Source organism: Bos taurus, chromosome 3 (assembly GCF_002263795.3).
Source record: "Bos taurus isolate L1 Dominette 01449 registration number 42190680 breed Hereford chromosome 3, ARS-UCD2.0, whole genome shotgun sequence".
Taxonomy (NCBI): Eukaryota; Metazoa; Chordata; class Mammalia; order Artiodactyla; family Bovidae; genus Bos; species Bos taurus.
The window spans coordinates 54,705,727-54,820,096 of record NC_037330.1 but is presented as its reverse complement, the minus strand read 5'-3'; the positions used below and the strand labels follow the sequence as shown (position 1 = coordinate 54,820,096).

General features: G+C 39.8%; 2 protein-coding genes across 5 annotated transcripts; both read right to left on the bottom strand.

Annotated features, from left to right (window-relative positions):
• Positions 1-9,741: 9,741 nt before the first annotated feature.
• On the bottom strand, positions 9,742-11,021 carry LOC785445 (heterogeneous nuclear ribonucleoprotein A1-like). The gene has a single exon (XM_015464527.3). The coding sequence runs from the start codon at positions 10,997-10,999 to the stop codon at positions 10,100-10,102; it is 900 nt and encodes a 299-aa protein (XP_015320013.2). The 5' UTR covers positions 11,000-11,021; the 3' UTR covers positions 9,742-10,099.
• Positions 11,022-36,465: 25,444 nt separating this feature from the next.
• LOC507055 (guanylate-binding protein 4) lies at positions 36,466-104,260 on the bottom strand. 4 transcript variants are annotated; one of them, XM_005204357.5, is made up of 12 exons: positions 103,972-104,259; positions 89,980-90,082; positions 73,714-73,909; positions 61,857-61,984; positions 51,542-51,651; positions 51,143-51,339; positions 49,344-49,589; positions 47,971-48,251; positions 45,711-45,923; positions 44,102-44,204; positions 43,576-43,769; positions 36,466-39,046 (listed from the first exon to the last, which is right to left on the bottom strand). In XM_005204357.5, the coding sequence occupies exons 3-12, from the start codon at positions 73,901-73,903 to the stop codon at positions 38,861-38,863; spliced, it is 1,848 nt and encodes a 615-aa protein (XP_005204414.2). In that variant the 5' UTR covers positions 73,904-73,909; positions 89,980-90,082; positions 103,972-104,259; the 3' UTR covers positions 36,466-38,860. The 4 variants fall into 4 exon arrangements, with proteins under 4 accessions (XP_005204414.2, XP_002686315.2, XP_015320145.2 ...); XM_005204359.5 differs by lacking the exon at positions 89,980-90,082 and adding an exon at positions 40,165-40,234 and having other exon boundaries at positions 38,965-39,046; positions 103,972-104,260; XM_002686269.7 differs by lacking the exon at positions 89,980-90,082.
• Between the last annotated feature and the right edge of the window lie 10,110 nt (positions 104,261-114,370).

Below are 114,370 nucleotides of genomic sequence, written 5' to 3'. Positions count from 1 at the left end.
TCAAGAAAATGCACTGGTCATTAAGGTCAATAGACAGGTTAAATATTTCATGATGCTCCAGTTCAGTTCAGTCACTCAGTCATGTCCGACTCTTTGCGACCCCATGAAATAGCACGCCAGGCCTCCCTGTCCATCACCAACTCCTGGAGTTTACTCAAACTCATGTCCATCAAGTCGGTGATGCCATCTAGCCATCTCATCCTCTGTCATCCCCTTCTCCTGCCCCCAATCCCTCCCAGAACCAGAGTCTTTTCCAATGAGTCAACTCTTCACATGAGGTGGCCAAAGTGCTAGAGTTTCAGCTTTAGCATGAGTCCTTCCAATGAACACCCAGAACTGATGTTTACAATACTTTTTTTTTTAAAGCTGTTAACAATGTTGTGATAGTGTCAGGTGGACAGCAAAGGGACTCCGCCATACACATACATGTATCCATTCTCCCCCAAACTCCCCTCCCGTCCAGGCTGCTGCATAACACTGAGCACAGTTCTGTGTGCTGTACAGTAGGTCCTTGTTGGTTATCCATTTTAAATACAGCAGTGTGTATATGTCCATCCCAAACTCCCTAACTATCTCTTCCCCATATCCTTCCCTGCTTGCATCCATAAGTTCATTCTCTATACGATACTCTTAAAACTATGCTGGTGCATAGCAAATTCTAGATAAATATTCCTTTACAAGTGAGTGTCTCTGAAGACAGGGAGGGTCATTTCTGAATGAAAGTGGAGGCTTTAGCCTGAAACAGCAACATTTCCCTCTCTAATTACAAGCAAGTGGGAGGACACAGCCCAAGAGGAAGATGAGCAGGCTGGGGAGATCCAGTGGGAACAGCTGAGAGGCAGGACGGTGATGCGGGGAGAGTCAGGCTGGAGGAGCTCAGAGCTGCCCAGCGAAGTCCAAGTACAGATTTTGGAGTTGGGCTGCTAGAGTTCAAACCTGAGGGCTCATGTCACTTATTTTCTTTTGAGACCCTGAAAATGAACTTAACTCTGTAAGCCACCATTTTCTTATCAATGTTGTAGGAAAAATGATAATTCCTACCTGATTCATTACTGTACAGCTGATAACATATAGACTCTCTGAAATTTTTAAAACTTTTTTTCATTAACGTACAGTTTCAACAGCAAACAAGTTAGACAATGTGTTATAATGTATCAGTGCTTTATGTAAGCTGCAAATTGCCAAGAATTGTAAGGTATCTAAAAATCCTTTTGTCAGAAAAAAGCATGAATTTTTTTAAACATAATGCCTCTCTAAAATTTACCTTTTTTTTTTTTTTAAAAATCTAGAGTGGGTTGGGAGCAGAGTTGGGAGAATAAAATGATCTTTTACTTCTGTGTTAATGTGAGAATTAATAAAGGGATGCTACTCATATCGAGTCAGCTGGCCAGAAAGAAGAGCTCTCAAGTAATATGTTTGGAGGTCAGTTATAAGAAGAACTGTCATTACAGACCCCAAGGGAAAAATCTTCAATAAGGGAGTCATCAGTGACAGTCTCCAACAGGAAAAGATGTACATGGCGTCTGCTAGAAGAATTGACTCCCCAACAACTCAGCCAAGAGGATGAGTTATCACCGTGAGCTCTTATGTTTTACCAATGGACTTGTTTTGAAAATAATCTTTCCCAACTCCTTCCTTTTCTCCATTAAATAATATTCTTCTTTGTTAGATTTGCCCATGGCTTTTCTATAGCTTGCTATTCTGGAATTAGACTTCCTTTGCTATTCCTGAATAAACTCACTTTTACTTGAAAAATAACTGCTTAATTTTAAGGTTAAGCAGCTATAAACAAGAGGAATTGTAGATTCCCTTTCTGATATTAAATACTGATAAAGTTTTGTATAGGAGCTCTAGAGTTTACAATGTATTTTTTTTTTTTCATTCAAAGTACACTGAGGTACCTAAACGAGAAACTTCAAAACTACCCAAGTAGAATGAAATAGTGTTATTAGATGGTAGAAGATGTCCAGTGTTTTTCAAAGATTATTGTTCAGGAGAGTTCTCTAAAGTAATAGTTAAAAGTACAGCAATTGTATTTTCAGCTAATACCACAAATTATTCTGAGGCAGTAACTGAATGGGCCAGGTATTAAAAACGGTGCATGATAAACCAACACAATTAGACCTTAACATATTATTTATAGTTGATTAGTGAGAAGGAAATTGAATAATTCTGTACAATAGAGTTGTGTAGTATTTGAGATGATAAATACTTTAAAAAACTTTTTATTTTATATTGGGGTACAGCTGATTAACAATGTTGTGATAGTTTCAGGCGCACAGCAAAGGAACTCTGTCATACATATACATGTATCCATTCTCCCACAAACTTCTCTCCAATCTAGGCTGCCTCATAACACTGAGGAGAGTTCCATGTGCCATACAGTAGGACCTCACTGGTTAGTCATTTTCAATATTGCAGTGAGTACATGTTGATCCCCAAGTTCTTAGCTATCTCTTCCTCCCATTCTTCCCCCATGGAATATTAATATTTTTAATACAAAAATAATCCTGTCTGTGTTTTAAGATTTAAATAGTCTGTATGTTAAGGGCCTTCTTTTCTCTCTCTTTTTTTCCAGTGCCCAGCAAGGAATAGTCAGGATGCAGTCAGAGTCGGGGAGATAGGGACAGGGGGAAGCGACCTCAGCCAGTGCCTCTCTGAAGAGGTAGGCGTTGGGTCATGCAGTCCTAGGAAGGACTTCAGCCCCCTTTTCTCAGAAGAGTTAGGATGCACACCTCCTTATTCCATGGTGGGCTCCTTTCTGCACTCCTGGATGGATGCTGGAGGAGGAGCATCCATCCAGGACACGGTTGCATAGGCTGTTGCCTCCCAGCTGCCTCAGGTCCAAACTGAGAGGCTGAGTGGCAGGAGAAAAGCTCCCAGCAGGCTGCTCATCCTTTGCTCCTTCCATGACCCCTTGCCTCCCTTCCCGAAGTGTGGGCTCTGTGCTGGGGGATTTATTGCTCTTTCTAGTCAATCAAAAAGTGTTCATAAGTAAATTTTAGGAGTGTACTTGCTTTGTGTGTATTCTGCAGCCAGGGAACGATTTCTCACCTTTCTTTGCTTATTTCTGGAGCCCCTCCTGTGTTTGGTTCTGGGGAAAATGCTTCTCTTTAGAAACAGAAAACGGAGCAGGCTGTTACATCCATCCTATAATGGACTGGGTTGATAAAAAGAGAGGAAATCAGGTCTAAGCCACATGACCTCTTTTGGAGAGGTTAGTTAGATTGTCTTTCTTTCTTCGTTTCTGTTTTCTGCTCTGAGGCACGGACACCAGATGAGGTGCGAAGAGTGGCATCCCTTCCTCCACACTCAGGCTTACAATCCCACCCTCAGTCGTCCTCCCCAGTTGGCTTTTGGGGGTCTTTTGTGTTTTCATACAGAATGAAAACCTTTTTGTTCTAGGTCTGTGAAAAATTCTACTGGTATTTTCATAGGGATAGCACTAATCTGTAGATTGTCTTGGTTATCATGGCCCTTTTTACAATACTGATTCTTCCAATCCACAAACATGGTATATCTTTCCATTTGTTGGTGTCATCTCTCATTTCCTTGATTAATGTCTTATAGTTTTCAGAGTACATATCTTTTGCCTCCTTAGGTAAGATTACTCTTATGCTGTTTACTGTTTTTGATGGAATGGTAAATGGGGTTGTTTCCTTCTCTTCCTGATGGCCCGTATTCAGTGTACTGAGTGCAATAGATCTCTGTTTACTAATTTTGCATCTCCTTCCCAATTTTAAGATGTTTTAATTCTATTTCTGGGAGAAATGCCATTGGTAACTTGATAGGGATTGTACTGGGTCTGTGTATTGCCTTGAGAAGCACAATCATTTGACCAATATTAATTCTTACAACACTTAACATGCATCTTTTCATCTATTTGTCTTGGTGCCAAGATGAAGATGTCCAGGAGACCTCACACTGATTAATATTCTTTGAGACCTGAAATTCTCTGTTAGTCCAGTGGATTGGACTCAGCACTCATACCACAAGAGCCCAAGCCCAACACTTAGCTTGAGAGTCAAGCCTCTGCAAGCCAGGCTGAATGGAAACAAACAAAAAGCAAAAGACAGCAACAGTAAAGAAAAGAATAATAACAAAGAATAAATACTAAGCTAAAAATAAAAAGAACAAAAACATACATTAGAAAAAAATAGCAATAAATATGGAACAGCAGTATTCAAAGTAAAGAAATCCACAATAGCAAAAAAAAAAAAGTGAAAGTGAGCGAAAGTCTCTTAGTCATGTCCGACTCTTTGTGACCCCAAGGACTGTAGCCTGCCAGACTCCTCTGTCCATGGCATTTTCCAGGCAAGAATACTGGAGTGGGAAGCTGTTCCCTTCTCCAGGGAATCTTCCCAATCCAGGGATTGAACCCAGGTCTCCTGCATTGCAGGTGGATTCTTTACATCTGAGCCACCAGGGAAGCCCAAGAAACCTGGAGTGGGTAGCCTATATCTTCTTCAGGAGACCTTCCCAAACCAGGGATCAAACTGGGGCTCTTGCATTGCAGGCAGCTTCTTTACCAGCTGAGCTACTAGGGAAGCCCACAATGGCAAAATAAATATAAGTCAGAAAGAAAAACACCAATACAATATTATACTAGCATATATATATGGAATTCAGAAAGATGGTAACGATGACCCTATATGCAAGACAGCAAAAGAGACACAGATGTATAGAACAGTCTTTTGGACTCTGTAGGAGAGGGCGAGGGTGGGATGATTTGAGGGAATAGCATTGAAACATGTATATTATCATATGTGAAATAGATGTCCAGTCCAGGTTCGATGCATGAGACAGGGTGCTCAGGGCTGGTGCACTGAGATGACCCTGAGGGATGGGATGGGGAGGGAGGTGGCAGGGAGGGTCAGGATGGGGAACACATGTACACCCATGGCTGATTCATGTCAATATATGGCAAAAACCACTACAATATTGTAATTAGCCTCCAATTAAAATAAATTAAAAAAAATTTAAAGACAAAAAAGTAAAAAAATAAGATAAAAAACTAAAACAATATTAATAATAATATAATTTTTTTTAAAGTAAAAAATAAAATAATTCCCTGGTGCATCCTCTCTCAGGATCCTTGCCCCCATGGTGAGCTACAACATATATCTCTGCCTCCCAGGCAGGCCGCCAAGGCCTCTAGGCAGCTCTCTGGACCTGTTGTGTCAGCCGACCTCTGTGTGTGCTCTTCTCACCAGCGTTTACTCCTGGAGCTGCTTCTGATCACATGTGCCTATGCAGGCTGTCAGGGATGCAGGTTTCCACAGGTACCCCATAAGGGCCGGTGCAGCTGGAAGAAGTCTTGGAAGGTGGTGATGTTCAGCCTTGGTCGAGTGGGGGCACAGGAGGTGCAGCTCAGCCCTGGGGAACCCCTGCAGCCGGGAAAGACCCTGATGGTTGGATGTGGTCCAGGGCCAGGGGCCTATCTGGCTGGAAGAGGCCTTGGGAAGGGTGCTATTCTAGCTTTCATTTGATTTCGATTAGCATGAAATCTCTTTTTCCATCTGCTCACTTTCAAACTGTATGTGTCTATAGATCTGAAGTGAGCCTCTTGTAGGCAGCATATACACAGGTCTTGTTTTTGTATCCATTCAGCCACTCTATGTCTTTTGGTTGGAGCATTTTGGATATGTACACTCAAGATAATGATCAATATGTATGTTCTTATGGCCAGTTGGTGAATTGTTTTGGAAATGTTTTTGTAGGTCTTCTTTTCCTCTTTCTTCATCTTTTGCTCTCTTCTTTTATGATTTGATGACTAACTACAATGTTGTGTTTAGATTCCTTGAGTTATTTGTGTACATCTATTACAGATTTTTTATTTGCAGTTACTGGGAAGTTTCTTTTTTTAATTAAAGACTATGTTGCCAACAAAGGTTCGTCTAGTCAAGGCTATGGTTATTCCTGTGGTCGTGTATGGATGTGAGAGTTGGACTGTGAAGAAGGCTGAGCGCCAAAGAATTGATGCTTTTGAACTGTGGTGTTGGAGAAGACTCTTGAGAGTCCCTTGGACTGCAAGGAGATCCAACCAGTCCATTCTGAAGGAGATCAGCCCTGGGATTTCTTTGGAAGGAATGATGCTAAAGCTGAAACTCCAGTACTTTGGCCACCTCATGCGAAGAGTTGGCTCATTGGAAAAGACTCTGATGCTGGGAGGGATTGGGGGCAGGAGGAGAAGGGGACGACAGAGGATGAGATGGCTGGATGGCATCGCTGACTCGAGGGACGGGACTCTGATTGAACTCCGGGAGTTGGTGATGGACAGGGAGGCCTGGCGTGCTGTGATTCATGGGGTCGCAAAGAGTCGGACAGGACTGAGCGACTGATCTGATCTGATCTGATCTGATGTTGCTGCTAAGTCGCTTCAGTCATGTCTGACTCTGTGCAACCCCACCAGGCTCCCCGTCCCTGGGATTTTCCAGGCAAGAACACTGGAATGGGTTGCCATTTCCTTCTCCAATGCTTCAAAGTGAAAAGTGAAAGTGAAGTCACTCAGTCATGTCTGACTCTTAGCGACCCCATGGACTGCAGCCTCCCAGGCTCCTCTGTCCATCGGATTTTCCAGGCAAGAGTACTGGAGTGGGTTGCCATTGCCTTCTCCAATGAAAGGCTATGTATGTATATATATATTTCAAGTTATTGATCTGTCATTTTCAAATACATTTTCAAAACCCTGCATTTGTATTCTCCTTCCTTCAAGATTACAATTTTTGATAGCCTATTTTGCATCTCTTTATTTTGTGTATCCTTTAATTGCTCCTTGTGGTTAGAGACCATTTTACTGCTTTTGTCCTGTAATCTCCATATTAGATTTGTGTGTGGCTTATTTCCTGCCTTTACTGTTGAGCCTTTCATTTCATAATTTTCTTGTTTTACTTATGGCCATTTTTGCCTAGAAGTTCTTTTATCATTTGTTGTTATTATTGTTTGGTGGTATTGAACTCTTTTAGCTTTTGCTTATCTGTAACACCTTTGAACTCTCCATCAAGTCTTAATGATTGCCCTGTTGCACATAGCAGGCTTAGTTTTGTTTTTTCCCTTTTATCACTTTAAATATATGGTGTCTATATATTTCATCTAGTCTGCAGTTTCTGCTGAAAAAATAGTTGATAGCTTATGGAAGTTCTTTTGCATATTATTTGCTTATATTCCCTTGTTTCTTTTAGTATTGCCTCTTTGTCTTTATTTTTTTTAATTTTTGCCCATCTTTTATTTTATTTTAAATTTTTATTGAAGTATAGTTGATTTACAATGCTATGTTAGTTTAAGGTGTACAGCATAATGAATCAGTTATACATATACATATATCCACTTTTTTTTTTAAAGGTTCTTATCCCATATAGGCCATTACAGAGTACTGAATAGAGTTTCCTGTGCTATACAGTAGGTCCTGAGTAGTTATCTATTTTATATATAGCAGTATGTATATGTCAATCACAATCTTCCAATTTATCCCTCCCCTCCTATCCCTTGGTAACCATAAGTTTGTTTTCTAGATCTGTGACTCTACTTCTGTTTTGTAGATAAGTTCATTTGTACTCTTTTTGTAGATTCCACATATAAGAGATATCATATGATATTTGTCTTCTTGTGTCTGAATTCACTTAGTAATGACAATCTTCAGATCCATCCATGTTGCTGCAAACGGTATTATTTTGCTCTTTTTATGGTTGAGTAATATTCCACTGTATATACGTACCACATCTTCTGTATCTGTGCCTCTGTTGAGGGACATTTAGGTTGCTTCCATGTCCTGGCTATAGCAAATAGTGCTGCAATGAAAATTGGGGTGCATGTGTCTTTTTGAATTATGGTTTTCTCTGGGTATACGCCTAGGAGTGCAACTGTTGGTCATGTAGTAGTTCTCTTTTTAGTTTTTTAAGGACCATCCATACTGTTCTCCATAGTGGCTATGCTGCGCTGTGCTCAGTTGTGTCTGACTCTTTTGTGACCCCATAGACTAGCCTACCAGGATCCTCTGTCCATGGAATTTTCCAGGCATGAATACAGAAGTGGGTTGCCATCTCTTTTTCCAGGGGATCTACCCTAGCCAGGGATTGAACCCTAGTCTTTTTTGTCTCCTGCACTGGCAGGTGGATTCTTTATCCCTGAGCCACCCGGGAAGCCCCATAGTGGCTGTACCAATTTATATTAATTTTATTTCATTTTATTTTTAATTTATTTATTTTAATTGGAGGCTAATTACTTTACAATATTGTAGTGTTTTTTGCCATACATTGACATGAATCAGCCATGGGTATACATGAGTTCCCCATCCTGAACCCCCTCCCATCTCCGTCCCCATCCCATCCCTCAGGGTCATCCCAGTGAACTGGCCCTGAGCACCCTGTCTCATGCATCGAACCTGGACTGGACATCTATTTCACATATGATAATATACATGTTTCAATGCTATTCTCTCAAATCATCCCACCCTCGCCTTCTCCCACAGAGTCCAAAATCTGTCCTTTACATCTGTGTCACTTTTGCAGTCTCGCATATAAGGTCATCATTACCATCTTTCTGAATTCCATATATATGCGTTAATATGCCTGGAAAATCCCATGGACGGAGGAGCCTGGTAGGCTGCAGTCCATGGGATCGCGAAGAGTAGGACACGACTGAGTGACTTCACTTTTACTTTTCACTTTCATGCATTGGAGAAGGAAATGGCAACCCATTCTAGTGTTCTTGCCTGGAGAATCCCAGGGACGGGGGAGCCTGGTGGGCTACCGTCTATGGGGTCGCACAGAGTCGGACATGACTGAAGTGACTTAGCAGCAGCAGCATACAGTATTGATGTTTTCTTTCTGACTTACTTCACTCTGTATAATAGGCTCCAGGTTCATCTGCTTCATTAGAACTGATTCAAATGCATTCTTTTTAATAGCTGAGTAATATTTCATTGTGTATATGTACCACAGCTTTCTTATCCATTCATCTGCTGCTGGACATCTAGATTGCTTACATGTCCTAGCTATTGTAAACAATGCTGCGATGAGCATTGGGGTACATGTGTCTCTTTCAATTCTGGTTTCCTTGGTGTATATGCCCAGCAGTTGGATTCCTGGGTCATATGGAAGTTCTATTTCCAGTTTTTTACGGAATCTCCACACTGTTCTCCATAGTGGCTGTACTAGTTTGCATTCCCACCAACAGTGCAAGAGGGTTCCTTTTTGTTCACACCATCTCCAGCATTTATTGCTTATAGACTTTTGGATAGCAGCCATTCTGACTGGCATGAGATGGTACCTTATTGTGGTTTTGATTTGCATTTCTCTGATAATGAGTGATGTTGAGCATATTTTAATGTGTTAGTTAGCCATCTGTATGTCTTCTTTGGAGAAATGTCTGTTAGTTCTTTGGCTCATTTTTTGGTTGGGTCATTTATTTTCCTGGAATTGAGCTTCATGAGCTACTTATATATTTTTGAGATTAATTCTTTGTCAGTTGCTTCATTTGCTATTATTTTCTCCCATTCTGAAGGCTCTTTTTACCTTGCTTATAGCTTACTTCATTGTGCAAAAGCTTTTAAGTTTAATTAGGTCCCATTTGTTTATTTTTGCTTTTATTTCCATTACTCTGGGAGGTGGGTCATAGAGGATCTTGCTGCGATTTATCTCAGAGAGTGTTTTGCCTATGTTTTCCTCTAGTTTTATAGTTTCTGATTGTCTTTTTTTTCCAAAGACATTTATTCAGCGTCATGATCAGACTATTACATTTAGCAATCAACAGCATGGGTGCAAAAAAAAAAAAAATCTACATTAAAACCCTTTGTTGGAATGCTTTACACTTTCCACAGAACAGAAACTAAAATAACCTGTTACATAATTAGTCACAAGTACAGTCCTCGAGTTTTTTTGCTCATACACATGAGTATTGTCTAAAACATGTCTTCTCTGTAGCAGCTAGGCCCTGCCATCACTGTGCTTGGCTGAGTTCACAAATCTGTGGTAACCTGTAGCTTCCATGTCACTTCTCTGGCTCTCCTCTCCTGCTAAGCTTTGTTTCCTGGCAGTAATTAAAACCTCCTGCCACTGCCATAGCTACTGCTGCTGCTGGAGCCACCATAGCCACCTTGGTTTCATGGTTTGGCAAAGTATTGGCCTCCATCACCATAGGGGCCAGAACTTCTGCCTCCAAAGTTTCCTCCTTTCATGGGTCCAAAATTTGAGGATTGATTGTTGTAATTGCCAAAATCATTGTAGCTTCCGCCACCTCCAAAATTGCTTCCGTCATTACCAAATCCATTATATCCATCCCCGCTGCCACCATATCTGCCACCACCACGGCTGCCAGCAAAGCCACCTCGACCACTGAAGTTTCCTCCACGACCAAAGTTGTCATTCCCACCAAAACCACCTCCACGACCGCCATCAAAGTTTCCAGAACCACTTCGACCTCTCTGGCTGGATGAAGCACTAGCCATCTCTTGCTTAGACAGGGCTTTTCTCACTTCACAGTTGTGGCCATTCCCAGTGTGGTATTTCTGAAAGACAATCTTGTCTACGGAGTCATGGTCATCAAAGGTTACAAAAGCAAAGCCTCTCTTTTTGCCACTGCCTCGGTCAGTCATGATTTCAATTACTTCAATTTTTCTATACTGTTCAAAATAATCTCTCAGGTGATGTTCTTCAGTGTCTTCTTTAATGCCACCAACAAAAATCTTTTTCACAGTTAAGTGGGCACCAGGTCTTTGAGAATCTTCTCTTGAGACGGCCCTCTTTGGTTCCACAACTCTTCCGTCCACCTTCTGTGGCCTTGCATTCATGGCCGCATCCACCTCCTCCACCGTGGTGTATGTGACAAACCCAAAGCCTCTGGAGAGCTTGGTGTTTGGATCCCTCATTACCACACAGTCTGTGAGCGTTCCCCATTGCTCAAAATGGCTCCTCAGACTCTCATCGGTTGTTTCAAAGCTCAATCCTCCGATGAAGAGCTTCCGCAGCTGTTCCGGCTCTTTGGGAGACTCTGATTTAGACATGATGGCAGTGGAGGTGGGGAAGACTTCAACGATGCTTTCTCGGTGGCGTCCACGGGCAGAAAGTTGGTTGTCTTTTTAATTATAATGTATCTTGGTGTTTTGCTCTGGATTCATGTTATGTGAAACACTCTCCACTTCCTAGATTCTAGTGTCTGTTTCCTTTTCCAGGTTAGGGAGGTTTTCACCTATGATGTCTTCAGTTATATTCTCATCCCCCTCCCTCTCTCTCTTCTCCTCTAGGACCCCTATACTACACTGAAAATATGTGTCAGCTTAATGGTATAGGGTCTCTCAAATTGTCTTCAACCTTTTGGGTAGGGACAGATCTTGGCACTGAAGAGTCCATGTGGCAGCTGCCAAGAGTGTTCATGTGGTTCAAAGTTCCTCAATATGGTTGCCACCCAGAATCTGTGTCTCTAGGGTGATCTACAATCACCACCTCGCCTCTGCAGGAGACTCCAAAATTAGCCAGTAGGACTGGCCCAGGCTCCTATCAAATTGCTGCTTTTTCTCTGGGTCCTCATGCGAGTGAAATTTTATGTGTGCGGTTTGAGACTGAGTCTCTATTTCCCAAAGTTCTGTGGGATTCCTGAAACTATGCCCTATTGGCCTTCAAAGTTAGATGCTCTGGGGCTCATCTTTCTGGTATTGGAGTCCTGTGTTCAAGAGCCTGAAGTGGGGCTCAGAACTCTCGCTCCTGCAGGAGAACCTCTACAATATGATTATTCTCCAGTTTGAGGGTTCCCTCACTCAGGGTGTATGGGATCTGATGATATTGTGATTTTGCCCGTCCTACCAATCTCCTTGTCATTCCCTCCTTATGTCTTTAATTATAGAAGATCTATTCTGGTATTTTCCCATCTTTTCCATTGATTGTTTCTCTGCAAGTAGTTTTGGTTTGGTGTGCTCATAAGTGGAAGAAAGCTCAGATCAGATCAGTCGCTCAGTCGTGTCCGACTCTTGAGCTCAGGGTCTTTCTAAAATTCCATCTTGGCTGTTCTCGAAAGTTATTTCTTAACTAAGCTTTCAAGAAATTGGTGTCAGGTTCTCAAATGACATATCAGTGTGTCCATAGAATTTAAGGCTGTATTTAAGTCTAATTTGAGAAAATCTGGGCAACAATGCATGAATTCTGCCTGTCTCCTCCCTTGTTTCCTTTCTTGCTTTGTTTGATTAATATTTTGTAAATGATAAGTTCTAAAGTTTATCTCGACCCTTCTTCATGAATGTAAAGTGCTGGTGTCAATTTTTTTTTTAATTTTATTTTTAAACTTTACAATATTGTATTAGTTTTGCCAAATATCGAAATGAATCCGCCACAGGTATACCCGCATTCCCCATCCTGACCGACCTCCCTCCTCCCTCCCCTACCCTCCCTCTGGGTCATCCCAGTGAACCAGCCCCAAGCATCCAGTACCGTGCATCGAACCTGGACTGGCGACTTGTTTCATACATGATATTATACATGTTTCAATGCTATTTTCCCAAATCTCCCCACCCTCTACCTCTCCCACAGAGTCCATAAGACTGATCTATACATTGGTGTCTCTTTTGCAGTCTCGTACACAGGGTTATTGTTACCATCTTTCTAAATTCCATATATATGCGTTAGTATACTGTATTGGTGTTTTTCTTTCTGGCTTACTTCACTCTGTATAATAGGTTCCAGTTTCATCCATCTCATTAGAACTGATTCAAATGTATTCTTTTTAATGGCTGAGTAATACTCCATTGTGTATATGTACCACTGCTTTCTTATCCATTCATCTGCTGATGGGCATCTAGGTTTCTTCCATGTCCTGGCTATTATAAACAGTGCTGCGATGAACATTGGGGTACACGTGTCTCTTTCCCTTCTGGTTTCCTCAGTGTGTATGCCCAGCAGTGGGATTGCTGGATCATAAGGCAGTTCTATTTCCAGTTTTTTAAGGAATCTCCACACTGTTCTCCAGAGTGGCTGTACTAGTTTGCATTCCCACCAACAGTGTAAGAGAGTTCCCTTTTCTCCACACCCTCTCCAGCATTTATTGCTTGTAGACTTTTGGATCGCAGCCATTCTGACTGGCGTGAAATGGTACCTCATAGTGGTTTTGATTTGCATTTCTCTGATAATGAGTGATGTTGAGCATCTTTTCATGTGTTTGTTAGCCATCTGTATGTCTTCTTTGGAGAAATGTCTATTTAGTTCTTTGGCCCATTTTTTGATTGGGTCATTTATTTTTCTGGAGTTGAGCTGTAGGAGTTGCTTGTATATTTTTGAGATTAGTTGTTTGTCAGTTGCTTCATTTGCTGTTATTTTCTCCCATTCTGAAGGCTGCCTTTTCACCTTGCTAATAGTTTCCTTTGTTGTGCAGAAGCTTTTAAGTTTAATTAGGTCCCATTTGTTCATTTTTGCTTTTATTTCCAATATTCTGGGAGGTGGGTCATAGAGGATCATGCTGTGATGTATGTCAGAGAGTGTTTTGCCTATGTTCTCCTCTAGGAGTTTTATAGTTTCTGGTCTTACGTTGAGATCTTTAATCCATTTTGAGTTTATTTTTGTGTAAGGTGTTACAAAGTGTTCTAGTTTCATTCTTTTACAAGTGGTTGACCAGTTTTCCCAGCACCGCTTGTTAAAGAGATTGTCTTTAATCCATTGTATATTCTTGCCTCCTTTGTCAAAGATAAGGTGTCCATAGGTGCGTGGATTTATCTCTGGGCTTTCTATTTTGTTCCATTGATCAATATCTCTGTCTTTGTGCCAGTACCATACTGTCTTGATAATGTGGCTTTGTAATAGAGTCTGAAGTCAGGTAGGTTGATTCCTCCAGTTCCATTCTTCTTTCTCAAGATCGCTTTGGCTATTCGAGGTTTTTTGTATTTCCATACAAATTGTGAAATTATTTGTTCTAGCTCTGTGAAGAATACCGTTGGTAGCTTGATAGGGATTGCATTGAATCTATAAATTGCTTTGGGTAGTATACTCATTTTCACTATATTGATTCTTCCAATCCATGAACACAGTATATTTCTCCACCTATTAGTGTCCTCTTTGATTTCTTTCACCAGTGTTTTATAGTTTTCTATATATAGGTCTTTAGTTTCTTTAGGTAGATATATTCCTAAGTATTTTATTCTTTCCATTGCATTGGTGAATGGAATTGTTTCCTTAATTTCTCTTTCAGTTTTCTCATTATTAGTGTATAGGAATGCAAGGGATTTTTGTGTGTTGATTTTATATCCTGCAACTTTACTATAATCATTGATTAGTTCTAGTAATTTTCTGGTGGAGTCTTTAGGGTTTTCTATGTAAAGGATCATGTCATCTGCAAACAGTGAGAGTTTTACTTCTTCTTTTCCAATTTGGATTCCTTTTGTTTCTTTTTCTGCTCTGATTGCTGTGGCCAAAACTTCCAAAACTATGTTGAATAGTAATGGTGAAAGTGGGCACCCTTGTCTTGTTCCTGACTTTAGAGGAAATGCTTTCAATTTTTCACCATTGAGGATAATGTTTGCTGTGGGTTTGTCATATATAGCTTTTATTATGTTGAGGTATGTTCCTTCTATTCCTGCTTTCTGGAGAGTTTTTATCATAAATGGATGTTGAATTTTGTCAAAGGCTTTCTCTGCATCTATTGAGATAATCATATGGTTTTTGTTTTTCAATTTGTTAATGTGGTGTATTACATTGATTGATTTGCGGATATTGAAGAATCCTTGCATCCTTGGGATAAAGCCCACTTGATCATGGTGTATGATCTTTTTAATGTGTTGTTGGATTCTGATTGCTAGAATTTTGTTAAGGATTTTTGCATCTATGTTCATCAGTGATATTGGCCTGTAGTTTTCTTTTTTTGTGGGATCTTTGTCAGGTTTTGGTATTAGGGTGATGGTGGCCTCATAGAATGAGTTTGGAAGTTTACCTTCCTCTGCAATTTTCTGGAAGAGTTTGAGCAGGATAGGTGTTAGCTCTTCTCTAAATTTTTGGTAGAATTCAGCTGTGAAGCCGTCTGGACCTGGGCTTTTGTTTGCTGGAAGATTTTTAATTACAGTTTCAATTTCCGTGCTTGTGATGGGTCTGTTAAGATTTTCTATTTCTTCCTGGTCCAGTTTTGGAAAGTTGTACTTTTCTAAGAATTTGTCCATTTCTTCCATGTTGTCCATTTTATTGGCATATAATTGTTGATAGTAGTCTCTTATGATCCTTTGTATTTCTGTGTTGTCTGTTGTGATCTCTCCATTTTCATTTCTAATTTTATTGATTTGATTTTTCTCCCTTTGTTTCTTGATGAGTCTGGCTAATGGTTTCTCAATTTTATTTATCCTTTCAAAGAACCAGTTTTTGGCTTTGTTGAGTTTTTCTATGGTCTCTTTTGTTTCTTTTGCATTTATTTCTGCCCTAATTTTTAAGATTTCTTTCCTTCTACTAACCCTGGGGTTCTTCATTTCTTCCTTTTCTAGTTGCTTTAGGTGTAGGGTTAGGTTATTTATTTGACTTTTTTCTTGTTTCTTGAGGTATGCCTGTATTGCTATGAACTTTCCCCTTAGGACTGTTTTAAAGTGTCCCACAAGTTTTGAGTTGTTGTGTTTTCATTTTCATTAGTTTCTATGCAAATTTTGATTTCTTTTTTGATTTCTTCTGTGATTTGTTGGTTATTCAGCAGGGCGTTGTTCATCCTCCATATGTTTGAATTTTTAATAGTTTTTCTCCTGTAATTGAGATCTAATCTTACTGCATTGTGGTCAGAAAATATGCTTGGAATGATTTCTATTTTTTTGAATTTACCAAGGCTAGATTTATGGCCCAGGATGTGATCTATCCTGGAGAAGGTTCCATGTGCACTTGAGAAAAAGGTGTAATTCATTGTTTTGGGATGAAATGTCCTATAGATATCAATTAGGTCTAACTGCTGTATTGTATCATTTAACGTTTGTGTTTCCTTGTTAATTTTCTGTTTAGTTGATCTATCCATAGGTGTGAGTGGGGTATTAAAGTCTCCCACTATTATTGTGTTATTGTTAATTTCTCCTTTCATACTTGTTAGCATTTGTCTTACATATTGCAGCGCTCCTGTGTTGGGTGCATATATATTTATAATTGTTATATCTTCTTCTTGGATTGATCCTTTGATCGTTAGGTAGTGACCATCTTTGTCTCTTTTCACAGCGTTTGTTTTAAAGTCTATTTTATCTGATATAAGTATTGCTACTCCTGCTTTCTTTTGGTCCCTATTTGCATGGAAAATCTTTTTCCAGCCCTTCACTTTCAGTCTGTATGTATCCCCTGTTTTGAGGTGGGTCTCTTGTAGACAACATATGTAGGGGTCTTGTTTTTGTATCCATTCAGCCAGTCTTTGTCTTTTGGTTGGGGCATTCAACCCATTTACATTTAAGGTAATTACTGATAAGTATGATCCCGTTGCCATTTACTTTATTGTTTTGGGTTCGAATTTATACACTGTTTTTGTGTTTCCTGTCTAGAGAATATCCTTTAGTATTTGTTGTAGAGCTGGTTTGGTGGTGCTGAATTCTCTCAACTTTTGCTTGTCTGAGAAGCTTTTGATTTCTCCTTCATATTTGAATGAGATCCTTGCTGGGTACAATAATCTGGGCTGTAGGTTATTTTCTTTCATCACTTTAAGTATGTCTTGCCATTCCCTCCTGGCTTAAAGAGTTTCTATTGAAAGATCAGCTGTTATCCTTATGGGAATTCTCTTGTGTGTTATTTGTTGTTTTTCCCTTGCTGCTTTTAATATTTGTTCTCTGTGTTTGATCTTTGTTAATTTGATTAATATGTGTCTTGGGGTGTTTTGCCTTGGGTTTATCCTGTTTGGGACTCTCTGGGTTTCTTGGACTTGGGTGATTATTTCCTTCCCCATTTTAGGGAAGTTTTCAACTATTATCTCCTCAAGTATTTTCTCATGGTCTTTCTTTTTGTCTTCTTCTTCTGGGACCCCTATGATTCGAATGTTGTAGTGTTTAATATTGTCCTGGAGGTCTCTGAGATTGTCCTCATTTCTTTTAATTCGTTTTTCTTTTATCCTCTCTGATTCATTTATTTCTACCATTCTATCTTCTAATTCACTAATCCTATCTTCTGCCTCTGTTATTCTACTATTTGTTGCCTCCAGAGTGTCTTTAATTTCATTTATTGCATTATTCATTTTATATTTACTCTCTTTTATTTCTTCTAGGTCCTTGTTAAACCTTTCTTGCATCTTCTCGATCTTAGTCTCCAAGCTATTTATCTGTGATTCCATTTTGATTTCAGGATTTTGGATCAATTTCACTATCATTATTCGGAATTCTTTATCAGGTAGATTCCCTATCTCTTCCTCTTTTGTTTGGTTTGGCGGGCTTTTATCCTCTTCCATTATCTGCTGGGTATTCCTCTGTCTCTTCATCTTGTTTAAATTGCTGAGTTTGGGGTGTCCTTTCTGTATTCTGGCAGTTTGTAGAGTTCTCTTTATTGTGGAGTTCTCTTTATTGTGGCATTTCCTCGCTCTGTGTGGGTTTGTACAGGTGGCTTGTCAAGGTTTCTTGGTTAGGGAAGCTTGTGTCAGTGTTCTGGTGAGTGGAGCTGTAGTTCTTGTCTCTGGAGTGCAATGAAATGTCCAGTAATGAGTTATGGGATGTCTATGGTTTTGGGGTGACTTTGGGCTGCCTGTATCTTGGAGCTCAGGGCTGTGTTCCTTGCTGCTGGAGAATTTGCTTGGTATGTCTTGCCCTGAAACTTGTTTCACCCAGAGAGTTTTACAGCGTTATATGGAGAAGAGAAGAGTGAGGAGGGAGTTAGAGGTGACCCGAATGAGATGAGGTGGAGTCAGTAGAGGAGAGAGTGGGCTCTTCAGTAATCTCTTCCTTATGTGCACTCCACAACTGGACCGCTCAGAGTTGTTCACAGAGTTATACAGAGAAGAGAAGAAGGTGGCATAGGTGGCCAGGAGGATAAATGGGGGGAATGAAAAGGAGGGAGACAGATCCAGCCAGTAATCAGTTCCCTAAGTGTTCTCCACCATCTGGAACACACAGAAATTCACAGAGTTGGGTACAGTAGCGAGGGGTTAGGGAGGAGACACAGGCGACCTAGTGGAGAAAAAGGAGAGTCCAAAGGGAGAGAGAGCAGTCAAGCCAGTAATCTCGCTCCCTAGTGAAAAATGGGTACTGAAGATTGGGTTCTTAAAGGTACAAAATTGGTATCAAATACATAAAAGCAAAAATTAAAAATCTAGAGTAGAGTTTGGAATTTCAAAAATACGATGTTAAAGAAAAGACGAAGGAAAAGAAAGAGAGAAAAAATGAACAAACAAAAACAAACAAGGTCGCAAAAATTATAAAGAAAATATAGGTACAAAATTGATAACTAATATCAAAAAGCAAAAGTTAAAAATCTAGAGTAGAGTTTGGAATTTCAAAAATACAATGTTAAAAAAAGAAGAAGAAAAAAGAAAGAGAGAAAAAAACAAACAAGAACAAACAAGGTCGCATAAATTATATTAAAAAAAATTACAGGTACAAAATTGATAACAGATACCAAAAAGCATAAATTAAAAATCTAGAATAGAGTTTGGAATTTCAGATATACAATGTTATTTAAAAGAAGAAGAGAAAGAAACAGAGAAAAATAAAAAATAAAAAAGGGTCACAGAAATTATATAAAAACAAAAACAAAACAAAACTCTAGGTACAAAATTGATAACAAATACTAAAAAGCTAAAATTAAAAATCTAGAGTAGAGTTTGGAATTTCAAAAAATACAATGTTAAAGAAAAGAAGGAAAAGAAAAAAAAAGGTCAAAAGATTATTAAAAAATATATATATGAAGTTTGCTTTAAAAAAAAGTGTCTTTTTTTTTTTTCAAAGTAATTGGTTATAAAAATGGAAATTAAAGGAATAATAGAGGACTTAATTTTTTTTTTTTTTAATAGGCTCACTTGTTCAGTCGCACTGAGGGGAGGTAGGGAGGGAGGCTGCAAACAAATAACACTGGCGTGTGCTCGCAGTGCCTCAGTCACACTGGGTCTGCCCCCAGTTCACGGTGCGTGTAGCCTCTCTGCCCACGCTGCTCAGGCTCTAGGCTGCTCCACCGCGAGCCATTCGCCGCCCGCCCTGGGCTGCCTGTACTTCCCAGGTCCAAGCTGCTCAGGTTCAGGCACTCGGGTAGTCCTCAGAGGCACAGACTCTCAGTTGGGCCTGCGTTTTGTGCCCTTCCCAGATCCGAGCAGCTCAGGTGATGAGGTGTTTTGAGCGCGTAATTGCTGCGACTTATCGCCTCCCCGCTGCTCGGTTATCTAGTTGTGTACAGGCACACCTTCTCAGGCAGATGTTGACCGTCCAGACCCCCAATAAGTTTTAGTTAGCAAAGAAGCCTGCTTACAGTTTTATAGATAATGTCTCTCTGGGGCTGCGATTGTCCCCTTCCGGCTCTGGCTGCCTATCACCGGAGGGGGATGGTCTGCCGCCGGCTATCTCTGTTCAGTCCTTTATTCCGTGCGCGGGCCTGGCGGTGTCATAGGTTAGGACTGGCTTTTCGCGTGGTAGATATCCCACAGTCTGGTTTGCTAGCCCAAATTATTTCGCTCAGATAGTGCTCGGGGTATTCAGGCCAGATTCTTGCGATGCAGCCCGCGCCGCGCCTCCCTGCCCAGCCCCCGCTTGCTAATGGTGTATGCAGGTGTCTGCGCTGCTTCTCTGCTGGGGGAGTTACCGTAGGGCTCGCAATGTGCGGGTTTTAATTATTTATTTTTCCTCCCTGTTATGTTGCCCTCTGTGTTTCCAAGGCTCAGCGCAGATTCGGCAGTGAGAAGGTTTCCTGGTGTTTGGAAACTTCTCTCTTTTTAAGACTCCCTTCCCGGGATGGAACTCCGTCCCTCCCTCTTTTGTCCCTTTTTTTGTCTTTTATATTTTTCCCTACCTCCTTTCGAAGACTTGGGTTGCTTTTCTGGGTGCCTGATGTCCTCTGCCGGCATTCAGAAGTTGTTTTGTGGAATTTACTCTGTGTTTAAATGTTCTTTTGATGAATTTGTGGGGGAGAAAGTGTTCTCCCCATCCTACTCCTCCGCCATCTTAGCTCCTCCCTCGCTGGTGTCAATTTTAGGACAAAATGTGAAGTACAGTTTATGGTTAATAGAAGTGAAATTGAAAATGAAAGTAGGGCAGGATTACTTTGAAATAGGTCTAATGCTTGGAATCCAGCTTCTTATTTTGATAAAAAAATGTACTGTTTATGTGGGAAACAAACCAAAACCTTGATACCAGGGACAATTGAAACTTTTTGTAAATTGCATATAATATCAAGGTAAACGATGGTGAATTCTTTAAGTTTATAACCTGAAGAAAGTTCATTTTCCCACCTCTCTTTTAGAGTGTTTCTTTTGAGATATTTGGGCAAATGTACTTTCTCTATTTTTATAACTATGTTTCATGTGTACATCACTATAATTTGACATCGGTATATAGAAATAAATGATCACTACCACAAATACACTTGTCATTCATCACTATACAGTTGATTCTCTTCACCAATTTTGTCTGCCCCCGGCACCGTTTCCTCTTGTAATTGCCAATTGTTCACTGAATCTATGGGTTCATTTTGTTTTACTTTGTTTGCTTATTTGCCTTTTCTTTTTTGTCTCCTCATACGAGTGAAATAATATGGTATTTGTCTTTCTCCACTTGATCTGTTTCATTCAGCATAATAGTGTCAAGGTCCATCAGTGTTGCAAATGTCAGAATTTCATTCTATTTTATGGCTGACTAGTATTTATTGTATTTATATATAAAACATCTTTTTTGTCCATTTATTCATTGACAGGCACTTAGGTTGTTTCCATATCTTGACTATTGCCAATGAAACTGCAAAGAATATAAGGGTGCCTGTATCCTTTTGAGGTAGTCCCTGGTGGCTCAGATGATAAAGAGTCTGCCCGTAATGTGGGAGGTCTGAGTCAATCCCTGGGTCCAGAAGATCCCCTGGAGAAGGAAATGGCAGCCCACTCCAGTATTCTTGCCTGGAAAATCCCATGGATGGAGGAGCCTGACAGGCTACAGTCCATAGGATCAAAGAGTGATCACACGACTGTGTGACTACACTTTTATACCCTTTTGAATTACTTTTCCTATTCTTCGGGTAAATAACCAGAAGTGGAATAGCTGGGATATATGGGATAATGCTTAGGATCCTTCAAGCTAGGATTCAACAGTACATGAACTGAGAACTTCCAGATGTACAGATTTAGAAAAGGCAGAGGAACCAGAGATCAAATTGCCAACATCTGTTGGATCATAGAAAAAGCAAGGGAATTCCAAAAAAAAAAAAAATGTACTTTTGCTTCACTGACTACCCTAAAGCCTTTGAGTGTGTGGATCACAATAAACAATAAAGTGTGTGGAAAATCCTTAAAAAAAATGGGAATACCAGACCACCTTATCTGCCTCCTGAGAAACCTGTATGCAGGTAAAGAAGCAACAGTTAGAACCAAGCATGGAGCAATGGAGTGGTTCAAAACTGGGAAAGGAGTACATCAAGGCTGCATATTGTCACCCTGCTTATTTAACATACATGCCGAGTACATCATATGAAATGCTGGGTTGAATGACTCACAAGCTGGAATCAAGATTGCTGGGAGAAATATCAATAACCTCTGATATGTGAATGACACCACTCTAATGGCAGAAAGCAAAGAGGAACTAAAGAACCTCTTGATGAAGGTGAAAGAGGAGAGTGAAAAAGCTGGCTTAAAACTCAATATTCAGAAAATGAAGATCATGGCATCTGGTCCCATCTCTTTATGGCAAATAGATGGAGAAAACATGGACAGGCTTATTTTCTTGGGCTTCAAAATTAGTGTAGACAGTGACTGCAGCCATGAAATTAAAAGATGCTTGCTCCTTGGAAGGAAAGCTATGACCAACCTAGACAGCATTTTATAAAGCAGAGACATCACTTTGCAAAAAAAGGTACATATAGCCAAAGCTATGGTTTTTCCAGTAGTCAAGTACAGATGTGAGAGTTGGACCCTAAAGAAGGCTGAACACCAAAGAATTGATGCTTTCAAATTGTGGTGCTGGAGAAGACTGTTGAGAGTCCCTTGGACAGCATGGAGATCAAACCAGTCAATCCTAAAGGAAATCAATCCTGAACATTCATTGGAAGGACTGATGCTGAAACTGAAGCTCCAATACATTGGCCACATGATGCGAAGAACCAACTCACTCTGGAAAAGACCCTGGGAAAGACTGAAGGAAGGAGGAGAAAGGGGCGACAGAGGATGAGATGGTTGGATGGCATCACAGACTCAATGGACATGAGTTTGAGAAAACTTTGGGTGATAGTAAAAGACAGGGAAGCCTGGCAAGCTGCAGTTCATGGGGTTGCAAAGAGTTGGACATGACTGAGTGACTGAACAACAACAATGGTAGTTTTATTTTCAGGCTCCCTGACATCTTGGTGGCTTAACCTATGTTCAGTTCTGGCTGTAATCATTTCTTCTCAGGGAGCTGAGATGTAAAATTATTCTTTCCAATGAGGGCAATTAACCTAACAATAGATTACTCAGCTTCCAACTTAGCATGAGTTGAACACTATGAAGCAAGGCTCAGAAAGTTCAGCATGTAATAGCAAATTCTGCAGTTTTCATCATCTTATGGGAAAACAAGATCCCATTGATCTTAAGTAAACATGCTCTGTACTGGCTAAAAAATGCAATGGAAAGGACTTATTTGCTTTGATATATAAATGAAACCATTTTATCCTTTCTAGTCGTGTGTGTGTGTGTGTGTTAGTCAGTCATGTCTGACTCTTTGTGATCCCATGGGATTGTAGCCCACCAGGCTTTTCTGTCCATGGAATTCTCCAGGCAAAAATACTGGAATGGGTATCCATTCATTTCTCCAGAGGACCATCCTGACCCAGAGATCGAATCCAGGTCTCCTGTATTGTGGGCAGATTCTTTACCATCTGATTACAGTCTACCTATATGCATGTTCTAGTGTTATTTGCTTAGTTGTGTCTGACTCCTTGCAACCCCATGGACTGTGGCCCACCAGGCTCCTCAGTCCTTGGGATTCTCCAGGCACGGATACTGGAGTGGGTTGCCATGCCCTTCTCCAGGGGATCTTCCCGACCCAGGGATTGAACCCAGGTCTCTGTCATTGGAAGCAGATTGTTTACTGTTTGAGCCATGAGGGAACCCCATGCATGTACTAGGCCTGCTTATTCAATGATATAAAAATGTCCTCTTTTTAAATTGTTATGAAGAGGAATTTCTTTAAGAGTTTTAATTCACCAGTAATATGAAGGAATGGAATTTCCCCCTACATTTCACACCTCTTTTCAGATGACCAAGGTTACTCTCTATAGAGAAATTTTGGCATGTTGATTGTGAATAACTCAATTCATAATAGGTACAAAACTGTTCTTTTATGAAAACATTTATACATAAATAATAAACACCTGAGAATCTTGAAAATTATGTATTCCATTATAACCAGCATTTCTAGCTCATTGTTAAAATTGTAGTTTATTATTTTTATACTTTTGTGTCAATAGTGAATATTTTTCAATGATTTTGAATTCCTTTATAATCATAGTAGAATCATAGAACACACCCAACTGGAAAGTGCTTTTCCTTTGAAAAAGAGAAATCATTTATTTCAAAAGAAAATTTTCTGCTAGATGATGGGTACTTTCATATATTTTCTAGGTAAGTATTAATGACATCACACAATACCTGTTGTACAGCGTGTCCAATGTACATGGATGAATTATCTTAATAAAATTGCTTACATAAAAAGGAGGCTTCAATGAGGGATTTTATTTGTCCTTTTGGTTTGGACAGAAGCCAGGGGCAAGTAATGAAGCTTCAGGTATAATAATGATGTTTGATTCTAGTGAGCAAGTAAGAGACAAATATTCAAGTCAATGGCAGATTGTAACTGAAAAAGGTATTTCCTCCATATGGTAATTAACATTAAAATATTTCAAATAATAGTGTGCTGTGTATGTTTATATGCTGACTTCAATTAATACCCATAGGGTGGTTAATAGAATGTGAATTGACCAAATCTAGAATATAACATTTTAGAAAAGGTGATTTTTGTACAGGAAGTCTTTTCTGAATTAAGAAAAAGAGTCTGTTAAGGGGCATAAGAGCCAATAGTAATAATGAAATCAGTGTTGCTCAAGACATGCGATATATTGGGAAAACTGAGCAGGTCCCAATCCTCTTGCACGAACAGGACATAAGGTAGGGAGGGGCCATGGCTCCTGCCAGCTGTGCTGTTCCAAGGCTCCCTTCTACTGCTCTTATTAACCACATCCCAGAGAAGACCAGCCCTTGATAGAACTTTAAGACCAGAGGACCTGCCATAACTGGTAACCATGGACCAGGTGTTTGCTTCATAGAGCAGGGCTTCCCCAGACTGCAGATTGGTTGTTTAAATGTTCTTGCCTGTGTTACACTCAATGCGAACACAATTAACAGAAAAAAAATCTGAGCCTGAGGAGACCAAAGGACTCTACTTGACACTTTCTTCCTAGTCCTGCTTCCTTAAGAAGCTATTTCCCATATTCTTGAAGAGAAGTCTCTTTTCCAATCTGTGTGTTAAGCTTCTGTTTTTAATTTTAATAACTGTATTTATGTTTCAATAAGTAAGAATTTCTACAAAGTATAAAAGTCACAGAGGAATGTGTCATGCAAAGTTGGTTATCCTCTCATGTCTTACATCAAATATGCAGGTCCATTCCTATTGTGCTCATGGATACCAATTTCTTCTGTATTTTCCAAAGATAGATGATAATATATGCACATATTCATTATTTTTCCATTCAGTAATATAACTATACACACTTTCTGCATCTTGAGGTTTTCTCATGTTAGCACAAATAGAGTTTCTCTTTCACTTCAGTGACTGTAGAGTATTCCTGTGTAAGTGCGTCTCAGGATTTATCTCACTACTGTATGACAGATGGACTTTAAAGTTGTTTCCTCTTCTGGAATTACAACAATCCTGCAGCAAATATACTGCTACATACGTCATTTTCAATTTGGGTAAATAAACCTGCAAGATAAATTGCTAAACGTGGACTTCTGTATCAGCAATATTTGCATTTAAATCTTTGGTACATATTTGCACCAATTTTCACTCTCCCTAGCATTTATCAGAGACCCCATTTCCTGGTACCCTTGCCAGCCTGGTACCCTTGCCTTGTCCAAACTTTTCTTTCTGGACCATCTGGGAGGTGACAGAGGTCCCTCTTAATTTTACCTTGTACATCATTTATAATCAGTAAAGTTTAACACAATTTCTCTTGTATATTTCTGCCCATTTAAAAATGTCTCTGTTGCTTTTTCCTCACTGATTTCTAAGGGATCATTATAACTTAAAGAACTGATCTCCATGACTGTATTATAGACTGCAAATGTTCTTCCTCTTCTCATTTGTTTCTTGCTTTTCTTAACACTTTTCTAGAATTAATCATAATCTTACAAGTTGTTTTCCATTTATTAAAATTAACTAATTTAATAAAAAAAATTTTTTTTTTGCATGTGAGGCCCTGGTACTCACTTTTGTAATAACTTTAAATTTTTGGTAGTCAGTTTTTATTTGTAAGCTCCTCCTGAATAAAACTATAATGATAAACATATTTTAAAATGAACTGTAGTGTTACACTACTAAAACATAAGAAGCCTTTCAAAATATACTTAGTAGGGTTTCTCAGCCCCTTTCATACGATCACTGAGAAGTTTTAGTCCCACACAAAGTGATTTATAAGCCCCAGCGAATATTGCAATTAATGTCATGCTAGCCTGGGAGCCTGGTGGGCTGCTGTCTATGGGGTCGCACAGAGTCGGACAGGACTGAAGTGACTTAGCAGCAGCAGCAGCCATATCAAGGACATTTGAAATGAAGGGCTTATTTTCAGTTGTTTCAATATCTTCTTTTAGCTAATCTATCTCTTTAGTTAGCTCCTCAGCTTCCTTTTGAAATCCTTCTGTAAGTATTTCTTTTTGCATCTGTAAAACAGGAGATTCCTCTTTTGAAAATGCCCCAGATTAGCATTCTGTACCAAACAGCTACAGGTGATATGCATGTGAATCTATTTCTCTAATACCTTAGATGCTTTTTGATATTAGTCTAATATTTGCAAACATTTGTACCAGGGAAGAGAGAATATCCAGGATTTGGAGCTTCCCATGTTCCCTCAAGACCATCTTTCTGGGCACAGAAGACTTGGGCCTAGGTCATGCCTGAAAACTACCCCAAGAAGGGGTTCCAGCCCTAAGAATACACTTTGGGAGAATATGTGAGTGAATTCTAAATATTTGTCAGTTTCACTGAGGTAGAATGACCATACATATGTCACCAAAATGGTACTCCTGACTTGCTTTAGAACTCTGTCCATCAAATTCCAGACAGACAAAGAAAGCGTTTACTCTAGGTGTGTAAAATGAATCAGGCAGATGTGGAAACAAATGTAGTAAGTTTTACAGTTTAGTATCCTGTATTTCATACTGGCACAATCTGATACCTTCAAAAGCAGATGGAACTATTCCAGGTCTCTGATGGTTGTCCCCCAAATTCTAAGGACTCTAAGACTAAGGTCCTATTCACTTGGGAACAAATGTGATGCTGTAATCACCATGAACAGCAGCCCAGGAGCCTGGGCCATGTTATTGGTCCCATTCAAACACTAACACTACAGAAGGTGCTGAGTCTTTCAGAGGTAAACCTTCAGCAAGATTCACATCTCTTTGATGTTACAGTGAATCCTACGTTTTTGTCTTTCCCTCCGGGATCTGATTTAAGGCCAAATTCCTCTCCCTTTATCCCTGAGGAGTTAGGGGTTCCCCATCAGGTCCCGCCCAGGCCCGTCTAGACTTACCTTTGGCTTGTGCTCCAGCATCGTTTCCTGCTCTCTCAGAAGGGTTTCTCTTTCCCTATCCATCTTCTTTTACAGTTGGGTGAAGTTTTCTTTGAAGCTTCTCTCTTGTGCCTCCATTTTTTGTTCCTTCTCATTCTGTTTCTCTCTTAGCATCTCTTGTTCCCTCCTGCTGCTAAGTCACTTCAGTCGTGTCCGACTCTGTGTGACCCCAAAGACGCCAGCCCATGAGGCTCCCCCGTCCCTGGGATTCTCCAGGCAAGAACACTGGAGTGGGTTGCCATTTCCTCCTCCAATGCAGGAAAGTGAAAAGTGAGAGTGAAGTCACTCAGTCGTGTCCAACTCTTAGCGACCCCATGGACTGCAGCCCACCAGGCTCCTTCGTCCATGGGATTTTCCAGGCAAGAGTACTGGAGTGGGTTGCCATTGCCTTCTCCATGTTCCCTCTTAGCTGTATCCTTTTTGGCACACTCAGCTCTTTTACAAGAGTTTTAAAGAGGGAAGAGTTATGCTGAGCTGTCACCTCCCTTGCTCAGAGATAAAGTGGCTTTAATATTGTGGGAAGGAGTCTGACTGTTCCTGCTACCACATCAGACAACATGTTTCAGCCCATGATGTAGAAGCACTGATTGGATGTACATATAACCCAAACTCCCTCGTTTATTTCCACACGTGGCAGAGAGGTTCCATGGAAGAAGAGGAAGGTCTGGTGTCAGGACGTGTTTGTTCCCACATTTGCCAAAGGGCAGCACAGGAACCACCTTCCCCTTTGAGAGCTCAGTCCTTCCTGTACCTGCCATGGCCTTGTCCCCATCTGTGAGGGCCTGGTCTGCCTGTAGGACGGCTTAGTCTGCTCTTCCCTGTGACTGCAGGAAGCTCTGGAGGACCTCGTTGGCCTGAGGAAACAACAAGGAACAAAGACTTATCAGGCAGCAAAGATGTAGTGTCTTGCTGTGGAAATTGTTGTTCAGTAAACCTACAGACTAGATCCTGTAAATTCTCCATCCTTTGTAGGCTCCCCAAATGGTTACAGACCCTAGAATTCTGTACAGGTCTACAAAGCCCCACCATCCGTTGTTCACATCTGCCATATCTGCATGTTCTTTTTCTCTTGACTAATGCTCATCTACTGTTCCTTTATTAGGGTATTGTTTATGCATACTTCAACTTGTCCTTTCTACCTCATCTTCCTGGAAGATTTCCTAAGCTATACTTTGAGTTCTGAATGGCTGCCAAGAACTCAAAGCTACCCCACCAGTAAACCACTTGCTGGCTGTGTTGTCTTAAGCAAATTCATAATTTCTCTGTACATCATAGTTCTCAATTTTGTTATGGCATGACAGCAGTACCCAATTCATTATTCTGAGGACTAAGATCATTGTCTAGGCAATATAGTGGAGTGGAAGGATCCTGAGTTCACCCTCAAAGTCTGTTTGCAAAACAACCATTGGTGAAAAACATGGAAGCTATCAGCAGAGATCTCCTATGAATGGTGATATAAAGGAGGAACCACAGTGAGATGAGTAGGAGTAGTGAAGTCTCAGTACAGTCAAATTCCACAGCCCCATGTGGGCTAGTCATGATTGAGAGGATAATTATAACCCTAAACGTTTTCCAAGGAGTGAGAATTCCTAGGTCTGTATCACCACCACCCCTCCACCACAGCCATGGATCTAGCACCTTGAAGACAATCCTCAAGAACTTTGCTGTGAAGGCCAGTGAGGCTGACTTTCAGCAGTCCCAGAGAGCTTGGGGAAATAAGAATCCCAGCTCTTACAGGGTGCACACTAAATGTCACATGTCCCAGGACCCAGAGAATAAGCAGTAATTTGATAGGAGCCTGGGTCAGACCTACCTGCAGCGTGGGGCCTGAGAAAGGGGATTTATTGTTATTTAATGGAATGGTTTTTCCAGTAGTCATGTATGGATGTGAGAGTTGGACTGTGAAGAAAGCTGAGCTCTGAAGAATTGATGCTTTTGAACTGTGGTGTTGGAGAAGACTCTTGAGAGTACCTTGGACTGCAAGGAGATCCAACCAGTCCATTCTAAAGGAGATCAGCCCTGGGTGTTCTTTGGAAGGAATGATGCTAAAGCTGAAACTCCAGTACTTTGGCCACCTCATGCGAAAAGTTGACTCATTGGAAAAGACTCTGATGCTGGGAGGGATTTGGGGCAGGAGGAAAAGGGGACGACAGAGGATGAGAAGGCTGGATGGCATCACCGACTCAATGGACGTGAGTTTGAGTGAACTTTGGGAGTTGGTGATGGACAGGGAGGCCTGGCATGCTGCAATTCATGGGGTCGCAAATAGTCCGACATGACTGAATTGAACTGACTCAATGGAAGTGTGCTCGGAAGGTCAAATTAAGAGCAAACTTACCTGGAGCTGCAGCTAGGGGTCAAGTCAGCTGCCCTGGCTTGTCCCTAGGGCTCCTCCTGTGTCTCGCTCCTCTTGAAACCTGACTCTTATATTCAGAAGCTGAAAAGAAAGCAAGTCATTAAAGGCCATTCAGGTATTGATGGGGATTACGAGAAAAGAAATCAAAATTGAAAGAACATGGATTAAAAAAAAAAAAAAAACCCAGAGGTAGGAATCTGGATGAATTGTGAGAAAGACAGGGGATGATTGTTCCTCCATGCCTGGCTGGGTAAGCATTTGTCCCTCCTACACAAGTGGCTTGAACGTGGCCCAAGTAATGTGCAGATGAGTGTTTAACAGTCTGTCTCTCAGGGGTGTTTTTGTGAGAGCGGGATTTGTTTATAAATTTTTTTCCACTTGAAAAATGTTTCATTTTTTCCTTTCTAAAGTGTTTCTTCTTTTTAACTCAGTGATTTTTTAATATAAATTTATTTATTTTAATTGGAGGCTAATTACTTTACAATATTGTATTGGTTTTGCCATACATCAACATGAATCTGCCAAGGGTATATACATGTTCCCCATCCTGAACCCCCCTCTCACCTCCCTCCCCATACCATCCCTTTGGGTCACCCCAGTGATTTTTTTTTCCATTAGTAAAAGAAATATGTGTGTGTACAAAATCCTTAATTTTATAGCCCATAGTCACTATTTTTCCTAATTTTTTAATTGGAGAATAATTGCTTCACAATGTTGTCTTGATTTCTGCCGTACACCACCACAAATCAGCCATAATTATGTGTATATCCCCTCCCTCTTGAGCTTCACTATTATTTTGTTAGAGTTTTCCTCTTTTCTTTTACTAGCGTGGATCCAGATTTGGAGGTTAAGGCTTGATTCATCCTTTCCATTCTTTTCTGTATCATTTAAGGCATTGTACTAACCTGCAAGTTAAAAGTTTGACTGCTGCTGTTAGGGAACCAGGTTCTTTTGCCCAAGGAGCTGCAAGCCAAAACATTGAGACCCCAGGTTTGCAGCAGAGAGTTTATTTGTGAGGTATCAACTAAAAAAGATGCACAATTTGAGAGTTGTGAGTTAAGTCTTATTTGGGACAAAATGAGGACTGTAGCCCAGAAGGCAGCACCTCAGGTAGCTCTGAGAGACTGCTCCAAAGAAGTAGTGGGGGATGTTCAATATATAAGGTTTTGGTGAATGGGGAGTTCAGTGCAATCAAGTGTTTACTTTACAAGAGTTTTTCTCCTAGTCACGAGGATATGATGTCACCATGAATGGATTTAGTGCTTTTCTAGATATGAAGGGGCTCTTCCCTGATAGCTCAGTGGGTAAAGAATCCACCTGCAATGCAGGAGACCCTGATTCGATTCCTGGGTCGGGAAGATCTGCTGGTGAAGGGGTAGTCTACCCACTCCAGTATGCTTGGGCTTCCCTGGTGGCTCAACTGGTAAAGAATCCACCTGCAAGGCGTGAGACCTGGGTTCAATCCTTGGGTTGGGAAGATCCCCTGGAGAAGAGAAAGGCTACCCACTCCAGTATTGTGGCCTGAAGAATTTCATGAGCTGTATAGTCCATGGGGTCGCAAAGAGTCAGACACGACTGAGCGACTTTCACTTTCACTTTAGATATGAGGAGATGCAGGGATTGGTATCATAAAATCTGTTTCCCCCAAATATCCAACTATATAAAGACCTGTCCCATCAGATTCCCTGGAGCACAGAGTACCTCATTCCACCCTGAACTTCCTCAGGGATTGTTGAAGGTCAACAGCTGCAGCAGCACAGGGTTCAATCTCCTCAGAGGCAGATGGCAAATGCCCTTATTATAGTTCATTTGTTGGCAGTGCTCTTGGCAAGTGCGCATTAATAGTTGACAGAGGCAACCCAGTAAGGCTGCAGGGGCTGTGATGACAGTAGGTCATGGGACAAGCAGATCTCTTCTGAGCAGACTCTGATGAGCTATATTGGTTTCCCTGGTTTCAGCCAAGTTTGTTGTGTTACAAGAGGAAGGAGTTTTCAAACAAGCTCTTCCCTTATCTGCTGTTCTGTAAAAGGAACTCAAGAATTTCCCTTAGTTACCAGTTTCTGTTACAGGTTTTTAACCCTATGAATCAGGGTTTGGCTATCCCATCTGTATTTCAGATGGCAGTGAGGGAAAGGAAGGACATGCAGAGTATAGTCTCAAAATTCTACACCCAAGCCTCCCCAAGAGCAAGGGCAGTTGCACAAATTCCCTATGCAGACTTCTCTAGCTGCAAAGGCAACTAGAAAAGTATAATATCCTTAGATTACCATACGCTTATTTTGTAAAATAGAATGATACGATATTTGGAGCTGCAGAGTGTGTTATAACTGTAAAGGTGTATGTGACGATATCAGGGACAGATTTTTCTTGAATTCTGAGATCACACTTAGTATATTCAAGACTTGAACCCAAGCTGGGAAGATTACTATGGCCCCATAAGCCCAAGTCACTGAGATTGATTCAGAGGGAGATTGGGCATGTGACCTAAAACCAGATAAAGCTAATCTTTTCTCAGTTACCTGTATCCAAGAAAATTTTCTCTTTTTCTCTCTCACTCTTTGTCTTTTTTGGGCTCTCTTGATCTCCTGAGAGATTTCTTCATTAACTTTTTGTTTTCATTAACTTTTTGTTGTTGTTAGCGAAGGAATAAAGATGTATGGTTCAGAATGAAAATTGTAATGCCATTTAGATATGTTTGGCTCTGCAACATGATGTATGTTATAAACATGATATATATTACTACTCACAAATAAATTTGGAGTCTTTCAGTTTCCATGGTTTGTAATTGCTTCAGGAAAAATACTTTAAAAGTTATGTCCCTTAACTTTAATTCACAAAAGTATAAAGTATTAGGAAAGGAAGAATGAGTAAAATGTGTTCGTAAATGGAAGGCAGTCAATGAGACGATTTAACTGAAGATTTTTATAGTTGCTATTTATTTAACTCCAGAAAAAGTGGTCTTGCATCTTGTTTTAGAAGTTGTGCTTCTTTGTCACCTAGTAAGGAAATCAGTCCTGAATATTCATTGGAAGGACTGATGCTGAAGCTGAAACTCCAGTACTTTGGCCACCTGATGCGAAGAACTGACTCATTTGAAAAGACCCTGATGCTGGGAATGATTGATGGCGGGAGGAGAAGTGGGAAACCAAGGATGAGATGGTTGAATGGCATTGCCAACTCAATGGACATGAATTTGAGTAAGCTCCGGGAGTTGGTGATGGACAGGGAGGCCTGGCATGTTGCAGTCCATGGGGTTGCAAAGAGTCAGACATGACTGAGTGACTGAACTGAACTGAACTGAACATTAAACCTTGTGTCCAGTGAAACATCTGAGAGGAAGAATCTCATTTCCACATCCTCAGAGTTTAGTGCCAGACCACAGGGTGTGGATGGACCAGCATTATAAACAGCTCGAACATGAAGTACTTGCAGTTCAGAAATATGAGTGCAGTTCTTCACATGGAAAATGTGGGCACAAAGAAGTACTAGTTCTTTGGGGGATAAAGTTCCTAGGCTTGGGGAGCTTTAGAATTGGAAAGAGTAACCATTGAGGCAAAATGTTTATAAAAACGAGGCAAAACTAAAAGCACCTTGGATGTTGCTGAGCACAGAAATAAACAAGATAAAAGAATAGGCATTCAGGACTATAAAATTGTAAGGTGATAGAGCTTGATTGCTTATTTGGCTAATAAGTATGTCACTCTGCTTGCAAGCTGGAGTGGAGGTGTATCACCTGAGGAAGTTCAGCCTCAGTGTATCTGCAACACGTGGTAAAGGGATAACTGATAGCGTTCAAGCTAATCTCTCTTTAGATCTAATTTTTAAAGGAAAAAGTTATTTCTGGCTTAAGGTTCTTTTTACCATTTTTGAAGTGTCAGAGAGTTTACATGATCAAAGTCTGCAGACTTTGAAATAGTTGGGTAGGAGTTTCGGGGGAAGGTGTCTATTAGAGCTATACAGAAACAGAAAGCAGGATCTAATACAAACCGAAAGCCCCAGGTGTCTGTGCATTCATCCACAGTTAGTCTCATTCTGTGTTGTCCGTTGTTCTGAATTTTTGGGATCCACATGTAATTCACTGGGAATGGTTACCTTCTCACTCATCTCCACTACCTTTTAAGAATATTGGAGCCAATAGTCATATCATAATTGTATTATAACCTAATTTTATTTGTATTATACAATGTAATTGTATTACATATTACAGTTGTATTTATATGTAATACATATAATACATATAATTACAGTTGTATTTCTATGTAATACATGTAATACATAATACATATTATGTATTACATAGAAATACAACTGTAATATGTTACATATAATACATATATGTAATACATATATTCAGAAAACTAAGATCATGGCATCCGGTCCCATCACTTCATGGGAAATAGATGGGGAAACAGTGGAAACAGTGTCAGACTTTATTTTGGGGGGCTCCAAAATCACTGCAGATGGTGACTGCAGCCATGAAATTAAAAGACGCTTACTCCTTGGAAGAAAATTTATGATCAACCTAGATAGCATATTGAAAAGCAGAGACATTACATTGCCAACAAAAGCAGAGACATTACATTGCCAACAAAGGTCCATCTAGTCAAGGCTATGGTTTTTCCAGTGGTCATGTATGGATGTGAGAGTTGGACTGTGAAGAAGGCTGAGCGCTGAAGAATTGATGCTTTTGAACTGTGGTGTTGGAGAAGACTCTTGAGAGTCCCTTGGACTTCCAAGGAGATACAACCAGTCCATTCTAAAGGAGATCAGCCCTGGGTGTTCTTTGGAAGGAATGATGCTAAAGCTGAAACTCCAGTACTTTGGCCACCTCATGCGAAGAGTTGACTCATTGGAAAAGACTCTGATGCTGGGAGGGATTTGGGGCAGGAGGAAAAGGGAACAACAGGATGACATGGCTGGATGGCATCACCGACTCGAAGGACGTGAGTCTGAGTGAACTCCGGGAGTTGGTGATGGATGGACAGGGAGGCCTGGCGTGCTGCGATTCATGGGGTCGCAAAGAGTGGGACACGACTGAGCGACTGAACTGAACTGAACAAGTTCAGGGCATATATGTGTCTTTGCAGACCTTGTTTTCTTGGAAGCGGAATAAAAGCACTGTTGTTGTTATTCAGTCACTAAGTTTTTGTCCAGTACTCTTGCCTGGAGAACTCCATGGACAGAGGAGTGTGGCAGACTACAGCCCATAGGGTCTCAAAAAGTTGGATTTTCTATTTGCATTTCTAATGAGTTCTGACAATTCATCTGTAACACTAAAGAATTTCCTTAATAAATACATTCTGTGAGGCCTGTGTAATACCGTCAACAGGCAAGAGACCCTCGTGAGCACACCATACACAAGTCTAAGGAGAAAGGGAAAGGGATGTAGTAATGTCCAGAGAAGCTCAGTCTTCCTGTACTAAATACTGTGTGAAAAAACGGTTGCCTTGCTGTCTTCCTCCAGAATTGTTCATCAAGTACTTGTGTAGAACTTTGATTCCATCAGTAATTTAACAAATATTTATTAATTATAACGTCTGGAAGAGGCCTGGAGCCTTAAGATATGTGTAACTTTATTCCAACAGACGACCACTTGGGACTGAACATCAGAGCAGTGCAGGTTCCTTTCTCTCTCCTTTAATAGTCCTTTCCCTCACTCCTGACCCCTTTCTTTCTCTAAGCCACAATCGCTTCATGGCACAAATGCATGTGCCTCTTTCTTGTTTGCATTACTTGTGACGTGTGTCAGGAAGATTTGATGGGGAAACAGAACTCCTCACTGCCCCCTCACCCCCTTTACCACACCATCCAGACTTCCGGTGTTCAAGATATTCCTCTGATGACACCAGAGGGTCTTTGGGGACTGGACCAGCTGAAGGACTTATTCCAGAGACTTTGGTCAGAGAAGTGGCAATTGAGCATTAACCCTGAACCCTTCAGAAAGCAGTCATCCTATAGACTCTGTAGTTTGTCAGCATGTGGGTGGCATGTTCAGTGAGAAATGGATCCTCCTCACATCAAAAGCACAGTTTTATTTCAATAGACATTCCTTGAACTGGTAACAGTTATGGTGACAATATGAATTTTGCCAATTACTGACTCTTTTGTTTGCTATTTTAAACAGTATCATTGTTCTGTGAGCCAAATGTGGTGGCTTCATTGCTGGGCAAGTCTCCTGGGAGAGAAACTGGAGGAACTCAGAGCACATGTGTTATGCAGTCTGTCCCAGAGAAAAGTGGCAGGTTCAGATGGGTGTGTGTGTACTTTCTGCCTGAATTCTTTCAGTACCATTTCCTAAAATTGTGCCCTTTATTTTGAGAACACTAAGCAGCAATTAATGTAGTAAGGAAGTGACAATTTGGGCCCGTGATGGGTGGAAGCTTATGTATTTATTCATGTTTACTGTTTCAACACCTGAAGCCTCAGTGGTGGTCTTTGTGGTGGGAGCTAAGTATACAATGAAGATTATCTAGTAGACAGGATCATGAGGTGATAGCTGCTAAGTCGCTTCAGTCGTGTCCGACTCTGTGTGACCCCATAGACGGCAGCCCAGGAGGCTCCGCCGTCCCTGGGATTCTCCAGGCAAGAACACTGGAGTGGGTTGTCATTTCCTTCTCCAGTGCATGAAAGTGAAAAATGAAAAGTGAAAGTGAAGTCGCTCAGTTGTGTCCGACTCTTAGCGACCCCATGGACTGTGGCCCACCATGCTCCTCCGTCCATGGGATTTTCCAGGCAAGAGTGCTGGAATGGGGTGCCATTGCCTTCTCCACATGAGGTGGTAGAGGAGATAAAATGTAAACAGGTCATTTCAATGTCAAAATTATATAAAAATCCTGTGCTACCGGGGTACAGCCCCGGTGGATCCAGGGGTTTCGAAGGGGAGATGGCTTTGGCGATCAGGATACGATAGAATTAAAGATATAAAGAGTGGTTAAATAAGGATAGCTCAGTGAGAAAATTCAGTGGAGAAAAGAAGCTGAATAACTTGGTTTACGTGGAAAGCTAATAAAATTCCAAGATAAGGAATTTGTGTCACCTACATAGGCCGCAGGCATCCTCCCGTTCTCCAGAAGGAGAGGAGACACTAAGGCCTCCCCAGTCAGATCTTAGAAGTCCAGGCAAAATTAGTAGGCTTGATGAGCCTCCATTCTCCAGATGGGAATTCAGCCGGAAGGTGAGAGAAAGAACGACACGGGGAGACCAAGCTTCGGTGAACAAGGCCCGCACTTTATTTTCCAAAGTAGTTTTTATACCTTAAGTTGTGCATAGAAGATAATGGGGGAAGGGGTAGAGTCAGCAGTAAGCCAGGCTTTCTTCCTGCAAACTTATCATATGCAAAAGTTTAGGCGAATTACATCGTCTGGCCAAGAGGCCTGTTAACATTTTATAATCCTTTCTTCAGAAAACTTATTTTTCTCTAAAGGTGATTATTCTAAAGTCAGGTGCCACCCTCCGAAAGCATTAAATAAAGTTGCATTCCTATAGGGCAAAGGTGTGGTGGGCTGTAACAAGAAAAGAATTAACTCAAGGGTCCAAGGTTACAAACATTAAAGCTACTACTTACATTCCTATACACCAATTATATTAATCAATACACTGCCAGGGACACAATAGGTAGGGATATGGAAACTTAGCAGCAAACATTGGCCCAACAAGTGAAAAACCCTTCACCAATACAATTTCTAATCAATCTTTTAACTGCTCAAAGAATCTGTATTTAGACAGTTTAGAACATCTCATGTCTCTCATGGTTGGGAGGCTGTGAACAATCACATGTGGCCGGAAGAACCTGTTCAGGCAGGCTAGAGGACTTCCAAAGGAGTTTGTAGGTTGAAACACTCTTGTCATGCCCAGGAATTTTATTAACTGGAGCTGTAAGTTAACTCTTTTTCAGAGAGAGGTGGTGGGGGACAGGCCCCGTAAAGTCAGAGGTGTAGGTGAGAGCACAAAGCAGTAAAGTAGGCAGACTCTGGTTTTGGGGGTAGATGTTCGAGAATTTCCAGGGGGACTCCTGAGGCTCGATCGCACCTTTGGGTATGCCAAGCCTCCTTCCTCATGACCTTTGCCATGGGCGGAGTTCCTCACGCTGGCTCCCAGCACTGTGCTCTGAGTGAAACATGGTACAGTGGGGGCACAGAGAAGGGACACCATGCCCAGTTCATTTTAAGCACAAGGCCTAGCATTAGACAGCTGAGAAGAATTCTTAAATGTTGTGTTGAAATTGAAGAAAACCTCTTTTTTGAACACACTGTCTTCATAAGGTGTAGCAGGAATTTGGAGGTCATAACATTCCAGCAGACTTTACACCTAAAAATCACTTAGGGACTAGAAGTTCAAAGCCTTAATGACAACAACAGTATGATACGCATCTGGTGCTTTCTGCTTCCTGCTCTAATAAGTAGATTCCTCTTGTGGAGTTGACTTTTGATTTCTCACAGTATTCAACACTTGCATCCTGTCATAAGAACTATTCCATCCCATGTATTATTATTTCTTATTTAATGTTAATAATTCTATTTATGTGTGAATAGGTGATAAATCATACAAAATATAAAACCCACAGAAGAATATGTCAGGTATTTTTTGTCTCAAATATGCAGGTCCATTCCTATTTTGCTTATGGATACCAGTTTATTTTGTATTTCCAGAGACAGAAGATAATATATTCATATATTGATTATGTTTTAAATCAGTAATGCAACTCACAGACTTTCTGCATCTTAATTTTTTTTTTTTTTTTACTTATGATACATCTTAGAGATTTTCTCACATTGCCACAAATAGAGTTTCCCTTTTCACTTTAGTGATATAGAGCATTCTTGTGTAATTGTGTCTCAGGATTTACCTTGCTAGCATGTGACAGGGGAACTTTAAAGATGTTTCCAGTCTTTTGGAATTACAACAATCCTTCAATAAATGTACCACCATACATTCCATATTCAGCTTGTGTACATAAATGTTTAACATAAATCCCTAAGTGAGAACTTGCTGGATCAACAGTATTTGCATTTAAATTTTGGTATACATCTGTATCAATCTGCACTCTTCCTAGCAAATATCAGGCTGCCAATTTCCTGTAACCCTTGCCAGGCCAGTGTCCTGTCAAAACTATACTTCTTGGCCCACTGAGAGGTGACACAGTTATCTCCTAATTATACTTTGCATACCTTTTATAATCAGCAAAGTTAAACATTTTAATTATCTTCTTATATGTTTACCCATTTAAAAAATGTGGTTGTTGTCATTTCCTTGCTGATTTATGAGGGCTTGTTAGATCGAGCCTAAAGAAACTCTCTCTGTGTCTATATCATAGGTGACTGTCCCCTCTCTTTATGCTTTGCTTAAAACTTTGCTATGAATCAATCATTATCTTTTAACTCATTTTGCATTTCTTTAAATTGGCCAAGTCAATCAAAATTATTTATATATTTGGATATCAGGCCCTGATTCTTTGGTAATAACTTCTTATTTTTAAACTTTTCTTGATTGAAACTACTGTGACATATACTTCAAGGTTTAGCCACCCTTACATGAAGTTTTTTTTCATGTGCTTAACAGGAATTGTCAGCTCATTTAACAACTCACCTGAGATCCATCATATCTATACACGGTTAAGAAATCTAGATCGTGAGGCCATTAATATAAGGCCAATTTGTGTCAGAAGCCTTACATTTTCTAGGAGCCTATCATCTTTAGTTCTTTCGATTTCCTTTTGTAGTCGAAGTATCTCTTCATGTAATTCACTGGCTTTCCTTTCAAATCCTTCAGCAAGCATTTCTTCTTGTACCTGTAAAAAGAAGACAGTGCCCTGTTGAAAATATCCAACTATCAGAATTTTATATCTAACAACTACAGGAAATCAGCACCAGTGTCTATTTCTATATGGCCTTAGATGCTTTTTGATGCGTTTGTCCAATATTTCTAAATGTTTGGATGTGGGTGGGTAGAAAGAGTATTCAGAGTTTATAGCTTCCCAGGATTGACCTATACCAGTGACCCCAACCTTTTAGGTACCAGGAACCAATTTCATGGAAGACAATTTTTCCACAGACCAGAGGAGGGGAGAATGGTTTCAGGATGATTCAAGCATATCGTATTTATGTGCACACTATTCCTATTATATTATAAAGGAGAATCAGAGGGAGCCCCAAGCTTGTTTTCCTGCAACCAGATGGTTGCTGCTGAGGGGATGGGAGACAGTGATGTCTGAAACGTGTTGCTTATCTTCAGTCTACTAGGTAATCTCATTTCAGTTGCTGTTACTGCAAAAATGCCTGTTTCATGAAGACAGGATGTTGAAATGGAAGTGGGCTTTTCAGTGCTTTTGTGGCAACCTCAGGATATTTCACTTTGACGTTAATCTGGAAAGTATTTGACATTTGAAGCTGTCTCAAACATACTTTTAAGGCCACTGTCATTTGGGATTTCATGCAAATTCATCCTGTTCTAGCATGGATAAAGTTGATTCATTTGGTTTATTCACAAATGGGTCTTGGATCCTTTCCTTTCCAGTTTAGGGGTCTTTGTGTTTGGGAAATGAGGTTCAAACTGTTTTGAAAGCTGAGATAGGTGTTCATACACCGGTTGGGAGAAAGAGGCCCTGGCTCAGTCTTTTTCAAAATCTCTGCTAATGTTTGAAACATGTCAAAAATCCCAGTGTTCACTCATCATCCGCATACTTACAGTTTGCCTTTGAATGCAGCCATTTTATCTGCTGACTTGAACACAGTTGTCATTCTTCCATGAAGTTGACAGATTGAGTTTGTTGAATATGTCACACAAGTAAGCAAGTTTGGGTCACAACCCATTGTGTGTCACTGAAATGTGCTGCCAGTGCTGACTGTTTTTCTAAAAGGAATCTCTGGAGCGGCTCTCTTAACTCAAAAACTCTGGTCAGGGACCTACCTTTAGAAAGCTATCCCACTTTTGTGTATAAGAAGAGATGTGTGCGCTCTGCATCTGTTTCCTCACAGAGCTGGGAAAACAGACATGAGTTAAAGGTAGATACTTTAAATGGTTGACAATTTTAATCACATCGTGCAAAATGTTGTTACATTCAGGTGACATTTTTAATCTAGCCAGCATCTTTCTAAGGACAACACAGTGCGTAGACTCACATTTAGAAGCGAGCTCTTTGACCTGAACAGTGAATCGAGAAAGCCATTCAGTCATGGCAGCCACTCCGTCCATGCACATAGCAACACAAATGCCCGATTCAGGTGTCCTGATATGTAATCATTCAAAGACTTGAATAGTTCTGTGGTTGTGGTGTTGGTTGGCAACAAAACTGCACATAACATATCTGCATGGACATCCTCTCATCCTCTGAAAAATAGATTCCTCAAAAACAAGACTGTTGCTTTGTTGTCAACATTCATAGACTTGTCAGCCTCGATTGCATACCACCGTGACTCATTAAGCTCTGACAATTGTGCCTCAATGCCCTCTGCTATTTCATCAATTCGTCTAGTTATAGTGCTAGCCGAAAGAGGAACACGTGCCACCTTCTGAACTGCAGCCTCTCCTAAAAGTTCCTGACAAATGTCCTTGGCAGTTGGCAGGATCAACTCTTCACCAACTTTTCTTAGCTCTAGCATGTGGTTAGACACTAAGAATGATACTTTCAGTGCAGACACGTTTGATGAAGTGGTGGCCTTCAATAATAGCTTCTGTTCTTCTTGTTCACATTTTTTTCTTTTGAAAAACTGCAAAAGCTTGTCCTTTAATACAGAAGGCTTGGTTTATATGTGGCGAATCAGTTTTGAAGGTTTCATGGCTTTGATGTGTAGCTGGTCACTATATATTATTCACAAGGGGTTGGAGAATGTGAACCACCTATTGCAATGGGCCTGTATTTTAAGTAGGGCTTTTGGTATTTTCTTTTAAATGCAACTTTCATTTTGTTGGCAGTCTTAGAGTCTTCTGTGGTCTCATCATTGGGTCTTTCCCCTTTTCAAAGAAGCTCTCCAGTGACTTTTTTTTTTCTTTTAAACTTATTTTGGCTAGGCTTAGCTTGTGAGCTCACCAAAACTGTGATTGAGACAAGTGAGCAGTGTGGAAAAGAAGTGGGGACAGAAGTGGTAAATAAAATAATCAGTGGGCCATGTATGGACTAAAATAAGTGTTGGATCCTTACTTGAAATCTGCCACCAGATGTGCAATTGAAGTACATCAACTCACTTGCCAGTATAGAACCTGCCACTAGATGCAGCTTAATTGTCACTTGCCACTCACTGATAGGGTTTTGATATGAGTCTGCCAGCAATTGATTTATGATGGCTCTGTGCAGTCAAACCTCTCTGCTAATGATAATCTGAATTTGCAGTCACTCCCCAGCATCACTGCCTCAGCTCCAGCTCAGCTCCAGCTCAGATCATCAGGCATTAGATTCTCATAAGGAACACGCAACCTAGACCCCTTGCATGCACGGTTCACGGTAGTGTTCAGGTTCCTCTGAGAATAGGCAGAGTTCAGGCAGTAATGTGAGTGATGGAGAGTGGCTGTAAATACAGATGAGGCTTTGCTCACTTGCTCACCACTCACCTCCTGCTGTGTGGTCCAGTTGCTAATAGGCCACAGACTGCTACAAGTCCGTGCCTGTGGGCTGGGGACCCAAGCTCTACACCATCTCCCTGGGCAGGGAGGATCTATGCCTCAGTCAGGCCTTAAAGCTATACCAGTAATGTGTTCCAGCCCTAAGAATGCACTCTGGGAGGGAATGCAGGTGAATTCTAAATATTTCTCAGTTCCCCTGAGATAAAATGGCCACACTCATGTCACAAATAATGAGATCTGCTGACCCTCTTTAGGACACTGACTATCAAACTCTAGGTTTGAACAAAGAATATATTTACTCTAGGTGTGTAAAATGAATCAGGCAGATCTGGAAACAAATGTAGCAAATTTTAGAGCTTTCAGCATCCCATATATCATACCAGGCACAATCTGATACCTTCAAGAGCAGATGGAACTATTCCCCGTCTCTGATGGTTGTACCAAAAATTCTAACGACTCTAACACTGAAGTCTTATTCATGTTGGGGCAAATATGACACTGTAATCACCACAAACAGCAGTTCAGGAGCCTGGGCCATGTTATTTTCCCTTCCAAACCCTAACACTACACAAGGTCGTGAGTCTTACAGAGGTGAGTCTTCAGCACAATCCATACCTCTTTGATGTTTACATGAAACATATGTCTTTGGAGTTCTCTCTGGGATCTGACTTAAGGTTGAAGTTCTATCCCTTTATTATTGAGAAACTAGCATTTTGTCCATCAGACTCTCAGTTCAGTTCAGTTCAGCTGCTCAATCATGTCTGACTCTTTGCGACCCCATGAACCGTAGTATGCCAGGCCTCCCTGTCCATCACCAACTCCCGGAGTCCACCCAAACCCATGTCTACTGAGTCAGTGATGCCATATGACTATCTCGTCCTCTGTCGTCCCCTTCTTGTCCTGCCTGCAATCTTTCCAGCAACATGGTCTTTTACAATGAGTCAGTTCTTCCCATCAGGTGGCCAAAGTATTGGAGTTTCAGCTTCAACATCAGTCCTTCCAACGAACGCCCAGGACTGGTTTCCTTTAGGATGGACTGGTTGCTTCCCCTTGCAGTCCAAGGGACTCTCAAGAGTCTTCTCCAACACCACAGTTCAAAAGCATCAATTCTTTGGCGCTCAGCTTTCTTTATAGTCCAACTCTCTCATCCATACATAACCACTGGAAAAAACATAGCCTTGACTAGACGGACCTTTTCTGGCAACGTAATGTCTCTTCTTTTGAATATGCTATCTAGGTTGGTCATAACTTTCCTTCCAAGGAGTAAGCATCTTTTAATTTCATGGCTGCAATCACCATTTGCAGTGATTTTGGAGCCCAGAAAAATAAAGTCATCCACTGTTTCCCCATCTATTTTCCATGATGTGATGGGACTGGATGCCATGATCTTAGTTTTCTGAATGTTGAGCTTTAAGCCAACTTCTTCATTCTCCTCTTTCACTTTCATTAAGAGGCTTTTTAGTTCCTCTTCACTTTCTGCCATAAGGGTGGTGTCAGCTGCATATCTGAGGTTATTGATATTTCTCCCAGCAATCTTGATTCCAGCTTGTGCTTCTTCCAGCCCAGCATTTCTCATGATGTACTCTGCATATAAGTTAAATAAGCAGGGTGACAATATACAGCCTTGACGTACTCCTTTTCCTATTTGGATCCAGTCTGTTGTTCCGTGTCCAGTTCTAACTGTTGCTTCCTGACCTGCATACAGGTTTCTCAAGAGGCAGGTTAGGTGGTCAGACTCTGCCCACACCCAATTAGACTTACCTTCAGCTTGTGCGCCAGCACTGCTTCCTGCTCTCTTAGAAGGTTTTCTCTTTCCACCTCGAACTTCTCTTTCAGTTGGGCTATATTTTCCTTGTGGCTTCTCTCTTGGGCCTCCATTTTTTGCTTCTCATCATTCAGTTCCTGTGTTAGCAGATCCTGTTTCATCTCTGCTGCTTGTCTCTTGGTACGTTCCTCTGTTTCACAAAAGTTTTAAAGAAATAACAGTTATGCTGAGCTATACCTTCCTGAGCTCAAAGACTAAAATGACATTAAATTGGTGGGAAGGAGTCTGACTGTTTCTGCTACCACATCCTGCTACCACATCAGACAGCCTGCTTCAGCTTATGAGGTAGAAGCTCTGATTGGATGTACATAAAACCCAAACTCCCCTGGTTATTTCCATGTGTAGCAGAGAGGTTCCACAGAAGAAGAGGAAGCTCTGGTTCCAGGAAGTGTTTGTTCCAACACCTGTCACAGGGCAGCACAGGACCCACCTTCCCCTCTGAGAGCTCAGTCCTCCCTGTACCTGCCATGGCTTTGTCTGCATCCGTGAGGGCCTGGTCTGCCTTCAGGATGGCTGCCTCTACTTCTGCCTGTGACTGCAGGAAGCTCTGCAGGACCTGGTTTGCCTGAGAAAACAACAAGAAGCAAAGACTCATCAAGCAGCAAAGATGTAGTGTCTTGCTATGGAAATTATTGTTCAGTAAAGCTACAGATTGGACCCTATAGGTTCTTCATCCTTCTTGGGGCCCCACAGTGGTTAAAGACCCTGTAATTCTGTGCAGTTGTACAAACACCAATCCTCTACTGCTTGCAACTGTAGTCTCTGCACCTTGTTTTTCTTCTAATGCTCATCTACTCTTTATTAGGATACCATTTACTGACACTCCAACTTGTGGCCTTTACCTCCTCTTCCAGGAAGCATTCTTAAGTTTTATTCTGAGTTCTGAATGGCTTCCAGGAACAAAACAGCTGCCCTGTAAGCACTACTACTTGACAGTTGTGTGATCTTGGGCAACTTAGTACATTCTCCCCATGTCATATTTCTCAACTTTATAATACAGTGATAATATCTAATTTATATTATTTTGAGGACTAAATTGATAATCCAGCCAAATCACCTAAGGTACAGTTGATGTAGTGAGTGCTTAACATACATCAGCCATTGTCATCATCACCACCACCATCACTAACACTCATCCCTATCAATGTATATAATAACCATTGTCCCACCATATCCATTGACTATTTACATGTCCTTCTCAGGTAAGACCATAAACCTCTTGGAAATAGCAGCTTTTCTTTAATTTTCCCTATTCTTTGCAGAAAGCCCATTTGAGGGAAATTTCTTTTTAAAATTTTGTTATTTTATTTTTATACAACTTTTAAAGGTTACACTGCATTTAAAGTTACTACAAAATATTGGCTATATTCCCTATACTTTGCAATACATCTTTGTAGCCTATCTTACACCCAATCATTTGTACCTCACACCCTCCCTCCTGTATTGCCCCCACTCCACATAAGTAACAAATAATTTGTCCTCTATGTCTGTGAATCTTCTTCTTTGTTATGTTTACTAGTTTGCTGTAGCTTTGGATATCAAATATAAGTGATATCATCGGTGTTTGTCTTTCCCTGTTTAAGTTATTTCTCTTAGTATAAGTCAATCCATGTTGCCACAAATGGCAAAATTTCATCCTTTTATTTTTTAAATAACTGAGTATGTAGCATTCATATATATGCACACTCCACATCTTCTTTATCCATTCATCTGTTGATGGATATTTAGGTTGCTTCCATATCTTGGCTATTGTAAATAATGCTGCTATGAACTTTGGGATAAGAGTATCTTTTTGAATTGGTGTTTTGCAAAACCTAGTACATTGTTTGAATAAAAGGAATATTCTCTTTCATCTAGATCCTTGATAATAAGTCCTGTCTTTGGGTAGAAATATTTCTGGTTTGTTGAAGAGTAGCTAGCACGCTGTAGATATAAAAGCTGAAAATGTAAAGATATTGCCATGCTCTCCTTTCTCTACAAAAGTTGTGCTATGGTCTTAGAATTTCAAAAGAACCAACAAAAACCCTTGGTCTCCAATCAGTTATTCTTTCCCAGTCCCCTTACTCCTCACCTTAACTCCTTTCCTGGGAATGAGTTTATAGTTCTCTTCAAACTTGTTCCTTGCTTCTAAGTAGCAATGGTGTCCTCCAGGGACAGAGAAAGTTCCCTCTGAAATACTCGTCATTAAGGGCTCTGAAAGCTTTTTAAGCTCAGCCTGACAATATCTGACAGATGCTTCTTCATTTTGCAACAAGAAATCATCTTTCTTTTTATTGATCATGATCTGTTGAAAAAATAAGGAGAAATTCAATAGAAAGGAGCTGTTAGAAGAAAACATCCAACTGTGATCCTCTTGAAGGAAGCAATGGGACAACATTGGCACACATGAGCCACAGAATAATAGATACAGAGTCAGGAGACTAGCTTTAGTCCCAGGTGTGACCAACTCTGTGTGACTTATAGGAAGTCCCTTAACTTTCTTGTCTCCATGTCAGCATCTGTGAAATGGTGGGTTGGCAGATGTGAATTTCATTGTTCCTTTAAAAGTAGTAGGATTAATAGCGATAAATCCATCAACAATGAAAAATAGCAAGTTCAATATGATTTGAAGTAGGCTTTTTATGCATACTAGGTGCTTTAGATAAAATATATACCTAGAAAATCAACTGCCTAACATAATGAGTGAAGTATATACTGAACAGAGTTTTGAACTTTTTCTGAATTCTTGTTTCATTGAGGGTTTGATTGTGTGAAAATATAGGAACAGAAATTTCATACCTGTCCTAATAAATTACAGTTGGGCTGGTTTTGCTCTGAGAGATTTTTGTAACTTGTAGGACATACAAAGGTAGACTGAAAGACAAGGTTTCAGTGATGGTGCTAATGGTAAGTAGAATTATGAACTCTAAGAATTCTCTCCTTTGGCGTTCACACTGCATAGTCCCTGGACCTATGAACATGATGAACGTTGATCCTGTGTTTAGATTATGTCTTATGGCAGAGGCTACTTTAAGAAAGTGAGATTACCCAAGTGGGCATTACATAATCATACAAGCCCTTTCCATGCAGTCTTCTCTAGTTGGTGGCAGAAGAGGTAACTGGAGTGATTAGAAACAAAAGCAGAATACAATGCACCATTGCTGGCTTGAAGATGAAGGGGGGTTCCTAAGAGCCCATATGAGTTCTGATGAGAGATATATTCACATATTTACAAACGGGGAGGACACTCTGGCTTATACATGATTTAAATTAAACTTTATGCTAAATACAATAATCTGTTTTGTGGCCTATCAAACATGTACATCTGCTCTAACCATTAAAAAAGAATGCATTTAAAAATCACAATGGAGTAACTGTTGGGCAGGATTAAAAATTGAGCTTGGTGGCCATTGTGGATGTGGTTTCAGACATGTTTCTGCATCCCTGAGAACTTGAATCTTCTGAACTGTATCAAATTCAAGGATGCCACCATCCATTCTCAAAAGAGTGTCTGCTAGTAACTGGGAGCTGCACACTTAGGAACTCAAAGTGTACCATTGTAAAAATGCAATAGTTTCAGACCCCAAACAATCCTTCTTTATCAAGCACTCTTATTTCTTTCCAGCTACAATCTTAATTCTTGACAAATAATACAGGTAATTTTGTGGGTTTTGCCTATAGTAAGGGTTCCCCCCCACCCTGCATTTTGTCATGCAACAGAACAGAATTCAAGTTCTTCTTTAATCTGTATCTTCTGGGCTCTAGTCCTCATTTGGCTGAAATAAGACTCTTTTCTTATCCTGAGAAAAGTTGTTTACTGATTATTCTTGGTGGTATTGCTAAACCCATTTGAACCTTGATTTGTTTTCAGCTTGCTGTACTCTGAGCACATCACCCATACACACCCTGCACTGGTGTGTGACCTAAAAAAGTGTGAGCTAATAACTGTGTGTTGTTTTAAGCACCAAAGCACAGGGTAAGTTGTTTACAGTAGAAAATAAAGAGGCCAGTTTTTAGGGAAAAAAAAAGGAAAGTGGCCTGTAGAGTCCTGTCATTCACAAGAATCCAAACTCCTTTTACAATGAGAAGCATATGAATCATAGGTGAATAGAAGGCACCTAAGAACATTTCTCATCCTCTGCAGAGGATGAGATGGTTGGATGGCATCCCCCACTCAGTGGACATGATTTTGAGCAAACTCCAGGACATAGTAGAAGACAGAGGAGCCTGGTGTGTTGCAGTCCATGGATCAGAGAGTTGGGCATGACTGACATACTACTGAACAATGGCAACGACAAAGAACATTTCTAGAACCACAGGAATCAGGAAGGATATATTCTAGGCCACATTACCGCAAGCTTCAGCTGGAAATCCTGATTTTCATCCTTGAAAGAGCACTCCATGAAGACTGCAATGGCTTCCTTCTCACAGGCTGCGTGCACCTCCAGCAGCTCCTGGAGCGTGTCTGTGGGGAGGCTTAGTTGCTGGGCCATCTGCTCACTGTAGTGGTCAGCTGCCTTCTGCACAGCTGCTGAGTTCTCCAGCTGGGCCAGAGTTGTTACTGCGTTCTCCAGACAAGGAACTGATCCACTATTGATGGCATTTACATAGGCCTCCACCAGAGGCCCCAGCCCTGAATAATATATTACATTGTGTTATCCAAAAAGTTCATTTAGATTTTCCCATAAGATGCTACAGAAAAATCCGAACAAACTTTTTGGCCAATTCAATATTTTGAAAATAGAATGTTGTCATTCATTTTATGAACCTTAGATCAGTATCCTAAAAATCACTAAGATTTTATTGAGCTTGAAATTTTCTTTTCTTCTCTTTCTTCTCCTCATCTTCATATCCTTCTCCTTTTTCTTCTATAATTTTCTTATAATAACACCAGTGTCCCCTATTCACTCTCTTTTATGGTTCTCAGTTCATCACAATACAATATTAACTGAATGACCTCAACAATACGTTCAAAGTTCTCCTGGAACACTTTCCCCATTGTAGCAAAATACGGAGAACTTACATATGTAAATAAATTGTGTATTTTGTGGGTACTATTTCCAAATGAAAATGCAGTGCCCCATGTAAAAATGTCATCAAGAATTTCCAGACAGTGACAAAAACATTAAAACAGACAGGGCACATCTCAGCACAGGGCACTGTGAGACTGCTCAGGTAGCCTGTGCATGAAGCCAGCTCTGTTTATAAGACTGTATTTACATTTGTTTCTCAGTCTTTCAATGAGTTTACATGGATTCATGGTGTACTACTTATTTTCTGATTCATGTGAATTCACAAAATAACTTGTATGTCCTCACTAGAAACACTTATCCACCAGATGGCTCATCATAATGAATATTTGTATCCTTAACATACCTTCAATGTAATATTGGGTTGGCCAAAAAGTTCGTTTGGGTTTTTCCATAACATCTTACTGAAAACCTGAAAGAACATTTTGGCCAGCCCTACAGTTTCATGAGATATGACAGTCTTCATAAAACCCTCATGTAGGGAAATTTTAATGAAGTAACATGCACTTCTATGTGGGGCATAAATATGCTTTTCCAAATTATATAGAGAAGACACAACTGAAAAAAAGAAAAGACAATTATTGGCAATCCCAGAGGATATTCACACATTCCTCACTCACACATTCCTCACCCACACATTCCTCACCCACACTGAATCACAGAGAGCCATGCTCTATCTAGCAAAGGAGGCTCACTTTTCCCGGTGACAGTGATTCCTTCTTTTAAGGTCTTGGTCTTTGCATGGGTATAGATATATGAACAGAAATCCTTTGATTGCTTCTGGAAATTCTCATCCAGTTGATTATCTGGCATTTCCTCAAGATGCAGTAATTGTCTTTTGTTGCTTGCAGGACGGTCAAAGACAAAACACTTCCGTTTGGGAAAAAACTTCCTGATACACTCTCTGGGCAAGTTGAAATTTTGAATTTGGGGACCTTTATCTGCAAAAGTGGAAAAACAGCAATCACAGAAGCGAAATACTTCAGATAAGGGCGCTGAGGACTTTCATTTCCAGGTATTCTTGTATTGCTCTAATTCCTGTGCCTGTAAATCTTTTTCAGTCTTATGGTACTCTACCATGGAAACTCTGTTTTTGTACTGAGCCAAGAGTGAAGAACGTACTCCTGAGGAGGAAGAAGAAGCATCCATCCCAGCTGAAGAAACCTGTGATTGTTTTCCTCAGCCATTGTGTAGTATGCCATGGATTAATTATTTATTAAGTGAAGACCTCATACAGCTTATGGCAGAAACCCTGTTCGGGATTTATACAGACCTGCCAATGAACTCCCCTTGTGGCTCAGATGGTAAAGCGTCTGCTTACAATGCAGGAGACTAGGGTTCAATCCCTGGGTCAGGAAGATCTCCTGGAGAAGGAAATGGCAACCCACTCCAGTATTCTTGCCTGGAAAATCCCATGGATGGAGAAGCCTTGTAGGCTACAGTCCATCTGAGTGACTTCACTTTCTTGAAAGATAAGCTAATACAAATAATTGTCAGAAATACTTTTCTGATCTTACAGTCTCCATTTCAGATATGAAATATGGGCTCAAAAGTAAAGAAATCATAGAAATAAGGATATTCACAGTATTTCTGGGAAAGAAACCACGCGGGAGACAAATGATACACAAGGCAGTGAAGTTTTACAAAATCAGAGTTTAAAAAAATGCGCATTCTATAAATATGTTTTGCGATTACTTTAGCATACACAATCTCATGGTAAGATTGGCCTAAATGAAACTAGGACACCTCATCAGTCTTTTGCATCATTTTCTGTTGGAAGTGACAGTAGCATCCAGAGAGATTCTGGGCATATACCTGCAGTTCCATAAATATTTATTGAAAGGGCAAATAAATGATTAAACAAACAAAATACATATTTCTTCTAAGTACCACTCATTATTCTATCTGCTAATTATAATCTGTTATAACTAATTTGTTATATAATATGACATACTATGTAAGGCTCTAGAATAGAGTGTGAGATTAGGCGAAAGCATTTGAAGACCTTTCACAGTCTCAGTGAAAGGACATAGCAATGCTTTTCTTTGGAACTAGTTTGAGGTATAAATAATCTGTCTGTGAAGAATGTATCTATATAAGATAGTAAAATACACTGTGTGAAATGTATTTAAAAATTAATTATTTTGCTTACCTTATGATTCTGTATTTACTAATTTCAATTTGATGGGTTATATTTCTCAAATAGAAGAGGAGAAACATTTAATATGAAACACAGTATATGAGCCTTTCTTTTTTGTGGTATTACTTTTTCTAAAGTCATTTGGTAGAATATGGGATTCTAAATTTCCTCTGTGAGCTTAAGTTCTGGTCGCTGGGGTTTTCCCAGTAATAATGACTGAAGCCACCTCCCAGTCATTCACCAAGTACCATTAGCATGGCCTCAAATCCAACTTCAAATCAAGTTCTGACATCAAGGGCTCCGTTGACCCCACCTCCTACTGAGCTTCCTACCACCCTGGCCTTGCTTTGATACCTGGAATCAACTTCAAGGCATTCTCCAGGTACTCATCTTCAGTGATGGAGCTCCCGTCTAACTCCAGCTCCAGCATGAAATCCCGCACAGTCCAAATAAAGTCTGGAAAGAAACTCACAAATCGGGCTGAATCCTCTACTTCATCAGAGCTGGGAGATGATTTGGTTCTGATCAGCTCTGTTAATTCAGTCACATAGCTGGGACCTTAGCTAAGGAAAAAGAAGTATTCTCCAACACAGTTTCCAGATCTCACCTCAAAACAAGTTCTATCATTATTCCCTTTTGCCCCATTTTCCATCTTCATCAACCATAAGAATGAAGTCATGGGCAAGAAAAAAGTGTCAGTTGCTATTCCCATAAACTCAATGAAACACGGTGATTCAATTCCTGAAAGGATACTGCAGCTGCTGCAAGGCCTGATCGTTGATGCTGTTCATGCTGTTGAAGATAAAGGTGCTGCTCAGGAGCACAGCCAGGGCAAAGATCCACAAGTCATTCTTGGAGTCCTCCTAGAAAGTATGTTATAGAGTGAGGACACTACTCCTCATGCTCTCATTCAGATGTTCATTTACTATAACAGCTGTACTGTAACTCAGTTGTAAGGTAAATAAAATTTCAAGACAATGATAAATTCAAACTTTCTGGTATTGACATTTTCCCCTTCAAGTACTTCAGTGTGATTAGCTATTAACAGAAGTGAATGACATCTTATATGTGATTAAAATGTTTAATACAGTGCCTGGAACATAGAAGTTGTACAATAGTAAGTGGGCAGTGGTTGCTTTGTAAGTTTTTCTAGATCACAATGTATATTAGAGACATAAATACTATTTAATCAAATTCATCGAATGCTAACTATGCATCTAGATAACAAAAGATACTTATTTGCTTACTAGGATATAAAGTTCCACATGATAATGCCCACCCTAGAGAGATGGCTTTCTTGAGGGACAGATATACATGGGAACATACAAATCTATCCACAATGACAAACAGCCTGGCATGGAACCAAATGTTGTACTGTAAAAGACAAAGTGGGAACTCCCAAAAGACAGGAAAAAAATGCTCTATGCATTCAGAGCCAGAATTAATTATGTCTGATAGTGACATGATGGCATCAGGTTGAAAGGAACTGGGCTTTCAAAACTTGCCAGAATGTGGATTTGTGGAGTTATAGGGACTCTGCAGGTAGAAGAGCTCACAGAAACTGATCACAATTGCAAGAAAGTGTGGTCATACAGAGAAATTACAAGGTTATTTTATTTGACTGAAGCGGTTTTTAGATGTTGAGGCTAAAAATGAGATTTGGAAGGTCATGAGTGACTTTGGAATTGTTTATATATATATACTACAGAAATGGGCCCCCTGCATGCCAATGCAGGGGACATGAGTCAAGAACACCCCCTGGAGAAGAAAATGGCAACCCACTCAAGTATTCTTACCTGGAAAATCCCATGAACAGAGGAGCCTGACAGGCTACAGTCCATGGGGTTGCAAAGAGTTGGACACAACTTAGTGACTGAGTTCACATGCATACTACAGAGATACATGACACACAGTGGGGCAGCAAGGAGTTCTGCTGCACAGACACAATATATTCCAAGTGATGAAAGGTGAGAACCAACAAACAAGAATATGCTACCCAGCAAGACTCTCATTAAGATATGATGGAGAAATCAAATGCTTTCCTGACAAGCCAAAAATTAAGAGAATTCAGCACCACCAATCCAGCTTTGTTTGTTTAGCAACAGCAACAGTTGCTCAGTAGTGTCCAACTCTGCAAATCCCATGGACTGCAGCATGCCAGACTTCCCTATCCTTCACTGTGTCCCAGAGTTTACTCAAATTCGTGTCCACTGAATCAGTGATGCCATCCAACCATCTCATCCTCTGTCACCCCCTTCTCCTCCTTCCTTCAATCCTTCCCCTCATCAGGGTCTTTTCCAATGAGTCAGCTCTTTGCACCAGGTGGCCAAAGGATTCAAGCTTCAGCTTGAGCATTATTCCTTCCAAAGACTATTCAGGGTTGATTTCCTTTAGGATTGACTGGTTGGATCTCCTTGCTATCCAAGGGACTCTCAAGAGTCTTCTCCAGCACCACAGGTCAATAGAATCGGTTCTTCGGTGCTCAGCCTTCTTTATGGTCCAACTCTCACATCCATACATGACTACTGGAAAAACTATAGCTTTTACTAGATGCACCTTTGTCCACAGAGTGATGTCTGTGTTCTTTAATACACTGTCTAGGTTTGTCACAGATTTTCTTCCAAGAAACAAACATCTTTTAACTTCATGGCTGAAATCATCTGCAGTGATTTTGGAGCCCAAGAAAATAAAATATGTCACTGTTTCCATTGGTTTTCCATCTATTTGCCATGAAGTGATGGGTTTGGATGCCATGATCTTCATTTTTTGAATGTTGAGTTTTAAGCCAGCTTTTTCACTCTCCTCTTTCACCTTCATTAAGAGGCTGTTTAGTTCCTCTTTGCTTTCTGCCATGGCATAAGGGTGGCATCATCAGCATATCTGAGGTTACTGATATTTCTCCCAGCAATCTTGATTCCAGCTTATGCTTCATCCAGCCTGGCATTTCTCATGATGTACTCTGCATATAAGTTAAATAAACAGGGTGACAATATGCAGCCTTGACATACTTCTTCCAAGTTGAACCAGTCTATTATTCCATATCCAGTACTAATTATTGCTTCTTGTCCTGCATACAGGTTTCTCAGGAGGCAAGTAAGGTGATCTGGTATTCCCATCTCTTGAAGATACTTCCACAGTTTGTTGTGATCTACACAGTCAAAGGCTTTAGCATAGCCAATGAAACAAAAGTAGAAGCTTTTCTGGAATTCCCTTGATTTTTCTATGATACAACAGATGTTGACATTTGATCCCTGGTTCCTCTGCTTTTTCTAAATTCAGCTTGAACATCTGGAAGTTCATGGTTCATGCACTGTTGAAGCCTATCTTGAAGGATTTTGAGCATTACCTTGCTAGCATGTGAAATGAGTGCAATTGTGTGGTAGTTTGAACATTCTTTGGCATTGCCCTTCTTTGGGACTGGAATGAAAACTGACCTTTTCCAGCCCTGTGGCCACTGCTGAGTCTGCCAAATTTGCTGATATATTGAGTGCAGCACTTTAATAACATCATCTTTTAGGATTTGAAATAGCTCAGCTGGAATTCCATCACCTCCATTAGCTTTGTTTGTAGTAATGCTTCCTAAAATCCACTTGACCTCACACTCCAGGATGTCTGGCTCTAGGTGAGCGACCACACCATTGTGGTTGTCTGGGTCATTAAAACCTTTTTTGTGTATTTCTTCTGTGTATTCTTGCCACCTCTTCTTAATCTCTTCTGCTTCTGTTATGTCCATACTGTTTCTGTCCTTTATTGTGCCGGTCATTCCATGAAAAGTTCCCTGGTATGTCTAATTTTCTAGAAGAGATCTCTAGTCTTTCCCATTCCATTGCTTTCCTTTGTATTGTTTACTTATGTGGAAGGCAAAGGAGAAAAGGAAATATATACTGATCTGAATGCAGAGTTCCAAAGAATAGCAAGGAAGCATAAGAAAGGTTTCTTTTATTTATTTTTTTAATTGAAAGATAATTACTTTACAGAATTTTGTTTTCTGTCAAACCTCAACATGAAGGAAAGGCTTCTTAAGTGAACAATGCAAAGAAATAGAGGAAAACAATAGAGTAGGAAAGACTAGAGATTTCTTCAAGAAAAGTAGAGAAAGCAAGGGAAAATTTCATGCAAAGATGGGCACAATCCAGCTTTAAAAATATTAAAGGCACTTCTCTAGGCAGGAAACACAAGAGAAGAAAAGGATCTACAAAAATAAACCCAATACAATTAAGAAAATGGCAACAGAATTATACATATCAATAATTACTTGAAATGTAAATGGATTAAATGCACCAATGAAAAGGCATAAACTGGCTGGGCTGATGAAAACATGTGCATGTACGCACTTCCACTTACCACATCACTCTACTTAACCCCCCAAATTGTATGTAATTATTTTATATTGTTAGGGTAATCATGTTTTATTATGGCTTGCAATTATCTTTTATTTTTTTGTCCGGCTATTGATTGTGAAAACTGATACACATCTTTTATTTTTGTGATTATGTAACTATTATTCCCTTAATACTATTGTATCATGCTGCTGCTGCTAAGTCACTTCAGTTGTGTCCGACTTGTGCAACCCCATAGACGGCAGCCCACCAGGCTCCCCCGTCCCTGGGATTCTCCAGGCAAGAACATTGGAGTGGGTTGTCATTTCCTTCTCCAATGCATGAAAGCAAAAAGTGACAGAGAAGTCACTCAGTCGTGTCCAACTCTTAGTGATCCCATGGACTATGGCCTACCAGGTTCTTCCATCCCTGGGATTTTCCAGGCAAGGGTACTGGAGTGGGGTGCCATTGCCTTCTCCATAGTGTATCATGATTGGTCAACAAAAAAAATAACAAAATTCTATATCAGTGCAATGACCATTTAATAGAAAACCTGTAATCACTTTTTAAAATCCAGATGCAGATCAGAATTATCTTGGAAGTTTTTGAAAAATACAAATGCCCAGGTATTGCTTTTATTCCCAAAAGCTCTAGATGTGTTTCTAATGAACAGTCATATTTAATAGCAACTGGACAACATGATGACATTTTACTTTTCTCTACTTTGTTTCACCTTTTCTATTTCATATTCAGTGCTCCAATTTAGTTTAGTTTATGCTTTCCAATTTTTTCTGTCTCTTTTTTTTTAATGTTCTTTCTAAAGTCCTTATCAAGAGTAGTAGAAAAGCTTTTGTATATATATGCACATATATATTACACATAGTGTGTATTATATATATACGCACATATATATTACACATAGTGTGTATTTTATATATATATATATATATATATATATATATATATATATATATATTTTAGAAAACATAAATTTTTGCCTGACTAAAAATTATGACATTTTGATTCCATTTGTTTGACTTAGTATGAATAGAGTCCTAGATTTCTAATTTATATTCAATCAAAACTTTGATATAGTTCCATGTATTTTGGCAGAAGCACGCTGGCTGCGATGGATCGTGCAGAAACGTGGCCGAAAGGAGCTTCCCATGCCCGAGGTCAGGGGCAGTGGCTGAGAGGAGCTACCACATGCCCAAGGTCATGGGAAGCGGCCGATAGGAGCAACTCCATGTCCAAGGAGCAGCGGCTGCACGGGTGCAGGAGGGCTTAGAGGAGCTACTCCACGTTCAAGGCCAGGAGGGGTGGCTGTGAGGAGATACCCCTCATCCAAGGTAAGGAGCAGCGGCTGCCCTTGCTGGAGCAGCCGTAAAGAGATACCCCATATCCAAGATAAGAGAAACCCAAATAAGACGGGGGGTGCTGCGAGAGGTCATCAGAGGACAGACACACTGAAACCATAATCACAGAAAACTAGCCAATCTGATCACATGGACCACAGCCTGTCTAACTCAATGAAACTAAACCGTGCCGTGGGGGGCCATCCAAGATGGATGGGTCATGGTGGAGACGTCTGACAGAATGCAGTCCACTGGAGAAGGGAATGGCAAACCACTTCAGTATTCTTGCCTTGAGAACCCCATGAACAGTATAAAAAGGCAAAATGATAGGATACTGAAAGAGGAACTCCCCAGGTCGGTAGGTGCCCAATATGCTATTGGAGATCACTGGAGAAATAACTCCAGAAAGAATGAAGGGATGGAGCCAAAGTAAAAACAATACTCAGTTGTGGAGGTAACTGGTGATAGAAGCAAGGTCTGATGCTGTAAAAAGCAATATTGCATAGGAACCTGGAATGTCAGGTCCATGAATCAAGGCAAATTGGAAGTAGTCAAATAGGAGATGGCAAGAGTGAATGTTGACCTTCTAGGAATCAGTGAACTAAAATGGACTGAAATGGGTGAATTTAACTCAGATGACCATTATATCTACTACTGTGGGCAGGAATCCCTTAGAAGAAATGGAGTAGCCATCATGGTCAACAGAAGAGTCCAAAATGCAGTACTTGGATGCAATCTCAAAAATGACAGAATGATCTCTGTTCATTTCCAAGGCAAACCATTCAATATCACAGTAATCCAAGCCTATGCCCCAACCAGTAATGCTGAAGAAGCTGAAGTTGAACAGTTCTATGAAGACCTAAAGACCTTTTAGAACTAACACCCAAAAAAGATGTCCTTTTCATTACAGGGGACTGGAATGCAAAAGTAGGAAGTCAAGAAACACCTGGAGTAACAGGCAAATTTGGCCTTGGAGTACGGAATGAAGTGGGCAAAGGCTAACAGAGTTTTGCCAAGAGAACGCACTAGTCATAGCAAACACCCTCTTCCAACAACACAAGAGAAGACTCTATTCATGGACATCACCAGATGGTCAACACTGAAATCAGATTGATTATATTCTTTGCAGCCAAAGATGGAGAAGCTCTATACAGTCAGCAAAAACAAGACTGGGAACTGACTGTGGCTCAGATCATGAACTCCTTATTGCCAAATTCAGACTTAAATTGAAGAAAGTAGGGAAAATCTAGGCCATTCAGGTATGACCTAAATAAAATTCCTTATGATTATACAGTGGAAGTGAGAAAGAGATTTAAGGGACTAGATCTGATAGACAGAGTGCCTGATGAACTATGGACGGAGATTTGTGACAGTGTACAGGAGATAGGGATCAAGGCCATCCCCATGGAAAAGAAATGCAAAAAAGCAAAATGGCTGTCTGAGGAGGCCCTACAAATATCTGTGGAAAGAAGAGAAGCGAAAAGCAAAGGAGAAAAGGAAAGATATAAGCATCTGAATGCAGAGTTCCAAAGAATAGCAAGGAGAGATAAGAAAGCCTTCCTCAGTGATCAATGCAAAGAAGTCGAGGAAAACAACAGAATGAGAAAGACTAGAGATCTCTTTAAGAAAATTAGAGATACCAAGGGAACATTTCATGCAAAGATGGGCTCGATAAAGGACAGAAATAATAGGGACCTAACAGAAGCAGAAGATATTAAGAAGAGGTGGCAAGAATACACAGGAGAACTGTACCAAAAAGAGCTTCATGACCAAGATAATCACGATGGTGTGATCACTCACCTAGAGCCAGACATCCTGGAATGTGAAGTCAAGTGGGCCTTAGAAAGCATCACTACGAACAAAGCTAGTGGAAGTGATAGAATTCCAGCTGAGCTCTTTCAAATCCTGGAAGATGATGCTGTGAAAGTGCTGCACTCAATATGCCAGCAAATTTGGAAGACTCAGCAGTGGCCACAGGACTGGAAAAAGTCAGTTTTCATTCCAATCCCAAAGAAAGGCAATGCAAAAGAATGCTCAAACTACCACACAATTGCACTCATCTCACACGCTAGTAAGGTAATGCTCAAAAGTCTCCAAGCCAGGATTCAGCAATACGTGAACTGTGAACTTCCAGATGTTCAAGCTGGTTTTAGAAAAGGCAGAAGAACCAGAGATCAAATAGCCAACATCTGCTGGATCATCGAAAAAGCAAGAGAGTTCCAGAAAAACATCTATTTCTGCTTTATTGACTATGCCAAAGCCTTTGACTGTGTGGATCACAATAAACTGTGGAAAATTCTGAAAGAGATGGGAATACCAGACCACCTGACCTGCCTCTTGAGAAACCTATATGCAGGTCAGGGAGCAACAGTTAGAACTGAACATGGAACAACAGACTGGTTCCAAATATGAAAAGGAGTACGTCAAGGCTGTATATTGTCACCCTGCTTACTTAACTTATATGCGGAGTACATTATGAGAAACGCTGGGCTGGAAGAAGCACAAGCTGGAATCAAGATTGCTGGGAGAAATATCAATAACCTGAAGTATGCAGATGACACCATCCTTATGGCAGAAAGTGAAGAGGAACTAAAGAGCCTCTTGATGAAACTGAAAGAAGAGAGTGAAAAAGTTGGCTTAAAGCTCAACATTCAGAAAATGAAGATCATGGCATCTGATCCCATCACTTCATGGGAAATAGATGGGGAAACAGTGGAAACAGTGTCATACTTTACGTTTTGGTGTTCCAAAATCACTGCAGATGGTGATTGCAGCCATGAAATTAAAAGATGCTTACTCCTTGGAAGGAAAGATATGACCAACCTAGATAGCATATTGAAAAGCAGAGATATAACTTCGCCAACAGTGGTCCGTGTAGTCAAGGACATGGTTTTTCCAGTAGTCATGTATGGATGTGAGAGTTGAACTGTGAAGAAAGCTGAGCACCAAAGAATTGATGCTTTTGAACTGTGGTGTTGGAAAAGACTCTTGAGAGTCCCTTGGACTGCAAGAAGATCCAATCAGTCCATTCTGAAGGACATCAGTCCTGGGTGTTCATTGGAAGGACTGATGCTGAAGCTGAAACTCCAATATTTTGGCCACCTCATGCAAGGAGTTGACTCATTGGAAAAGACCCTGATGCTGGGAGGGATTGGGGACAGGAGGAGAAGGGGACGACAGAGGATGAGATGGCTGGATGGCATCACCGACTTGATGGACATGAGTTTGGGAGGACTCCGGGAGTTGCTGATGGACAGGGAGGCCTGGCGTGCTGCGATTCATGGGGTCACAAAGAGTCAGACAAGACTGAGTGACTGAACTGAACTGAACTGAACTGATTTTGGCATCTGGTATTACTTCTAGAAGTCTGTGTGTGCTTAGTTGCTCAGTCATTGCCCTACTCTTTGCTACCCCCATGCATGCCAGGTTCCTCTGTCCATGGAGTTCTCTAGGCCAGAATACTGGATTTGGTAGCCATTCTCTTCTCCAGGGTATTTTTTGGATCAAGGGATTTAACCCAGGTCTCCTGCATTACAGGCAGATTCTTTACTGTTTGAGTCACCAGAAAAGTTTATTATCTTGGTTGTTTTTTAAAAAGAAGTTTTTTGAATGAGGCTTGAAACTTCTAATACAATTCCAAGATATAAAGAAATACTATGTTATAAAAAATTAGGAATTTAACATGTGATATAGTATCATTAACTAAAGTTAAGATATTGTTCAAATTTCACAAAACTTTATGCTTGTGTCCCTTGTTTTCATACCTTATTCAAGACTCCACATTGTATTTAACTGCACTGAGCAGCTTCAGCTGCATGTAACAAATTCTGGTAAATTCTCTTTTCATTTTTATTCTATTACAAATATTTTCTAGTTTTCCTTGTTATGGCCTTTTGGATATATGCTGGAGAGGGTGTGGAGAAAAGGTAACCCTCTTACACTGTTGGTGGGAATGCAAACTAGTACAGCCACTCTGGAGAACAGTGTGGAGATTCCTTAAAAAACTGGAAATAGAACTGCCTTATGATTCAGCAATCCCACTGCTGGGCATACACACTGAGGAAACCAGAAGGGAAAGAGACACGTGTACCCCAATGTTCATCGCAGCACTGTTTATAATAGCCAGGACATGGAAGCAACCTAGATGCCCATCAGCAGATGAATGGATAAGAAAGCAGTGGTACATATACACAATGGAGTATTACTCAGCCATTAAAAAGAATACATTTGAATCAGTTCTAATGAGATGGATGAAACTGGAACCTATTATACAGAGGGAGTGAAGTAAGCCAGAAAGAAAAACACCAATACAGTATACTAATGCATATATATAGAATTTAGAAAGATGATAACAATAACCCTGTGTACGAGACAGCAAAAGAGACACTGATGTATAGATCAGTCTTATGGACTCTGTGGGAGAGGGAGAGGGTGGGGAGATTTGGGAGAATAGCATTGAAACATGTATAATATCATGTATGAAACAAGTCGCCAGTCTAGGTTCGATGCACGGTACTAGATGCTTGGGGCTGGTGCACTGGGAAGACCCAGAGGGAAGGTAGGGGAGGGAGGAGGGAGGAGGGTTCAGGATGGGGAACGCGGGTATACCTGTGGTGGATTCATTTCGATATTTGGCAAAACTAATACAATATTATAAAGTTTAAAAATAAAATAAAATTAAAAAAAATAAAAGTAGACATTTAATTTCTAAAGCCATGGAATTTTTAAAGTATCTTTGATATTAATTTCTCTTTTTGATATCAATTTCTCATTTTGATATCCATTTCTCATTTAAATGTTTTCTGCTCTTCAATCACCCTCTGTGTTTTTTTCAGTCTCCTAACTTTACTGAGGATTTCAGTGGCCAAGTCAAATATCTCTCTTGGTAAATGTCACAGTGCACTTATAAGTGTGTGGGTTATTTTAACATATCTTTTGATATTGATCTCTAACATAATTCCACAATGATAAGAGAACAGACTCTATGATTTCAATACTTTTATACCATGACTCTTTCGCACCTGATCTTACATCCCTGGATAAGTTCCAGTGTCTCCTAGTTTATAACCAATGGGAACTTGGGTAGAATTTGTATTCTGTTTTGTGAAAATTGTATAAATCTTAGTTATGTTGAACTGGTTCATAGTGCCTTTCAGGTCTACTGTATCCTTCTCCTTCTCTGTATATTCATTCCATTAATTTTTGAGAGTTTGATATTGAAACTCCAACTAAAATCTTAACTTATCTACATAAAATTTAATTACAATATATAGTGGTACTATATATAGCTTTCTTCTATATTTTCCAGGTCTCCTGTAAATGTGTTATCATATTTTCCAATTTAAAAAATAAGAAAGAAAGAGGAAAAAGAGTAGAGAAGATTCTCTGCCTTACCTTCTCCACATTGCCCAGGCCTTCAGTGTCCAGAAGGACCAAGATGTGGTTCTCCTTGGAGGGGTGGGGCACACACCACATCCAGATGCCTTTGGTTTCAGACCTCACTGTGGAGCCCAGACGGAAACCTGCACAGAAAGAAGAATGCAATGCACAATAAGAGCAGATAGTCCAGGCTGCCCATGGGTTACTTTGGGTAAAATTGTCGAAATGTGAGTGCGTGGCTGGGGGAAATGTGTTTTTGTTTCAGCGAGGACTGTCAGCTCCAATGTTTACACATGCTCAGGACCTTCCCAAGAAACATTTCTTGTCCCCTATTCACTTCATAACATTAATGGCTCATACTGTGTCACATTCCAGAATTAATGTGAACTCTATTAACCTTTCTATTTTTACCAGTTCCATATCCTCCACTTTCTGATAGAGTCCCAACAGTGAGAGGTACCAGAAAGAGAGCAGAAGTCAGGTGCCTGTTCCCTTGGCTCCCACCCTGGTGAGCCATGGTGTCCTAGTACCTCTGTTTCTCTGCCTTCATCACATCTCCTTTCATTTAGCTCCATCCAGTTGTTCTGGTCTCTGTCACATTCTGGAATCCACTAATTGCCTATTCACCCTAGAGGAATTATAAAGGCTCCCTGGTCATTGTTTCTGCCACCCTCTGAGTGCTTCTACTTCCTTCAGAAAAATGGAGTGGTTCCTTTTTCTCTGCTTGGGCCCTTGTAATTGTCACTCCATTTACGGTTACCTGTTAAGTGGATCATCTGTGTCCTTCCAGGTTCTGAACTAATACATTAGCTTTTGTTAAATTGTTTTTTCCCTCCTTGTTTCCCCTGTATTTTCCTCATTTTTCTTCTCTTCAAAAAATGATGAAATCTTTGTTCATTGACTTGGGTGGGGATAAAATAGCAGGGGATTAGGAAAGACCTGTGAGAATTGTTTGCCCTTCTTTCTAAGGCTTAAACCAACAGAACGTGATTATGTGAGGTAATGGGCTTCCCTGTTAGCTCAGACAGTAAAGAATCTGCCTGCAATGCAGGAGACCTGGGTTAGATCCCTGGGTTGGGAAGATCCCCTGGAGAAGGGAATGACAACCCACTCCAGTATCCCTGCTTGGAGAATTCCATGGACAGAGGAATCTGATGGGCTATACAGTCCGTGGATCACAGAGTCAGACAGGACTGAGCAACTAACACATATATGTGTAATAAAGCAAAATATGTCTTATCTATAGTCCAAGATTTTGACTGTCTGCCAGATGCCAATACTCCCTTCAACTGAGAATAGAAATGCATATGATGAAATGCCTAGGGGAGCATGGCTTAGGCCATTCAATTACCATGTTCTGTGTATTCTGCTCTAGCGGGTATAAGACCTGAGATGATCTGCACTCTTCTACATCGTAATGGCATTTGACTGCTATCTGATTAATACAGACAAGTCTCAGCTCCCAGTTCCCCCAGGGAGAAAGGCAGGATATAACAGTAAGTTATGTGAGGTAAAGGAGAGACAACGAATCATAAGAAGGTCAGGGGAGGAGCCAAGATGGCAGAGGAGTAGGACAGGGAGAACACTTTCTCCCCTACAAATTCATCAAAAGAGCATTTAAACGTCGAGTAAATTCCACAAAACAACTTCTGAATGCCGGCAGAGGACATCAGGCACCCAGAAAAACAACCCAAGTCTTTGAAAGGAGGTAGGAAAAAATATAAAAGACAAAAAAAGAGACAAAAGAGGGAGGGACGGAGTTCCGTCCCAGGAAGGGAGTCTTAAAAAGAGAGAAGTTTCCAAACACCAGGAAACCTTCTCACTGCCGAATCTGTGCCAAGCTTTGGAAGCACAGAGGGCAACATAACAGGGAGAAAAAATAAATAAACAATTAAAACTTGCAGATTGCGAGCCCTATGATAACTCCCCCAGCGGAGAAGTAGCGCAGACGCCTGCACATGCCATTAGCAAGCAGGGGCGGGGAAGGGAGGCATGGCGCGGGCTGCATCGCTTAGAGTAAGAACCTGGCCTGAATACCCTGAGCGCTATCTGAGCGAAATAATTTGGGCTAGCAAACCAGACTGTGGGATATCTACCACGCGAAAAGCCAGCCCTAACCTAAGACACCACCAGGCCCGCACACGGAACAAAGGACTGAACAGAGAAAGCCAGCTGCAGACCTTCCCCCTCCGGTGACAGGCAGCCAGAGCCAGAAGGGGGCAATCGCAGCCCCAGAGAGACATTATCTATAAAACTGTAAGCAGGCTTCTTTGCTAACTAAAAGTTCTTGGGGGTCTGGACGGTCAACATCTGCCTGAGAAGGTACGCCGGTTGTACACGCAGGTAACCGAGTGGCGGGGAGGCGATAAGCCACAGCAACTGTGCTCGCCAAACACCTCATCACCTGAGCTGCTCGGACCTGGGAAGAGCACAAAACGCAGGCCCAACCGAGTCTGTGCCTCTGAGGACTACCCCAGTGCCTGAACCTGAGCGGCTTGGACCTGGGAGGTACATGCAGCCCAGGGCTGGCCTCGGATTGATCCCGGCAGAACAACCTAGAGCCCGAGCAGTGTGGGCAGGGAGGCTACACACGCCGTGAGCGGGGGCAGACCCAGTGTGGCTGAGGCACTGCGAGCGCACGCCAGTGTTATTTGTTTGCAGCATCCCTCCCTCCCTCCCCACAGCACAACTGAACAAGTGAGCCTAAAAAAAAAAAAGTGTCCTCCACCGTCCCCTTTGTGTCAGGGCAGAAACCAGACACTGAGGAGACCAGCAAACAGAAGAAGCTATAGCAGAGGGAAACACCTTGGAAGCTACAGGCAATAGATTAAAACCCAGTGGTTACTACAGACTACATAGGAAGGGGCCTATAGATCTTGAGAAATGTAAGTCGGACCAAGGAACTAGCCAAAAATGAACTGAACCCACAATACTCACAACAAAACCAGAGAAAGTCCTAGATATACTTTTACTATTTTTACGATCATTCTTTCTTTCTTTTTTTTTTAATTTTTAAAAAAATTTTAAGTCCTCTATTGTTCCTCTAATTTTCACTTTTATAACCTATTACTTTGCAAAAAAAAAAAGACCCTATTTTTTTCTTCTTCAGCAAACTTCATATATATATTTTTTATAATTTTTTGACCTTGTTTTTATTTTTTTTCTTCTTCTTTTCTTTAACATTGTATTTTTGAAATTCCAAACTCTACTCTAGATTTTTAATTTTAGCCTTTTGGTATATGTTATCAATTTTGTACCTATAGTTTTTTTTTTTTTTATAACTTCTGTGACTTTTTTTTCCCCCTCTGTTTCTTTCTCTTTTTGTTTTATATAACATTGTATATGTGAAATTCCAAACTCTACTCTAGATTTTTAATTTATGCTTTTTGGTATTTGATATCAATTTTGTACCTGTATTTTCTTTATAATTTTTGCGACATTGTTTGTTTTTGTTTGTTTGTTTGTCTTCTCTCTCTATTTTTCTTCTTCTTTTTTTTAACATTGTATTATTGAAATTCCAAACTCTACTCTAGATTTTTAACTTTTGCTTTTTGGTAGTAGTTATCAATTTTGTACCTATATTTTCTTTATAATTTTCACGACCTTGTCTGTTTTTGTTTGTTTGTTTTTTCTCTCTTTCTTTTCCTTCTTCTTTTCTTTAACATCGTATTTTTGAAATTCCAAACTCTACTCTAGATTTTTAATTTTTGCTTTTAGGTATTTGTTACCAATTTTGTACGTTTAAGAACCCAATCTTCAGTACCCATTTTTCACTCGGGAGCGAGATTACTGGCTTGACTGCTCTCTCTCCCTTTGGACTCTCCTTTTTCTCCACCAGGTCGCCTGTGTCTCCTCCCTAACCTCTCTCTACTCTACCCAACTCTGTGAATTTCTGTGTGTTCCAGATGGTGGAGAACACTTAGGGAACTGATTACTGGCTGGATCTGTCTCCCTCCTTTTCATTCCCCCCTTTTATCCTTCTGGCCACCTCTGTCTCCTTCCTCCTTCTTCTCTTCTCTGTAAAACTCCGTGAACATCTATGAGCGGTCCAGTTGTGGAGTGCACATAAGGAAGTGATTACTGGCTAGCCCACTCTCTCCACTATTCATTCCACCTCATCTCATTTGGGTCACCTCTAACTCCCTCCTTCCTCTTCTCTTCTCCATGTAACGCTGTGAACCTCTCTGAGTGACCCTCATGGTAGAGAAACTTTTCATCTTTAACGTAGATGTTTTATCAATGGTGCTATATAGAAGGAGAAGTTTTGAAACTACTGTAAAAAGAAGACCAATAACTGGAAGCAGGAGGCCTAAGTCCAAACCCCGACTCCAGGGAACTCCTGACTCCAAGGAACATTAATTGACAGGAGCTCATCAAACACCTCCATACTGACACTGAAACCAAGCACCACACAAGGGCCAACAAGTTCCAGGGCAAGACATACCAAGCAAATTCTCCAGCAACAAAGGAACACAGCCCTGAGATTCAAGATACAGGCTGCCCAAAGTCACCCCAAAACCATAGACATCTCATAACTCATTACTGGACATTTCATTGCACTCCAGAGAGAAGAAATACAGCTCCACCCACCAGAACACCGACACAAGCTTCCCTAACCAGGAAACCTTGACAAGCCGCCTGTACAAACCCACACACAGCGAGGAAACGCCACAATAAAGAGAACTCCACAAACTTCCAGAATACAGAAAGGACACCCCAAACTCAGCAATTTAAACAAGATGAAGAGACAGAGGAATACCCAGCAGGTAAAGGAACAGGATAAATGCCCACCAACCCAAACCAAAGAGGAAGAGATAGGGAATCTACCTGATAAAGAATTCCGAATAATGATAGTGAAATTGATCCAAAATCTTGAAATTAAAATGGAATCACAGAAAAATAGGCTGGAGACAAGGATTGAGAAGATGCAAGAAAGGTTTAACAAGGACCTAGAAGAAATAAAAAAGAGTCAATATATAATGAATAATGCAATAAATGAAATTAAAACCACTCTGGAGGCAACAAATAGTAGAATAACAGAGACAGAAGATAGGATTAGTGATTTAGAAGATAGAATGGTAGAAATAAATGAATCAGTGAGGATAAAAGAAAAACAAATTAAAGAAATGAGGACAATCTCAGAGATCTCCAGGACAATATTAAATGCTACAACATTCGAATCATAGCGGTTCCAGAAGAAGAAGACAAAAAGAAAGACCATGAGAAAATACTTGAGGAGATAATAGTTGAAAACTTCGCTAAAATGGGGAAGGAAATAATCACCCAAGTCCAAGCAACCCAGAGAGTCCCAAACAGGATAAACCCAAGGTGAAACACCCCAAGAGACATATTAATCAAATTAACAAAGATCAAACACAGAGAACAAATATTAAAAGCAGCAAGGGAAAAACAACAAATAACACACAAGAGAATTCCCATAAGGATAACAGCTGATCTTTCAATAGAAACTCTTCAAGCCAGGAGGGAATGGCAAGACATACTTAAAATGATGAAAGAAAATAACCTACAGCCCAGATTATTGTACCCAGCAAGGATCTCATTCAAATATGAAGGAGAAATCAAAAGCTTTTCAGACAAGCAAAAGCTGAGAGAATTCTGCACCACCAAACCAGCTCTCCAACAAATACTAAAGGGTATTCTCTAGACAGGAAACACAAAAACGGTGTATAAATTCGAACCCAAAACAATAAAGTTAATGGCAACAGGATCATACTTATCAGTAATTACCTTAAATGTAAATGGGTTGAATGCCCCAACCAAAAGACAAAGACTGGCTGAATGGATACAAAAACAAGACCCCTACATATGTTGTCTACAAGAGACCCACCTCAAAACAGGGGACACATACAGACTGAAAGTGAAGGGCCGAAAAAAGATTTTCCATGCAAATAGGGACAAAAAGAAAGCAGGAGTAGCAATACTCATATCATATAAAATAGACTTTAAAACAAAGGCTGTGAAAAGAGACAAAGAAGGTCATTACATAATGATCAAAGGATCAATCCAAGAAGAAGATATAACAATTATAAATATATATGCACCCAACATAGGAGCACCGAAATATGTAAGACAAATGCTAACAAGTATGAAAGGAGAAATTAACAATAACACAGTAATAGTGGGAGACCTTTATACCCCACTCACACCTATGGATAGATCAACTAAACAGAAAATTAACAAGGAAACACAAACTTTAAACGATACAATAGACCAGTTAGACCGAATTGATATCTATAGGACATTTCATCCCAAAACAATGAATTTCACCTTTTTCTCAAGCGCACATGGAACCTTCTCCAGGATAGATCACATCCTGGGCCATAAAGCTAGCCTTGGTAAATTCAAAAAAATAGAAATCATTCCAAACATCTTTTCTGACCACAATGCAATAAGATTAGATCTCAATTACAGGAGAAAAAGTATTAAAAATTCCAACATATGGAGGCTGAACAACACGCTGCTGAATAACCAACAAACCACAGAAGAAATCAAAAAGAAATAAAAATTTGCATAGAAACGAATGAAAATGAAAACACAACGACCCAAAACCTGTGGGACACGGTAAAAGCAGTCCTAAGGGGAAAGTTCATAGCAATACAGGCATACCTCAAGAATCAAGAAAAAAGTCAAATAAATAACATAACTCTACACCTAAAGCAACTAGAAAAGGAAGAAATGAAGAACCCCAGGGTTAGTAGAAGGAAAGAAATCTTAAAAATTAGAGCAGAAATAAATGCAAAAGAAACAAAAGAGACCATAGCAAAAATCAACAAAACCAAAAGCTGGTTCTTTGAAAGGATAAATAAAATTGACAAACCATTAGCCAGACTCATCAAGAAACAAAGGGAGAAAAATCAAATCAATAAAATTAGAAATGAAAATGGAGAGATCACAACAGACAACACAGAAATACAAAGGATCATAAGAGATTACTATCAACAATTATATGCCAATAAAATGGACTTCGTGGAAGAAATGGACAAATTCTTAGAAAAGTACAACTTTCCAAAACTGGACCAGGAAGAAATAGAAAATCTTAACAGACCATCACAAGCATGGAAATTGAAACCGTAATCAAAAATCTTCCAGAAAACAAAAGCCCAGGTCCAGATGGCTTCACAGCTGAATTCTACCAAAAATTTAGAGAAGAGCTAACACCTATCCTACTCAAACTCTTCCAGAAAATTGCAGAGGAAGGTAAACTTCCAAACTCATTCTATGAGGCCACCATCACACTAACACCAAAGCCTGACAAAAATCCCACAAAAAAGAAAACTACAGGCCAATATCACTGATGAACATAGATGCAAAAATCCTTAACAAAATTCTAGCAATCAGAATCCAACAACACATTAAAAAGATCATACACCATGACCAAGTGGCTTTATCCCAGGGATGCAAGGATTCTTCAATATCCACAAATCAATCAATGTAATACACCACATTAACAAATTGAAAAATAAAAACCATATGATTATCTCAATAGATGCAGAGAAAGCCTTTGACAAAATTCAACACCCATTTATGATAAAAACTCTCCAGAAAGCAGTAATAGAAGGAACATACCTCAACATAATAAAAGCTATATATGACAAACCCATGGCAAACATTATCCTCAATGGTGAAAAATTGAAAGCATTTCCTCTAAAGTCAGGAACAAGACAAGGGTGCCCACTTTCACCACTACTATTCAACATAGTTTTGGAAGTTTTGGCCACAGCAATCAGAGCAGAAAAAGGAATAAAAGGAATCCAAATTGGAAAAGAAGAAGTAAAACTCTCACTGGTTGCAGATGACATGATCCTCTACATAGAAAACCCTAAAGACTCCACCAGAACATTACTAGAACTAATCAATGACTATAGTAAACTTGCAGTATATAAAATCAACACACAGAAATCCCTTGCATTCCTATACACTAATAATGAGAAAACTGAAAGAGAAATTAAGGAAACAATTCCATTCACCAATGCAATGGAAAGAATAAAATACTTAGGAATATATCTACCTAAAGAAACTAAAGACCTATATATAGAAAACTATAAAACACTGGTGAAAGAAATCAAAGAGGACACTAATAGGTGGAGAAATATACTGTGTTCATGGATTGGAAGAATCAATATAGTGAAAATGAGTATACTACCCAAAGCAATTTATAGATTCAATGCAATCCCTATCAAGCTACCAACAGTATTCTTCACAGAGCTAGAACAAATAATTTCACAATTTGTACGGAAATACAAAAAACCTCGAATAGCCAAAGCGATCTTGAGAAAGAAGAATGGAACTGGAGGAATCAACCTACCTGACGTCAGGCTCTACTACAAAGCCACAGTTATCAAGACAGTATGGTACTGGCACAAAGACAGAAATATAGATCAATGGAACAAAATAGAAAGCCCAGAGATAAATCCACGCACATATGGACACCTTATCTTTGACAAAGGAGGCAAGAATATACAATGGATTAAAGACAATCTCTTTAACAAGTGGTGCTGGGAAATCTGGTTAACCACTTGTAAAAGAATGAAACTAGAACTCTTTCTAACACCATACACAAAAATAAACTCAAAATGGATTAAAAATCTAAATGTAAGACCAGAAACTATAAAACTCCTAGAGGAGAACATAGGCAAAACACTCTCTGACATACATCATAGCAGGATCCTCTATGACCCACCTCCCAGAATATTGGAAATAAAAGCAAAAATAAACAAATGGGACCTAATTAACCTTAAAAGCTTCTGCATATCAAAGGAAACTATTAGCAAGGTGAAAAGACAGCCTTCAGAATGGGAGAAAATAATAGCAAATGAAGCAACTGACAAACAACTAATCTCAAAAATATACAAGCAACTCCTCCAGCTCAACTCCAGAAAAATAAATGAGCCAATCAAAAAATGGGCCAAAGAACTAAATAGACATTTCTCCAAAGAAGACATACAGATGGCTAACAAACACATGAAAAGATGCTCAACATCACTCATTAGCAGAGAAATGCAAATCAAAACCACTATGAGGTACCATTTCACACCAGTCAGAATGGCTGCGATCCAAAAGTCTACAAGCAATAAATGCTGGAGAGGGTGTGGAGAAAAGGGAACCCTCTTACACTGTTGGTGGGAATGCAAACTAGTACAGCCACTATGGAGAACAGTGTGGAGATTCCTTAAAAAACTGGAAATAGAACTGCCTTATGATCCAGCAATCCCACTGCTGGGCATACACACTGAGGAAACCAGAAGGGAAAGAGACACGTGTACCCCAATGTTCATCACAGCACTGTTTATAATAGCCAGGACATGGAAGAAACCTAGATGCCCATCAGCAGATGAATGGATAAGAAAGCAGTGGTACATATACACAATGGAGTATTACTCAGCCATTAAAAAGAATACATTTGAATCAGTTCTAATGAGGTGGATGAAACTGGAGCCTATTATACAGAGTGAAGTAAGCCAGAAAGAAAAACATCAATACAGTATACTAACGCATATATATGGAATTTAGAAAGATGGTAACAATAACCTTGTGTATGATACAGCAAAAGAGACACTGATGTATAGAACAGTCTTATGGACTCTGTGGGAGAGAGAGAGGGTGGTAAGATTTGGGGGAATGGCATTGAAACATGTAAAATATCATGTATGAAACAACTTGCCAGTCCAGGTTCAATGCACGATACTGGATGCTTGGGGCTAGTGCAGTGTGACGACCCTGAGGGATGCTATGGTGAGGGAGGAGGGAGGAGGGTTCAGGATGGGGAATACATGTATACCTGTGGTGGATTCATTTTGATATTTGGCAAAACTAATACAATTTTGTAAAGTTTAAAAATAAAATAAAATTGTAGTTGAAAAAAAGAAAAGAATCATAAGAAGGTGACAGTAGTGAGCTGCTTCTGCTAGTGAACTTTGACTGGGCACCAATTTTGCTTGTTTGTTTTTGTTCTTCCTGTCATTTAATTGGGATAGTAGTGACATAATTCAAGTTCTTTAAAACATAACCAGGTGAAGGATTTCCTTAGTAATGGAAATCACCTCCTTATTACCTGATGTTATCTTGAATAAAATAAAAAGGAATATTGTTGAAACACCTTGACTGTTGAAACATCTTGACTGATATCATTTCTTAGAGTTCTCAAATTTTAATCACCAAAAAAATGACCTATTAAGTATTTTAGCCTGGCAAAATAAAAGTGCTCTCCCCTGCCTAGTTGTCAATAATTCCTTAAAAGAAAGACAAATATAAAATTTTTAATTTGAGGCCAATGGGAGACTGTAAGCAAAAAGAAAGAGGAAGGCAGGAAGAAGTCTATCTACTGGTACTACTTACCTGTAATGAGGCACATAATGTGCAAGTGTACAGACACCAGGTCAGCCAAAGCTAAAAAAAATTCTTACCCAATTTTTATGATAATGTGGAGAATTCCACTTACTGCTAATATGCACATAAATTGCACATAAAACTTGAAACACTGTTTGATATTATCTTGAAAACCTGAAAACATATGGACTCCATGACCCAGAAATGGCACTTCTGAGTATATCAAACAAGGGTAGCTAGTGTACACGTGCACCAGGATATAGATACAAGAATATTCACAACAGTGAACCCATAAAAGTTGGAGCTACAAATAATACCAGTGTTCATCATCAATGAGTGAATAACTAAAAGTTCCTATCCTCCGTCAATAGCATACTCTACAGTGGTGAATATACATGAATTATAGATGTGTATGACAAACTAGATGACCCTCATAAACTTCTTGTTGAGCTAAAGAAGCAAGACCCCCATGATTGTCACAATGTAACTCCCTTTGTATTAAGTTTGAGCAATCCTTAACAAATGCAGAAACATAATTTAAAGCCATTTTTAAAAAGGAAGAATGAAACAATGCACCATGGAAATCAAAACATGGGTGAGACGTTTTGATTTTGTTGTGAAGGTATGAGAAGGCATGATTTGGGCTTTTGGGTGTTGAAGTATTTCTTGATGTGTGTACTGATTACACAGATGATCACTTTAGGTTTATCACCTTTGTTGTGTGTGTATATATATATTTATGCACTGTTCTATATGTATTATAGTTCAGATAATAGAAAAGACTAAGTAGAGAAATGGGTATAATTTACCGAAGCTTGGAAATAAGGAAATTAAATGAAGCAAAAAATGATGGATGGTAGCCTCATTGAGATATGAGAGTTTTAGGAATTCATCTGTGTGTATTTCTTTACATCTCTTCTAAAAAACAGAGCGTGTTGAATAACATTTGTGTGCTATTTGAAATAACCCTGTGGTTTAGGGCAAAAGTGATGAAGGAGAAAGGAAGGGAGTCATTTTTGAAGATGAACCCTTGAGAAGATGGCAGTGAATGGGATTGGGACAAATAAGATGGACATTTTGATGGGTCTGTGAACTCTCCATTACTGGATACAAGAGGGAACATTGTGGAGAGACAGGTTTGGAGTTACAAATTCAGTGGTGGGAATTAAGAAGTTGTTTAAAATATCATGTAGGAAACGAGTTGCCAGTCCAGGTTCGATGCATGATGCTAGATGCTTGGGGCTGGTGCACTGGGACGGCCCAGAGGGATGGTATGGGGAGGGAGGAGGGAGGAGGGTTCAGGATGGGGAACACATGTATACCTGTGGTGGATTCATTTTGATATTTGGCAAAACTAATACAATTATGTAAAGTTTAAAAATAAAATAAAATTAGAAAAAAAAAAAAAAAGAAGTTGTTTTCAGTGGGGAGGAGTTAGGCTCTTTCTTAACAGGGCACTAGAGGAGGATGATCAGCAGCCTGTGTTATCACTGTTTCCCAGCAAATGGTCCTGAACAATACTCACCGTGGTTCTGTTCTGCCAGGCGGTTCATCAGGTAGGACTTTCCTGTCCGATACAGCCCTACAATGGCCACCACCACCAGAGGCTGAGATATCTCGTCAAGAATCTTCAGTGCTTTAGGGTTTACTGATAGTTGATTTTTCCGGTTTTCCACCAAACAGATGGGGTCCATTTTGGTAGCTCGAGATGTCATGGGAATCTGTAACCCAGAGGAACAACTCAGTAGACTATAAGATCTGGAAGTCACCTCTCACAGCGAGCATCAGCCTTCTGCTTGTGGAACTTATATATCAATTCTCCACGCTTTGCATGTTTCTAAAAGGTAAGTATTTAGCCAACCTGTGTCAAGGCCTGTACAGGTAAATTATGGAAATTATCTTATTGATCTTTAAATGAACTCTAAAACAACCTTGCCCGCATGAGCCCTACAGTGAACAGAATGAGAAAACAAAGTATTGATGATGGAACCTTGAAAACACTAACATTTTGGGGGTGAGTAGAGGCAGATGGGACATGAAGGAGATGAGGAGTGATCAGAGATGATTTTTGGAGTGTCAGAATGATTTGGTCACTCATTAATTGTACAAATATTCACTGAGAACCTACCATGTGCTGAACACTGCTCTAGGGGCTCAGTATCAAACTGAAGAAAATGGATAGAAATCTCTGCCTCATGGTACTCTATTCTAGTGGAGGAAACAGATAATATAGAAAGTAAAACCAAAATACAAATATGTAAGGCTTGTACATGCTCAGCCATATCCAACTCTTTACCATCCCATGGACTGTAGCTTGCTAGGGTTCTCTGTCTTTGGGATTTTCCAGGCAAGAATACTGGAGTGGACTGCCACTTACTACTCCAGGAGAGCTTCCCAACCCAGGGAGCAAACCCATGTCTCCTGCATTGGTAGGCAGATTCTTTAACACTGAGCCACCTGGGAAGCCCTATATGTACATGAGAGGGTAGTAAAGTATCAGAAGGAAATGAGCAAGCAATGGCCTATGGAACACTGAGGGTTGAATTTATGGAGAGGCTATCCAGGGAAGACCTTGACAATTAAGGCAAGATGAAGGTGATCAGTGTCCTCATCCTTTGATGAGAACAGACAGATGCAGGGAAGCAGTGGGAGCAGAAACAGGCTGGAAGAGGAGGGACTGTGAGAGAAAGAAGTTGAGATAATGAATGCAGCTTTCTCTCAAAAAAAAAAAAAAAAAACACAACAGAATTTAAGGTACCTATACAATGTTGTGCATGTAAGAATTAATTTATTAACAGAAATTATAGGACATTTCTAAAGCAGATAGAGAAGAAATGTAAGCAACCAGGGTGTTGTCAGATCTGCCTAGATATGTCAGAGTCTCACATCTGGGCTAGCTTCTACTTTAAATAATTTCATTACAATGGTAGGGTGTTTCATGATCTCAAGAGACAGACTGCAGTAGCAGTCAGAGAGCTTGGATTGTCCCTTTATTTTCTCAAAGACTATGCTAAGCAACGTCCACATGTTGCCATACTTTATGAACTGTGTGATGACTGGGAAGATTAATTTCTCTGTGCCTCAAGTTTCTCTTCTGTAAAGTGGTGACATGAAAAGTAAAGATCAATCTGTCATTAAGGTCGTTGTTGTTCAGTTGCTAAGTTGTGTCCAACTACAGCATGCTAGGCTTCTTTGTCCTTCACTAACACCCGGAGTTTGGTCAAAATCATGTCCACTGAGTCAGTGATACTATCTAACCATTTCATCCTCTATCATTCCTTCGCCTCCTGCCCTAAATCTTTCCCAGCATCAGGGTCTTTTCTAGGTGGCATTTTGCATGAGGTGGCCAAAGTATTGGAGCTTCAGCTTCAGCATCAGTCCTTCCAATGAATATTCAGGGTTAATTTCCTTTAGATTGACTGATTTGATCTCCTTGCAGTACAAGGGACTCTCAAGAGTCTTCTCCAGCACCACAATTTGAAAGCATACATTTTTTGGCACTCAGTCTTTATGGTCCAACTCTCACATCCATACATGACTAGTGGAAAAACCATGGCTTTGACTATACACACCTTTGTTGGCAAAGTGACGTCTCTGCTTTTTAATATGTTGTCTAGGTTGTCATAGCTTTCCTTCCAAGGAGCAAGTGTTTTTTTAATTTCACGACTGCAGTCACTATCTGCAATCATTTTAGAGCCCATGAAAATAAAATCTGTCACTGCTTCGACTGGATGCCATGGTCTTAGTTTTCTGAATGTTGAGTTTTAAGTCAGCTTTTTCACTCTCCTCTTTCACCCTCATGAAGAGACTCTTTAGTTCCTCTTCAATTTCTGCGATTAGAGTGGTATCATCTGCATATCTGAGGCTGTTGATATTTCTCCTGGAAATCTTGATTCCAGCTTGTGATTCATCCAAACCAGCATTTTGCATGATGTACTCTGCATATACATTATGAATAAATAAGCAGGGTGTCAATATAAAGCCTTGTCATCATCCTTTCCCAATTTTGAACCAGTTCATTGTTCCATGTCTGGTTCTAACTGTTGTTTCTTGACTTGCATACAGGTTTCTCAGGAGGCATTTAAGGTGGTCTGATATTCATGTCTCTTGAAGAATTTTCCATGGTTTTTTATGATGCACAGTCAAAGGCTTATCATAGTCAATGAAGCAGAAGTAGGTTTTTTGGAATTCCCATGCTTTTTCTATGATCCAACAGATGTTAGCAATTTGATCCTTGGTTCCTCTCCCTTTTCTAAATCCAGTTTGTACATCTGGAAGTTCTCATTTCGTGTATGGCTGAAGCCAAGCTTGAAGGATTTTGAGCCTTACCTTGCTAGCATGTGCAATGAGAGTGACTGGACAGTAGTTTGAACATTCTTTGGCATTGCCCTTCTTTTGGGTTGGAATGAAAACTGACCTTTTCCAGTCCTGGGGCCACTACTGGATTTCCAAATTTGCTGATATATTGAGTGCAGCACTTTAATTGCACCATCCTTTAGGATTTTAAATAGCTCAGCTGGAATTCCATCTCCTCCATTAGCTTTGTTCATAGTAATGCTTTCTAAGGCCCACTTGACTTCACACTCCAGGATATCTGACTCTAGGTGAGTGATCACTCCATCGTGGTTATCTAGGACATTACTTTTTTGTGTGTGTAGGTCTTCTGTGTATTCTTTCCACCTCTTCTTAACCTCTTCTGCTTCTGTTATGTTCTTACTGCTTCTATCCTTAATTGTGCCCATCTTTGCATGAAATGGTTCTCTTGATATCTCCAATTTTCTTGAAGAAGTCTCTAGTCTTTACCATACTATTGTTTTCCTCTATTTCTTTGCATTGTTCACTTAAGAAGGCCTTTTTATTTCTCCTTGTTATTCTCTGAAACTCTGCATTCAGTTGGGTTTATCTTTTCCTTTCTCCCTTGCCTTTCACGTCTTTTCTTTTCTCAGCTAATTGTAAGGCCTCCTCAGACAACCACTTTGCTTTCTTGCATTTCTTTTTTTATTTTTTTTTGGGGTGGATTGTTTTCATCATTGCCTCCTGTACAATGTTATGAATCTCTGCCCATAGTTCTTCAGGTATTCTATCAGATCTAATCCTTTGAATCTATTTATCACCTCCAGTGTATAATCAAGGACTTCCCTCATAGTGCAGTCAGTAAAGAATCTGCCTGCAATGCAGGAGATCTGATTCAATTTCTGGGTTGGAAAGATCCCCTGGAGAAGGAATCGGCAACCCACTCTAGTATTCTTGCCTGGAAAATAATCCCATGCACAGAGGAAACTGGCAGGCTACAGTCCATAGGTTCACAAACCAAACCAGTGTATAATGATAAGGGATTTTATCTAGGTCATAGCTAATGGATTAGCAGTTTTTGCTACTTTCTTCAATTTAAGCCTTATTTTTTTCAATAAATAGCTCATGATCTGAGCCACAGTCAGCTCTAGGTCTTATTTTTGCTGACTGTATAGAGCTCCTCCAATATGGGCTGCAAAGAATATAATCAGTCTGATTTTGGTATTGACTATCTCATTAAAGGACAGAAATGGTATGGAACTAACAGAAGCAGAAGATATTAAGAAGTGGCAAGAATACACAGAAGAACTGTACAAAAAAGATCTTCATGACACAGATAATCACGATGGTCTGATCACTCACCTAGAGCCAGACATCCTGGAATGTGAAGTCAAGTGGGCCTTAGAAAGCATCACTATGAACAAAGCTAGCGGAGGTGATGGAATTCCACTGGAGCTATTTCAAATCCTGAAAGATGATGCTATGTAAGTGTTGCACTCAATATGGCAGCAAATTTGGAAGACTCAACAGTGGTCACAGGACTGGAAAAGGTCAGTTTTCATTCCAATCCCAAAGAAAGGCAATGCCAAAGAATGCTCAAACTACTGCACAACTGCACTCATCTCACATGCTAGTAAAGTAATGCTCAAAATTCTCCAAGCCAGGCTTCAGCAATACGTGAACTGTGAACTTCCAGATGTTCAAGCTGATTTTAGAAAAGGCAGAGGAACCAGAGATTAAATAGCCAACATCTGCTGGATCATCGAAAAAGGAAGAGAATTCCAGAAAAACATCTATTTCTGCTTTATTGACTATGCCAAAGCCTTTGACTGTGTGGATCACAATAAACTGTGGAAAATTCTGAAAGAGATGGGAATATCATACCACCTGACATTCCTTTTGAGAAACCTATTTGCAGTTAAGGAAGCAACAGTTAGAATTGGACATGGAACAACAGACTAGTTCCAGATAGGAAAAGGAGTATATCAAGGCTGTATACTGTCACCCTGATTGCTGCTGCTGCTGCTGCTAATTTGCTTCAGTCGTGTCCGACTCTGTGAGACCCCATCCACGGCAGCCCACCAGGCTCCTCCGTCCCTGGGATTCTCCAGGCAAGAACACTGGAGTAGGTTGCCATTTCCTTCTCAATGCATGAAAGTGAAAAGTGAAAGTGAAGTCGCTCAGTCGTGTCTGACTTTTTGCGACCCCATGGATTGCAGCCTACCAGGCTCCTCTGTCCATGGGATTTTCCAGGCAAGAGTATTGGAGTGGGTTGCCGCTGCCTTCTCCCATCACCCTGCTTATTTAACTTATATGCAGAGTTCATCATGAGAAAGGCTGGGCTGGAAGAAGCATAAGCTGGAATCAAGATTTCTGGGAGAAATATCAATAACCTTAGATATGCAGCTGACACCACCCTTATGGCAGAAAGTGAAGAGGAACTAAAAAGCCTCTTGATGAAAGTGAAAGAGGAGAGTGAAAAAGTTGGCTTAAAATTCAACATTCAGAAAACGAAGATCATGGCATCTGGTCCCACCACTTCATGGGAAATAGATGGGGGAAAAGTGTCAGATTTTATTTTTGGGGGCTCCAAAATCACTGCAAATGGTGATGGCAGCCATGAAATTAAAAGACGTGGAGAGGAGCTAAGATGGCGGAGGAATAGGATGGGGAGAACACTTTCTCCCCCACAAATTCATCAAAACAACATTTAAATGCCGAGTAAATTCCACAAAACAACTTCTGAATGCTGGCAGAGGACATCAGGCACCCAGAAAAGCTACCCATTGTCTTCGAAAGGAGGTAGGAAAAAATATAAAAGACAAAAAAAGAGACAAAAGAGGGAGGGACAGAGCTCCGTCCTGGGAAGGGAGTCTTAAATAGAGAGAAGTTTCCAAACACCAGGAAACATTCTCACTGGTGTCTGTGCTGAGTCTTGGATGCACAGAGGGCAACATAACAGGGAGAAAAAATAAATAAACAATTAAAACCCACAGGTTAAAAAAAAAACAAAAACAACCACAGGTTACGAGCCCTACGGTAACTCCTGCAGCGGAGAAGCAGCGCAGATGCCTGCACCCGCCACTAGCAAGCGGGGACTGGGCAGGGAGGCGTGGTGCGGACTGCATCGCTTAGAGTAAGGATCTGGCCTAAATACCCCGAGCGCTATCTGAGCGAAATAATTTGGGCTAGCAAACCATACTGTGGGATATCTACCACGCGAAATGCCAGCCCTAACCTAAGACACCACCAGGCCCGCACACGGAACAAAGGACTGAACAGAGATAGCCGGCTGTAGATGGTCCCCCTCCGGTGACAGGCAGCCAGAGCCAGAAGGGGGCAATCGTAGCCCCAGAGAGACATTATCTACAAAACTGTAAGCAGGCTTCTTTGCTACCTAAGACCTCTTGGGGTTCTGGACAGTCAACATCCGCCTGAGAAAGTGTGCTGGTTGTACACCCAGAAAACCGAGCAGTGGGGAGGCAATAAGTCGCAGTAACTGTGCTCGTCAAACACCTCATCACCTGAGCTGCTTGGACTTGGGAAGGGCACAAAACGCAGGTCTAACTGAGTCTGCGCCTCTGAGGACTACCCAAGTGCCTGAACCTGAGCGGCTTAGACCTGGGAGGTGCAGGCAGCCCAGGGCCGGCCGCGGATGGTTCCCGGTGGAGCAACCTAGAGCCTGAGCAGTGTGGGCAGGGAGGCTACATGCTCCGTGAACGGGGGCAGGCCCAGTGTGGCTGAGGCACTGCGAGCACATGCCAGTGTTATTTGTTTGCAGCATCCCTCCCTCCCCACAGCGCGACTGAACAAGTGAGCCTAAAAAAAAAAAAAAAAAGTGTCCACCACTGCCCCCTTTGTATCAGAGAGGAAATTAGACACTGACTGCTACTGCTACTGCTAAGTCACTTCAGTCGAGTCTGACTCTGTGCGACCCCATAGACGGCAGCTGAAGAGCCCAGCAAACAGAAGAAGCTATGACAGAGGGAACCGCCTTGGAAGCGACAGGCAATAGATTAAAACCCTGTGGTTAGTACCGACTACATAGGAAGGTACCTATAGATCTTCAGAAATATAAGCCAGACCAAGGAACTAGCCGAAAATGAACTGACCCCACAATATCCACAACAACACCAGAGAAAGTCGTAGATATATTTTTACTATTTTTACGATCATTCTTTCTTTCTTTTTTTTTAAATTAAAAAAAAAATTAAGTCCTTTATTACTCCTTTAATTTTCACTTTTATAACCTACTATTACTTTGCAAAAAAAAAGACTATTTTTTAAAAAAAAGCAAACTTCATAATATGTATTTTTTATAATTTTTGTGACCTTTTTTTTTCTTTTCTCTTTCTTTCTTTTTTTTTTTCTTCTTTTCTTTAACATTTTATTTTTGAAATTCCAAACTCTACTCTAGATTTTTAATTTTTGCTTTTAGGTATTTGTTACCAATTTTGTACCTTTAAGAACCCAATCTTCAGTACCCATTTTTTACTAGGGAGTGAGATTACTGGCTTGACTGCTATCTCCCTCTTTGGACTCTCCTTTTTCTCCACCAGGTCGCCTGTGTCTCCCCCCTAACCCCTCTCTACTCTACCCAACTCTGTGAATTTCTGTGTGTTCTAGATGGTGGAGAACACTTAGGGAACTGATTACTGGCTGGATCTGTCTCTCTCCTTTTCACTCCCCCCTTTTATCCTCCTGGCCACCTCTGCCTCCTTCCTCCTTCTTCTCTTCTCTGTATAACTTCGTGAACATCTCTGAGCAGTCCAGTTGTGGAGTGCACATAAGGAAGTGATTACTGGCTAGCCCGCTCTCTCCTCTATTGATTCCACCTCATCTCATTCAGGTCACCTCTAACTCCCTCCTACCTCTTCTCTTCTTCATGTAACGCTGTGAACTTCTCTGGATGACACTCATGGTGGAGAAACTTTTCATCTTTAACCTAGATGTTTTATCAATGGTGCTGTATAGAAGGAGAAGTATTGAGATTACTGTAAAAATAAGACTGATAACTGGAAGCAGGAGGCTTAAGTCCAAACCCTGACTCCAGGGAACTCCTGACTCCAGGGAACATTAATTGACAGGAGCTCATCAAATGCCTCCATACCTACACTGAAACCAAGCACCACACAAGGGCCAACAAGTTCCAGGGCAAGACATAGCACACAAATTCTCCAGCAACACAGGAACACAGCCCTGAGCTCCAATATACAGGCTGCCCAAAGTCACCCCAAAACCATAGACATCTCATAACTCATTACTGGACACTTCATTGCACTCCAGAGAGAAAAAAATCCAGCTCCACCCACCAGAACACCGACACAAGCTTCCCTAACCAAGAAACCTTGACAAGCCACCTGTACAAACCCACACACAGTGAGGAAATGCGACAATAAAGAGAACTCCACAAACTACCAGAATACAGAAAAGACACCCCAAACTCAGCAATTTAAACAAGATGAAGAGACAGAGGAATACCCAGCAGGTAAAGGAACAGGATAAATGCCCACCAAACCAGAACAAAAGAGGAAGAGATAGGGAATCTACCTGATAAAGAATTCCAAATAATGATAGTGAAATTGAGCCAAAATCTTGAAATCAAAATGGAATCACAGAAAAATAGCTTGGAGACAAGGATTGAGAAGATGCAAGAAAGGTTTAACAAGGACCTAGAAGAAATAAAAAAGAGTCAATATATAATGAATAATGAAATAAATGAGATCAAAAACACTCTGGAGACAACAAATAGTGGAATAAGAGAGGCAGAAGATAGGATTAGTGAATTAGAAGATAGAATGGTAGAAATAAATGAATCAGAGAGGGAAAAAGGAAAATGAACTAAAAGAAATGAGGACAATCTCAGAGATCTCCAGGACAATATTAAACGCTACAACATTTGAATCACAGGGGTCCCAGAAGAAGAAGACAAAAAGAAAGACCATGAGAAAATGCTTGAGGAGATAATAGTTGAAAACTTCCCTAAAATGGGGAAGTAAATAATCACTCAAGTCCAAGAAACCCAGAGTCCCAAACAGGATAAACCCAAGGCGAAACACCCCAAGACACATATTAATCAAATTAACAAAGATCAAACACAAAGAACAAATATTAAAAGCAGCAAGGGAAAAACAACAAATAACACACAAGAGAATTCCCATAAGGATAACAGCTGATCTTTCAATAGAAACTCTTCAAGCCAGGAGGGAATGGCAAGACATACTTAAAATGATGAAAGAAAATAACCTACAGCCCAGATTATTGTACCCAGCAAGGATCTCATTCAAATATGAAGGAGAAATCAAAAGCTTTTCAGACAAGCAAAAGCTGAGAGAATTCTGCACCACCAAACCAGCTCTCCAACAAATACTAAAGGGTATTCTCTAGACAGGAAACACAAAAACGGTGTATAAATTCGAACCCAAAACAATAAAGTTAATGGCAACAGGATCATACTTATCAGTAATTACCTTAAATGTAAATGGGTTGAATGCCCCAACCAAAAGACAAAGACTGGCTGAATGGATACAAAAACAAGACCCCTACATATGTTGTCTACAGGAGACCCACCTCAAAACAGGGGACACATACAGACTGAAAGTGAAGGGCCGAAAAAAGATTTTCCATGCAAATAGGGACCAAAAGAAAGCAGGAGTAGCAATACTCATATCAGATAAAATAGACTTTAAAACAAAGGCTGTGAAAAGAGACAAAGAAGGTCACTACATAATGATCAAAGGATCAATCCAAGAAGATATAACAATTATAAATATATATGCACCCAACATAGGAGCACCGAAATATGTAAGACAAATGCTAACAAGTATGAAAGGAGAAATTAACAATAACACAATAATAGTGGGAGACTTTAATACCCCACTCACACCTATGGATAGATCAACTAAACAGAAAATTAACAAGGAAACACAAACTTTAAATGTTACAATAGACCAGTTAGACCTGATTGATATCTATAGGACATTTCATCCCAAAACAATGAACTTCACCTTTTTCTCAAGTGCACATGGAACAGGAGAAAAACTATTAAAAATTCCAACATATGGAGGCTGAACAACACGCTGCTGAATAACCAACAAACCACAGAAGAAATCAAAAAAGAAATCAAAATTTGTATAGAAACGAATGAAAATGAAAACAAAACAAACACAAACCTGTGGGACACTGTAAAAGTAGTCCTAAGGGGAAAGTTCATAGCAATACAGGCATACCTCAAGAAACAAGAAAAAAGTCAAATAAATAACCTAACTCTACACCTAAAGTAACTAGAAAAGGAAGAAATGAAGAAACCCAGGGTTAGTAGAAGGAAAGAAGTCTTAAAAATTAAGGCAAAAATAAATGCAAAAGAAACAAAAGATACCATAGCAAAAATCAACAAAGCCAAAAGCTGGTTCTTTGAAAGGATAAATAAAATTGACAAACCATTAGCCAGACTCATCAAGAAACAAAGGGAGAAAAATCAAATCAATAAAATTAGAAATGAAAATGGAGCGATCACAACAGACAACACAGAAATACAAAGGATCATAAGAGACTACTATCAGCAATTATATGCCAATAAAATGGACAACGTGGAAGAAATGGACAAATTCTTAGAAAAGTACAACTTTCCAAAACTGGACCAGGAAGAAATAGAAAATCTTAACAGACCCATCACAAGCATGGAAATTGAAACTGTAATTAGAAATCTTCCAGCAAAAAAAAAAAAAGCCCAGGTCTGGACGGCTTCACAGTTGAATTCTACCAAAAATTTAGAGAAGAGCTAACATCTATCCTACTCAAACTCTTCCAGAAAATTGCAGAGGAAGGTAAATTTCCAAACTCATTCTATGAGGCCACCATCACCCTAATACCAAAACCTGACAAAGATGCCACACAAAAAAGAAAACTACAGGCCAATATCACTGATGAACATAGATGCAAAAATCCTTAACAAAATTCTAGCAATCAGAATCAACAACACATTAAAAAGATCATACACCATGACCAAATGGGCTTTATCCCAGGGATGCAAGGATTCTTCAGTATCCACAAATCAATCAATGTAATACACCACATTAACAAATTGAAAAACAAAAACCATATGATTATCTCAATAGATGCAGAGAAAGCCTTTGACAAAATCCAACATCTATTTATGATAAAAAGTCTCCAGAAAGCAGAAATAGAAGGAACATACCTCAACATAATAAAAGCTATATATGACAAACCCACGGCAAACATTATCCTCAATGGTGAAAAATTGAAAGCATTTCCTCTAAAGTCAGGAACAAGACAAGGGTGCCCACTTTCACCATTACTATTCAACATAGTTTTGGAAGTTTTGGCCACAGCAATCAGAGCAGAAAAAGAAACAAAAGGAATCCAAATTGGAAAAGAAGAAGTAAAACTCTCACTGGTTGCAGATGACCTGATCCTCTACATAGAAAACTCTAGAGACTCCACCAGAAAATTACTAGAACTAATCAATGAATATAGTTAAGTTGCAGGATATAAAATCAACACACAGAAGCCCCTTGCATTCCTATACACTAATAGTGAGAAAATAGAAAGAGAAATTAAGGAAACAATTCCATTCACCATTGCAACGAAAAGAATAAAATACTTAGGAATATATCTACCTAAAGAAACTAAAGACCTATATATAGAAAACTATGAAACACTGGTGAAAGAAATCAAAGAGGACACTAATAGATGGAGAAATATACCATGTTCGTGGATTGGAAGAATTAATATAATGAAAATGAGCATACTACCCAAAGCAATTTATAGATTCAATGCAATCCCTATCATGCTACCAACGATATTTTTCACAGAGCTAGAACAAATAATTTCACAATTTGTATGGAAATACAAAAAAACCTCAAATAGCAAAAGCTATCTTGAGAAAGAAGAATGGAACTGGAGGAATCAACCTACCTGACTTCAGGCTCTACTACAAAGCCACAGTCATCGAGACAGTATGGTATTGGCACAAAGACAGAAATATAGATCAATGAAACAAAATAGAAATCCCAGAGATAAATCCACACACATATGGACACCTTTGACAAAGGAGGCAAGGATATACAAAGATATTGATTAAAGACAATCTCTTTAACAAGTGGTGCTGGGAAACTGGTCAACCACTTGTAAAAGAATGAAACTAGAGCACTTTCTAACACCATGCACAAAAATAAATTCAAAATGGATTAAAGATCTAAACGTAAGACCAGAAACTGTAAAACTCCTAGAGGAGAACATAGGCAAAACACTCTCCGACATAAATCACAGCAGGATCCTCTATGACCCACCTCCCAGAATACTGGAAATAAGAGCAAAAATAAACAAATGGGACCTAATTAACCTTAAAAGCTTCTGCACAACAAAGGAAACTATAAGCAAGGTGAAAAGACAGCCTTCAGAATAGGAGAAAATAATAGCAAATGAAGCAACTGACAAGCAACTAATCTCAAAAATATATAAGCAACTCCTGCAGCTCAATTCCAGAAAAATAAATGACACAATCAAAAAATGGGCCAAAGAACTAAATAGACATTTCTCCAAAGAAGACATACAGATGGCTAACAAACACATGAAAAGATGCTTAACATCACTCATTATCAGAGAAATACATATCAAAACCACTATGAGGTACCATTTCACACCAGTCAGAATGGCTGCGATCCAAAAGTCTACAAGCAATAAATGCTGGAGAGGGTGTGGAGAAAAGGGAATCCTCTTATACTGTTGATGGGAATGCAAAGTAGTACAGCCACTATGGAGAACAGTGTGGAGATTCCTTAAAAAACTGGAAATAGAACTACCTTATGATCCAGCAGTCCCACTGCTGGGCATACACACTGAGGAAACCAGAATTGAAAGAGACATGTGTACCCCAGTGTTCATTGCAACACTGTTTATAATAGCCAGGACATGGAAGCAACCTAGATGTCCATCAGCAGATGAATGGATAAGAAAGCTGTGGTACATATACACGATGGAGTATTATTCAGCCATTAAAAAGAATACATTTGAATCAGTTCTAATGAGGTGGGTGAAACTGGAGCCTATTATACAGAGTGAAGTAAGCCAGAAAGTAAAACACCAATTCAGTATACTAACACATATATATGGAATTTAGAAAGATGGTAACAATAACCCTGTATACGAGACAACAACAGAGACACTGATGTATAGAATAGTCTTTTGGACTCTGTGAGAGGGGGAGAGGGTGGGATGACTTGGGAGAATGGCATTGAAATATGTATAATATCATATGTGAAACGAGTCGCCAGTCTAGGTTCGATGCACGATACTGGATGCTTGGGGCTGGTGCACTGGGACGCTGTGGGGATCCTGAGGGATGCTATGGGGAGGGAGGAGGGAGGAGGGTTCAGGATGGGGAACACATGTATACCTGTGGTGGGTTCATTTTGATATATGGCAAAACCAATACAATATTGTAAAGTTAAAAAATAAAATAATAATAAAAAAAAAAGACGCTTACTCCTTGGAAGGAAAGTTATGACCAACCTAGACAGCATATTGAAAAGCAGAGACATTACTTTACCAACAAAGGTCCATCTAGTCAAGGCTATGGTTTTTCCTGTGGTCATGTATGGATGTGAGTGTTGGACTGTGAAGAAAGCTGAGCGCTGAAGAATTGATGCTTTTGAACTGTGGTGTTGGAGAAGACTCTTGAGAGTTCCTTGGACTGCAAGGAGATCCAACCAGTCCATTCTGAAGATCAGTCCTAGGTGTTCTTTGGAAGGAATGATGTTAAAGCTGAAACTCCAGTACTTTGGCCATGTCATGCGAAGAGTTGACTCATTGGAAAAGACTCTGATGCTGGGAGGGATTGGGGGCAGGAGGAAAAGGTGCGACAGAGGATGAAATGGCTGGATGGCATCACTGACTTGATGGACGTGAGTTTGAGTGAACTCCGGGAGTTGGTGATGGACAGGGAAGCCTGGTGTGCTGCAATTTATGAGGTTGCAAAGAGTCGGACACGACTGAGTGACTGAACTAAACTGAACTGAATTTCCCTTCACCATGACAAGGCTGTGATCCATGTAGGGTATTGGGGTCATTAGGAGGATTATGTATCTCATAATGTTTACCATACTCTTCAAGTTATACAAGCACATAGTCAATCCTATATAATTTTACAATTGTGTGTCTCTGAAGACTGGGAGGGTAATTTCTGAATGAAAGGGGAAAGTTGGCTTTGGCCTGAGAAAGTGACACTTCCTTCCCTGGTTGCAGCAATGGGAGGGCACAGCCCAAGAGGAAGATGAGCAGGCTGGGAGGCCCAAGCAGTAACAACTGAGAGGGAGAACAGCAACGGGGGAAGAGTCAGGCTGGAGGAGCTGAAAGCTGCCCCGAGATGTCCAAGTACAGGTTCTGGAGTTGGGCTGCCAGGGTTCAAACCTGAGGGTTCAAGTCACTTATTGTCTGTTGAAACCTTGAAAAAGGAACTTACGTACAAAGCCTCCATTTTCTTACCAGTGTTATAGGAAAAACATTAATTCCTGCCTGATTCATTACTGTACAGTTGGTAAGATATAAGTTCTCAGAAAGTTTTTAAAAATTTTCATGCATTAATGTATGACTTCAACAGTAAATAGGTTGGACAATATGTTATAATGTGTTGGTACATTCTGTAAGTTGCAATTTTCCAAGGAATATATCTTATCTAAAATCTCTCAGTCAGGAAAAAACATGAATTTGCTCAAAAGAATTCCTCTCTAAAATTTCTCCTTCTCTCACACTCTCTTGCTCTTTTTTTTTTTTTTTTTTCTACAGTGGATGGGGAGCAGAGATAGAGCAGTAAAATGACCTTTTACTTCTGTGTTTGGTGAAAATTAATAAAAGGAAACTTAACTCAAATGGAATCAGCAAGCCAGAAAGAAGAGCTCTCACACAGTACCACTGGAGATCAGTTATGAGAATTGACAATCACAAACCCCAAGGAAAAAATCTTCAACAGGAGATTCTCCAGTGAGAGTCCCCAACAGGAAAAAGTATGCCTCACATCTCCTAGAAGAACCCAGGAGTACCCCAGCAACCCAGCCAAGGAAAAAGGGTCATTACCTTGAACTCTCGCTTTCCTCCAATGGACTTTCTTTTAAAACAATCCTTCCCAACTTACTACTCTTCTCTATAAAATAAGACGGAGGAACTTCCTCTTTTTCTTGGTTGAATTTGCCCCATGTCTTTTGCTACAGCTTGCTTGTCCCAAATGACAATTCCCCTGCTATTCCTGAGTAAACCCATTTTTACTTGAAAAATCACTATTTTTAAGGTGAACAGTTTTAAGCAAGAGGAATAGTAGCATTCACTCCTGAGTCAGAATATTCATAAAGCTTTGGTAGGACACCATAAGTTTACCATGTATTTTTTTAATTAAAAATATTCTGAGGTTTTCAAATGAAGAAACTTCAAAACTAAATAACTAGAATGAAATAGTGTTACTAGATGGCAGAAGATGATGAACAGTTTCCAATGGTTACTATTCTGTAGAGTTATCTGAAGTGATAGTTAAAAGTACCCCACACTCTGTATTTTCAGCAAGCATCAGAAGTTATAAGAGGCAGTATTTGCATGGGCCAGGTATTAAAAAAAAAAGCATAGTAAATAAACATGAATTGGCTTACAGTAAGTTTTTTTTTTTATTAAGAATGAGATTAAATTATTTCAAATAATACAGTTTTGTATTATTCCGAATATTGAATGTTAAGAGAAAAAAAAATCCACTGTTAATCTGTTAGGATTTAAATTGTCTGTGGACTACCACCAGTGCCCAGCGGGGTGCAGTCATGATGGAGAGGGCTGGAGGAGGAGACTTCACCCAGGGCTTCTGCGAGGGGGCTGAGAGTTTAGGCCCTCAGTCCTAAAAAGGACTTCAGCCCCTTTTTCTCAGAAGATGAAGCATACTCTCCTCCTTGTCCCATGCCGGACTTTTTGCTCCAGCCCTGCTTAGGGGGTTCCCTTGGACAACAAGGAGGTCAAACCAGTCAATCCTAAAGGAATTCAATTCTGAATATTCATGGCTGAAGTTAAAGCTCCAATATTTTGGGTACCTGATGTGAAGAGCCAACATATTGGAAAAGACCCTGATGCTGGGAAAGATTGAGGGCAGAAACAGAAGGAGTGAAACAGGATGAAATGGTTGGATGGCATCATGGACTCAATGGACATGAGTTTGAGCAAACCCCAGGAGGTAGTGGAGGCTGGGATGCTGCAGCCCATGGGGTAGCAAAGAGTCGGACACCATCTTAGCAGCTGAACAACAGCAACTCCTACATGCTCCAGGAGGAGCAGAGCATCAGGGTGACATGCCTCAAAGCCAACCAACTCTGAGCTGCTTGAGCTACGCTCTGACCCCACGGGGCCATCCTCGCCTCCCCTCCCCCAGGATAGGGTCTGCACTGGGGGATTTTATTGTCCTTATTTAATAGAAGAGTGCTTGGAAGGTCAAGCTTAGGAACAAACTTACATGGAGCAGACGCTGCAGCTGGGAGTCAAGTCAGCTGCTCTGGATCGCCCCTAGGGCTCCTCTTGCCTCTGGCTCCTCTGGAAACTGCTCTTATATTCAGCAGCTGAAAAGCCGGTTGGTTATTAAAAGTCACTCGGTGTGGGTGGGGTTTATGAGAATAGAAATCGAAAGGACAGAAGGACTTGTATTTTTTTTTTTTTTCCTTTCCTGGAGGCAGTAACCTAGATGCCTTCCAGGAAAGCCAGGGAGACAAGGGTTCCTCCCTGCCTGGCTGGGTAAACCCAACTTCATCCCTCCTCCACAGGTGACTTTGGCATTCCTGACCCCACAGTGAATGGGACCCAAATAATGGTAGGATGAGAGTTCAATAGCCTTTCTCTCAGGGGTGTTTTTGTGAAAGAAGGGGTTTGTTTATTAATTTTTATTCAGTTGAAAAGTCTTTAATTCATTTCTTTTTCCCTTCCTTTTTAAAAAACTATTTTCTTTTTAACTCAGTGGTTTCTTTCTTCATTGGAGAAGTAAATGGCAACCCACTCCAGGGTTTTTGCCTAGAGAATTCCATGGACAGAGGAACCTGTGTATTTAATCCTTGCTTTTATAGCCCAGAAATACTCTCTCTCTCTCTTTTTTTTTTTTCTGTTCTTTTACTAAGGTGGATCCACCTTTGGGGTTTGGGCGTTCATTAAGATTTCTTCCATTCTTTTCTGTATCCTAAGGTGTTGTACTACCCTACAAGTTAAAAGCTTGACTGCTGTTGTTAGGGAACCAGGTTCTTTTGCCCAAGGAGCTACAAGCCAAAACACTGAGACACCAAGGTTTGCAGCATAGGCCACCCAGTAAGGAGGCAAGAGAACAAGTCTCAGGTCTGCCTCCCAAGAGGACAGGGGCTTAGAATATTAACAGGAGCAAGAAGCAGAATGGTCTTATGCCTTAGAGAAAAGTGATTGGTGGTAAGGAAAAGTGAGATAATTGGTGTTCTGTGCAAGTTTATCTTGGTTACATGCTTCTTCATGGGACACGTGCAAATACAGAGGATTTGGTGTGAAACAGGTTGGTGAATTTTGGGCTGTGATGACAGTGGGTCGCCTATGGGACAAAAGATCTCTTCTGCACAGATTCTGATGAGCTGTATTGGTTTGACCTGGTATCAGCCAGTTTTGTTGTGTTACAAAAGGAGTTTTCAAACAACCTGTTCCCTTATCTGCTGTTCTGTAAAAGGAGCTCAAGAATTTCACTTAGTCACCAGTTTCTGTTACAGGTTTTTAACCCTGTGAATCAGGGTCTGGCTATCCCATCTGTATTTCAGATGGCAATGAGGAGAAAGGAAGGACAGGCAGAATGTAGCCTCAAAGCTCTATGGCCAAGACTCCCCAAGAGCAAGTGCTTTGGCACATATTCCCTATGCAGACTTCTCTAGTTGAAAAATCAGCTAGAACAGTATAAAAATCCTTAGTCCGATTGCCATATGCTTATTTTGTAAAATAAAATGATATCGTATTTGGAGCTGCAGAGCGTGTTGAAACTGTAAAGGTGTATGTGACAATATCAGGGATGGATTTTTCTAGAATTCTGAGACTACACTGAGTAGATTCAAGACTTGAATCCAAGCAGGGAAAATTACTGTGGCCCTGTAATTCCTGAGCCACGAAGATTGATTTAGGCGGAGATTAGGCATATGACCTAAAACTGATAAAGTTAATCATTTCTCAATTACCTGGATCCAAGAAATTTCTTTCTTTCTTTCTTTTTTTTCTCTCTCTCGCTCTTGGTCTTGTTCTGTCTCTCTGTGTCTCCTCTCTTGTTTTCATCAACTTTTTGTTGTTGTCAGTTAGGGTATAAAGATTTGTGTTTCTAGATGAAGACTGTAAGGCCACTTAGATATGTTTGGCTCTGGAACATGATATATACTATTACCAAAGTATTTACAAGTGTTATATGAAAACAGATTATTATAGTGTGTGCGAGTAATACATATAGCAGCATATAAAAATAGATATTAAGAGCAAAAATGCCTGTCTATAGTCATGCATAAAATCGAAGAAAATTTCAGCTTTATAGAAGACATAATATTGTTGTATTTGTTTGTACCTTGTGGTACATACAAATGTACTTTACTCAGCTGGTAAAGAATCCACCTGCAATATGGGAGACCTGGGTTCGATCTATGGGTTGGGAAGATCCCCTGGAGAAGGGAAAGGCTACCCACTCCAGTATTCTAGCCTGGAGAATTCCACGGACTATACAGTCCATGGGGTCATAAAGAGTCGGACATGACTGAATGGCTTTCACTTTATAATATGGCTTCCAATAAATTGAGAAAATGGCAGAATTGAAAGAATAAGGAAAGTCACAATTTTAAGGACACACTTATCCCACTTCAGAGATTAATAGAACCAACACACAAAATCAGTAATGGTGTTGAAGACATGAGGTGAAGTGGTGTTATTTGCTCGGTCATGTCTGACTCTTTGCAACTCCATGGACTGTAACTCATCAGGCTCCTCTGTCCATGGAATTCTCCAGGCAAGAATACTGGTGTGGGTTGCCATTTTCTTCTCCAGGGGAATCTTCCTGACCCAGAGGTCAAACCCATATCTTCTGCACCGTAGGCAAATTCTTTAACATCTGAGCCACCAGAGAAGCCCAAAGATTTGAAGAGGATAATTAGCAAATTGAACAAATAGATATTTAATATGTTGATAATTGTGATCAAACACTGTAGAAAACATATTTTTTCAGGTTAACAAATTAAAGTCAAGCAGAGTATACCAGTTTACCATAATACTATGTTAAAAAAATATTCCCTGGTGGCTCAGATGGTAAAGAATCTGCCTGAAATCCAGGAGACCCAGGTTCAATCCCTGGGCTGGAAAGATCCCCTGGAGAAGGGAATGGCTGCCCATTCCACTATTCTTGCCTGGAGAATCCCATGGACAAAGGAGCCTGGCAGGCTATAGTCCATGAGTTTGCAAAGAGCTGGACACGACTGAGCAACTAACAATTTCACTTTTCAATGCTATAGAACAGTGACAAAAATATAACTGAAGATTCTTATACTTTTATATTATAATTCTAAATAATATATAGGTCACAAAGAATTTTATTTTGAAACATAGAAAATATTTTTAAATGAGAAATACTGATATTACTATATTTCAGACTTTAAGATGCAGTTAAATCACTAATTTCAGTGAAATTCATATCCTCAGGCCATAAACTAGTAAAGAATTAAAGTAGAAAACAAGCTAAATATCAATCTCTTCAAGTGATCCAAATGAGGAAAAAGTAGAAGAAACCAAAATAAAAGCAAAACAGACTTAGTGAAGTAGAAAACCACTATATAATAAGAGAGTCAAAGCAACCAAAATGTTTGTAAAATTGGTAGTTTATGAAATTGGTAAACTTAGAGTGACTAATCAAGAGAAGTGAGATCCATGTTCCAAACTACTAAGAATCCAAAATGTCTCAAGAGAACATTGCTCCAATCTGAAAAGAAAAAAAAGGCCAAATAATCTATAAAATCATTCTTTTAAAGACCTATCCCAAGTTAGGTCACAAAGCAAGAAGATAGAATTTCAAAGAGTTGCAATCCCTTTTGAGAAGATGAGCCACATAAACAAGTTATCTTTTATCTGATTACAGATATTAGAATAACAAAAATTTTAATAAACTTCCTGCATATTGCACAATGGCCAGAATCCCCAATAAACCTTGACATAAGAGAAATTCACACATACTCATATAAAATCTTCCATTGGCCATCAGGTATCATAAGAAATAGTAGCTGCAGGGCAGGAGATATGCAATAACCTTTGTTGGGCAGACTGACTGAGTTTTTCAAGGTTTTAGGTGCAACAGATTTACCTGGAAAACCTAAGAATATGCAGGCATTCAACAAAGCCTTGCAGTAAGTAAATAAACAACAACAAAACAAAAACAGCAGTCTATCATTGGAATAGGTCAAGAGCACAGAGACTGCCCACAAGACAAGTATGCAGGGTCTGCTAAAGGTTGAGGATGGAAGAGGAAAACTAAAAGAGTCTTCTGGTGCTTCAGGTCTTCCACTACAAATAGTAGAATTCCACTGGAGGAATGTGAAGCTTGTGGTGGACTTGATGGAGTGTAGCAACAACAAAACTCAGCACAGATGAATTACTACACTGACTAAATGCCCCCCACAATCATCCTAACCAAAATAGAGGTTGTGCTATTTTTCAACTATAAATCTTATTATCTCAATATCCACTTTTTTTTACAGTGCTAAGCATACAATAAAAATAGAGTCAAGCAAAAACAAGAAACAAACAAAAACAAACAAAGAAAAAAACCCAACTTAAAACTATGCATCATAATGAGATAAGACAAAGAACAGAAACAATATCAGAAATAAACCTAATGTGGAACAATCAGGGCCTTTGAAATCACTATTACTATGTTGAAAGATCTACTGGAAAGGTGAATAACACACATGAACACATTAAAATTTTTTAAAGACTGCATGCTATTAATAGAGTTAAGTGGAAATCCTATAAAAGTAAAGCACAATATCAGTGACTAAGAATTCTTGAAAAGGAATTAACAGAAAATATGTGAACAAATTGGTGGAAAGAACCATACAATCTGAGATAGATCGATAGTCATTAACCACATGGAAATACAGAAATAGAGAGAAAAAAATACTCTGAGCCTTCAATAGTTTAGGATATCCCCCAGTACAATGACAAAAGTTTTCTCATGCACATAACTGGAAAAATAAAAATAGAAGAAGTAAAGAAAGAGGCAGGAAAAATACTTGAAGAGAAAATTTCCCAAAATTAATAAAAGAGACGAATTGCCAATCAAAGGTTCACAGAACCCCAAACAAAACAAATATAAGATAAGTACGGCCTTGCGCCCCACAGACTAGTAATAAAAGCCAATTATGAACAGAAAATCTTAGAGACAAGCAGTGAAAAAAGAAACATTACACAGAGAAGAACAAAAACTAGGCTTGGAAAGAAACATTGCTAAGAATTATATAAGCTAAGAAAAAGTGGAATAACATCTCTATTAAAGTGTTGAATGAAAAATGTCAACCAGAATTATCTACAGAGTAACAATGCCTTTAAAGTGAATGCAAAAGATTTAAAAAATGTAGTGTTTGTATGTGCCTTATTGGTGGGAATGTAAATTGATGAAGCCACTATGGAAAACAGTATGAAAGTTCCTCAAAAGACTAAAAATATAACTACCATAGCAAGGGTATGGTATGGGCATGGTACATGTTATGAGTTTATGTAAGCATTACACTCAGTATTCATGATTGTTCTGCACTCATGAACTAATCGCTTCCTCAAGGCCCCACCACCAAAACCAGCACATTGGGCATAAGTTTTTCAACATATGATATTTGGGGAGACATACTGATTTAGATGGTAGTAGAAAAGTTCTCGGAGAGGGCAATGGCGACCCACTCCAGTACTCTTGCTTAGGAAATCCCATGGACAGAGGAGCTTGGTAGGCTGCAGTCCATGGGGTCGCTAAGAGTTGGACACGACTGAACGACTTCACTTTTCCTTTTCACTTTCATGCATTGGAGAAGGCAATGGCAACCCACTCCAGAATTCTTGCCTGGAGAATCCCAGGGACGGGGGAGCCTGGTGGGCTGCCGTCTATGGGGTTGCACAGAGTCGGCCACGACTGAAGCGACTTAGCAGCAGCAGCAGCAGCAGCAGCTGCAGAAAAGTTCTCTAGGGCAGGCAGGGGTCCCCAACATCCCCCACCCCCTGCTGCAGACTGGTACTAGTCCATGGCCTGTTAGGAACTTGGCTGCACAGCAGGAGGTGAGCTGCAGGGCAAGAAAGGGAAGCTTCATGTGCCACTCCCCATCACTAGTATCACCGCTTGAACTATCCTCTACCTCCACTCCCATTGTCTTCCATAAGACCAGTCCCTGGTTCCAAAACGTTTGGGGACCACTCTTCTAGGGAAACCAAAAGATAGCAGAGAGACAAAAACATTAACAGTAAGGAAATGTTATTTCCTGACACAGCAGCCAAAACAAGTGGTAAACACAATCTAACCTGTTGACAGTTAACATAAAACCTCACACTATAGACATATTTACATCAGGTCCTTCAAAATATTAAACTATGCCAGCTTTCAACAAAAAATTACTAGACATGCTAAAAGGCATAAAAGCAGTCTGAAGCGTCAAATCAAGTATCAGAACCAGACTCAGACATGACAGAAATTTGCAAATTATCAGACAGCTAAATTTAAAATTACTGTGATTAATATGCTAAGAAATCTAATGGAGAAAGAGGAAAACATGAATGAACAAGTGAGTAATGTAGGGAGAGAAATGGAAATTCCCACAATTGTAAGGAGATACAAGAATCTAAAAACAGGCTGACAGAATGAAGAATGTCTTTGGTGGGTTCATCAGTAGACTGAACATGATTGGGATGGACTCAGTGAATTTGGAGGTGTGTCAATAGAAACTTCTCAAATTGAAAAGCATATCATATTCAACTACAAAAAATCAAAGAGAAAATCTTGAAATAAGGCAAAGAGATTTTATTTTACTCATAGAGGCACTAGGGTAAGAATTATATCAGACATCTCCTTTGAAAGCATACAAGCAAGAAGAGAATGGAATGAAATAATTAAAATCTTGAAAGAAATAGCAACACCAAATTAGAATTCTGTATCTACTGAAATTATTCTTCTGAGTGAAGGAGAAATAAGTACTTCCTTAACAAGCAAAAATTGAGGAAATCTATCACCAGGAATCCTGATTTGTAAGAAATGTTTAAAGTTCTTCAGAGGAGGAAAATTATATATCAGAAATTTGGATCTACATAAAGACTGGAAGAGCACTGAAGGAGGAATAAATGGCAAGAAAATAAAAATATATTTCTCTTATTCTAAGTTGATCTAACATACAACAATTTATTAAAACAATAATAGCACCAATGTATTTGAAGATTGAAGAGTATGTATGAGTGAAATGAATTACAGCAATGATACAAAAGACCAGAGAGAAGAATTAGGAATATTTTGTTATTTTAAGGTGCTTGTGCTATTTGTGATGTGGTATAGTGTTATTTGACACTGAACATGGATTGGTTAGACATGTATATTGCCATCTCTAGGGCAAACAGTTTAAAAAAATTTTTAAAGAGGTATAATTGCTATGCTGAGAAAGGATAGAAAATGGAATCATATAAAATGCATAGTTAAAACCAAAAGTTAGAAGAGGAGTGAAAGATAAAATAGTGACAAAGATATGGGCAATGAATAGTGAAAAGTATAAAGTCAGGTGGATATTAATCCTACTATATAATGTAATCAATTATCAGTAATCAATTTCAATATCAATGGTCTAAATACACCAATTAAAAGACAGAGACTGTCAGAGTGGATTAAAAACACAAAACTCAATTATCTGTTGTGTACAAGAAAACCACTTTAAATATAAAGACAAAAGTAGACTAAAGGAATGGAGATTATGGCATATCATATAGGGTATATATAGATTATAGTATATGTCATATACGGTATATATAGATGATGGTAGATAACATCAGTTTAGTTCAGTTCAGTCCCTCAGTCATGTCTGACTCTTTGCAATACCATGGACTGCAGCACACCAGGCTTCCCTGTCCATCACCAACTCCTGGAGCTTGCTCAAACTCATGCACATCGAGAGGGTGATGCCATCCAACCATCTTATCCTTCTCCTCCTTCCCTCAATCTTTTCCAGCATCAGGGTCTTTTCCAATGAGTCAGTTCTTCACATCAGGTGGCCAAAGCATTGGAGTTTCAGCTTCAGCATCAGTCCTTCCAATGAATATTCAGGACTGATTTCCTTTCAGATTGACTGGTTTCATTTCCCTGCACTCCAAGGGATTCTCGAGTCTTTCTAACACCACAGTTCAAAAACATCAATTCTTTGGCACTAAGCTTTCTTTAGAGTCCAGCTCTCACATTCATACATGACTAATGGAAAAGCCATAGCTTTGACTAGATGGAGTTTTATTGGCAAAGTAATATCTCTGCTTTTTAATGTGCTGTCTAGGTTGATCACAGCTTTTCTACCAAAGAGCAAGTGGCTTTTAATTTCATGGCTGGAATCACCATCTGCAGTGATTTGGAGCCCCTCCAAAAATAAAGTCTGTCACCGTTTGCATGTTTCCCTATCTATTTGCCAGAGTGATTGGACATCATGCTATGATCTTAGTTTTCTGAATGTTGAGGTTTAAGCCAACTTTTTCACTGTCTTCTTTCACTTTCATCAAGAGGCTCTTTAATTCCTCTTCACTTTCTGTCATAAGGGTGGTGTCATCTGCATATCTGAGGTTATTGATATGTCTCCCAGCAATCTTCATTCCAGCTTGTGTTTCATCCAGCACAGCATTTTCCATGATGTACTCTGCCTACAAGTTAAAGAAGCAGGGTTACAATATACAGCCTTAATGTACTCCTTTCCAGATTTGGAACCAGTCTGTTGTTCCATGTCCAGTTCTACCTGCTGCTTCCTAACCTGGAAACAGATTTCTCAAGAGGCGGGTCAGGTGGCCTGGTATTCCCATCTCTTGAAAAATTTTCCACAGTTTTTGGTGATTCATACAGTCAAAGGCTTTAGCAGAGTCAATAAAGCAGATATAGATGTTTTTCTGGAACTCTATTGCTTTTTTGATAATCCAGTGGATGTTAGCAATTTGATCTCCAGTTCCTCTGCCTTTTCTAAAACTAGCTTGAATATCTGCAAGTTCATGGCTCACGTACTGTTGAAGCCTGGCTTGGAGAATTTCGAGCATTACTTTGCTAGCATGTGAGATGAGTGCAATTGTGCAGTAGTTTGAGCATTCTTTGGCATTGGCTTTCTTTGGGATTGGAATGAAAACGGACCTTTTCCAGTCCTGTGGCCACTGCTGAGTTTTCCAAATTTGCTGGTATATTGAGTGCAGCACTTTCACACCATCATCTTTTAAGATTTGAAATTGCTCTACTGGAATTCCATCACCTCCACTAGCTTTGTTTGTAGTGATGCTTCCTAAGGCCCACTTGACCTCAAACTTCAGGATGTCTTTCTCTAGGTGAGTGATCACAATATCATGGTTATCTGTGTCATGAAGATCTTTTTCTGCATAGTTCTTCTGTGTATTCTTATCACCTTTTCTTAATATCTTCAGCTTCTGTTAAGTCCTTACAATTTCTGTCCTTTATTCTGCCTATCTTTGCTTGAAATATTCCCTTAGTAGCTCTAATTTTCTTGAAGAGATATCTAGTCTTTCCCATTCTTTTGTTTTCCTCTATTTCTTTGCATTGATCACCAAGGAAGGCTTTCTTATTTCTCCTTGCTATTCTTTGGAATTCTGCATTCAAATGGGTATATCTTTCCTTTTCTCATTTGCCTTTCACTTCTCTTCTTTTCTCAGCTATTTGTAAGACTCGTCTGACAACCATTTTGCCTTTTTGCATGTCTTTGTCTTGGGGATGGTCTTGATCACTGCCTCCTGTACAATGTCATAAACCTCTGTCCATAGTTCTTCAGGCACTTTGTCTATCAGATATAGTCCCTTGAATCTATTTGTCACTTCCACTGTATAATAGTGAGGGATTTGATTTAGTTCATACCTGAATAGTCTATTGGTTTTCCCTTCTCTCTTCAATTTCAGTCTGAATTTGGCAATAAGGAGTTCATGATCGGAGCCACAGTCAGCTCCCGGTCTTGTTTTTGCTGACTGTATAGAGTTTCTCTATCTTTGACTGCAAAGAATATAATCAATCTGATTTTGGTGTTGACCATCTGATGATGTAGAGTCGTCTCTTGTGTTGGAAGAAGGTGTTAGTTATGACCAGTGCCTTCTCTTGGCAAAACTCTGTTAGCCTTTCTCCTGCTTCATTTTGTACTCTAAGGCCAAATTTGCCTGTTACTCCAGGTATCTCTTGACTTCCTACTTTTGCATTCTATTCCCCTATGATGAAAAAGACATCTTTGTAGGTGTTAGTTCTAGAAGGCCTTGTAGGTCTTCATAGAACCATTCAACTTCAGCTTTTTTGGCTCTAGTGGTGGGGCATAGACTTGGATTACTGTGATATTGAATGGTTTGCCTTGGAAATGAACAGAGATCATTCTGTTGTTTTTAGATTGCACTCAAGTACTGCATTTCATACTCTTGTTGACTATGATGGCTACTCCATTTCTTCTAATTGATTCTTGCCCATAGTAGTAGATACAGTGGCCATTTGAATTAAATTCACCATTCCAGTCCATTTTGGTACACTGAATCCTAAAATGTTGATGTTCACTCTTGCCATCTCCTGTTTGATCACTTCCAATTTACCTTCATTCATGGACCTAACATTCCAGGTTCCTATGTTATACTGTTCTTTGCAGCATTGGTCTTTACTTCAATCACCAGTCACATCCACAACTGGGTATTGTTTTCGCTTTGGCTTCATCTCTTCATTCTTTCTGTAGTTATTTTTCCACTCTTCTCCAGTAGCGTATTGGGCACCTACTGACCTGGGTAATTCATCCTTCAGTGTCATATATTTTTTTCCTTTTCATACTGTTCATGGGGTTCTCAAGGCAAGAATACTGAAGTGGTTTGCCATTCCCTTCTCCAGGGGACTGCATTTTGTCAGAAATCTCCATTATGACCCAATCCATTTTGGGTAGCCCTACATGGCAGCGGCCGAGAGTTCCAGGCTGCAACAGCGCAGGAACGGCCGAGAGGAGCTACCCCATGCCCAAGGCCAGGGCTGGCGGCCAGGAGGAGCATCCCCATGTCCAAGGAGCGGTGGCTGTGTGGGTGCAGGAGGCCTGAGAGGAGCTATTCCACGTTCAAGGTCAGGAGGGGCGGCGGTGAGGAAATACCTCTCATCCAAGGTAAGAGAAATCCAAGTAAGACAGTAGGTGTTGCAAGAGGGCATCAGAGGGCAGACACACTGAAACCATAATTACAGAAAACTAGTCAATCTAATCACACTAGGACCACAGCCTTGTCTAACTCAATGAAACTAAGCCATGCCCTTGGGGCCACCCAAGACGGGTGGGTCATGGTGGAGAGGTGTGACAGAATGTGGTCCAAGGAGAAGGGAATTGCAAACCACTTCAGTATTCTTGCCTTGAGAACCCCATGAACAGTATGAAAAGGCAAAATGATAGGATATTGAAAGATGAACTCCCCAGGTCAGGAGGTGCCCAATATGCTACTGGAGATCAGTGGAGAAATAACTCCAGAAAGAATGAAGGGATGGAGCCAAAGCAAAAACAATACCCAGTTGTGGATGTGACTGGTAATAGAAGCAAGGTCTGATGCTATAAAGAGAAATATTTCATAGGAACCTGAATGTCAGGTCCATGAATCAAGGCAAATTGGAAGTGGTCAAACAAGAAATGGCAAGAGTGAATGTTGACATTCTAGGAATCAGCGAACTAAAATGGACTGGAATGGGTGAATTTAACTCAGATGACCATTATATCTACTACTGCGGACAGGAATCCCTTAGAACAAATGGAGTAGCCATCATGGTCAACAAATAGTCCCAAATGCAGTACCACCCATTCTCTAAGAATAAACCAATCTCATTAATTTCTGGTTGATACTTCCTAGATATCGTTTCCATAAATCATTTATATTTTCTTACTCACATTTTTAATAAGAAAGATCACATTTTACAAATATATGGAAATCACTCTATATCACTTCATAGAAAGCTTGCTCATTCTTTTTGATGGGTGCCTACTCCATTAAATGTATATACCATAGTTTACTTAACCACTCCTTTGTGTGGGCACTTAGATTGCTTCTAGTGTTTTTCAATTACAGTGCTGCAATGAATAACCCTGCTTTCACATTGTTGCAGCTGTTTCTTCAGAATAGATTCCTGGGAATGAAGGGTTGTGCTGTCAAAAGGCAAGAGTATATACTTTTGTTGCTTATTGCCAAATTTTTTGCCAGAAGAAGGGTATACCAGACTGCATTTCCACTGGCTCAGCTTGTATCACATTTTCATAACATGGAGATTTTTTTCCTTGTGTCTCACATATTCTGACTTCATTACAAAATTTCCTTTCAAAGCTTTTCACCTTCAAATTTTGGTCTTTGGACAGGACACACTGAGCTGTCTCACCTCAGGCATATATAACAGGCAGCCTACATCTGGGGAATATTATGTCAAACATTTATATAATGTGAAACACATGCCATCCTAATCCAGTCTTGGACCTAGTTTCTCCCAAGTCTGTTCCTGGGCAAACTCTGGATCAGACTGAGACTCGGTCCCCAGTGGCTTCCTCCTCTCAGGGACGGGCACTGCTGAGCTGCCATAGTCCACCTGTCTAGCGACTCATTGGTTCCTAACTGTTGACCTGCATCTGAATTCATGTGTTTTTGTCCAAGACTGATACCTCTAATCTGAATCTCACTCTTCATGACAAATTGAAATTACAATGGAGTAATCATAGTTCAGACATACAAAACTAGAGTTGAGTGCCATTAAGAATTTAGTCTAAGGCATATCCTAGCACCATGAAAAGCTTGGATTTTCTCTGACCTGTATCACACCTAAGGACAGCATCAGCTGTGTTTGGGACAACATCTGCTACCTGCAACTTTATGGTTCAGGATTCCCTCCTTCCCCCACCCTGTGGAAGTTTAAAACCATTTCAGCGATTTAAACCTCAGCAACCAATTCAGGTCCTTACTTTTTGCCTTAATTATAATCCTTAACACAGAATTGTAAATAAATGGTCTTAGTTTTGACCTTTATAAACTTTTTCTACTTTGTAGTCAAGAGGAACACAAGTTTTTTAGTGTTTCTTGAACTTGTCTCCCAGGCTGCAGTCCTAATAAACCTTGAGTAAAACACCTCTTCATTTTAATCAGGTCATAGTTTCTGAAATTTTTGTTAACACTCTATATTTCACTCAATTATGTTACCAAATTTTGACCTCCTTGTGTTTGAAGATTTATTCTTTATTATCTCCGTATATATCAACTAGCATATTGCTTTTAATTACCTCAGGTAATGAAGCTACTACTCTTATGAAACATGATCTTATAAATGATCATGTTTCCTCTCTGAACTCTGTTATATATAAAGTATTTATTCACATGATTTTAGTCATGACCTCTTTAACCAGGACTTGATAATTTGACAATTTTATAGCATTAAGAGAAGTTGAAGTTTTCTTTTAGTAATGCCCTACTTGCCTTGTTAACGTCAATGTCTCAATCCCTGTAACTGGAAGTGATCATGATAAAACTTTTATTAACTTTTTGAGATATCAACAAAGACAGACTAAGGCATGCTGGTTTTTATTCTTATCCTATAAGAAAGCACGATTGCTTCTGTTATAGTTGATTACTTCTGACTTCTGGCTGAAGACTGGAATCTTATATGGTGCTAGTCTTGCCACCTATCTGGCTTCCCATTTCTCTAGGGGTGGCTAAAAAAATATTTTTTTTTTTCCTATGACAGTACTGTACTCATTTCCTCTTACAACAGTGGCCCACTAGGACTGCTGGCAAGAAGACTGTCTGGTTTTAACATGAGACATAGCACTTTTATAAAATGAGAATCAATCAGTTACTGACCAGAAAAAGTGGCTGCACAAAGATTTTGTAAGCTCCCAAATTACAATAACCTTTTTTTGTCGACCCCAAGTTCTAGCACTTTGAAAGTTTGCAATAAAGACAGAAGTGAACTCTGAGCTTTAGTTAGTGGGTTTTATAAAAAATAAAGACACTTTAATAAAGTATCATGAAAGAATCTTGAAGCATTCCTGGCTCTCAGATTAGACTCTGCCTCTGCTGGAAACTAATTCAGCACAGAGCTCAGCAGTGGGCACTTAGAGGACACCCTGCTGCCCAACATCAGACTTTCATCTGAACTCATGACAGATCAGGCTCTGCGCAGCCTGTCTTGGTATGATTGTTTTAGAGAAAGTGTGCTCCCTCCCGTAAATCTCTTCCCACCCAGCCTCAGTCTTACCCGGTGGAGAGATCCTGTAGAGGTGAGCAGAAAGCTGCCTCAACTGGAAGGTTAGAAGAGCTTGTCCTCTTCGTGTTTCTTCTGAGTTTGGTTTCACTTTTCTCTCTCACTGGCTTGGCCTTTATTTTATCCCTCCAATCTCCTGGGGCTTCTCAGATTTTCCTCACCCAATGATAAGAAAGCGAAACTATCAGGCAATGTCTGCAAAGAAATAGCACTGAAACTGAAAGTAGAATCTAAGGCTACAAAGGAAATGCAAGAGCTATGCTAGTGAGAGAGCATGACATGATTTCTCAACTGGAACCTTTAAATTTTATAATTAGAAAACGTCTTAGAGACTGCTGAAAAGAAAAATGAGAGAAAGATCCATTGGATCAATTAAAATAATGCTGTTTATTTCTTCTTGGAGACAGTTTGAAAAGTATTAGGATGAGAAAACCTACTATAATGATTTTCTAGGTCCAGTTAGATTCAGTCACAATGTAGCTGGTTACTCGTGTTTAGTAAGTGAGAACTGTAAGTTCTCCAGGGGAATGACTGTGTCATACATTTTTTTAATTCTCCATACTTAACCCTAGTACTGGCACTTAGTGCCTAATAAATAATAAAAAATGAGGTTATATTCCATTTTTTGCACACTTGATTCATACCCAGTGACAACTTCTATACATACATTATCCCCTCTTATTCTTATACCTCAATATTTTTACCACAATATTATTTACTTTTACCACAATATTAGAGAGATTTAATAATGTGCTAAAACCACAAGGTAGTAAGTATGATTGAACCCCAAAAGTCTTTCTCCAGAACCCATGTTATCAACCACCTCACTTAATACCTCTGTTGTTGCCAAGTGAACAATAATAATAATAATGTTTCTTATTTATCAATTGCTTCCTAGGCCAAACTCTTTACATATTATTACCTATTGCATATAATAATTAGGCAGCTTGAATTTGTAGTCCTTGGGCTCTTTGGGGCTTCCCTTGTGGCACAGCTGGTAAAGAATCTGCCTGCAATGCAGCAGACCTGGGTTTGATCCCTGGGTTGGGAAGATCCCCTAGAGAAGGGGAAAGCTACCCACTCCAATATTCTGGCCTGGAGAATTCCATGGACTGTATAGTCCATAGGGTCCCAAAGAGTCAGACACAACTGAGTGACTTTCACTTTCACTTTCTTTCATTGAGCTCTTTTGATTGAGGACTTTCATGGGATTTTGACTTATTCTTTTCATGGCCTTCTAGCTGTTTAAAAGCCTCTGTGCTCTACATCAGGAGGTCTAAGCCAGGATTCCCCAAAGGTCATTCTACTGAACAGTGAGCCTCTGGAATGTTCCTTGATAAAAATATTTCATGGCCAAACAAGTTTGAGAAATATCTTGTTCCCCTGTTAGAGCTTTACCAGTAATAGAAAAGAGCAGAGTGAGGAAGGGAGGGAGGGAAGAAGGGTTCTATAACTTATTTGTCACGTAATCCTTTTTCTGCTTCAAGTAACTGATGTTTCTTATCCTGCTCTGTGTTGATTCATATAATCTTATCTCAATGTTCAATCCATTTTCTGAGTCTGAGTTAAATTCTTTGAGTGGTTTCATTACTCTTTTCATGCTACCAAGGTCCCGCATATAAATCTGATTGTAGACACCTGGGAAGAGCAATTTTTCTTCTCTGTCTTTGAAAGTGCCTAGCAAAGTTCTCAGTACATAGATGATGCACAAACACTTTTGATATAACAGCAGATGATTGAAAAACAGTGGCACCTAAATGTAATCAAATCCATACTATGCACCAAACTTTGTTCCATGCATTTGGTATTAGTATTAGAAACAGTAAATGTAGAAACATAAGCAAAGTACTAGATTTGTCCTCATTTTACAGATGATAAAACCTGAGGCTCTCAGAGACTGTGAATTGTCAGAAGTCCCAGACTGGTAAACGTGAATTTGGACCTGAATTTGAAGCCATCTAGATCTGTCTGACTTTGAAGCCAATGCTCTTTCTATTAATGTATAGTTTAAGGCTCATAACAATACTTATATATGGGGTACTTATTATCCCCATATTTAATGAGGAAAAAGAGTCAGAGGGTAAGAAATATGTCAGCCTAAATATTCTTGTGTACTTTAAAACATACCCTTCATATGCTGGGTACAGTGTTCTATGGATATTCAATAGATGTTCAAAAGAACTTAACAGAATTCAGTAGAATTCCTTTCTTTGCTCTTCATTCCATTCTATGTCTCCAAATTTCCATCTAGCAATACATACAAATAAATAGTAATATAATATAAATATGAATAAAACTAATCTTCACCTGAAAAATTACCTCCTATTTAGCTGAAGAGAGAGTTAAATAATAAACTACTAAATGGCAAAGATTAGAATCAGTGGGAATAAGAAGAGCAAGTGTGGACAGAACAAATTGTAATGCTAATGCTATGGTGGATGCTCATTTAAAATATTATCTGAGACTTATGCCTCAACTGAGAGCTTGAGGACCAGCCAGTAATCATTTAAAACTGGCAGAAATGACAATTTTTAAATGAATGGTCCTAGGCCAGTGAGTATCCACAAGGAAAAATGAGAAAATGACTTCCACGTCATACCATACACAAAAAGTTATTCCAGAAAGATTGTAGAATTCAATATAAAAGGGAAAACAGTAGCCTCTAGAAAATAGTATGAAAGAATAGTTTCAAGTATTTGAGGATAGGAGAGGTATTTTTAGGGCATAAGATGTGTGAAACAGTTGTAAAGATTAACAAATTTGACTATATAAAAATTAAGATATACTGTTTATCAAAAGACACCCTTAATAAAAGAAAAAGGTAAACTGCATATGAGAAGACATAAATAAATGATGAATGATCATATATAAACATATAAATAACTTCTAGAAAGATAGATACTCAATAGAAAATTGAAAATGATAATTCAGCTCTTCAAAAAGAAGGTATCCAAATGATCATAACATTTGAAAAAGATCTAATAGCTAAATCATAAGATAAATCGAGTTAACATCACTAAGATATTGTAGCACACTCCTATTCAGTTCAGTTCAGTTCAGTCGCTCACTCCTGTTCGACTCTTTGCGACCCCATGAATCGCAGCACACCAGGCCACCCTGTCCATCACCATCTCCCGAAGTTCACTTGACTCGCATCCATCGAGTCAATGATGCCATCCAGCCATCTCATCTTCTGTCGTTTCCTTCTCCTGCTGCCCCCAATCCCTCCCAGCATCAGAGTCTTCTCCAATGAGTCAACACTTCACATGAGGTGGCCAAAGTACTGGAGCTTCAGCTTTAGCATCATTCCTTCCAAAGAAATCCCAGGGCTGATCTCCTTCAGAATGGACTGGTTGGATCTCCTTGCAGTCCAAAGGACTCTCAAGAGTCTTCTCCAACACCACTGTTCAAAAGCATCAATTCTTCGGCTCTCAGCTTTCTTCACAGTCCAACTCTCACATCCATACATGACCACTGGAAAAACAATAGCCTTGACTAGACGGACCTTTGTTGGCAAAGTAATGTCTCTGCTTTTCAATATGCTATCTAGATTGGTCATAACTTTCCTTCCAAGGAGTAAGTTTAAGTACAGTCTATTTCAATGCTAGGAGTCTACCTTAGTTTTATACTTTATATTGAAAACTTTAAATATTGAGAGTTTGAATACTTTAAAACTTTTTAAATTAAAGATAATTTTAATTCAGAACTTTTAAATTATTTCTTTTTTTTTCCAAAAAGGAAGCCTATTGTCATGGTGCTACATCAGTGTAGAGTCAGACTCAGTCTAACATAAAAATGACAGATTCCACCTACTATATAAGTCAGTGTAACAAAAGTTATCACATTTACTATGTTTTTCATTGCTCAAACTTGTCCTTTTGAGGAGTAAAGAATCAGTCTGCAAAGCCCAATATTTGAACCACAAACTTTATGAATGTTTCTGGAGCAGCTAAAGCCTTTCTAGATACAGTTTAAATATATTCCTTTATAGTTTACATATATTGAAAGCCTGTTTTCAAGGCTTCTGTATCCAACCTCATAACTCCACACATTCTAACTGGTGGCTCCTACTGGCCTCACATGTTACAGTTTAGAGGTTGTTTCACAGTGAAAATTTCTCTCTGTGTGCAGCAGGGCTGCATCCATGGCATCCTACACTGATTACGCTCTGTACTGTCATCTCCCAAACTAGCCTCTGGTCCTTTCTTCACTGTAGTGTCTGTAAGACTTAATACAGAGCCCTGCATTCCACAATTCGGTAAAGCATTTATTAAATTGTGTTATTCTTCCCAGTGTTAAAAATCAGATGAAAATCTTGCCTTAAAATACAGATGTTTCTACTGATCAAGAAAACTTTATTACTCAACATTAACGTTGGGTGTAAAATGTTGGCTTCCCAGTTGGTGCTAGTGGTAAAGCATCCTCGCCACCAATGCAGAAGATGCTAGGGATGAGGGTTCAACCCCTGCATCGGGAAGTTCCCCTGGAGAAGAGAGTTGCAGCCCACTCCAGTATTCTTGCCTGGGAAGTCCCATGGACAGAGAGGAACCTGGCGGGCTACTGCCCATGGGGTCGCAAAGAGTTGGACACAACTGAGTGACTGAGCACATGCACATCCACCATATGGGTTTACAATTTGCAGGAATATGTCACAAAAGTTGAATTAGGAGGGCAAATTAAAAGTCCTGGGCAAATAAGATTCTTTCCCATGATCCTCATTGTCCAAATCCTCTGTGTCCATAAGAAACACTATTTGTAGGAATGGAGTACATAATATTTAGATGACCTTGGATTCAGATCACACTGTGGATCCCAGATGGAAACCTGTGAGGGAACAGAAGTACACAACTTAAGTCACAGCTGGTAATCCTGGCGGCCCCAGGGCTAAAGGAGTTAAAATTAGTAAGAAATTAAGGGCCCCAAAGGGAAAGAAGTTGTTTCCATTTCAGCAAAGACAGGCAATCAAAACTTTACATATTAAATACTTTCTCAGGAAACATGCTCTATTCCCTATTCACCACACACCTTTATAAGCTAAACTCCATGACATTACAGAATGAATGTAACCTCTATTAATCTATATATTTTTATCTCTCCACAAGGAAGGGAAAGACCTGCATCATGTTTAGAGAAAGATATGTATCAAGGTTTAATTTATTTAACTGGAAGAAGACATTTCTTGTTTAGAGTTTGACAGGCATAGAGAAAAAAATAGTGCAGGTGTCTGAGGATTTCCCAGGTCTGACAAGAGTCCCACATCTGAGAGAGGCTTTCCTTTGTATTTTTTCATCTCAATGAGTGGGACATTTCATGACCTCAAGATACAGAGAGCAAAGAGCGTGCTTACCCCTTTATTCTAAGACTGTGCTATGCAGCATTCACATGTTCTCGCACTGCTTCCAGTCCTCTGCCTAAGGTGGGGTAACTTTAGACAGTCATTCAGGCCCTCCTGGAGCCCATGTCAGAGGAGCTCTCTTGTCCAAAGTTGCCCCACTAAAAGGTCTGAATGTGTATGTTTATAAAACATATGATTTTATAGTTCAAAATAATCACTATCATTTGGAGGCTCATTTTTTTCACTGGAATGAATGCAGATTTGGGGGAGCCAGAGTTTACATATTTGGGGAATTCATTTTCAGTGATGCATAAATACAAATTCAAACTCAATCAGTTGCTGTACAGCATAAATTAACACATTTAACTCAACTAAACTATAATTTTTTATTTTTAAAAATAAGAAAAAAATTCAAAGTGAATATTTATTTAAGTGTGCAAAGCAACCATGACCAATAAATTTTTCAAATCTGTCAAATCATCTAGCATTTTCCCTCAGCTTTCAGTTTTTCTTCTATTAGGGTACTTCTAATAATCATTGAATGTTAGTGTAATAATTCTGGAGAAGCTAAAAATATAAGAATGTAAGGCACTCCTCTGTATTGAATTAGTAAACTAAAATTGCATGATCCATTACCGACATCAGTTGGCCTCTGGATGGATACAGATAGGAACTGTGTCATGGGAACTTTGTGCACTTTGGTTCATCAGCCACTTTGCTCAGAATATTCTGAGTGGATGACAAGACATTTAAAATGTTAATTTCATTTTCAGCAGTATCTTTGTGTGAAGTTGGCTCTGACAATACTGTAAAAAAAAAAAAAAAAACCCAACTATTAAGATGTTAGAGATTCACTTTTTGTAATACTGTCGAAAAAAAATTCTTAAAATGACAGATGAATCAAGAAAGATTTTACATGGAAAAAATCAGGAAAACAAATTTCTAACTTAAGAAATTAAATATACCTGTTTCTTTTGACATGTGATGAGATGCAACCAATCACATTTTTCATGAAAAATCTGCCTCTTAATTTGAGTTTATATCCTGTCCTTCCCAATTTGAAGTGTTAAAATATACTCTTTTTTTTTTTTTTTGGTTAGTGTTAAAGTGGAAAGGGTGTCCCTAGTAGTTCAGCTGGTAAAGAATCAAAATGCTATGGTTTTTCTGCAGTACACAGGGGTACATTTTACTGGGACCTTTAATTCAAGGGAGTAAGAGGGAAATAAGCAAACATACAGAAGTGGGAGGGCACTTTGCAGGTGGTTCAGTGGTAAAGAATCCATTTGCCAAAGTTGGCGCTGCAGGAAACAAAGGTTCAATGGATCCTTGGGTGAGTAAAATCCCCTGGAGGAGAAAAATGGTAATCCACCCTAGTATTCTTGCAGGGACAATTCCATGGACAGAGAAGCCTGATGGCTACAGTCCATGGGGTCACAGAGTCAGACACGAGTAAGCAAGTGACACTTTCACCTTACATCATAATCTGAGGGAGAAGGGGAATAAGCAAATATACAGAGGTGGGGGAGTGACTTCTAGGGGTCAGCCAGAATCCGCTGAAGTCAGGGTAGAGGTTCATGGAGAGTTTGAATGATCGGTTGGGACCTGGGCTTTATTTCAGGGCTTTAGAGTCAGGGGCTTTATTTCACAGATAGGGAGAGTCTAGGCTTGCCCAGAACTGTGCTTGACAAACATCTCTCTGATGGGAGGAGGAGAGAATAAAGTGAACACTGGAGATAGAGGTCAGCTAGGAGGCTGTTGCTATGGGCTGCAAGGCATGACTGATACAGTTCTAACAGTCAAGGCTTATGTGAAAGGATTTCCCACAAGGTCATTCAGGGATTGTTTCCTTCCTGTTTGATATTCTGTACTCACTAAGACATTTTGCTTACCTGAAAGGTCAGAACTTGACTACTGCCAAGTCTGTGATCCAGACAATAAGAAGGGAAACACAGACTGGTAGAGTATAGGCTGAGCATTCTATGGCTCCTTTCCACATGTGCTTCTGCCCATATTCTATGTTCAAACTTAATCATGTGTCTAGACTTAGCTGTAAATCAGCCAGAAGACTATAACCCTTGGCTGTTTTTCCATGACCTGACTTGTATAATAGAATCATACAATATTAAGAGCTGAAAGGTATGCAACAATAGCAGAAAATAATTTTTACATCCCAAAACTAAACTCACAGCTTCAAGTATTGAACTCAAGAGAGCTAAGTATAGTGATTTAAAAATGAGTAGTGGATCTGAGTAGATATTTTTCCATACAGATGCCCAACAGACAGATGAAAAGGTGTTCAATATCACCAATCGTGAGGGAAATGGCATCAAAATGAGAATGAGATATTTTATACCTGTCAGAATGGCTGTTATTAAAAAGACAACAAATAGCAAATATTGACAATGATATGAAGAAAAGGCAACCCTTGTGCACTATTGGTGGGAAAATAAAGACATAAAGAACTATTAACAGCAACTTCCTTCACCAAAGTCTCTCAAAAACTGAAAAGGAGGGATCACTTCCAAATTCATTCTAGGAGGACAGCATTTGTTGTTCAGTCACTAAGTCGTGTCCAGCTCTTTGTGAACCCATGGACTGCAGCACACCAGGCACCTCTGTCCTTCACTATCTCCTGGAGCTTGCTCAAGTTCATGTCCATTGATTCTGTGGTGCTATCTAAGCATCTCATCCTCTGCTGCTCTCTTCTCCCTTCACTCTTTCCCAGCAGCATCAGGCTCTTTTCCAGTGAGTCAGCTCTTCTCATCAGGTGGTCGAAATATTCATGCTTCAGCTTCAGCATCAATCTTTCCAATGAATATTCAGGATTGATTTCCTTTAGGATTGACTGGTTTGATCTCTTTGCTGTCCAAGGGACCCTCAAGAGTCTTCTCCAGAACCACAATTGAAAAGCATCAATTCTTCAGTGCTCAGCCTTCTTTATGGTTCAACTGTCACATCCGTACATGACTACTGGAAAAACCATAGCTTTGACTATACTGACCTTTGTTGGCAAAGTGATGTCTCTGCTTTTTAATACACTGTCTAAGTTTGTCATAGCTTTTTTTCTAAGGAGCAAGCATCTCTTAATTTGTACACTTAGAATAGTGTAAAATTTATATTACTTGTTTTAAATTACAAGTAAAAAGGAAAAATACTAAGGCATCAATATTCATAATAATTTGAATTTGAAAAGAAATATAGAAAAGTACACAATAATACTGAAAGACTTAAAAAAGGCTTTAAAGAAAGCAGCAATCCATCTTGAATATGAACGCAATTAACTAAAAATAGTGCCTATAAATCCGTATTTTCCTGTTATATCCAATGCAATCCCAATTATGGAGGAATTTCACAAAGTGGTCCTAATTGTCACTAAGAATTTGTTGGTAAGAGGAGCCCAAACATGGACCTGAAAAGACTTCACTACATTTTTAAAAGAAAATATAAATGATAGCCATTTAAAGTGTGATACTGAGTTTACTAGGATGGACAGAAAGGACAGAATAGATTACCTGAAAAATAATAAGAACTGTCAGGCTATTTTTTAAAAATACCAGAACTCAATCCATTTCCTATCAGATCAGATCAGATGAGTCCTTCAGTCGTGTCCGACTCTTTGCGACCCCAGGAATCACAGCACGCCAGGCCACCCTGTCCATCACCAACTCCCGGAGTTCACTGAGACTCACGTCCATTGAGTCAGTGATGCCGTCCAGCCATCTCATCCTCTGTCGTCCCCTTCTCCTCTTGCCCCCAATCCCTCCCAGCATCAGAGTCTTTTCCAATGAGTCAACTCTTGGCATGAGGTGGCCAAAGTACTTGAGTTTCAGCTTTAGCATCATTCCTTCCAAAGAAATCCCAGGGCTGATCTCCTTCAGAATGGACTGGTTGGATCTCCTTGCAGTCCAAGGGACTCTCAAGAGTCTTCTCCATCACCAGAGTTCAAAAGCATCAATTCTTCCGCACTCAGCCTTCTTCACAGTCCAACTCTCACATCCATAGCTGACATCAAAATAAATTGTCTGTGTGTGTTATTTGTCGTGTCTGACTCTTTTCAACTGCTTGGACTGTAGCCCACCAGGCTCCTCTGTCTATGGGGGTTCTCCAAGCAAGAAAACTGGAGTGTGTTTCCATGCCCCTTCCAGGGGATCTTCCCGACCCAGGAATCCCACCCAAGTACATATGCTTCCTATTAGTTCAGTCAGTTCAGTTGCTCAGTCATATCCAACTCTTTGCAACCACACAGACTGCAGCACGCCAGGCTTCTCTGTCCATCAGCAACTCCCAGAGCCTACTTCCTATACATACACATATATTGCAGATTCTCTTTCTCACATGCTGACCTTGACTCCTTTGTATATGACACTTAGCGACTCTAGCTGAATGGCTGTGTCTCTGGTGCTGGGTACCCTAGAACAGGCTGCATGGAGTTTTTCACATGAAAAGCAGCCTAATATAAAAACATTCCATGCCTGAAATTCAGAGGCTGTTTTATGGGAACTAAAGTCCTGGAAAACATATGAAACCACTAAGCACTTATACATATACAAAGTTTTTCATGAAAAGTTTTAATGTAATAATAGTAACATGCAAATTAACTTGATCTGTGACTATCTTTTAGAATATAAGTATTCTAGTAACTGCAACTCCAAGTACATGGGAAAGTGAGGATTTAAAGCTTCCTCACAGCTAGCATTTAGAAAAAAGATGTCCCTAGAAAATATTTCAAGCAGCCTGACATAAAAAATGAACAAAACTGCATACAACCCACTATGCTAATCAGGAAGGAGCTGGTTTCCTAATAACCAGTGGATTTCTGAGAAACTAAGTCTATTCTTGCTTTCACTTTTGACTGACATATGTGCAATAAAATAGTTTCAAGCTGTCCTTAATTGACATAAGAAAACTCTTACTCATAAGAAAGAGTAGAGGAGAGTCAGAGACTTTTAAATCTATAACATGACTACTCGGAATGTCACAGTTAGTATAGTGAGTAAGGCCACAGCACCAGTGTTTCAGTGCACTCTTGCAAATACAGAGCCATGGCAGGCAAAGGGG

What these genes read in the sequence shown, in the direction of transcription:
- LOC507055 (XM_005204357.5), bottom strand. Translation starts at nt 73,903, where the DNA reads ATGACATCTCGAGCTACCAAAATGGACCCCATCTGTTTGGTGGAAAAC. An exon ending in CCTGGCAGAACAGAACCACG is followed by an intron (nt 61,985 to 73,713) that starts GTGAGTATTGTT and finishes CTTTCTGTGCAG; the next exon opens with GTTTCCGTCTGGGCTCCACA. An exon ending in AATCACTGTCACCGGGAAAA is followed by an intron (nt 48,252 to 49,343) that starts GTGAGCCTCCTT and finishes TATATTATTCAG; the next exon opens with GGCTGGGGCCTCTGGTGGAG.
- LOC785445 (XM_015464527.3), bottom strand. Translation starts at nt 10,999, where the DNA reads ATGTCTAAATCAGAGTCTCCCAAAGAGCCGGAACAGCTGCGGAAGCTC.